Source organism: Drosophila yakuba, chromosome 4 (assembly GCF_016746365.2).
Source record: "Drosophila yakuba strain Tai18E2 chromosome 4, Prin_Dyak_Tai18E2_2.1, whole genome shotgun sequence".
Lineage (NCBI taxonomy): Eukaryota > Metazoa > Arthropoda > Insecta > Diptera > Drosophilidae > Drosophila > Drosophila yakuba.
The window spans coordinates 234600-378778 of NC_052531.2; the positions used below are offsets into that span (position 1 = coordinate 234600).

General features: G+C 37.2%; 8 protein-coding genes and 1 long non-coding RNA gene across 68 annotated transcripts in view; 4 read left to right on the top strand and 5 right to left on the bottom strand.

Annotated features, from left to right (window-relative positions):
• Positions 1-6175: 6175 nt before the first annotated feature.
• Positions 6176-20343, bottom strand: LOC6523709 (fibulin-1). Its single transcript, XM_002099549.4, has 13 exons — positions 20128-20343; positions 18640-19143; positions 18249-18578; positions 17430-17651; positions 17292-17374; positions 17179-17236; positions 16483-16770; positions 15997-16134; positions 14917-15361; positions 14728-14860; positions 14075-14163; positions 6500-6730; positions 6176-6437 (listed from the first exon to the last, which is right to left on the bottom strand). The coding sequence occupies exons 1-13, from the start codon at positions 20198-20200 to the stop codon at positions 6275-6277; spliced, it is 2757 nt and encodes a 918-aa protein (XP_002099585.1). The 5' UTR covers positions 20201-20343; the 3' UTR covers positions 6176-6274.
• LOC6523713 (zwei Ig domain protein zig-8) lies at positions 16687-59304 on the bottom strand. Of its 10 annotated transcripts, XR_006245264.1 has the most exons (13): positions 58827-59304; positions 56754-56869; positions 55069-55279; positions 54572-54625; positions 54419-54521; positions 54175-54362; positions 53939-54118; positions 23145-23342; positions 21441-21756; positions 17430-17651; positions 17292-17327; positions 17179-17236; positions 16687-16770 (listed from the first exon to the last, which is right to left on the bottom strand). XR_006245264.1 is itself a non-coding variant. In XM_039377108.1 (8 exons), the coding sequence occupies exons 1-7, from the start codon at positions 58954-58956 to the stop codon at positions 53982-53984; spliced, it is 939 nt and encodes a 312-aa protein (XP_039233042.1). In that variant the 5' UTR covers positions 58957-59304; the 3' UTR covers positions 23093-23342; positions 53939-53981. The 10 variants fall into 10 exon arrangements, 7 of the variants coding, with proteins under 7 accessions (XP_039233042.1, XP_015046789.1, XP_039233045.1 ...); XR_006245265.1 differs by lacking the exons at positions 21441-21756; positions 23145-23342; XR_005561938.2 differs by lacking the exons at positions 16687-16770; positions 17179-17236; positions 17292-17327; ... (1 more) ...; positions 21441-21756; positions 23145-23342 and adding exons at positions 19003-19143; positions 20128-20154.
• LOC6523711 (protein yellow) lies at positions 20517-25215 on the top strand. Of its 4 annotated transcripts, none has more exons than XM_039377106.1 (4): positions 20517-20611; positions 23119-23785; positions 24530-24884; positions 25048-25215. In XM_039377106.1, exons 1-4 carry the CDS (start codon positions 20523-20525, stop codon positions 25191-25193), a joined length of 1257 nt encoding a protein of 418 aa, XP_039233040.1. In that variant the 5' UTR covers positions 20517-20522; the 3' UTR covers positions 25194-25215. The 4 variants fall into 4 exon arrangements, with proteins under 4 accessions (XP_039233040.1, XP_015046761.1, XP_002099586.1 ...); XM_015191275.3 differs by lacking the exon at positions 20517-20611 and adding an exon at positions 21875-22110; XM_002099550.4 differs by lacking the exon at positions 20517-20611 and adding an exon at positions 21875-22110 and having other exon boundaries at positions 24530-25215.
• On the top strand, positions 25557-40526 carry LOC6523712 (dentin sialophosphoprotein). Of its 27 annotated transcripts, none has more exons than XM_039377081.1 (16): positions 25585-25642; positions 26925-26967; positions 27310-27864; positions 28986-29066; positions 29516-29596; positions 30046-30126; positions 30577-30657; positions 31513-31593; positions 32111-32401; positions 34388-34469; positions 34938-35126; positions 37385-37603; positions 38136-38557; positions 38606-38720; positions 39000-39428; positions 39841-40526. In XM_039377081.1, the coding sequence occupies exons 2-16, from the start codon at positions 26944-26946 to the stop codon at positions 40458-40460; spliced, it is 3351 nt and encodes a 1116-aa protein (XP_039233015.1). In that variant the 5' UTR covers positions 25585-25642; positions 26925-26943; the 3' UTR covers positions 40461-40526. The 27 variants fall into 27 exon arrangements, with proteins under 27 accessions (XP_039233034.1, XP_039233035.1, XP_039233030.1 ...); XM_039377084.1 differs by having other exon boundaries at positions 38142-38557; XM_039377085.1 differs by having other exon boundaries at positions 38232-38557.
• Positions 59305-60153: 849 nt separating the features above from the next.
• Positions 60154-81151, top strand: LOC6523714 (rho GTPase-activating protein 6). 11 transcript variants are annotated; one of them, XM_015191305.2, is made up of 13 exons: positions 62833-62957; positions 63844-63925; positions 63982-64136; positions 64195-64339; positions 64856-64948; positions 65025-65182; positions 76663-76944; positions 77007-77157; positions 77210-77495; positions 78162-78296; positions 80459-80536; positions 80596-80774; positions 80843-81151. In XM_015191305.2, the coding sequence occupies exons 3-13, from the start codon at positions 64005-64007 to the stop codon at positions 81061-81063; spliced, it is 1860 nt and encodes a 619-aa protein (XP_015046791.1). In that variant the 5' UTR covers positions 62833-62957; positions 63844-63925; positions 63982-64004; the 3' UTR covers positions 81064-81151. The 11 variants fall into 11 exon arrangements, 9 of the variants coding, with proteins under 9 accessions (XP_039233013.1, XP_039233012.1, XP_039233011.1 ...); XM_039377079.2 differs by lacking the exons at positions 62833-62957; positions 63844-63925 and adding an exon at positions 60154-60279; XM_015191306.3 differs by lacking the exon at positions 63844-63925 and having other exon boundaries at positions 60394-62957.
• A 19097-nt stretch (positions 81152-100248) lies between these two features.
• Positions 100249-113348, bottom strand: LOC6523716 (nuclear factor 1 C-type). 8 transcript variants are annotated; one of them, XM_015191307.3, is made up of 10 exons: positions 113192-113330; positions 111534-111542; positions 111164-111303; positions 106829-106984; positions 106178-106775; positions 104862-105044; positions 104542-104805; positions 103702-104477; positions 102032-102227; positions 100249-101971 (listed from the first exon to the last, which is right to left on the bottom strand). In XM_015191307.3, the coding sequence occupies exons 3-10, from the start codon at positions 111242-111244 to the stop codon at positions 101922-101924; spliced, it is 2304 nt and encodes a 767-aa protein (XP_015046793.1). In that variant the 5' UTR covers positions 111245-111303; positions 111534-111542; positions 113192-113330; the 3' UTR covers positions 100249-101921. The 8 variants fall into 8 exon arrangements, with proteins under 8 accessions (XP_015046793.1, XP_015046794.1, XP_015046796.1 ...); XM_015191308.3 differs by lacking the exon at positions 111534-111542 and having other exon boundaries at positions 104542-104793; positions 113192-113348; XM_015191310.3 differs by lacking the exon at positions 111534-111542 and having other exon boundaries at positions 106520-106775; positions 113192-113347.
• A 10641-nt stretch (positions 113349-123989) lies between these two features.
• Positions 123990-124616, bottom strand: LOC120322149. The gene is made up of 2 exons (XR_005561939.1): positions 124329-124616; positions 123990-124258 (listed from the first exon to the last, which is right to left on the bottom strand). It is a non-coding gene; the product is annotated as an uncharacterized LOC120322149 (long non-coding RNA).
• Positions 124617-126537: 1921 nt separating this feature from the next.
• Positions 126538-141060, bottom strand: LOC6523717 (synaptotagmin-7). Of its 4 annotated transcripts, none has more exons than XM_015191314.3 (9): positions 140917-141060; positions 140305-140467; positions 137761-137901; positions 137615-137696; positions 130001-130303; positions 129063-129143; positions 128839-129007; positions 128308-128520; positions 126538-128227 (listed from the first exon to the last, which is right to left on the bottom strand). In XM_015191314.3, exons 2-9 carry the CDS (start codon positions 140463-140465, stop codon positions 128127-128129), a joined length of 1251 nt encoding a protein of 416 aa, XP_015046800.1. In that variant the 5' UTR covers positions 140466-140467; positions 140917-141060; the 3' UTR covers positions 126538-128126. The 4 variants fall into 4 exon arrangements, with proteins under 4 accessions (XP_015046800.1, XP_015046798.1, XP_002099592.1 ...); XM_015191312.3 differs by having other exon boundaries at positions 140707-141037; XM_002099556.4 differs by having other exon boundaries at positions 140685-141037.
• A 1437-nt stretch (positions 141061-142497) lies between these two features.
• LOC6523718 (UV excision repair protein RAD23 homolog A) overlaps positions 142498-144179 on the top strand; it is a 5116-nt gene continuing 3434 nt past the window's right edge. For both annotated transcript variants that reach the window (XM_002099557.4, XM_015191316.3), the window contains exons 1-2: positions 142498-142660; positions 142806-143445. In XM_002099557.4, coding sequence (XP_002099593.1) covers positions 142595-142660; positions 142806-143445 — 706 coding nt within the window. In that variant the 5' untranslated portion in view covers positions 142498-142594. The remainder of the gene's footprint in view (positions 142661-142805; positions 143446-144179) is intronic.

Consider the following 144179-nt stretch of genomic DNA (forward strand, 5'->3'; position numbering starts at 1 on the left):
TTGCTTGTTTTCGCTGATACTTACATTAACGGCAATGCACCGGTTCACATGTTCTTTATTTAATTGTTTTGCCGTTAGTATTTTCAATTATGCACCTTTTGTGAAACCGGATGCAATTCTGTCCAGTGTATGGTGATAGTCCCTCCTCCGCTGTACGGATCTCTTGTACATTTTCACTAGGTTTAATAAAGCCAGGAAGATCAGTAAAGTCGCGATGAATTCCAGGGTATGCTGCACCCCTTCTATTTCCTGTGTTTGGTCGACAACCTCCACGGTGTTGATCACATTTGCTGTGTTGTCGGAGGCTTTTGACTCCTTGCCGCCCATCTTGAGAGTTTTGTGGAACTATGGTCGTCCTTCAAAGTGTGTTCCTTGTTTGTCCTGGATTCTTCCCAGGTAGGTCCTGTTATTTTAAAGGTTGATAGCGTCCTTGCTCCTTGACATTTTTTTTTCTTGACTGGAGTTATCCTTTTTATACCGGCATAGAGCTTTTTCTGATCTATTGGTCTTCTATGCCAAGTGTTCCCACCCAGGAATCATATTTTTTAACATTCACCTATTCTGGGAGTCAATACCCCTTCGGTAAAGTGTGCCCGGAACTGGTGTTGATTTTCTTTACTTTCTGCAATCTATTGCAGCCGCTGACCGGGTCATCGGAGACTCGCTTATTGTCGACTTGCATTTTCTTTGTCGCAATCCAACTGAGTCAACGCGATGATATGATGACCCCTTCCCCTGCTTTTAGATTCTGGTTTTGAATCTTCAAAGTCTTACGATCTCACGAAAAGGGTGTACGCAACAAGGTAATTGTGCACCGCAAAATTTTAATTCAAATTGTAGATTCGAACCAATATAGAATCAATTTACTAGGCGGTTTGAAGTTAAAAAAAAACAAATTATCAAAGCGTAAAAAACAAATTTGCAAAACCGAAGATTATTTAAAAGTTTATTAAAAACTTTTATATATTACCAAAATAAAAATGTTCCTCGTCGGGAAGATCAGATTCAACAATGTTGTTTATTAGCTACTATTAGGAAATGGATTATAAAATATAAAAAAATGTAACATCGAGGTAAATATTAATTCCTTTAGTATAATTATACCCGTTACTCGTAGAGTAAAGAGGTATACTAGATTCGTTGAAAAGTATGTAACAGGCAGAAGGAAGGGTTTCCGACCATATAAAGTATATATATTCTTGATCAGGACCAATAGCCGAGTTTATAGAACCATGTCCGTCTGTCTGTCCGTCCGTATGAACGCTGTGATCTCAGGAACTACAAAAGCTAGAAAGTTGAGATTAAGCATACAGACTCCAGAGACATAGACGCAGCGCAAGTTTGTTGATTCATGTTGCTACGCCCACACTTTTGAAAAATGTTTTGAAATTTTTTTATTTTTGTATTGGTCTTGTAAATTTCTATCGATTTGCCAAAAAACTTTTTGCCACGCCCACAAACCGCCCAAAGCTGCTACGCCCACACTTTTGAAAAATGTTTTGATTTTCTTTCATTTTTGTATTAGTCTTGCAAATTTCTATCGATTTGCCAAAAAACTTTCTGCCACGCCCACTATAAAAGAAGAAAAGAAATAACACGTTTTGAACATGATAGAATTTAATATTTTTTTTGCTTAGCTAGGGAAGGGCATATTGCGCATCCGGCTCTATTATTATTATATAGATATTATAGATATAGATATATAGATATTATTATTTTTAGTTTTGGGGGCCTCGTTGTGTAGTGGATAGCGCAACTACCTACTAACCACGGGGTCGTGGGTTCAAACCCCACCCATGACGAGAGCATGGCCATACAAAAACTTCCTCTCTGAAATGCTTTTCCAACTCTTAGAAAGTATTCTTCCACATAAAAAATGTCTATTACAACAATTTTCGGCAACTTCCACTTGCCCCAACGCCCCACCCCCCCACCTCACTACTTGGAAAAAAAAACGGGGCACCCACATAGTACCAAGCGCACCCTGTGTTTTTCTGCGAACAGCAACAACACCCAGCAGGGCGAGAGCGTTACCAGACTAGACTGTTCGCTTTTCTACGAATGACAACACAACACCGTAGACGCCAATCCCCGATGGCGACAGGTGGCAGCCAACACTGGGATAAGCCGCATATGGCCAATCAATCACCAGATCGGTCGAAAAGCTTACAACAATTACTGAAACTAATACGAGAAATTCAGCTCTCGTAGAAGCCCTAAGTTCCCGAGAGAAATAGAAGGTATTAAAAAAAAAAAAAAAAAATTACCTCTGTTACCTAGAGCCGGATTCTAAAGCATGCATCCGAATGTCTTTCCCAAACTTACTTCGTTATAAAAGCAAAAGATATAAATAAATATAAGTTAACATCAGCTAAACGCTTCCCTTGGCCACTCACACCATACAACTGGTGTTACGGCTAAACTTGTCATCGATCTGCAAGTGGGGCGGTTCCTGCCTTACCGCCGCTGCTGCCCCCGTATCAGCGTCAGCACACTTCTGGTATTCCGCGGTGTCAGCCATATATCGACAACATTGTATGGAGGTACTGGGCCGGCACTCTCACCATTGCAACAATCAAGCGCGACAACGAGAGTCACGTTGCGCTTGGTCAGCACTTATGCTGGCTGGTTGAGGGCTCAAGCGACATTCTTGGAAGAGAATTAGACTCGAGCAGACTTCAACTTTATTTTATTTAAACTTACCAAACTTATTGTCACAATAAATAATTAAACTGATATTCGATGGTAGGGAATCGATTTATATACTCCATCAAAGTTAAAAAAATATCTGAAAACAAGAGAGAACGCTATAGTCGAGTTCCCCGACTATCTGATACCCGTTACTCAGCTAGTGTAAGTGCGAAGGACAGTTTTTGGCGGTTTGTGGGCGTGAGCGTGGGCGTGGCCAAAAGTTTTTTGGCGAATAGATAGAAATTTACAAGACTAATACAAAAATGAAAAAATATCAAAACATGTTTCAAAAGTGTGGGCGTGGCAGCTTTGGGCGGTTTGTGGGCGTTAGAGTGGGCGTGGCAAAAAGTTTATTTGCAAATCGAAAGAAATTTTCAAGACCAATACAAAAATGAAAAAATATTAAAACATTTTTCAAAAGTGTGAGCGTGGCAGTTTTGGGCGGTTTGTGGGCGTTAGAGTGGGCGTTAGAGTGGGCGTGGCAAAAAGTTTTTTTGCAAATCGATAGAAATTTACAAGACCAAAACAAAAATGAAAAAATATTAAAACATTTTTCAAAAGTGTGGGCGTCGCAGTTTTTGGCGGTTTGTGGGCATTAGAGTGGGCGTGGCAACATGAATCGACAAACTTGTGCTGCGTCTATGTCCCTGGAGTCTGTATGCCTAATCTCAACTTTCCAGCTTTTGTAGTTCCTGAGATCTCGACGTTCATACGGACAGACGGACATGGCCAAATCGACTAGGCTATTGATCCTGATCAAGAATATATATACTTTATATGGTCGGAAACGCTTCCTTCTGCCTGTTACATACTTTTCAACGAATCTAGTATACCCTTTTACTCTACGAGTAACGGGTATAATTACTACTTCGGTAAGGTAGGTATTCCTGCACTTCCAAAGAATATTATATACATTTATTCTTACCGAGATCGAGACCATAACCAAGCCGGTCGGTTACATATTTTACCTAAAAATCGACCGCAAAGTCCAAATTTGCTACAAAAAATACCTGCTATTTTTGCAACCCAAAAAAGGTTCAACTTTGAACACGTGTAACTTCTAAAATACTGAACCGATTTGAATTATTTTTTGGATTCAGCCCTTTTGAACTATTACATGTCGAATGCGATATCCCACGCAACGTAAAAAATTTGATTTTTGTATAGCATTTGTATCTTTTGCACCATCGTGCGTCGGTGTATTCGTCCTTGGAAAGGACTCAGGCCGAGGGAGGGGCATCCGATGTTCAGGCACCATGATGCCAGCGTAAGCTCGTCGATTTTGGGTCGTGGGATCTTGGTTAGCCCCTCACTTCTCAAACATAAAGAGAATAAATATTAGTAGTGCCTGAACAAGTTTGTACCGTTCGTCAGTAGGCAGTCCTAATTGCCCCACAAGCTGTAGCATGATCGTAAAACGATCGGGCAATGTTTCGGCCACGTTCCCTCCTCTTCATACGTCCGCATGCCTGATGGATCGTCGCGGGCCGTGCAATACGATCCCCTTTTGTCAAGGTTGTCCGTCAAACGTCATCGTTTTTGACCTACTCCACTTCTCGCGTCAGCACACCTTCTGGAAATATTTACCTACTCATTTTGTTTTAGTTACAATAATAGCATAATTTTATTGAGTAATAGAGTGCTGGCTAGTGCCATGTAATACTCGTCAACAAAAATTGTTGGCTATTCACGACTACAAACGTCGCTCTGAGGGCTCTTTTGTGGCACGCTTTGGCTGCTATTCGGCTCTCGGATTACTTGAAGTAAGCACTTGTTAGGAACAAGCAACAGCGTATGTTTTCGCTGATACTTACATTAACGGCAATGCACCGGTTCACATGTTCTTTATTTAATTGTTTTGCCGTTAGTATTTTCAATTATGCACCTTTTGTGAAACCGGATGCAATTCTATCCAGTGTATGGTGATAGTCCCTCCTCCGCTGTACGGATCTCTTGTACATTTTCACTAGGTTTAATAAAGCCAGGAAGATCAGTAAAGTCGCGATGAATTCCAGGGTATGCTGCACCCCTTCTATTTCCTGTGTTTGGTCGACAACCTCCACGGTGTTTATCACATTTGCTGTGTTGTCGGAGGCCTTAGACTCCTTGCCGCCCATCCTGAGAATTTCGTGACACTATGGTCTTCCTTCAAAGTGTGTTCCTTGTTAGTCCTGTTATTTCCTTTAAAGGATGCTAGTGTCCTTGCTTCTTGGCGTTTTTCATTGAGACTGGAATTATCTCTGAGTCTTCTCATCGATGGACAAAAGGATAATTGCCCGGGTATCTGACGTACGGATGTTTTCCCGGGTACCGACGGACGACGGGTGTTTACCCGGGTACAGACTCCCTATCTGCCTGCCCTTTCATCGGTGAGCCATGGTTTTTTTATACCGGCACAGAGCTTTTTTCTGATCTATTGGTCTTCTTTGCCAAGTGTTCCCACCTAAGAATCATATTTCTCACTTTCCCCTATTTTGGGTAGTCAATACCCCCTTCGGTGAAGTGTGCCCGGAACTGGTGTTGATTTTTTTTACTTTCAGCAATCTATTGCAGCCGCTGACCGGGTCATCGGAGACTCGTTTATTGTCGACTTGCATTTTCTTTGTCGCGATCCAACTGAGTCAAGGCGATTATAGTACCCCTTCTCCTGCTTTTAGATTCTGGTTTTAAATCTTCAAAGTCTTACGATCTCACGAAAAGGGTGTACGCAACAAGGTAATTGTGCACCTCAAAATTTTAAAACAAATTGTAGATTCGAACCAATATAATATCAATTTACTAGGCGGTTTGAAGTTTAAAAAAAACAAATTATCAAAGCGTAAATAACAAATTTGCAAAAATCAAGATTATTTAAAAGTTTATTAAAAACTTATATATATTACCAAAATAAAAATGTTCCTCGTCGAAATATTAGCTACTATTAGGAAGAAATGTAACATCGAGGTAAATATTAATTCCTTTAGTATAATTATACCCGTTACTCGTAGAGTAAAAGGGTATACTAGATTAGTTGAAAAGTATGTAACAGGCAGAAGGAAGCGTTTCCGACCATATAAAGTATATATATTCCGAGCCGAGTTGGCCATGTCCGTCTGTCCGTCCGTCTGTCTGTCCGTATGAACGTCGAGGTCTCAGCAACTACAAAAACTAGAAAGTTAAGATTAGGCATACAGACTCCAGGGACATAGACGCAGCGCAAGTTTGTCAAATCATGCTACCACGCCCACTCTTACGCCCACAAACCGCCCAAAACTGCCACGCCCACACTTTTGAAAAATGTTTTAATAATTTTTCATTTTTGTATTGGTCTTGTAAATTTCTATCGATTTGTCAAAAAACTTTTGGCCACGCCCACTCTAACGCCCACAAACCGCCCAAAGCTGCCACGCCCACACATTTGAAAAATGTTTTGATATTTTTTCATTTTTGTATTAGTCTTGTAAATTTTTATCGATTTGCCAAAAAACTTTTTGCCGCGGGGAACTCGACTATAGCATTCTTTTTTTATTTGTGTCTACTATACAGATTTGTAGGAAATGTTAAGTTACACATGTTCGTACCAAATGAAATACACTATTTTTTTTTAAAATATATGTTGAGAAACAAAAAGAAATAGTTTTGCTACACTTTTCCCACGGGGCATTCCGTTTGTGTACACTGTCATACTTAACTCCAACTCGATATCCTGGGGACCCTCCAATGATTTCTTTAGTTGCACGTCAACTTGGTTGTTGTTTTTTAAAGTGCTGTTAATAATTTAATCACTTTATTGTAAAATTTAGGATAAATATATTTTTTGAATACGTACTCAAAACATCCATTGGTTGCCCTTTGAATATTGGTGGCTGCTTGTATGCGAACAATTTGAAGATCAAAATCGATATTATCATACCAAAGTGGTCCTCTCAATGTAAATATGGTACGACCCTCTGGAGGTATCATTAGCTTAGAAACGAATGTTATAAAATTATATGTGTAAGCTGACGGTTTGGTATAACAATTTTCTCCTTCACAAAAGTTAGTGTTCTGGCGGCATCGACTGCAAGAAAAAAAACGATATAAATGGGGGCTTAAATATGTTATATAGCACTCTATGTATCTCTTCAAGGCTAAATAACAAGGCAAATCACTTTAACGGGTGGGTGTTTTGTTTCGAGGAATAGAATCTTAAGCTTGAATTACTGCTTAAGATAGCGACCGATTTAACAGCTGTCAAGTGATATATTTTTGGTTTGGTTTGGCAATTCATTATGAATAGACTCAATTTTTGGGGTGAAGCTACTTCTCCTAACACCGTTACATTCAGAAAAACTGAATAAGTTGGTAAAATTGTTGGTTCGTACTTCTTCAAAAAAGACGATGGACAAAATGTTACCAATGGTGATCGATATAGAGACATGAATACTAACTTTTTTATTCCTCTCCAACAAGTCGCTCAAAAATCGATTAATATCGATCGATAATTTCACGTTTTGGACTTGTGAATTGGCCTCCCAAATCTTGTGATTTAACAACGCTAGACAATTTTCTGTGGGGCTATGTAAAGCCATTGGACCATGCGCAATTTATAGTTTTATACCTCTTAAAAAAACACCGTTTATAAATATCAAAAGCTTGCACACACCAAAAAACGTCAAACACAAAGCAACGCAATTTACACAAAAATAACACGTTTTGAACATGATAGAATTTAATAATTTATTTTGCTTAGCTAGGGAAGGGCATATTGCGCATCCGGCTCTATTATTATTATATAGATATTATAGATATCTATATATAGATATATATAGATATTATTATTTTTAGTTGTGGGGGCCTCGTGGTGTAGTGGATAGCGCAACTATCTGCTAACCACGGGGTCGTGGGATCAAACCCCACCCATGACGAGAGCATGGCCATACAAAAATTTCCTCTCTGAAATGCTTTTCTAACTCCTTAGAAAGTATTCTTCCACATAAAAAATGCCTATTACAACAATTTTCGGCAACTTCCACTTGCCCCAACGCACCACCCCCCCTCCTCACTACTTGGAAAAAAGAACGGGGCACCCACATAGTACCAAGCGCACCCTGTGTTTTTCTGCGAACAGCAAGAATACCCAGCAGGGCGAGCGCGTTACCAGACTGTTCGCTTTTCTACGAATAACAACACAACACCACTCACACCATACAACTGGTGTTACGGCTAAACTTGTCACCGATCTGCAAGTGGGGCGTTTCCTGCCTTACCGCTGCTGCTGCCCCCGTATCAGCGTCGGCACAGTTCTGGTATTCCGCGGTGTCAGCCAAATATCGACAACATTGTATGGAGGTGCTGGGCTGGCACTCTAACCATTGCAACAATCGAGCGCGACAACGAGAGTCACGTTGCGCTTGGTCAGCACTTATGCTGGCTGGTTGAGGGCTCAAACGACATCCTTGGAAGAGAATTAGACTCGAGCAGACTTCAACTTTATTTTATTTAAACTTACCAAACTTATTGTCACAATAAATAATTAAACTGATATTCGATCGTTATTTTTCCACATGGAAGCAATAATTAGATAATATCGAACCAAGTGCTGACCAGGAGGCATTTTTCCTGTTCATGGCACTTAACTTATACATATATATAGTCCAGATCCTTGACTCAGCTAGTGGAAGTGCGAAGAAGAAACACCCTATTTAGCATTTCGATAGAAATATACAAAACTAATTTAAGCATTATAAATAGGTTTAGATATTTTTGCGAAGTAAAAAATTGTGTATACGGTACGCAAATAAATAACATTGGCATGCTTTCCAAAGAACCCAAGTTTTTTGTTAAATATAAGTCGCGGACGTATGAAGACGTTTTTTTTTTATCGAGTTCCGTATAAAATCGGTTGATTTGAGTGATGTGAATAATATTATAAGGTCCTAGGATATAATATTTCGGTCGATTAACTTGCAGAACTATCATTTGATCACTGCTTAGTTCTACTTACTCTTAGGTATCGACCACGTATAATAGAGAAATAACTTAGTGACCCCAAAAATTATCATATAATTCCCACCGTGTGCGGTTCTGAACTAATTCCTTCAATCTCTTCATAGGCAGACGCAACATTTATCCTTCAGACCAATCAGTCTGGAAGAAATAATGTACAAGATAACAACTTCTACGTTTGCTGACGATATATACGCCCAGCACAACTTGTCTGTCATCTTAAAACAGTGAAAATATGGTTTGCGGACTGGTGCATTATAATAAACGAGGCCAAACGCAGGCACTGAACAGACAAACGTGCCCACCCTGTACCCTGAACAATACATTCATTCCACAAGCAGACCTAGTAACATTGCTCAGTCAACGATTATGCGAGCTATCATTGGAGCACCATAGGACCTACGCAGCGAAAGCATCCATAGAGACCCCCACATAACTCTTGTCAACGAGGAAATTCAGATAAAAAAAAGTACAAATCAAGCAAAGCTCGCCGCACACGAAAATCCTCTCGTGAAGTCGCGTACGCCAGTCTGCAGTCAGACCAGACTGAAGTGCAAAGAATCTCCAGCTCAGCAATGCAATTTTAGGCCTGTCTCTAACTAATACAATTATTTCTTATTGTTATTAATCGAATTTATATAATAAGATTTGAATAATTATTGTTGGTATCACAATAAGAAAATATCTAATAAATAACTAAACAAGTTTGAAAAACAAAATTAACAGCTGAACCATGCCCAAAAAATGTGTTCTATCGAAAGTGAAAAAATATTTTTGTGATCATAAATCATCCATCATTTCAAAGCTGAGCTCTGTATAAAATCAATTTACTTTAGTGACGTGAATAAATAAATCAAAATAAATTACAAATATCAGCGAAAAGACGCTATTAGCAATGTTAAATTGCAAATCTATAATATTTGTTGTGTGTGGAAACATTAAATTAAAACAAAAGCTAATTTAAATAGACAACAAACAAATCGACAGTTCCAAAATGAGCCAACGCGATTTGCGCGCTCAGCGGCAAAAAGAGCAAGACGAGCGCCGGCTCTCTCTCCAACGAAACAATGCAAACTTCACCGTCGTGTCTGACGCCCGCGAGTGCCAAACAATCCATCGGGCCAATGACCTAGCACCTGCAGAAAGCAAACGAACGCGGTCTTGCTCACCAATGCTTATGACTGCACGATGTGAACCCAAACGCATTGAGAGCGTCTCTCTCGCGCTCTCCTCATTGCAAACGGTGTCAAGCTCTGTAGCTACCATCACAGTAACTTCGATATCTACTGCAACTGCACCTATAGCAACAACAACAACACTATGCTCAGTACCGAGAGCTGTGTACATTTCTGCTGAATCAACAACAACTAAAGCAAGTGCACTCTCTCCGACTCTAGAAAACAAAAGCGGACAAGAACCAACACAAAACTGTTTCAAACAGGGCTGGATCGCTACATTCAAATAAAGCGAAAGCTAAGCCCACAACACAAACAGGCTGGCAATCAGCCGAAAATAAATCGCACCAACGTTGACAACTCAACTTCAAATAGGTTTGCACTACTGGATGACTGCGAAGTGCATCCAATCAAAGAACAGGAGCAGAAGAGGATTAAGCCGCCACCAATATTTATACGAGAGAAAACCTAAGAAAACCTTAACAAACTAGCTACGATCATCGGAGAAAACAAGTTCCACGTTATACCACTTACCAAGGGAAACATACATGAAACGAAAGTGCAGACTCCGGATGAGTCTAGCCATCGATCAGTGACTAAGTACCTGGATGAAGCTGGAAAGAGTTACTATACCTACCAGCTTATAAGTGCCAAAGGATTGCAGATTGTCATTAAAGGAATTGAATCATCAGTGACCCCATCCGAAATTATCGAGGCACTAATGGAACCAAGTACAACTAACATCCCTTTGTCTACCAGCTACCGAACAGCGCCAAATATTTCCTTTGCAAGTGCACTAAAATCAGGGATCCAAACACCATCAGCGGACACCCCCATTCATCAAACAAACACTCACGATAACATGCAACAGCAGCCCATTGGCGTTGAAGCGATTATGCTTTCGATGCAGCAAAGCATGAAAGACTTCATGGCCTTCATGCAAAAAACTATGCAAGAGCTTATGAGGAACCAAAACATCCTTATTCAAATGCTCGTTTCTTCTAAAACAGTATAATGACTCCCCTAATAATAGCAACCTGGAACGCTAATGGCCGACAGAAACATTGATGTTTTGCTACTCTCAGAGACTCACCTTACTGAAAAGTACAATTTTCAAATACCAGGATACAAATTTTACTTTACGAATCACCCGGATGGCAAGGCCCATGGAGGCACTGGCATACTAATACGATCGCGAATCAAACACCACTTTGTTAGTAATTGGCAAGAAGACTGCCTACAATCTACCTCTATAAACCTCCAATGCTATAACGGTGCTCTCACTCTGGCTGCTGTCTATTGCCCACCCCGCTTCACAATATCAGAGGACAAATTCACAACACTCTTCGACTCGCTCGGTGAAAGGTTTGTTGCAGCTGGTGATTGGAATGCCAAGCACATGTACTGGGGATCTCGGATAGCGACCCCTAAAGGAAAACAGCTATACAACGCAATTATTAAACCGCAAAACAAGCTTAATTATGTTTCTCGGGTACGCCTACATACTGGCCAGCAGATCCTAAAAAGCTTCCAGACTTGATTGACTTTGCCATCACCAAAAGGATATCCCAATCAATGATTACAGCTGAGGCACTTTCAGAACTTTCATCTGATCACTGCCCGGTGCTCTTTAATCTTTTGTACTAACTGCAACACATCGAGCGGCCGTATAGACTCACAAGCAACAGGACCAACTGGGAGAGGTACAAAAAATATGTTTGTTCACATACCGACTTCTCTAGCTCATTGAAAACCGAGCAAGACATCGATCAGTTTGCTGGTAGCCTAGACTCAACACTAGTTGCAGCAGCAAAAGCGTCAACTCCACAAGATACCCACGGATGCAGTAAAAAGTTCAACATGACAAGTCGAGATACCGAACTCCTTGTGCTTGAAAAACGACGACTTTGAAGGGAGTGGCAGGAGCACAGATCACCTGGCGCAAAGAGTAGATTAAAAGGAGCCTCTTGCAGACTTACTAAAGCGCTTAAGAAAAAAGAAGCGGACGCACAACTGCGTTACATCGATAATCTCACGCCCACCAGCACAAAAAACTCTTTGTGTAAAGCCCACAGGAATCTGCAGGCACCAGCAGAAACTGTTGTACCCCTCCGTAACTCTACCGGAAACTGGTCTCGTAGTGACATGGACAGAGCAAGAGTCTTCGCTGATCATCTCAAAAAGGTATTCCAACCAAATCCAGCCACTAACTCATTTACTTTTCCACCCTTAACTGCATCTGACTTAGCACCACAAGATCCCATAGAATTCCGGCCAAGCGAAATAACGAAAGTCATTAGAGAGCAACTGAAGACTGGAAAATCGCCTGGCTTCGATTTAATAACACCGAAAATGATCATCGAGCTTCCAGTGTGTGCAGTTCTACAAATCTGCCTACTCTTCAACGCTATTACCAAAATTGGATACTTTCCTCAAAAGTGGAAGAAATCAGTTATAGTTATGATCCCTAAGCCTGGGAAAGACAAAACACAGCCATCATCATACAGGCCAATAAGCCTACTTACTTGTCTCTCCAAGTTATTTGAAAAAGTACTGCTGCTACGAATCAGTCCCCACCTTAAAGCACAGGACACACTCCCATCGCACCAATTTGGTTTTCGGGCAAAACATGGAACTATTGAGCAGGTTAACCGCATCACAACGGAAATTCGCACTGCTTTTGAGCATCGGGAATATTGTACAGCTTTATTCTTAGACGATGCACAAGCATTCGATAGAGTATGGTTGGATGGACTTTTTTTTTAAAATAACCAAACTGCTGCCTCAAAACTTACATAAGCTTCTAAAGTCTTACCTATACAAAAGAGTGTTCGCGGTTAGATGTAGTTCAAGCACTTCAAACGATTGTTCTATAGAAGCTGGAGTGCCCCAAGGAAGTGTATTAGGTCCAATTCTATACACCCTATACACGGCGGACATCCCAACAGACTACCAGTTAACAATATCCACATTCGCTGATGACACTGCAATACTGAGTCGATCCAGATGCCCAGTAAAAGCCAGGTTACGTTTACCCTTAACAAACAAAGCTGCCCGCCCTTGGTTATGAACCACACGCGCATCCCACAAGCCGATGACGTAACATACTTAGGTATTCATCTGGACAAGCGGCTCACCTGGCGGAAACACATAGAGGCCAAGACGACGCACCTGAGACTAAAAGCAAAGGATCTACACTGGCTTATAAACGTTCGGTCTCCCCTAAGCCTTGAGTACAAAGTCCTTTTGTATAACTCCGTTCTTAAACCCATATGGACCTATGGCTCCGAGCTATGGGGCAATGCATCGAGAAGCAACATCGACATCATACAGCGAGCACAGTCTAGGATTCTGAGAATCATAACTGGAGCTCCATGGTATCTTCGGAACGAGAATATACACAGATACCTAGAAATAAAACTTGTCAATGAGACAATAACAGAGAGAAAAGTAAAATACAAGGAAAAACTAGGCTCACATCCAAATCCCCTTGCAAGAAAACTTCTTCGAGTATGCAGCCAAATTCGACTGCACCGCAACGATCAACCAGCCCAGCGTTAAATTTGTTAGGCCACATAGCACAAATCATCTCATAATATGATAATTAGCTAGCCCCTTAGTCTCTTAAGTAAAAGGGAAGATTCAATAAATAAGAAGATTAAAAAAAAAAAAAACCTTCCCCCTAACTTAACTTAGGGGAAAACTACCTTTAGACGCTTAAAAAAAGCTTTTTTTTTATTGTTTTAATCGATAGGTAGAGAATATCGTGGCAAAGTATTAACATCGATTTTTCGAAATTGTAGATGAGAGCCTTCCGGAAGTTACTGGCAGATCCAGTCGTTTTGTGACCGGAAACTTTAAACGTAATTTTCTCGAAGCCATGTTTTTCACATTTTTGTAAATGATAACCAAAAAAAGCATTCATTTTGTAAAGCATCACAAATTTTTGTATATCGACTAAAGATTTTAAAAACGAAAAACTTTTGAAAAAAAAAAATTTTTTTATTTCCTCAGTCATTACTCTAAATACATATTATATGGATATAAAAAAAATTGTCTTCATATTCCTACACAGCAGCTGAAAAATATTTTTTTTTCGGTCTCTAATGGTAGTTCCCCCTTTGAGCGCAGGCCTGTGAAAAACTCAGCAATCATACCCAAGAATTAATTTTGTAACTTTAAAAAATCTATTAATAACACAATATTTTATCTTGTGGCATTATTTATAGTTTTCCACTTACTTTTTTTGTTCTGGGTCAATGCTGTATCCAAGCGGGCAATTAATTGTAGTACATCTGTAGCTTCCTCTGATATTTGTACAAATATCGTTCTATATACAAATAAATATACAAATGGTGTTAGTATATACTGTTTCAATAAATATAGCAAGAAGGGAAGCTCACTACTATTAGATGCTATTACCTGCATACAGCTTTAAAACTGAGAGACTGGGTTGCAAATAAAAGAACAGACGGAAAGACGGCTTAATACTGATCGAGAATATATATGTATATGTACACCCAGAAAAATTGAGAACGTGAAAACGTGTCTCAGCTGGCTTAGTAGCCTCAATCGTGCTCACGAAAAGAACCCTCCTTGATTAAGAGATTATTGATTATTGATTTTAGCTTCATCTCCTTACAGTCTTACCTGTTAATTTGTTGGTACAAACAGTGGTATAATATAAGTGCGAAGACGAGAAATAAAGAAAGGTCTTTCCTAATAAATTTGAGTTCAAAAAATTATTTTGTTTAATTTTAACAGTATTGCAAATTTGTTTCTATGAAATTATAATAGTCTTTTATCGAAATGGTATACATTCTATTATTTTTAAATATAGAATTATTGCAAGATATTGTAATTTTCGTGTAAGAAAGCCATAACAAATACCTACCCGGCCAGTACAAACTTGATTAATGGAATCTGTTGCGCATTCATCGATATCGCGACACGTATTCATATCTGCAGACAACATATATCCACGGGGACAGGAACATTGATAGGATCCAGGAGTGTTAATGCATAATCTTAAATATTATAATAATAATAGAAAGACATATACCAAAAGTTGATAAATACACACCCCATACAAAGTTTGTAATCCTTATGTACTTCACATTCATTTATATCATTGCATGTGCGGTTGTCCTGTCCTAGTTGGTATCCAGAGTTACATGTGCATCGATATCCTCCCCAAAAGTTAAGACATTTTTGTTGACAAAGTCCCGGAATCACTTGACACTCATCGATATCAAAACATTGTGTGCTATTATTACTGTCAGATTTCTTTTGAAACCCAGATTTGCACTCACAATAGTAAGACCCAATGGTGTTAAAGCATTCCGCGTTTAATGGGCATACACGTTGCTCTAGTGCACATTCGTTCGTGTCAACACATGTACTACTACCAATACTGTGTCGCTTGAGTTCATGACCTATAGGGCAGGAGCACACAAAGCCACCGTTTCGATTACGGCAAATCTGCCTTTCACCACAGTTGTGCTCACCAGTATTGCACTCATCAATGTCTATTTAAATTAGATATTCAAATAAATATTACTATATGTATATGCCCAGGGAAAATTGTTACATTGATATTGAAAACATACAGAATTTTGAAAATACTTAATTACCCTTTTTAAGATAATAATAATAAATATAATTAATTCCAGTACTTAGCTAGCAGGAGAAAGGAAAAATTTTAAAAACTCCTTTGGTGTTAAATCAATAAATTGTTTGTAAGATTGGTGTGTCAGCATTTCACGGATTGTGGGCGATGCCAATTAATTAATTAAAAAATTATAAGTCTTTTTTGTTAGTCTTGAGTAATTTATTGGTGTTTGAGTGAGCGTCGCCAAAATGTTTTAGGCATATTGATAGAAATTGGCAATACAAACAATAAAATTAAGAAAAACACGTTTTTAATTGTTGGCGTAAGAGTTCTTGACGGCGTGGCAGTCTTTATTAAATAATAAATTTTTATGTATATAGCTATGATGACTATATCTTATTTCGCTTTTACTTCCTACCAAATTAATGCTACCAAATTTGACGCTTTCAAAAAAGATTTTCCTACATCCCAATTAAATTTTTCCTTAATATTATTATTTATATTTTATATTTTTTATGAATTACGCAATGATAATTAAAAACTGCCACCTACCTATGCAAGATTTACCGTCCGCTGTTGATTTGTAGCCGGGCGAGCACTGGATCAAGCTTTCACAGCGAAAATGCCCATTTGTGTTAATGCATCGTTCATGGTTACCGCAGGGATTTTTTTCCATACATTCATTTGTGTCTTGCAAAAATTAGGATATTAAAAAATGAAAATACATTTTATAATCGTTTTTGTAAGAGAAGCATAGGTTACTTAGGACTTCAATATATTATACGTATTCTTTATTCAATATATTATGGAAAACTATATTTGTCGTTTGCTCGGAAATGTTTAATTAATTGCAGCGCATCTTACATACACATCGTACACATTATTCAGCTTTATTTTTATATATGCAACTGAATATTTTCTGTTTCTATTAATAATATACTAATAAAAATAAAATCAAGGTAATTTGTAAGATCTACGGCTCTAAAGGTAATGATTACATATGATGACGGTACATGTGTACACATTTTTATCACTTACCAACGCAGGCACCAACATTATTCCTATAAAATCCAGGGGAGCAGTCCATACGCCTACTTGTGGAAAAGGAATTGTTGTGTAAAGAATATTCCGGGTGTACAGTTAGAGGGTATCGGTTATTAAAACCTATTCGCCCGTTTTCCGAGGATGAAGGCGAAACTGTAGTTGATGTCGTTATTGTTGTTAGCATTTTTGTGATTTTTCTATAACATCGGAATGATCCTCTTGTATTGTGACAATCATAGTTTGAAGGACAGTTATGTGTGCTCAGCATGCATTCATCATCATCTTAGAAGAAAATAAATGTCGGTTACACAATTATAAAAGTCGTAACCCAAGAATATTAACTTTATGACTCTGTCCGTCCGTATGAACGTCGAGATCTCAGGAACTACAAAAGCTAGAAAGTTGAGATTAAGCATACAAACCGCCCAAAACTGCCACGCCCACAATTTTGAAAAATGTTTTGATATTTTTTCATTTTTGTATTGGTATTGTAAATTTCTATCGATTTGCAAAAAAAAAACTTTTTGCCACGCCCACTCTAACGCCTACAAACCGCCCAAAACTGCCACGCCCACACATTTGAAAAATGTTTTGATATTTTTCAACATTTTTGTTAGTCTTGTAACGGGTTGAGCTGAGTAACTCTCCTGTTTTATATAAGAAAAACTCCTTTTTAAGGAAGTTTCTTACCGTCGCAATTCCCCGTTTCCGCATTCAAGGTATATCCTGTGCCGCAGCTTTGAAGTCGCTAAATAGAATACGGGATGTAACAAAAGCAACACGTTGTATAAGGCTTACTATACCGTGCATATATATGATCCGATCGTGTTATCACATCTCTGTGTTGGAAGGCAGTTGTGATTATTTATTGAACATTCATTTATATCTATGAAAAATTAAAAAAAAACTAACTATTTTTAATTTAATGAAAAAGTACTTACCAACACACTTATTTAGAGTGGCATCCAAATTAAATCCAGCCTGGCAATTGCAGGTATAGCTTCCAACGGTGTTAATACAATCCTGATTACTAATGCCATGGCAGTTGTTTAATGTGTTATGTGAGCACTCGTCAATATCTGTACAGGTACCGTTTTTAAAACTGAAACCTCTATCACAAGATTGACCATTAACACATTTGCGATCCTTGCATTTGTACTCATCTATGTGAATAAAATTGACCTCAAATTAAAAAGGCTAAAATATTAAAAGTAAGTATTGCTTAAGAAGTTTTTTCAACTTTCAGATTACCGATTTTTAGTTACTCGTAGAAAAACGGGCATACAAGAGTTGGTGAAAAGTATATAACAGGTAAAGGAAAGGGATTTCGAAGCTATAAAGTATATACATATATGTATGTATACTTGATCACGATCAATAGTTAAGTCGAACTGGCCACGTCTGCCTGTCTGTCCATATGAACGCTGTAATCTCAAGCACTATAAGGGGTTGAAAGTTAAGATTAAGCATGCAGATTCTATTTTATTTAATTTCTCTATTTTATTTCACACTCACTCTAATGCCTATATACCACCCAAACCTGCCAAGTCCGCACTTTTAAAAAATGTTTTAATATAAATCGATTTGCCGAATACACTCTAGCGCCTACAACTGCCACGCTCACACTTTTAAAGAATGTTGTCCCACCAATGTCTGTCAATATGTAAAAAACATGTTCAAATATCTCATTAACTCTCCCACTAGCTAGGTAACTGATAGTTGAGGAACTCTACTACATTTGAAACAGACGTTAAAGTTACCTTTACATTCATCGAAATCATGTTCATAATGAAATCCGGGTGGGCAGTCATTTGCTTTCACATTTAAGCAGTGGAATCCGCCATTAGTATTATGGCAGTATTGGGATGATTTGCAGTCATGAATTTCTTCCCGGCATTCATCAATATCAATGCATTTGTTATCCAGTTTATCTAAATTGTATCCACTGGGACATATTTGGGTTTTCATCGGAGAGCATGTTACGTTGTTATTATCTAATATAAACCCGGGGTGGCACTTACATTGGTATGCGTCAAAAGTGTTTTCGCATATGTGGGCACAAAGGTTTTCTATTTTCCCACATATGTCATCTAACAATAAGTAAAATTAAATATTCTGACTTTAAACGATATACATATACTATTTACTTACCATCGCCGGTAAGGACAATAGTTACGTTCATATCCTCTTCAGAAACAAATGGTAATTCACCACCCTCAGTAATAGAATTAGCCTTTTCATTAAATTCAATTTTGTCAATATCGGGCTTGTCGTTAAGGTCAGCAGCTTCTTGACAGCACGTTCGGTATGATTCAATTGAGAAAAGAAATGAAAATAATGGATCTTTGCAATTAGCTTTACTCGCTTTAACTGCCAATCCAATTTGACAAGAACGACAACATGTTGCGTACGAACTAGATGTAACATTTCCTTCTCTGTCGCAGCGAGTACCGTCTAAAGCAGCCAGTCGACCTAGCTCACAATTTTGATGGTCCAGTTCTCGAGAACAGCAGACTTCAAGTGTAGAATGACAAAGTCCAAGCCAAAGCTGTGGAATTATGGTTGGGGCTATGTTTATATTTTTGCAGGAGGCGGTGGTACGCGCATGACGAAGTCCATTTATACAACATTTTCTTATATAACCCGAAATGCTGTCTACAAAAAAATACAATTTTTATACATACTTAAGAAATTTCACCCTTGCAAAGCATATAATGGTTTTAGTCAGAAAAAAGAAAATCTATAAGTCTTCTAGTCAGTAATTAATCAGTAACTAACTTAATTACTTAATAACTTAATAATTTAATAACTTAATAACATAATAACTTAATTACTTAATAATTTAATAACTTAATAACTTAATAACTTAATAACTTAATAACTTAATAACTTAATAACTTAATAACTTAATAACTTAATAACTTAATAACTTAATAACTTAATAACTTAATAACTTAATAACTTAACCTAATAACTTAATAACTTAATAACTTAATAACCTTATAACTTAATAACTTAATAACTTAATAACCTTATAACTTAATAACTTAATAACTTAATAACTTAATAACTTAATAACTGAATAACTTAATAACTTAATAACTTAATAACTTAATAACTTAATAACTTAATAACTTAATAACTTAATAACTTAATAACTTAATAACTTAATAACTTAATAACTTAATAACTTAATAACTTAATAACTTAATAACTTAATAACTTAATAACTTAATAACTTAATAACTTAATAACTTAATAACTTAATAACTTAATAACTTAATAACTTAATAACTTAATAACTTAATAACTTAATAACTTAACCTAATAACTTAATAACTTAATAACTTAATAACTTAATAACTTAATAACTTAATAACTTAATAACTTAATAACTTAATAACTTAATAACTTAATAACTTAATAACTTAATAACTTAATAACTTAATAACTTAATAACTTAATAACTTAATAACTTAATAACCTAATAACTTAATAACTTTAGTTTTATACAACTCGGACATTTTTCCATGAGTCGGATCGTTCAATTTATACAATTTATACAAGGGTGCGGTCACGATCTATAGTATGTTTTGCACTTAAGTTTCGCAAGTAAACGCAAGTATACAAATTACTTACCACTGGACATGGTGGTTGTGATATGCTCTACAACAATCAAGAAACACATAAATGCACATAGTTTATAAAACATTACGGTTCCAGAAAACTTATAGCGATTGTAAAAAATAAAATTAATAAAAAGATGGGAGCTTTAATGAACAGGTCCGGCAAAGAATGAAATAAAGAACGTTCGTGTGCATACGCTATCTGGAATTATCTCAGTCACTTAGCACCGCACATATGCATGTTTATGTATGATTGTACATATGAACATTTAAGAGCAAATATACAATTTTAGAACAAAGACGATTTCCGACTGAACCGCGTGTGGGCGCCAAGGGCAGTTTCTTATACATATGTATGTGTATATATATGTAGTAAAACATATGTTTTTTTTACACGTACGTATATAAATGACTTTTTTTTACAATGGCTTGCTGCTATTTTTTGTTATATACACATTAATAACCACGTCTTCAAAGGTTGGAACCATTTTTTTAAGGTGATTTATTGCCACTCTATCCTTCGTCCGTTCGCTCTTTTAAATTGTTTTTTTTATTATTTAAAATTTTAAAGCATGCTCTATAAAAATCTCGTGAACTCTTTTATTGTACGGAATTGCGAGGCAGAAATTTCAACACTAACAGTTTTTGGCGGTTTGTGCTTAGAGTAGGCGTGGCTAAACGATTTTTAGCAAATCGATAGAAATGTACATGCCTAATATTAAAATGAAACAACATCAAAATATTTTTCAAAAGTGTTGGCATGGCAGTTTTGGGCGATTTGTGGGAGTGGAAGGCGTGGCAACATGAATCGATACATTTACCCTGCGTATGTCCCTGGAGTCTGCATCTCAACTTTCTAACCGTTATAGTTCCTGAGATCTCCACGTTCATACGGACGGACAGACAGTCAGACAGGCGGACATTGTCTAATCGACTCGGCTATTGATCCCGATTAAGAATACATATACTTTATATGATCGGAAACGCTTTACTTTGCCTGTCACTTTTAACGATTCTAGTACACCCTTTTACTTTACTAGTAACGGGTATAACAATTGGAATTAGGAACCACCTGCTATCCTTTTTTTAAAGTTTCGACAAAAAAACGGAGACAAGGAGATCGGACTGATTAGACCAAAACTTATTATTAATGGAATATGAGACTGGTCAGGCAATGGACAGAGTAACAAATCCCAGACCAAAAGCTGGATTTAATTGTGGAAATAGGTCGTAGATAAAGGTCGTTATAAAGCAAGACGGCCTACAAAATGTCATAAGCTAAATATTATTTCCATATATTAATATCATATAAATATTGAAACTTACATTAAAACCAAAGGAAACCAGAAACAACGATATATTCGAGTTCCCAGACTATGAGATATCCGTTACTCAGTTATCCGAAAATGAAAAATTTAATTTTAATGCACAGTAAACAAGTTCAATATTTTGTTATTTAAGATTTTACTACAAGCTTAAACCAATTGTGCAACAAAATGACAATCTAAAATAAATTCGGCTGGTAAAGATCAAGACAACATATTGATACATATATATATAATTGAATAAGCTTTTTCCATAAACAAAGCTTAAGCGTTGTCTCTAATATCTTACAAAAAAGCTCTGGCCTGCATCGAAAAACCTGTAAAACAGATGTTAAACATACAAAATATCAGTCTTTAAACGTTGGTAGATCTGAACGACAGATTCCATAGATTAAGTCGAATTTTTGGGAATTATTTAAGTTTAATGCAGTTACAATGCACTACAGGACTATTTTTAATATAATTACGCAGTTGGTTTTTTTATTAAAGACTTCAAATGGAAACTTAAATGTTCAACCAATTTTTCAACCACTTTATGGCTATGAAAATACTTCGCAGTCGTTTTGGCAGAACTTACAGAGTGAAAGTCAATTCGAGACCGTTTATGAATGGAAATATTTGGATTTCCTATACTCAACTTTTGTACAACGCCAACAATCTATTTTAAATGGGTAACGAATATTATATTAAAGTTAAACATTAAACATCGCATCTGGCCAATCACCAGATCGGTCGAAAAACTTACAACGATTACTGAAACTAATACGAGAAATTCAGCTCTCGTAGTAGCCCTAAGTTCCCGAATAGAAGGAATTAAAAAAAAAAAAATTAATTGGAAAATAATTCCATAATAATAGATAACAAACAAATTGTAGTTCAAAATAATGCAAAAAAAAACTTACCTAATTTAAGTTTAATACGTTTGAAAAGTGACAACATATAAATTTCTTGCTCTAAACCCAAATTCCCGTTTAAACTTTGCAGGAAAGAAAATAATTAACGCTTAATTATAACCATGTTTAAAAAAATATATAATTCTTTTCATGTGACAAGATAGGTAAAATTTATCTTTAGCTAATGATTATTTTCTCAAAAAAACTAAGAATAAAGAAGACAGAACGCTATAGTCGAGTTCCCCGACTATCTGATACCCGTTACTCAGCTGAAAATTTTTTCCAAATCGAGAAAAATTTACAAACTAACAAAAAAGTGAAAAAATGTCGAAATGTGTTTATATTTTAGGTTAAGCAACCAATTAAATGGCTTTTAAACTAACAGTAGCAACGAACATAACATGGAAACATAGCAATGATCAATGATAAAATTACAATTCTGGATATTAATTTAGATTGGATAATAATTTTGGCTCCTGGTGAAGTATTTGTGTTCTTTGTCTCCCTCTTGTTCAAAGGACTCTTGGATGACGCCTGCCCTTGTCCGTCTGTCTGTCCGTATAAACGTCGAGTAAAAGCTAGAAAGATTACACTGCATAGACGCACTCTATTTTTGTTGACCCATGTTGCCGCGCCTACCTCAAAAACAAAACATTTTGAAAAATGTTTTAATATTTTTATAATAGTCTTGTAAATTTTTCTTGATTTCCCATTTGGGCGTTAGAGTACGCGTGGCACCGATCTCAAACAAATTGACTAATTATTTTAATATATTTTTATTTACAGTGACTTTGTATCAAAAAATAATTTACCTTTAGGCATTGATGTCCATAATAACCGCCTGTTTGTTACAACTCCTCGTTGGAAAAATGGTGTACCTGCTAGTTTAGGTACACTGCCGCTTCCTCCAAAAGAGTCCAGCCCAGCAATTAAGCCCTATCCAAGCTGGGAGGCTCATGGAAATCCAAACAATCCTGACTGCTCGAAACTAATGTCAGTTTATAGAACAGCTGTAGATAAGTGTAATCGAATCTGGCTTATTGATTCTGGAGTTGTCAATGCTACAATTAACTTAAATCAGATCTGCCCACCAAAGATTGTTGTTTATGATCTTAAAAGTGACAAACTGATTGTTCGGTACAATTTGGAAGCTTCTCATGTGAAGCAAGATTCGTTGTACTCCAATATTGTTGTGGACGTTGTAGAAAATTGCGATGATGCGCATGCTATCGTATCGGATGTATGGAGATTTGGCCTTGTTGTTTATAGTCTAGCTAAAAACCGAAGCTGGCGTGTGACTAACTATAATTTTTATCCGGATCCAATTGCTTCAGATTTTAATGTTTACGGATTAAATTTTCAATGGCTGGATGGTGTTTTTGGAATGAGTATATATTACAATAAGAAAATAATGCAACGCGTTCTTTATTTTCATCCAATGGCAAGTTTTAAGGTGAGTATAAGCAAAGACATTAGAATTCTAATGTCTTTGGTATAAGGATACGACAAGAAACTAACGATTTCAGTCAGAAGTTTGCATCGCATTAATAATATTTTGCAACCCTATAAAGTATATATGATTTAGATCAGTATAATAAGCCGAGTTGTCCACCTGTCCGTTTCTACGCAAATTATCTTGACTACTTATAATAATAAACTATTATACAATTACAACAATACATTTCATCATATTGATTGTCTTTGGTGCACCCTGGTATTAGCTTCTTTGAGTAAGGCTGCATTTATCTTATTTCGTTTGCATTACAATCACGAAGCGGTGACTTAAATGCCATATCTGCAGCAACTACATCAAGCCAGATGAGAAATTAAAAAAAAAATGCATTTCCACTCAGTTTTTTATTGTCTAAATAACGGCTCACCAATTTACTCCCAAAATCCACCCCAAGACTCAACATTTGACGTCACTCTTACTTAAGGTACTAATCTTTAAATTTGACTCTATAAATTCTAAATCTTAAAATATAAAAAACATTTCAACATAAATTTAAGTAGACGAATTATCTGCAGCTTCAAATATATTGTACGGTCTGAAAACGCTTCCGTCTTAATGTCTCATTTTTATTAACCAAACTAGCAAGGCCTTACAACTTACGAATTCCCTAAGAATTCTCTCTTAAGATTTCCCAACGTTTTAATAAAAATATTAATAAGCCAAAGTTCTTAATATTTCATCTAGGAGTTTATGGTGCCTATGAAGCTCTTGTTAAACGAATCTGTTTGGCAAATGAATAATCAAGAATACGCAAAGTACTTTGTTTCGATTGGAGACCGAGGGTATAATTCTCAATCATCTACCTCAGGAATCACCAGGAATGGCATTATGTTTTTTACCCAAGTTCATCAGGATGCTATTGGATGCTGGGATACATCAAAACCATACACTCGAGCACATTTGGATAAATTGCTTAATTTGGAAAACTCAAATCTTATTAAATTTCCAAATGATTTAAAAATAGACAAAGAGTTAGAGCAAAATGTGTGGCTTATAAGTAACCGACTACCACTCTTTCTATACAGCAATCTAGACTATGGTGAAGTAAATTTTCGAATTTTAAAGGTGAATGTGAATAAGATTATACGCAATAGTATTTGTAATCCGGATAATAGTTACATAAATAAATCAAACTCCGCTTTTGTGTTAATAGAAGAAGGACAATGTTATTGAGAACTTTCTATACAGCTATCTAGACTATGGTGAAGTAAATTTTCGAATTTTAAAGGTGAATGTGAATAAGATTATACGCAATAGTATTTGTAATCCGGATATTAGTTACATAAATAAATCAAACTCCGCTTTTGTGTTAATAGAAGAAGGACGATGTTATTACAAACTATGTTAAATAAACTAATGCACAACAAAAATTTGCAATTGTTTGAACTGCTTTGTGGAAATACCCTTTTCGAAATTGCTCACTTCTGCACACTAAAGATGGTAACACTTATTATAATTGTAATTTGTGGGCAATGCATTTTTTTGGCAGTTCGATAGAAATTTTGGGCCTAATAACTTTTTACGGCTTGTATGCAAATGTTGTCGCGTTATTCATATACATATATATATATATTGATGGACAATAATTAAAATTAACAAAAATAATATTTTTCAAAAGTGTGCGCGGGACTATCGATATGCCAGAAAAATTTTGAAATTTCTCGATTCCATTTCCGATAGCTGAGTAACGGGTATCTAATAGTCGGGGATCTCGACTATTGCGTTCTCTATGTTTTTAATTTAATTTTGGAACAATAATGCCAAGTCGATCGTTTGGTTTTGTAAACTTATATATCGGTAATTATTATACTACCAATAATATTAGCACTAAGCTGCAATAAGGTCTTGGACTTGTAGTTACATATTACAATTAATTATAATACGTTTTGTTTTGTTAAAATAATCGTAATGTAATTTTGGATTTGGAGGTGCCACTATTACTACTATTTTTAAAGTGTGAGAAAGTTATTGTCTACCTATTAAATTATTTGTAGCTTGGACATGGTTATGTTAATGCCCCCTGTAGTAATGTGAAGCAAACTTAAATAATAGTTTCCAATGGCGAATAAAAATTTTCCACTACGACGTGTTCGTTTCATAATTCGGAACCCCTTTTATTCGGAATAAAGTGTTTTTGGTATAGTTAAAACCATTTTTATCTTTTTTATAAAATTTTTGAAAGAGAATATTACTTTCTATGGAGAAATCTCAATCAGCAATAAGTATATATTCCATGCATGTTACAGTATTTTTTCGCGGTATTACTAATTATTTTTTAATATAATCAAAATTGGACGACTTTTACTTAAAGATTTAAGCAAGGTACATATAAGACCCTGCGACTTATAATTATAAATATAGTAAATAAAGTACTCCGTTCCAATAAAAGGGGCTCTCATCGAAGTGCTCGTTTGTTGAGCAATAATACATACATATAACATACATATAAATTTACGAGTAAATATTTTTGTATTTGTAAAAATATCTGTATTTGTGTGTGAGTTTTAAATATACATTTCCCAAATTTCTGTATGCGAAAGAGCCAATAATCAAGTAAATAGCATGTGGACAGTGTGGAAGCTATCTTCGATGTGCAATCATATTCCTCAAGACGGGCGTATGAATTCATGTTCGTTCTATTGGCCTATACGGATTTAGTTTTATTATTGTCATTCAATAATTCGATACTACAGCATTGTTTGCAGTAAATATTTTACATATTTAAATATTTTAATTAGGCAAGTGAAAGATAATATTTAATACATGTGTAAATTATTATTATGTTTATTTATGATAAATGAAAAATTAATGTGGTAAAAGCAAAAATAACACTCATGTTTTATATGGCTCAAATTATATATTACATAAGAACAGCGCTAACGAACTTTAATTGCGTACATATGTACATTCAGGATATTACCCGATGTTTTATAATACATTATTATAAATTAAACATGTTTAATTTTTTTATATGTGCAGGAACTCGTCGGTTACCGTCGGTATTTTGATACGAGTACATTTTTATGTACATTTTGATCATTCATAAATTCCTTGTTGCTAATTTTATTATTATTTATAGATTGGTAAAAAATTGAGAAATGGATTCTACCTTAAATATTGAGGTAAGTGAAAATGCAAAGATTAATTAACTAATTCTAGTTCAATATAACATTTTAATGAAATTATGGACAGTGGCAAAATTATTTTACAAGACTGGAATTTATTCTGATCTTGACTCCAACTTCTTTAATATATAGCTGGGACTTGACAATATTTGTAAGGAGAAAGCTGTTAAACATTTTAGTTTATATAACTTAATGGAATTATTAGTGTCAGTCATTAAAATAAATATAAAATATATGCTTTTTTGCACAGTTATAATATACCGATATAATAAAGTTATAATGTAACCGTTTATACAATAGAACTAAACTTGACAAACATATATTTTCTACAATCTTAAGGAGAAAGAAATTGAAACAAAAAATGGAAGCCAAAAAGTTAACGCTGATGTGGTTAAAATTACTTCCCAAGATTACGATAACTTCAATGAAAAGCAATTAGAATCTGATATTCACAGTGATTTTGAAAATTCCGTCACTCCAAGAGATAATGAAGATGACAACGATCTAAAAATTGAAGAAAGCGAAACGGAAGACTTCAATTCAGAAGACGAAAATACAACAGATTTAGGACAAAACCCATCTAAACCAATAGAAAAGCCGTGTTTAAATAATGACTCATCAGATGCGGAGAGAACTCTTAAGATGGAAAACCCCATTATTATCGATTCATCTATTAAGACGAACCCATCCATATCTGTGGAAAATTTGTCCACCGTTTCTGAGAATAATTTAAAGTTGGATATAGTAGAGGGCAATACTATTGGTGAAAACTCGTCGAATGCAGAAAAGGCATCATCCGAAGAAGATGCGTTGAACATTCTATATGAAGGCGAAGAAGATAAAAGGACCGAAGTTTGTTTATCACAGGACAACACTAAATATTCGGAAGAAAAAGTATTTGTATAAAATGAATAAATGATTTATATTATCGCCTCAAGCTTATTTAACATTATATTTATAGAGATAACATATATAAAGTTTAAGTAAACAGTCTTTAAAAAATGCTTCGGTTAAGCAGCTATCGTTTGAACACTTTTATATTTTTGAAGGAAATTTAAGGAAGTATTAGCAATTAATTTCGAAATAATAATTATCCCCTTTACTCGTAAAGTAATTTTAAAATTAAACAAAAGATGGAAAGTCTGTCCGTATAAACTTCGAGATCTCGGTTGTAATAGGAACCGAAATATTCATTTTTTTAATGACTAGCATGTCTCCACTTTATTTGACTGAGCTAAGGGTATATTTTCTCATTAGTTTATGTTAACTTAATTAAGAGTCCCGCCTTATTTGATTTTTGTTTTATAGCTAAAAGACAACCGAACAAAATCGCTCCTTACATATTTGAAATCGTTGCACCAAAAATATTTTGATTTTTTGGCATTTTAGAAAGTTATAGAAAGTTAGAAAGTTTTGGCCTGTATAGTTCTTGCCATGCCAAAAGTGTTTTAATAATTGGGGCACGCTTAGTATCTATTAGAAGTGTACTTTATTATTGTAGCAGTTGCAATTTTGTTTTTTTGTCTTGACAATCAGTAAATGTTTTATCATATTAAGTTCACAATATTTTCTTTTCCTTTTTTGTCATTTTATAAGTCGTTAATTTGTACGACATTTTAAGTGCATGTTTCCCTTAATTGCAAACTTAGCCACAAGATCTAATAATGGTTCATTGTGGTATTAATCCATCGCATAGGCGGCCTTTTCTGCATTTATGCTTTCTGGGTTTCAGCGTAACGGCTTCTTCAACAATATAAAGATTAAGCAATTGAATGGCAATGAAAAAATTATTGACATGGTGGGAATCGGTTTTTTTTTACAACCCAATATGGAGAAAAATTAGTAACAGTAAAATTAGTAATAGTAATTATTACTAGATTTGACTGAAAATGTTGGCCAATTGTTTAAGCGGCCTTTGATTATAATAATATACAGCTTGCTAAAGATTACTTACTGTTTCGTGCATATTATCTAATATTAGTTTTATTTGGTGATTAATAAATTACTTTTTTTAGAATGTCAATGAAAAAACAACCAGTGCATCTGATTTGAAAACCGAAAACTCTACAGCAGACAGTGTTTCGCTAAATGAATCTGTAAGTATGGCCCCAAAATGGTTTTATAATGACGCTACCAGCAAAATTTGTTTAAATAAACACTTCATGAAGACACTATCTGTATTTATGCCTATATACCATTCCGAAATATAAAGTTCAATGAAGACGGAATAAAAGTGTAGACAATGCCATCCATACTAAATATGTATGGTTTGTGAGCATTAGAGTGAGTGTAGCAATAAAATATTTGGCGTACCGATAGAAATAGACAAAACAACTAATAAAATAAAAATAAATTAAAGCATGTTTTAATATTGTGGACGGGGCGGTTTATGGGCATTAGTGTGACAGCATCAGGAAACAAACTGCACTGCGTCTATGTATGTCTCTGGAATCTGCATTTTTAATCACAAGTTTTTAGCTTTTTGGGGTTCCTGATATTATCTAATATTAGTTTTATTTGGTGATTAATAAATAACTGCTTTTAGAATGTCAATGAAGAAACAACCAGTGCATCTGATTCGAAAACCGAAAAATCTACAGCAGAATGTGTTTCGCCAAATAAATCTGTAAGTATGGCCCTAAAATGGTTTTCTAATGACACTACCAGCAAAATTTGTTTAAATAAACACTTCATGTAGACACTATCTGTATTTTTGCCTATATACCATTCCGAAATATAAAGTTCAATGAAGACGGAATAAAAGTGTAGACAATGCCATCCATACTAAATATGTATGGTTTGTGAGCATTAGAGTGAGTGTAGCAATAAAATATTTGGCGTACCGATAGAAATAGACAAAACAACTAATAAAATAAAAATAAATTAAAGCATGTTTTAATATTGTGGACGGGGCGGTTTATGGGCATTAGTGTGACAGCATCAGGAAACAAACTGCACTGCGTCTATGTATGTCTCTGGAATCTGCATTTTTAATCACAAGTTTTTAGCTTTTTGGGGTTCCTGATATTATCTAATATTAGTTTTATTTGGTGATTAATAAATAACTGCTTTTAGAATGTCAATGAAGAAACAACCAGTGCATCTGATTCGAAAACCGAAAAATCTACAGCAGAATGTGTTTCGCCAAATAAATCTGTAAGTATGGCCCTAAAATGGTTTTCTAATGACACTACCAGCAAAATTTGTTTAAATAAACACTTCATGTAGACACTATCTGTATTTTTGCCTATATACCATTCCGAAATATAAAGTTCAATGAAGACGGAATAAAAGTGTAGACAATGCCATCCATACTAAATATGTATGGTTTGTGAGCATTAGAGTGAGTGTAGCAATAAAATATTTTGGCGTACCGATAGAAATAGACAAAACAACTAATAAAATAATAATAAATTAAAGCATGTTTTAATATTGTGGACGGGGCGGTTTATGGGCATTAGTGTGACAGCATCAGGAAACAAACTGCACTGCGTCTATGTATGTCTCTGGAAACTGCATTCTTAATCACAAGTATTTAGCTTTTTGAGGTTCCTGATATTATCCAATATTAGTTTTATTTGGTGATTAATAAATTTCTGTTTTTAGAATGTCAATGAAGAAACAACCAGTGCATCTGATTCGAAAACCGAAAATTCTACAGCAGAATGTGTTTCGCCAAATGAATCTGTAAGTATGGCCCTAAAATGGTTTTAGAATGACCTAGCAGCAAAATTTGTTTAAATAAATATCTGTATTTTTGCCTATATACCATTCCGAAATATAAAGTTCAATGAAGACGAAATAAAAGTGTAGACAATGCCATCCATACTAAATTTGTATGGTTTGTGAGCATTAGAGTGAGTGTAGCAATAAAATATTTGGCGTACCGATAGAAATAGACAAAACAACTAATAAAATAAAAATAAAATAAAGCATGTTTTAATATTGTGGACGGGGGCGGCTTATGGGCATTAGTGTGACAACATCAAGAAACAAACTGCACTGCGTCTATGTATGTCTCTGGAATCTGCATTCTTAATCACAAGTTTCTAGCTTTTTGAGGTTCCTGACTCGTTTAATAATCGTGATCAAGAATATATATACTTTATATGGTAGAAAACGCTTCCTTCTGCCTGTTACATACTTTCCAAGGAGTATACCCTTTTACTCTAGGCGAGTCGTTATGGCCATGTCCGTCTGTCTGTCCATCCGTATGAACGTCGAGATCTCAGGAACTAGATAAGCTAGAAAGTTGAGATTAAGCATACAGACTACAGAGACATAGACGCAGCGCAGGCTTGTTGGCACGCCCACTCTAACCGGGTATCAGATAGTCGATGAACTCGACTATGCGTTCTCTCTTGTTTTATATTAAATTTGTTTTATTAATTATCTAGATTATCTCGATTTCATTGAACATGTTGGCCCATTATTTTAGGTGCACTTGTATATTATAATATACAGCTTGCTAAAGAACTACTTACTGTTTCGTGAATATCATTATTAACTTTAATTGGTAATTAAAAAATTACTTTTTTTTAGAATGTGAATAAACGAACAACCACTGCATCTGAGTTTTCGGCCGAAAACACTAAAGCAGATGGTGCCTCGCTAAATGAATCTGTAAGTATGAACATAATTAGTTATATAACGACACTACCAGCATCACTCTTTAAAATACAAATTCAGGTGTAATTCAAAAAAATGTAAACACCTTATGTAAACACTATGTGTATTTCTGCGTATGTACTACCATTCCGAAATATCAAAGCTTTGAAATGCTTTTTCTATGGTCAAATTGGTCATAGCCATGGACATACAAAGGAATAACATTTTTTGACGCAGTGCAAATATTTTGTTATATTTTTGATTATTTCAAGTTATGTGATTTGATGGTCCGACCCGTCGTATAAGCTACCTGTAAAAGATATACGACTGTAGGGAAAGTTTCGTGCAGATAACCTTTGAACTGATAAACTGAAAAGGACGGACTTATGTATATAGACTCGGCTGTGGTATTGATCGAGAACATAAGTAAAAACAATATTTTTGGAAAAAAAAGATAAAAAGATAAAAAGTGGTAAAGAATCATTTACACAATTAAATAACTTTATTTTGCAATATTTTAATTTTTACATAGCAGAACGAATTTAATAACCAAATTCTGGACATTATATCGGATATAGATATAAATATTAAGGCACAGGAAAAAATAACGCAGCTAAAAGAGCAAGAACTGAAACTCATTCAGAAACAGAACGATCTGACAAATAAAATCCAAAAGCAGCAGATCCTAGCTAAGCAGCTCAGTGGACAAAATCAGCTTACACGAAATAATTGTCAAAGTAGAGAGCTCGAATTACAAAGCCAATATGAAAATGAGCACCGCGGACCCACCTCGACACTGTATCAGAAAAATACGTCTAGCAAAGTAAGTAAAGAACTAATAGGAATTATTAACTGCCTACAACATTAATTTGTTTTAGCATAATTTATTATTTAATCTAAATATTTGTTTATATTTTTGAAGAAACAGAAATTATTAAAGAAACTGAAATTTTTGTTATCGGAGTAACAGACATCGGATAACTTAACTATAGTTTTCCTCATTAATTCATGCTTTGAATTAAGGTTTTAAAGCCATATAAATTTTTTGCCAAATAATGATATATCGAAAACATTTCGGCCACTCCCATTCTGACGCCTACAAGCCATTTTTAGCGTTTGTCACGCCAATTAAAAGCAAGAGGGAACGCTATAGTCGAGATTGTCGACTATTTGATACCCGTTAGTGGAAGTGCGAAGGTGAAATTTCAACACTGAGAGTTTTTGCGGGTTTTTGAGCGTTAGAGTGGGCGTGGCAAAAAGTTTTTTTTGCTAATCGATATAAGTTTACAAGACTAACACAAAAATAAAAAAAATATCAAAAAAATTTTTTAAATTGTCGGCATGGCAGTTTTGGGAGGTTTGGGTCTACAAACTTGCGCAGCGGCTATGTGGTCGCCTAATTAATTGTTTCAGCTTGCTTGTTAAGTATATTACAAAGAGGTTGTGTCTTATACGTTTTTTTTTTACCAGAGCCACCATGGGTTTTGCCGCCTGAATGACTTTTCTAATAAAACCTTACCAACTATCACTCCAGGTGTTTTGGCAAAGTTTTATGTCGTTAACGCGTTTGCGTTAACCGGTGTTGTGCGTAAGTGTGTTCTTAAACTGATATTGGGCAATATAGAAGATATTGCCGATAATAGATGTATACCTCGTCTTTCTTTATTTGTTTTGCTTTGTTGGAAACTAAGCTTTCGTTTTACACAGGTGAATGTCCTGTCGTACAAATATGCTCGAGTGGGCACTTGTAGTTCAAGTGCGGTGTGTAGCTGATCTGGCAAGTGTGCCGACCATATTAATGAGTTTGAATAATGACTACCACTCGCCGATGTAACAGTGCTGGTAGATCCAGATCCAGATCCAGATAGATGCAGTTTTATGACAAAACTGTTTGAAACAAGAAACTTAAAAGTTATAGAAAATTTTAATTTTTTTAATAGTAAATTCTATATTCTTTGAAAAGTATTGAACACGTAAAAGGAATCGTATCCGATATTTAAAGTATATATATTCCTGATCAGGATCACTAGCCGACTATATGTGGCCATGTCCGTAAACATGAGGATCTTAGGACTATAAAAGCTATACAGATTAGGCATGCAGATTCCAGAGACATAGAAGTAGCGCAAGTTTGTTTCCTGATATTGCCACGCCCACAAACCGCCAAAAAGCACCAATACATCAGATAATGATAAGGGGAAAGCCGAGAAACTAAAATTTGTTTGTACCGAGCAGTGTACATACAAAGTATATATAAAAACGCTCTTTGAAGCACATACCCAATGAGATTCTATATTTAGAAGTTTCATGAACATTTCGGACGCTCACATTACGCTCTATACAGAAAAGTACATATATGCGTTGTGTATGTATGGACATAAAAATTTGTATTCGAAGATGTGTTTATTTTTTTAAATTCTCTTTGTGTTTATGAACTTTAATAGACATAGACGTCAATACATTTCGTTACTATTAAGTTGCACACAAAACTATGAATTGTATAGTAGAGAAAACAAGGGGCTATCGCCCAAGTGATCTTATTGATCCTAGTAAACGTCAAATTTTATTAAGCCTTAGTAAGCAGCTTTGGCAGAAAAAAAAAGTAATTCCTTCTAAAATTTGACTTTTGCTTCCATTTCTAAACATCTTGACCAATTTTTCCAAAAAAAACGATTAAAAATAAATTATTCGCTAAAGTACATACATTATACGTATTATATAGCTGCGTAATTAAGTAAAAGAAACATTTTTAAGACATGGTTGCAGAATAAGAGGATATATAAAAGTTTACATTTAATTAATAATTTAGGAATCCACTAACGTGTCAAAGACGGTCGATTTGCGAAAAATATTTACACCTGCGACCGATGCTGCTGAAATATTACCGAATCGTAAGTACTATGACATGGTTTAAATCTTAGTAATAAGAAAAGGTGATACGTAAGAGTCGTACTACACTGGTAGGCACAATTATTTTGACAAAATGTTCTTTCGTGTTTCTCAGTACTCTTTGATCTTGAGCTTGAACTAAAATTCTTGCTACTTTCTTTTATATGCTATTATTAATATGCTATTTATGAACTTTTGCGCACTCTTTGAACGCTGCTGATAAAAGAGTACTGAGGAACACGAAAGAACGTTTTGTCAAAATAATTGTGCCTACCAGTGTATTGTATTTACCATTACTTAGGCAGTAAATTAACAAGACTAATTTGCGTTTATTTAAATTTTTATTTTTTAAGCTTAAAATATCTATATAGCTTGCTACAGAAACGCTTATAAAATTATTTTACGTATTGCCTTTAAAAAAAATTGAAGTGAAAATATGATAAAATTAATATTAAACTTATTTAAAATAGGAAAGCTATATGCCTCGTCTGCATTTTATTCTCCAACACTACACCCTACAGTGGAAGACCAAGTCGAGCTAGCGCGAAGAATTTCACATTCATTAAGCGATATCAGTAACCAAACCTCTAAGGGTCAGTCAATGTATGTCAATCGCAAAAAACGGTCAGACAAATGGGTTCATGAAGGTAGATCTCAAGGTATGGTGTTTTTTTCAATTTTTTTTGTTGACAACCTAACTGTCAATTCTTAACTTATCAATTCTGATTCTTACAATTTATTATTATAACACTGATTGCAAGTCTAACGCTACACAGTCACAGGGATTCCCGATTTTATTTTGAGTTGCCATCGTATGTAGTTTTTTTTTTAATTTTAATTTTATAAAAAATGTAACTAGGCCTAACAGAAATTCAGTTGCGTAGTTTAAAGTTCATACTTTTAATAAATAGGTATTTTTATAGTATGTTCCGATTATTTTTATATAAGCATTATTAACCCAACAATACCGCACGTTTTAATTTGATAGGTTTCGGTACAACCCTCGAAAAAATATAAACACTCGCAATAAAATGTATGAAACATAAAAGGAACAATGTCAAAATTCATTTTGACCAATTTTATTGTCAACTTTTTTATATAGAGCTGGTTCTAAAGAAAATGGAATAATATCCACAACTGCTTACTTTGAAAAAATTGGCAAAATTCACTCTTTCCATATTCGGCGTACATAATTTGTCCTGCAGGAAATATATATTAAAAGAATGAAAATGATGTATACCGATTAAAACATAAATTAGACCATAAATTGACCATAAAGATCAGAAACAACGAAGGTACATTTTTTAATGCTAAAGGGAGTTATACAAAATTTGTAAAATTTTTAATTTTATTATTGTTGTTAACTTATGTGAAATAATTTATTGTATAAGCACTATCACGAAATCAGTTGTTTTTATTGCAGTTTTTTTGTAAATCAGCAATAAAAATAATATAAATATCTTTCTCCGTTCTGGAGTTACAATCAGGCATGCTCCGGTAATCGAATTCGTAAGATATTTACGATTTTGATTTGAAATCGTAAAATTGGTGCTCTGGTTTTCGAAATCGTAAGAGTTTTTCGATTTGTAAAACGGGCACCTTTGCCTGGTCGAAATGAAAAGCAAATGCCTTTTTTCATATCAAATCAGATCTTTTTGACTAAAGGGAAAAAATATTTAACTCAGTGGTCTATTGATGTTAATTCCACATCCCCACAAAATCATTCTGCAACTTAGTTATTTTATAAAAAATATATTTCTGCCTTTTTCGTTTCACCAACAGTATGGCAACCTTCGCGATAGCTTTTGGCGACGTACTTATCGACCCCTTACCAAATCGTAAATTGTTGTTGCCGACGCCAACATTTTGTTTGTCAAATATGAGATGTGGTCAGAAATTTTATTTTATAAAATAACTAAGTGGCAGAATGATTTTGTGCTGATAAGGAATAAACATCAATAGACCACTGAGTAAACTATTTTTTCCCTTCGTAAATAAGATCTGATTTGATATAAAACAAGAGAGAAATCGATAGAAATTTACAAGAGCAATACAAAAATGAAAAAATTATCAAATTATTTTTCAACCGTGGCAGTTTTGGGCAGTTTGTGGGCGTTCGAGTGGGCGTGGCAACATGAATCGACAAACTTGCGCTGCTTCTATGTCTCTGGAGTCTGTGTGCTTAATCTTAACTTTCTAGCTTTTGTAGTTCCTGAGATCTCGACGTTCATACGGACAGATGGACGGACAGATCGACTCGGCTATTGATCCTGATCAAGAATATATATACTTTATATGGTCGGAATCTAGTCTACCCTTTTACTCTACGAGTAACGGGTATAAAACGGCATTTACTTTTCATTTCAAATCGAAAAATTCTTACGATTCCGAAAACCGAAGCACCAAATTTTCGATTTCAATTCGAAATCGTAAAAATCTTACGAATTCGATTGCCGGAGGGAGCATGCCTGACTGATTTCAATCAGCAAAGAAAATGTAACTTTTGTATGATTTGTATGGCAATTTACTTCACAAGAACTGTTATTTGAAAAAGAGCATAAAGGCTTAACCATTTTAAAATTACACAGCATTACAAGCTCAGCTCATACTTATCACACATATGCATACACCTTCGTGTGTGGCGTATTTATTTTAATATACTAAATGACGCATTCGAAAGCCTAAACGGTTTTAAAAATGTATAGAATCAGTTATGTTCATTTTCTACCGTATACATTTGTATGAGAATCAGCTTAAAAGGTTAAAATATAAGTAGTGATTTAGTTAACCAAATAAATTACTTATTGCTTATGAAATCCTCCTTTTCGTATTCTTATATTGTTATTAAAGATATATAATACTTACAAGAATCTACTGAGTTATAATTTAGAAGTATACACAATTTTTACATATTCAGGGAATGATGCTATAAATCCATATAAAGAAAATTCTGAAACAAATTCCACAATTGAACTTAAAAAGTTGGAAAAAATACCTCTAAAGCTTATAATGAACCCAAATGGAAAAGTTCGTGATTATAATTCGCTAAAAGAATTGATTAATGTAGAAGCTGGCCTTTTATCGCCTGACAATTGCGCTGAACTAATAACTGCACTTCAACTTCATCAAGGACGAGGTAATTTTATAAATTTTAGATTTGATTGTGAAGTTATTTCAATAGAAGGAAAAAACTAATTGAATCCACAAAAGAAAATTATTTCACTTTTAATGTTAAATAACATAAATATAATTTATTTCTTTGTTTATACAAAGAAATCCCTGGTAGCTGTCAGGCGCTCGACCGCCATATGTATTTATAAATATAAAACATTTAATTTATTTATCCAGTTTATGGAATTTATATTAGACCAAATGACTTTAGTGAAAGTTACTCGTAGGATGTGGTTTATATCTCACGATATACCAAAATTCCGTACAATTCAAGTTTGAAAACTAAATTTACAACAAAATTAATTACTTGCTTAAAAAATATTATATTTCATATTATCTGTTTAAAAAACGGAATTAGTATCCAGCTAAATAAATAATCTTAAATTTTCTTGCCTTGCTTTATTACTGATGCTTCCTGCGCCGCTCCTGCTGCCCTTCCGACGACGCCGCTGCCAACGCCTTCAACTTGAGTACAACTAACTTCATAAAAAATGAAGGTGCAGAACTTTTTGCAAAGCGCCGCAGAAAGGCTGATAATTGGGTTGTTGATGAATCCCATTCAGGGACTCAATATCATCCATCTGGTATTCCAGATTTGCAGCAGTATCACCAAAGACCGAATCTAAGCCCAAACATTTTGCCGGCGTATTCTGATGCTGGGAAGCATCGCGTCCAATTGAACATTCATCAAAATCAGCTAATTGAGAGGTATTCAAAACCGGGACTGCAGGTCGTCCAGTCTCCTTGGAAAGCAGCTTTGCAAACTGGTTCAGCGAGCTCAGCGTTTCTAGAGGATACCAAGGACCAATGTTTTTTACCTCCTGCTTTATCACCAATTCCGTATTCCCAAACTTGTTGTAAGGACTCGACGGACGCTATTGAGCCCATGTCATATGGTTCTCCCAGATACCATACAAATGTATGAATTTTTCATTTCATAAACTTAAATAACAGAATCTCTTCACAGGCAATTGCTTCTTCGTCACGATCCGTCATTGTACCCTCGAATCCACAAAGGGATCTCGCATATACACCATGCGTTGCTCAGGGCTGGGGAAGCCGAAATGTGGAACTACCGAAAGGTTAGTAAACTCCTTTCATATTTGTAATAATATTTCATACTTTTATAAATCCATAAATAGCTTTTTTTGCGTGAATGAAAAATTACGGTGTAAGAAGTTTGAAACGTACATTATGTATATAATTAAAAAAAGAAAATTATGTACATATGTACCTTTATGTGTCAGGCCTTGCAAAGCTAAATATTTTCAGTGATTCGCTTTGGAGAAAAAACTCTAGTATATTTATATTTCAAACTCTTTTCAATGTAAGGAAAGTGAATCATCGTACTAATATTTCAGATTCTTTTCAATGTAACGAAAGTGAATCACCGTGGCAGACTCAAACCCATTTCGGGAGAGCAGATGACAGCGATCATAGCTTTAATAATAATATATTCGGAGAGAGCATGGCATCTAACTTTGCTTTTGATGTGCAGAATCGATTACATTCCCTAGAAAAATTTCAAAAATACTTTTTGGATTACCAGCGCCTTGAAGTAGAAATTTTACGAAACAGGGAAGGTGCTGCTCGTGAATTACAGCCCGAGGCTTATGAAAGCATTAACGATTTAACTCCACAAAATGAATTTAATGTGTTAAGTGGCGAAGAATTAAAAACCAATTATGACCTAGATGAAAAGGTAAATGTGCGTGAATTAATTGAATCTTTTGAGAAACAAAGTACAACGAAACTAAGACACGTCGTAGCACCAATAGAAGGCAATGAAGGCAAGGTTAAATTTTTTTCTGTGTCATGTTTTTGTGTACTTGTATGTGTACATATATGCAAAAGAAAAATTTACATACATGTATGCATATAAAAATGTTAAATAACAAATTGTTGAAATCCTAAAGAACTGCACGTTACTGATAGATAAAAGGCTCGATCGAAGTTATATCCTGTGTAAACTTACATATTTATTTTCTATAAAGAAACATGTCGTTATTGCTGTTATATTAACACTACACCTTTAATACAATAGTGGCCATGGGAACTTAAAAATTTTAATTTAAAATTTTTTCAAAACAAGTAAAAGCTATTTGTAGTAAATTAATAATACATATGTATTTATATGTATAAGTGTCAGTCATGTTTTACATTTTTAAACATACTCATGTATTGCTTTCCTTTTTTCACCAGGCTTATACGTTCCGAAAGAAATATCTCTCTCTAGCTATGCAGCACCCCCACAACAATGCGGAGGGCACGCGAAACATGGTGAACTGTCATACGACGACTCTTTTTCGCACACGTTACCAAGGACCAACTTTTATGCTAATGAAAATTCGGTTGGAAACATTGGCATAGGAGAATTCCCTTTATCAAAGCCATTGACAACTGGACTTAATATTGGAACCCCAAAGCAGGAGCCTTACTCACCGCCTAGCTATACAAAAATAGTACCTGGGCTCGAAAAAGTCAAATTTAATCAGGCACCACTACCCACAGAGAATTTGGCTAGGTATGAACAACCCGATAGGAGAAGCTTGACAAGTGGAAGTCCACAGTACCTAAATGCACTACAAAACTCTCAAATACGCAACGCATCGCCAATACCTTTTGGAACTTCTTTGAATGAACAGACTTCGTGGCGTCCAAAAGGCCTACTAAAGGGAACCTCGCTCTCTCCGCTGCCGAACCAAGTTCAAACCTTTAACAAATGTGCCAGGGGTTGGCGATCCACACCAGTCAAGGAACAGTCCTATTCAAGTCAATACACCTCACCATTAGCTGGAAACTTACCGTACTCTGATTTTTAGGTGTTGCTTTAGCAACTAAGCGATTTACGACATTAACCAATTACTTACACGATTATAAAAAAAATATTTAATGTGTTTGTTTATTTTTATATTATTTATTATAATGGTACTGCATCGAAAAATAAATTCAATTGTTTAACTTGCCAAGCTTTTTTCAAGATTGGAACATTTTCATCTGGCCGTGTCCGTCTGCCCGAATGAACGCCTCGATCTCACGAACTATAGAAGCTAGAAAGTTGACATTAAGCATGTAGATTCCAGAGACATCGACGCAGAGTGCCACGCCCCCGCTATTGAAAATGTTTAAACGCAATGTAAAATCGCCTATTAAAATAGTTGTGCAACTCCTTTATAATATACTACTATTCTACTTCAAAGCAAACTAATAACATGAGTCAAACGAAATACGCGCTCAACGTCAAAGAGAGCAAGACAAGCGTGGTCTAACGCGTATTACTCATTTGTATCATTGCAACCCACGTCGCGTTAAAACAGCCCCAACCTGACACACAAACTTATACCAACAACACAAGTACAAAGGCCCGTCCTTTTGCACTAAACATGTCATCAAACGGTTTACCATGCAAAACCATGCGAAACCAAAATTTCCACATGGAGTTGCTAATATCAACGCTCCAAAAAAATCAATTGCTGCCCTACGAATATCATTGTGGAACGCCAACGCGTTTTACTGCATAAACTAGAAATAACTCGATCCTTACAATAATTTTAAAGTCATGCTGCTAATTACAACTCCCAAAAAAAACGGCTTTTTGTTCTACGGATTAGCACATGGCGGTAGCGGTATAATGATTAGAAGTAGCTTTAAACACTACTGCCAACCACTTGAGTCACATTTATGGAGTACAACAAGAGAGAACGCTATAGTCGAGTTCCCCGACTATGTGATACCCGTTACTCAGCTAGTGATAGTGCGAAGGAGGTCTTCTACACTGACAGTTTTTGGCGGTTTGCAGGCGTTAGAGTGGGCGTTGCAAAAAGTTTTTTAGCAAATTGATAGAAATTTACAAGACTAATACAAAAATGATAAATTTCAAAACATTTTCCAAAAGTGTGGGCGTGGCAGCTTTGGGCGGATTGTGGCCGTTAGAGTGGGCGTGGCAAAAAGCTTTTTGGTAAATCGATAGAAATTTACAACACCAATACAAAAATTAAAAAATATTAAAACATTTTTCAAAAGTGTGGGCGTGGCAGTTTTGGGCGGTTTGTGGGCGTTAGAGTGGGCGTGGCATCATGATCAAACTTGCGCTGCATCTATGTGCCTGGAGTCTGTATGCTTAATTTCAACTTTCTAGCTTTTGTAGTTCCTGAGATCTCGACGTTCATACGGACAGACAGACGGACGGACAGACGGACATGGCCAAATCGACTCGGCTAATGATCCTGATCAAGAATATATATACTTTATATGGTCGGAAACGCTTCCTTCTGCCTGTTACATACTTTTCAACGAATCTAGTATACCCTTTTACTCTACGAGTAACGGGTATAACTAGCAACGGCAGTCTTACCCTTGTAGCGGTAAACTGCCCCCCTTGTTTGAATGTATCCGGACAACAATTTCTACTTCAATACTCTAGACCACTTCATTGATGCAGGTGAGTACAACGCCATACTCGCCCAGCGAATTAATAAACTTAATCCGAAAAAATATCCAGAATATGTTCTAATAAATCCTAAGATGACATACTGTATACACTCTTTCCCTACTCTTTAACTCTATTAGAATACAAGAGAGACAAGTTCTCTGATACCCTTTACGCAGCTAGTGGAAGAGTGAAGTAAAAGTTTTATCACTAAGAGTTTTTGGCCGCTAGAGGAGTGGGCGTTGCAAAAATATGTTTGGCAATCGAGAGAAATTTACAAGAGTAAAAAAATGTGAAAAAATATCAGAACATTTTTCAAAAGTTTGGGCGTGGCAGTTTTGGGCGATTTGTGGGCGTGGAAACATGTCTCTGGAGTCTGCATGCTGAGTCTCAACTTTCTAGCTTTAATAGTTCCAAAGATCTCGACGTTCAAAGAACAGAAAAACAGACGGACATGGCCAGATCGACTCGGCTATATATCCTGATCAAGAATATATATACTATACATATATATGGTCGGAAATGCTTCCTTCTGCCAGTTACATATTTTTTAACAAATATAGTATAACCTTGTCTTCTACGAGTAACGGGTAAATCTAAGAGATAAGAGATGAAAAAAGTCGATCTTAGTAAGGAAAGGAATCGATCAAGGGTAACGAAACTATTTTAATAATGTGATGATGACCCGGATAACCCCCTACTTCGGGTTACGATTCTTTATTCCAGCGCATAAGTTCGATTTTCGAGCGGAACATGGAACCATTGAACTGGTCTATCGAATAACATAAGTAAGAACTGCTTTCGAAAAACGGGAATATTGCACGGCAATATACTGGGATGTCTCTCAGTCTTTTGTTAAAAATTAAGACAAAACAGCCACAAACTTCTAAAGTCGTATAATACAACAGTGCCTTTGCTGTGAGATGTAACTCCGATATGTTCGACGAACACGTTTTAAACAATGGAGTTGCCCAAGACAGCGTCCTTGTACCACCGCTGGACGTACGTAATTATCTTGTTTAAAAGCGTTAAAAAAAAGACGGACAAACAAGTAACAGTGACTGTGCACGTATTCTAAAGTCTTGTTTCAACAGTGAAATATTAAAAAAAAATAAACATTAAGTACATGTAGTTCAAAGCAAAATATATTTAAAAGAAAACCTTGGTAGATTTCCCCTTTTTTATTAAACAAAATATTTATTGATTTGTAAAGTGTCAGAATAAAAAAACTGGATAAGCGGATTCGAATTGATAAATGTTAGTTCATCTTTAAAAAGTAGAAAGCAATGGTGCTCTCGCAATAACTAGTCTTCCTTTTGATGGTAAATATCCAGATGTGGTCCAATAACGAATAGAAGGGGTAAACGATACGGTTTAAAAAAGCAAACGAGCGCCTAAATATGTATGTATGTAGATTCATTATTACTTGCAGGTCTATAACATAAACGGAGGATTTATTATTTATTATAGTTATTTATTTTATAGGACTATAGGAATTACAAGTAGTGTTTGTATTTGTATTAAACAGACCGCGATTTTACAATGGGCCCTTCCCGAACACGCTGTCATCTGAAAAAAATTAATTTATATACTAATTAAAGCAAATCAGTAAGGTTTGAAGTTTTTATTGAGTACTCTTAACTTAGGTTGGAAAATATATAATACATAGTTTAGTGACCTAAGAAAATGTTCTTAAACTGGTAGTACGAATGCCTCAAATAGAAAACCGAAAACCTTTGACTTGTTTTTATTTTTTAAAAACCGCTTAAAAATTCGTGTTTGCCTATAAAGCAAATTTTCTCTGCAGTATCTGTATGTATGTAGATATTGTAGGTATGTGAGTATGTTGTAGTTGCTGCCGCAGAAATATTTTTTAATATGTAAATATTTTAATTTAATGGACTGACACCTTCAGACACTGCAAAAATATTTTTTGTTGTTTTATCGTGTCAAAGGATGCCTTCCGAAAGTTACTGGCGTCGAGCCTTCTTTTCGCATCACCAGCAGCACTTACGCAATTAATGTTAATTAAGTAACTATTATATGGATATTAAAAGGATTATTTTGGACTCTAAAGATAGTTCCCCCTTAATATACATATGTATATTAATGCACACAGAATGAAAATATGTTTTGGTTGCCACTAACTCATACAGAAAGTTTTGCTTCATTAACTGTAGAAGTGCGATTAGAATGTACGTTTGTAATTATCTTATAGCGTTAGAAAAATCCGACTGGAAGGACAAAAAATTAATCGTGAACTTTTTGGCTTGCCGAAGCTATACCGGGGAAAGCAAAAGAAATTAAATAATGATTTCCATAACATTAGTGGAAATACCCTATTATAGGAAACTGTATGAACTTACATGTCCACCAATGTACGTAATGTATATATATTTTTACCCAATTAGATGAAAATTGTAAAAGTATTTGGTAAAAATATGGAGTTCACTTCTAAAATTTGATCGATTTTTATTGCTAACGAATGTATGACTGTAACTATTGTAAGGAGGAATGGCTTTAAGAGTGGTGAGGCAATGAGATTGAGCAAATATAAGTTTATTAAATGATATATGAAATAAAGGAAATATTAAAGGAATTAAATATGATCACGCGTACGGACGCTGCGCGACGGCTTGCTCTTCGACGACGACTGCGCGAACACACATTAGCGTGGCCATCTGTTCTCCCGGGTTGCCACCGTACTTGACAGGCAAGGTTGCCATATGCTTACAGTCGGCTTCCGGCACCACGGCTTGAGTTTATCGGACGCATACACGGATTTATAGTGTCGCTGAGTTCGTTGGGCATTTGGCAAATCTTCGACCAAATATCGATCACGTGGTAGTTTCTTTGCGATGATAAGCGGGCCTTTATAACGAGGCTCGAGCTTACGTGAGGTGCCTGTACTAGCTGGTTCGTTTTCGGCCAAAACTAAATCTCCTTCGCTGTAAACCGTCGGCTTGGCGTGTTTGGCATCGTAACGTTTCTTAGCATCTGCTCGATGTTCGTCAATTCGTGTTGCAGTATCGGTACGAAGCTGTTGCAACTCTTCGGTAGTCAGCACTTGGTCATCAGTACATTGCAACGCTTGTACTACGGAGTTCTTCAACGTGTCTCGTGGCTCATAACAATATAATAGCTGAAATGGAGAACGATTAGTAGTCTTGTTGGTCATCGTGTTAATGCTCCACTGGATTTGGTTAAGTTTCTCATCCCAGCGCTTCTCATTCTCAACAGTAGGCAATAGCATTGATAGGATTATGCGGTTAGTGCGTTCGGCATGTCCATTTGCTCGCGGTGTGCGAACAGCGTTAAGAACATGCTTGACATTATGTTCTCGACAGAATTTTTCGAAATCTTTTGACGTAAAAGCAGTTCCTCGGTCGGTCACGATTCATTCAGGCATTCCAACGTAGCTGCAAACATCTCGGAGAATTTCAATAACGTGTCGGGTTGCGGTGCTTTTAACGGCTCGTATGATCGTAAACTTTGTAAATGCATCAACGATTACCAGGATAAGCTCATTACGCTTAGAACTTCTCGGAAAAGGTCCTAGATGATCGACGTGTACCGTAGCGAACGGTACTGGCTTGATATTATCGTAATGGTATTGACCCTCTTGGCGACCTCCTCGTTGCTTATACAGGGAACAACCTACGCATAAATTAATGTATCCTTTAACATAATTTCGCATACGAGGAAACCAGAATTGATTTATAATTCGGCTGATTGTTTTGTCGGTGCTCATATGTCCTGCGTTGTCGTGACATTCTACAAGAATGCGATAGCGTAACTGCTTGGGTACAACCCAAAGGTGCTTGTTGTTATGTTTGCGATATAAGCGACCAAGTTCAAGGACATACTCATCGTTCTCAGTGATCTTCTTAGCGATCATTTCGCTAGCAATTCGTTTTATTTTCTCGTCCTGCAATTGTACAGCAAACAACCAATCGGCTTTATCAATGACGGTCTTGAATATCTTTAGGTCAGCTTCTTCCATTTCACGCGAATCGACGTGTTCCATACGCGTACCTGAGCGATGCAGTATCTCAATATCGAATTCTTGGATACGTAGCCACCATCTGGCAATTCGGGGTATCAGCTCTCGTTTCTCCATCGTCGGTCTTAGCGCATTACAATCAGTGATGACTCGAATTTTTTCCCATAGACATAATACTTGAAACGTTCCAGTGACTCGACAACAGCCAAAGCTTCTAGCTCGTAGCTGTGGAACTTCATTTCGCTGAATGTCGTCGATCGGCTATAATAGGCTACTGGCTTTAACTGATCATGTTCCTTTTGCAATAGAACTCCGGATAAACCAACAGAACTAGCATCAGTATGTATTTCGTGTTCTGCGCTGACGTCGTAGCTAATAAGAACAGGCTTCGTTGTTTAAGTTCATTGAATGCGTCATCCTGCTGTGGTTCCCATTTGAACGGCTGGTCTTTGCGTAGTAGCTTGCGTAAGGGCTGGGAAATAATGGCGTATCCGGGGATAAACTTTCGAAAGTATCCGCTAAGCCCTAGGAATTTACGTACATCCGAAACGTTCCTTAGACGTGGAAACTTTGCAATGGCATTGGTTTTAACTTCACCTGGACTTATCCCGGTTGCGTGCAGCTGGTGCCCCAAGAATGAAAATGTTTGCTTGTACAATTCGCACTTGTCAACGTTCAGGGTGAGGCCAAATTCTCGTAGCACTTGTAGTATACGTTGAAGTTTCTCATACATCTCGGTAAAAGAATGGCTGCCAATTAATTGTCGTCCATATAATGCAACATATCTCCCCTTCGGACACGTTTCTGTATCTCAGCCATCAATCGATTAAAAGCCGCCGGTGCGTTATTTAATCCAAATGGCATACGTTTGAATTCATACAATCCGTCGGTTGTAATGAATGCCGTAAATTTGCGACTCTCAGGTGATACTACGATCTGATAATATCCGCTGTTCAAATCCAACGTAGAAAAGAATTTGAATCGTTTCGCTTCTTGTAAACGTTCTTCAATGTTTGGCACAGGAATATTTTCTTTCTTGATCAACTTGTTCAGACGTCGGTAGTCAACACACAGTCGATAGCCTCCGTTCTTCTTTTTAATCAAAACTACTGGGCTCGCATACTCAGATGTTGATTTGGCAATAATATCGTGTTGGAGGAGCTCGTCAATCAAAGCGTTCACAACGTCACGCTTAGGTTCAGGAATTCGGTATGGCGCTTGAGCCACTGCCTGTTTATCTTCTACTTCAATTTCAGCTTCGACCACATTAGTTTTTCCAATTCCTTTAAGGCCAGAGGAAAAGACATCGGCATACTCTTCTAGTAGGTTCTGCATGCGTGTCTTATCGTCATTACTGTCGATATTAGAAAGAAGATTAGTAATTTTCTTGAAGTGAGATACTTGCTGTGTTGCTCGTTTGCTCTCAAAAGTCATCATTCTGTTCTCAAACTTCAGCGTAAGATTGGGGTTAGCAAGGATATCCTGGCCGATAAGAAAATCTTGCTGTACGAGTTTGTCTTCGGCTATATACATCAGTGCTTCGATGACAGTATTATCGATGATCAGTTCGGTGATGATTGCTTCGTTTAGAATGCGTACTCCACCACAAACACCATGAATTTGCATTGCACACTTGCATCGTTTGGCGTCGAGTTGTTGTGCTACAGTTTCACGAACCATGCTAGCTTGGCTACCTGTGTCAATGAACGCAGTATACGGTTTCGATTGGACGATGATGGTTTTGTAGAAGCACTTATCTTGATTCGTTGCCCCAAGGCGTCGTGTACTCGCTTCAGGTTTAACGCAGTTACCGTTGTTGGGGTGTACTTTATTACACGTAGTACATCGCAATTAAAGCATTTTAATTTATCGTTTGTTGTTGCAGACTCGTGTTGCTTAGATTTCGGTTCATCGTTCTTCGATACTGGATCGTATTTTGGCAGTTGAGGACTACCTCGGTTGACAAAATACTCGTCAATGACGTCACGCATCTGTTTCATCGTTGCAAATTTTGTGGTCACAATGCTCTGTTGTAGCTCTCGGTGCGAGGCATATCGAATAGTAGCAGACTCGCTTAAATTGTAACGATTTCCAAGGGCTGACATGCGAAAGCAGTACTCCTTGATAGTTTCCTTCTGTCGGCGAACAGCATTTGACATTATGTAGTGAATCTCGGCTTCGTCGGGTGTCGAACCGAACTCATCTCTAATAGCATTCGAAAATTCGCTCCAGGTGGTGTGTAAAAGTGGAGACGCATATAGCCACATTCTGTCAGCGCCCTTTAGTCGAGTATAAATGGCAAGCAAGAGAAGTTTTTCGTCCCAATGATAGGCATCTATAACTCGATTAATGCGATCGATAAATTGATCCACAGAGATACCATTCTCATCACCGTTGGATCATACTCTGGCAGGGTATTAGCGATTTCCTTGACCGATGCATGTCGTGTAATCGTGCTAGTGTGTACGATTTCAGCTGTTGAACTCGGTGGTACAGGTATTACGTTGGCTGCAGCCGCCTGAGCACCTTGCGTTGCATTTGTCGCAGCATTTTGCGAATTAATAAAATTTGCCATCATCTCACGAAGTTGGCTCATCTCGGCCTGAAGTTGTGCTACCACCGGCATTTCGTCAGTATCTTCATTCGCGAAAGAAACACAAAACTCGATTTAGTCAGACTGTTCGTGGGTCATTAAACGTTGAACTTATTGATCTCGCGATCCAGTTGTGGGCAACTCTCGTTCCCGCAACAGGATTTTTAACTGATCGACTTTCAGTTCTGTAATTTTAATTTTATTTTATGTCTTATTTAACATCGCGTAATTGTACCGAATTGGCGTACGTGCTTACGTTTCGTTGCGGAAATTGCGCTTACGTTAGCGTTGCGTTTGCGTGATTGTTTTTGCACGGTGTCTAAAGATGTGTTTAGACATGATAAGTAGACAAACTATAAATATGTTCTATTTATGGGCTGCAATAAACATGGCACGGGACAACATAACAGCCTTCTTCATGAAGACACAAAACGCAGTATCAACAGCAATAGCCTTAAGCAAGGCCAAGACACACTATTGCCTACAGCTGTTGTTTTAGTGAAAAACAAAGCTGGAGGTTACAACGAGTTAAGGGCGCTTATTGACGGTGGATCCCAGAAGACGCTGATTTCAGAGGAAGCAGCACAAATATTAAGGATTTCCAGAGTAAGGAGTACTATAGAGGTCGAAGGTATCTCCTAGACTACTCAATTATCAAAAAATAGTGTCCACCTGACGATCAAACCAAAAATTCCAAGCAGCTTCAAAGCATCAACGGAAGCAAATTTGGATGGATTGTGTCCGGAAATATAACTCGAGCAGCAAAGCAAAAAATTATAAGTGCCACTACAACAATAAATCTAAAGGACCTGGATCACTTCCAGACAATGCAGAATGCGAAAGAAAATTCCAAGAAGCAACTGTCATCAACGAGGAAGGCAGATTTGTGGTTTCAATTCGATTCCACCAAGAGGCAAAGCTGGGGGACTCTCGCAAACAGGAAATTGCAAGGCTTATGCAAATGGAAAAGAAGTTTCAAAGAACCCCAAAGAACTGGGCTGCATACAACGAATTCATGAAAGAATACCTTAAGATGGGACATATGGAATCTGTAAAAGACAACGGGTCAAGGTAAATACTATTTACCCCATCAAGCAATCATCAGGCCTGGAAGCTTAACTACCAAGCTACGAGTAGTTTTTGACGCATCCGCAAAGACGACAAATGGACTAAGCCTAAATGACTTTATTATAGCTGGTCCTAAGATTTAAAAGGATATATTCGATATTCTAATTAAATGGCGAAAGGTGCAATATGTTATGGTAGCTGACATTGAAAAAATGTATCGCCAAATAAAGGTTGCTGAGAAAGATCAAGAATACCAATATATCCTATGGAGAGATGATCCAAAATTGCCGATCAGTGAGTTTAAGTTAACAACCGTAACTTATGGCATCTCGGCAGCACCTTTGTTAACAGTCCGATGTCTACGTTGAGTTGGCAGATCGATTTTGCCAAGAGGATAGCGTCTTACCAGAAACAATAAGAGACGACTTTTATATGGATAACCTCATAACTGGTGGAGACACAGTCAACGAGTGCTATGAACTTCAAAGGAAATTGAGACAAGTGATGGACAAGGCCGGCATGCATCTGCGAAAATGGGTTGCAAATGACGAACGTATTTTAGCCGACATTCAGGACGACGGTGCTGCGGAGAAAATCTGCATTGAGGAGAATGAATCGATCAAAACCTTAGGACTTCAATGGGATCCGAAGAAGGATACATTTACGTTTTCGGCAGAAAACCCAATGCTAACACGCATAACAAAGCGGTTAGTGTTATCACAGTTGTCCAGAATTTTCGACTTACTGGGATGGTTGGCACCTGTAACGATTCAAGGCAAATGTTTCATTCAGGAACTGTGGAAATTACCGATGACTTGGGACGTTGAATTGGAATCCAACTTAGCAAACTGGTGGATGGAATATGCTAAAGGTCTATCAGATTTAGAAGAAATTAGCATTTTACGCTGGACTGGATGCTCCAAAGGTATTATGGAGCTACATGGATTCTGCGATGCATCAGAGAAAGCATATGCAGCGGCTGTGTATACAAAAGTAGGCGGCAGAGTTCCTTTGCTAGCAGCAAAAAGCAAAGTAAATCCTATAAAAAACAGGATAACAATTCCAAAGTTGGAATTATGTGCTGCGCATTTACTAGCAAAGTTATTAGCGAAAGTGCAGGCTATATGGAGCAACAAGATTACAACGCATGCATGGAGTGATTCGCAAATTACTATTGATACAGAACAAGCGCAGCAAAGATAAGTTCGTCAGAACTAGAGTGGAAGATATCAATAAACTAATTCCCAATGTCAAATGGAATTACGTTAAATTGGAAGAAAATCCAGCAGATGTGGCTTCAAGAGGAATATCACCGCAAGCTCTTAAAATCTGTGAAATTTGGTGGAGAGGGCCGAATTGGCTATTTATAGATGCACAACACTGGCCCACTCAAAAGGATTCGACAACATGGCTTTGCAAAAATAATTGGGCATGGAAAAACGCGGATGATAACTCTTGCGAAATATCTCCAATAAAACCAAGCAAGGCACACTCATGCGAAATGATGGAATTCCAAGGCAATTCGCCGTTTGTATGCCTATACCGTTTGTATGAAATAGCGCTTGCACATTCACACCGTTTGTATGTCTATACCGTTTGTATGAAATACCGCTTGTATATTCACACCGTTTGTATATTCACACCGCTTGCAGACAAATACATATATATTCGCATCAACACACTGATAGATACAACGCTTTGAATCTACGTACTTATGTTTCAATCGCAACTAAGTTCCGTTATTCTTTGCCAACGCGTTCGCTACTGTCTGTCTTTGCTCATGATTATCCCACTTCTGAACTGTAAGGAGGAATGGCTTTAAGAGTGGTGAGGCAATGAGATTGAGCAAATATAAGTTTATTAAATAATATATGAAATATTAAAGGAATTAAATATGATCACGCGTACGGACGCTGCGCGACGGCTTGCTCTTCGACGACGACTGCGCGAACACACATTAGCATAAGCATCTGTTCTCCCGGGTTGCCACCGTACTTGACAGGCAAGGTTGCCATATGCTTACACGATTTTATTATAAACGTTTCAGTAAAAATACACGCGACGTCCACCAGCGAGGAAAAGATCAGCATCGTTCGGACAAATAAGCGAACATACATGCATGTGTGCATAGTCAAGTCCCACTTCAGGTGCTACTGTACGACACAGACGGAGGCACACTTGAGCACAGGGTGAACTGCGGGGTCTCCCAAGGTTCGGTACTCGGGCCGCTGCTGTAGAACTACCAGGGAGAACCAAAGTGATTGGCTTCGCTGACGATATTGCCGAGGTAATCGTAGCAAAAACCGTTAAAGAAGCCGAGAGCCTCCCGAATGCAGCAATCGGCATTATAGTGAAGTGGCTCTTAGCGGTCGGCCTGGACATTGCACACCAAAAAACGAAGGCAGTGCTTATATCTAGCCGCAAGCAGGTAGAGACAGCCACCATCCGAGTCGGAGACACCACGGTCACGTCAGCGCGAGCGATTCGATACCTAGGGATCTTGTTAGACACTAGGCTAACGTTCAAGGATCATCTGGCGGAAGGGAACAGGAAGGCGTCGAGCGTCGCTAGGGCTTTAGCGCGAATAATGCTCAACTGCAGGGGCCCAAGACAGGGACGCAGACTACAGTCCGTCTGCAGGGCAACAGAGCTGTATGCAGCCCTAATATGGGCGGAAGCTTCGGAGAAGAGGTCCTACCTAAGGGCCCCCCCAACAAAACACCCTCCAACCCCCCACACCATTAAAACTTGTACATATAAATATACCCACAATAATAAACCTGATTAAAAAAAAAACATGCATGTGTAAAAGGGGTAGAATGCGTATCCCGGCATATCAATCGAAATATAGACCGAAATAACAGAATTGCGAAAACTGTAAATTTTGTAAATTTAAATTCTGTAAATTTAAAACGGTTAATCTTCACATGTACAGAACGATGTATAAAATCAGAACGATTCTGTCCAAAAATACACACAACACAATTCTATTTGTTAAAACAAGATGATAAGGTGATCCAGATGCTTAAAGTAAGCAACAGTAAGTAACATTTATTATGGCTTCTTAATCCGTGGTATTAGAGAGTCAGTTATCAGGTGGTTCTTAACGATCGTAAGTTCATAACACAAACATATCGCTTGCTAAGCCTAAGCCTTCTAAGGGCATTACTGGGGCACCTTGATATTAATTCTAGCCAAGCCCGCCTACAACGCAATGATCATCCAGCTCAACAATCATAGCCACAACTTCCTATACACCGATAGCGATAGGACTGACAAAAAAAAAGAATTTTTTTGTTCCTGAAGTTTTAACTGTTCGAATTGAGCAATAAGCAATAGGGCATTCCAATTTAAGCTGGTAATTATTAAAACAAAATAAATAATATTAATAATAGAAATTATTCTTAGTTTTGTGCTGATAGATGTGGTAGACTCGTTTGTATATTTACAGAATATTGTTTCATAAATTAAATATTATTATTAAAAAACCACAATATATCAAATATTTAAGATGTGCTAGACGCTTAAAATGTTCTATCCTAGAACCTGAACTGTGAAACATTAGCTAAGACGATATTAGCTGAAAATATTTGACGACACATTCCTGGTAGGAGACGCGGATGACTTAGTCGTAGTGATCCCAGCACGCCACTTTCATCCAAGCGGAATGAATATCAGGCTGAGTGCTTATGAATATCAACAACGCCATTCTAATTGGCTCCGAAGTTTAGGCTGAAATGCCGACATTCAAAAGCAGACTAGAAGCCACTATTGACTGTTTAGAGAAGCTATAGACTTGTTAGCAAGGGAACGTAAGGCCCTGTAAAAGGTTCGAAAGCGGTGAAAATGAGAATTTAAGTACATATTCTTAGATCGAGACTCTTGACCTCTGCCAAAAATGTGGGACAGCGAAGGCACTGGAGACGGCGCGCTGACGTAGTCTACTATGTAAATAAAGCACGCATAGGTCATGGATATTTTAGATTGTACATAGCAAGACCATGGATGCCAGCTGTGTGTATGCAGATGCGGAACTGGACAACGTAAAGCACACAGTGTTCCACTGTGTTCGATATGTACAAAATCAAAGGACTAGTAAACGGACAAATTTCGTCAAAAAATATTGTGCCCAAGATGTGTAAAAGTATAGAGACTAAACCAAATAACGTATTCAAAATGTTGGGTATTAATGATCTTATCAACTTACCTTAATGTTATTTATATATCATAATAAAAATTCTATTAGTTAGTCATCTCCCTTTAAGATACATATGCTTCTTAAGACTTGAAATATATAACAACACTTTTGCTGATATGATAGTTATCATTGCAGTGTAAGCCCTTATCCGAATGGCAGCACTAGTTTGCATTGCTGCAGGTTGCTCACCTGTACCAAGTGAAAATTTAAAAAAAATTATGAAATTATAATAATTTTATGCTTACCGGTTAATACATGAACCCTAACAGAAGCTGGAATGGCTCCATTTGGAACACATGTATAGTTTCCAGAGTCTCTTAATGAAGCTCGCGTTAGCATCAGTCGACTTGTTGTTCCTATATCAGTTTTTTCCGTTTCTAAACTTATTCCTCCGCGAAGTGAATCAAAGTCAACAACTGATGAGCCATGATACCTTTTATATGTTAAGCTAATTTGTAAAAAGCTCTTTGAAAGATCGTGGTTTCTTACCAAATCACTGATGGTGCATGGATATTAACTGAGCAAGCCAGGGCAATAGTGCTATCCCGTTTTACATGAATTTCCGTGGATCCAAGAATTTTGGCTCGAGCTGCTTTAAAAATCAAAGATAATTTTTAGTTGAATATAGACCAATAGCCTTACATTTTGTGTCGTAAAAGCGCTTCTCAGTTTTTAAGTCTTGGAAGTCATTGCCAGCTGAAAATTTACACAAAATTAAGTTTAGTATAAGTATTTATACAAGATTTTATGCATGTAAGCAAATGCATGAATGTGAAATGAGGCCTAAAACAAGAAAGTGGTTCTCAACTATCATATAACAGTTTTCAACTAAACGCAAGTAATGTTTTTGGTTGGTTTTTAAACAGGAAAGCAGGTGTTTTCGAAGCAGCTATGTTGCAATCTGATCTCAATTTTCTAGCTTATATGATTCTTTTGGTTATCAGTTGATATCAAAACCCTTGTAAGTTGAAAGGGAATCGAAAGTGTATACATATTTAATATATTCACATTTTCATCACACACTCTTCTGGTGCGCTTCCTAACTATGTGGACCAACATTTACAAATATTATATATCTTTACTACAAAAACTTTAAAATATAAGCTAACTACATTTTTTATTTAAATGTTTATATATACCTATTATTTGCAGACAAATCGCTAAATTTATTTTAGGTTCAGTATTCACTTGACACTCATATACGCCGCTGTCTCGTGGCTGTGCATAATCGATTTTTAAGTCCCAATCTTCACTGCCTGGTGGATGTATTACAGAAAATCGTTGATCGCCGGTGTACGTATAAATGTTCGTTGTAAGAATGTGAAGGTCCCGCTTACGCATCCATGATACCTGAAATAATAAAAGTATTTATTAAGAATCTTTAATAATTTCGGGACAAGGAAAATCGATTTAATCGATTCCTCTGCTATATGATCACCGTTATAAAAATCATTCTTTAAAAAATGTCATTTTTTAATCCCTTACGGTCTTTAGCGCCAGACCCCGACAGAATCTCCAGCTGTGTGCTTAGATGCTGTGCAAAAGCCTTGTACAAGCCTCTACTAAAATTGTTTACCTTATCTCTGGAATCTTCGCAGTTCCCCCATATATGAAACAAGGTAGGATGTAACAAATTGTGGATGCAAGTCACATCCGGTATCCCACAAGGGTGCCACTTTGGTCCGCTCCGTTTTAATTTATATATTACTAAGGAATAAAACATTCGCGTGTACTTAGGTATGGTGCCGTGATAACGAACTAAACCTAAATGACTCGAAGTGTAAAGTTGTGACCTTCTGCCGTCAACCCAAGACAAGCGATTTATACTTTAGGTGGCTGCTCTAGAAAAAGAATAACACGGGTTATTGATCTTGGTGTTCTTCTGGAACCTTAAAAAAATGTTTATACCATATTTCGTCTAATGTCAATAAGTTTATAAAATGGGGGTCAAAGCTATTAGAAGATCCTTACATGACCAAAACATATTTCATTTCAATAGTTCTTCCGATTCTTGAGTATGGATCACCTGTCCGGAGTCCACAATAAGTAGTTCATTCGGACCGCATTGTATCGGTTTGCCTTACGGCGCCTAAACTGGGATGTAAACCTTATATTACCTCCTTATTCCAGTAGACAAATGTTAATTAATTTAACTTCCCTAGCTAAAAGTAGAACGATGCTTGAAACAGTCTTTATTTGTAAGCTTATTCGTGGTGAAGTTGATAGTCCCGACTTGGTTAGTCAGCTAAACATCTCAATTCCAAGCAGATTCACTAGAAACTAATTACCCTTAATCTTAAATCATTGTAGATCTAACTTTGAGTTGCATGTTCTACAGATCGATAGAAACTTACATTACTAACAAAAAAATTTTAAAAAATATCAAAACATTTTACAAAAGTGTTGGCGTGACAGCATTGGCCGATTTGTGGGCGTTAGAGTGGGCTTGGCAAAAAAATTTTTGCAAATCGAGTAAAATTTACAAGACTAATAAAAAAAATGAAAAAAATATCAAAACATTTTTCAAAAGTATAACCGTGGCAGTTTTCGCTGCGTCTAGTCTCTGAAGTCTTTAATCTCAACTTTCTAGCTTTTGTATTTCCTAAGATCTCGACTTTCATACGGAAAGACGGATGGACAGCCGGACATGGCCATATCGACTCGGCTATTGTTCCTAATCAAGAATATATATACTTTATATGGTCGGAAACGCTTCCTTCTGCCCATTACATACTTTTTAACGAATCTAGTATACCCTTATATAAAAAATAAAAAATTTGTTGTTAAAATCATACTAAAAAAACGTGGACATACTAAAACTTACCGTTCGATTTCCTTTATTTTTAACCCGACATCTTAAAATTGCGATTTCGTCAATGACGGCCGAAACATTTCTTGGGCTAATATCATCAAAGAAAGGTCGCTCAGAATTTGTTAGCTCTAAAAAGAATTTGTATTTTATGTAAAGCCAAAATGGAAGCTAAATTCCTTATGCTGAAGTTTATTTACCCTTTCGGTTTTAAACAAAATATAATTATACTAAAATAACATGCATTTTTTTGTAATATATTTGTAATATACGAAGTTCTTAAATTTAAATCGCCGTCACTGTGGACGCTAGTGCCGATCAAGACAAAGAGCATCAGGACTGTGACACTCATACACGAAAATTTAAAATGCACACTGGTTTTTTTTCTGTGTTTTTTGGCAGAAAGTCAAAAAAAATTTTAAGGGAATAAAACCATTTATGGTTTTTTTTTTATTTAGGATAGTCCAATTAAATAAAAAAGCCAATTTTTACTTTTATATGCAACACAGGGTTATCGCCCACTTCTCAAAGACAGCTATGCGTAAGACAAAATTGACGGCAAATCATTTTGCAACATTTGTGGTTTATAATTCCTCAGAGAATTACAAAAATTTAAAGTGTTGTCATGGAAAACAGTAGCACAGGTATGTAGATTTGTAGTTCGCTAACATTTTTGTTTATGTTATATGTTTTTGTGTAGTTTTGTCGTGTTTTGTTTATGTGCCGTTTTTATAGTCAACTTAACAAATGTAGCTGTGTTTCGTGGTATATAACTTGTGTATGGCAAACCACTTCAAAAGAATTTTAACGGCAAGTTATTAACTAACATGTGTATAATATTATAAACTAGTTTCATATGCTCCTTTTTGTTCCTTTTTGAAAAAAAACACGTTTTTGTAGTAGACTATTTGTTTGGGCATGCACAGCTGCTACACATTTGGAGCAACAATATTCGCTCCGAGGATGCAGTTAGGCATATATTTAAAACAATTCGTCAGAATAATTTACATAATATTAATAATTTAAATAAATGTTGTATTTCATTGGTAAATAATTAACTATAGATAAAAAAAATTTTCTTTGGTAAGATAAATATTTTTATGGCATATCGGCCAGATCGTTTATATGGCAGCTATATGAAAAAATTGACCAAATCACTTTAAACTTTGTGAGTCATATTGGGGGAAAGAAAGAGTAACACAACACAACACAAATTTGGTGAAGATAGGTCAACATTTCGAATTTCTGCCAAAAAAGAGGCAAAAACCAGTGAGAACGCTATAGTCGAGTTCCCCGACTATATGATACCCGTTACTCAGCTAGTGGAAGGGAGAAGGAGAGTCTTAAACACAGTTTTTGGCGGTTTGTAGGCGTTATAGTGGGCGTGGCAGAAAGTTTTTTGGCAAATCGATAGAAATTTACAAGACTAATACAAAAATGAAAAAATATTAAAATTTTCAAAAGTGTGGGCGTGGCAGTTTTGGGCGGTTTGTGGGCGTTAGAGTGGGCGTGGCAACACGAATCGACAAACTTGCGCTGCGTCTATGTCTCTGGAGTCTGTATGCTTAATCTCAACTTTCTAGCTTTTGTAGTTCCTGAGATCACAGCGTTCATACGGACGGACAGACGGACATGGTCATATCGACTCGGCTATTGGTCCTGATCAAGAATATATATACTTTATATGGTCGGAAACCCTTCCTTCTGCCTGTTACATACTTTTCAACGAATCTAGTATACCCTTTTACTCTATGAGTAACGGGTATAAAAAAAAACACATTTATCTGTTGGGATAGTTCGATCATACTGGCTTTATACTTGTTGAAAAAAGTAAAACAAAATTTGATCCAAAGTTCCTTCTAAAGAGCGTTTTCAGATTTCAGGTAATATAAATACTATGGCAAAATGAACATTTAAAGTCTTTTGTGTTCAAATTTTTAAATCGTTTTAAGTTTGTAATGCATAAAACTTTCCTATGATACACTCTGCAATAGGAAATGCGTCCAATAAAAATTTAAATAATTTCCGCAAGGGTAAAGACATAAATATTAATCCAGCGGTAAGTTTTAAATTTAAAATGTATCTTACCATTTAGGGTTAAATATGGAGCTGCACTAATATTCTGACACCATATACTTAAATTTAAGACTAAAATAATGAATGGTTTGATCTTAATTGGCGAATTATCCGAAAATGTGGCATTTTTGCCACGAGACATGTTGCTTTAATTCATTTGTCTTTCACAGATATGCTTTCCTTTGAATAGAATTTCACATACCAACATAATTATGTTAAATGTTAAGTATTAAATTAAGTTAAATAATATACACACACAAGAACACTGATTGACACAAGATTTTTTTATTTATAACAACTTTGAAACAGCCTCCCTAATTCCAACCTTTTAATGGATTTATATATTCTCTGTTTAAAGTTTTTGGTTTTAAGATCGGTGTATTTCATATAAATACAATAGTTTTAGCTGGCTTGCATTTTTATAAAATGCTTTCACTTCTAACACGTCTTTCGTTGGCATCGACAATCATTTTTTCAATGGTAAGCTCTTATCAACCCTTAAACAGCGCTTTTTAATGTTTCTGCAAGTACGACTTGTATACAGATTTTTGTTATTCTGCAGCCCTGAAAATATACGCGCATGCCCATTGTCACATACATATGTAATTTAAAATTGCGGAGGTTACAATTAATTGTCTTTTTTTAATCTTCCCTTTTAGAAATAATCAACTATGTACGCTGTTTTCTTTTATTGCTTACTCTTAGTATCAAAGTATACTAATATTTACATAGGGCAAAATACATATACATATGTCATTTTTAAAACGGACGAAGCTCAAATAAACGAGACGATAACACATTTGTCTCTAAAATTTTTACAATCATTTGGTACTACTTAAAGTTACATTTACAAAAAACGGTAATGGTAAGCGGGTCATCATGAACATATCCAAAAAATTCTACATGTTATTTATACTAGTTACACGTAGAGTAAAAGGTTACTGGATTGGATGAAAAGTATTTAACAAGTAGAAGGAAGCGTTTCCGATATATATGTATGTATATTCTTGATGTAGACTACCAATTTCTATTACTAGCCAACAATATTTTGAAATATCATCTTGGTTCTAGTATCATATATTTGGGAAAATCGACAATAGCATTCTCGTTTGTTTTTTATCAATACCAATAAAATATTAATTTTCATCATAAATTTAATTATTTGAGGATTAGTGTCAGTTACTTAGGCCCAAGACAGGGCACACAATAAAATTCTCTTTCGCTCTATCGCAGGCTTGTCCCGTCTTCGTCAACCTTTCGGTATTTCTTTTTTCCAAAAATAGCTCCATACAGGTAGAACTATAACTTATCAATTACCAGCTTCCATAGCACCTGATCCATGTGGAAAATGACATTATTTGTTAATTACAGTACTTAAATTGAAAATGAAAATACAAATTCAAAAATTGTTTACATATTCATCAATAGGTTTGTCTGGTATAAGCACGTCGATTGGGAAATTAAGGTATGTATATTGTATACATACATATATGATTGCTGTCTTGCTTGTAAATATGTATACATTTAAAAAGTGTCCATATTCATGAGTGTGTTTTGGGAACGTTTATATGTATGTACGTTTCTATACTAGCCGTACCCGAGCGGAAAGCTTGTGTACCATAAATACATTCAAAATAATATCTCGTAATTTTCGAAATATTTTTATGTATTTTTCTGAAAATACTGTTTCTTCTCTTAATATGTACACGTTATCTCGTCATGGATTTGGTGTTGTTTTGCGAGTTCTTATGTTTAACAGTGTCTTAAGTGCAAATCAATAATATAACGTATTAAAATAAAACCTAACAAATAAATAAACATCAACCGCAAGCTGGCTAAGTTACTGTCTGTTAATAAAGTTATGCAATAGTAATGTTTATTCCAGAAATCCAACTATAATATTGTGTACTTTGAAATATTTATAAAATCATTCACATATGTAGATACCAATTCTATTGTATATGTAAGCTATCTTCCATTAGAAAAGCAAATATATGCATTTATAAATAATTTTGTGCGTTTACCTAGCATATTACTTTTCAAATCTCTGTATAAATGTTAACCTACCTTCTAAAAATATGTAATGTGCTAATGCACTGACAATTGATATGTATCAAACGTAGTGTCAAACTTAAAAATGTGCACGTCGAACCCCTGTATATACAATAAAAAAGTATACAGACCTATCGGTATTTATTTATAAGATACCATCCTAAATCTGTCTGTCAACGTAAAATATGGAATCTGCAAAGAAACACGAAAAATCTGTGAACTATTTGACGACATTGAGAAGTCCCATGGCGGTCGTAAAAAAAAGGTCAGGGCCGTTGGAAAGAGCTCTTGAGGAAGTGAACGACGGTACAGCCGTATCGGAAATATGGTCGTTGCCGTCAGAAGACCCACATTGTCCAGATGCCTTTAGCATGCGTAAGCCAGTGAATTTTGGAAGTAAGCTCTTTGAAGGAGCTCCTTCTCCAAATAAACTGCGACGTCGCAGCACAAAAGACAAGGAAAAAAAACGCGAGCGCTGGCTTCTAACTCGAAAAACCTGGAGATATATGACAGATGCAGGCCGCAAGCTAATTCCCGATGGTTATCAAACTGGGTCATGTAATCATGACCTAATTAAAGATCAATTTCAACGGGTGTGTTTATCTGAACCAAGTTTTATTTTATGGAGTCGAAGAACATCATATCCAGGAGCATTCAGCAGTTCTAAGCGGAAATTAAAACCATTGTCGAGGCACGCAAGTGCCACCCGCAGAAAACATGCAGTTGGTGCAACAAAAGATTATCATATTGCCGATCGAGTCATCGAATTATTACAGACGTATCTTCAACTTCGTGATGCATACAAAACCACAACATTACTTGGAACTAAAACGGTTCGGCCAGACCAAACATCATCTCCTAGTGCACAAAGGCCTAACTTTAAAAACAAGAGTGACAACCATCAAGTAATGTCATCCGGCACATCGATTCAAAGCGAGCTTTTGTCCCATCTTAAATTGTTATCTAATAGCCCTATATTTGCACATGAGGGAGTTCAGTTTAAGTTTGACAATGCACACCTAGACATTCTCGAAGACAAAGTTCTTTTGAAGAAAATCTATAGCGCACTTAAAAAACAGCAGCTTCATCGAACGCTACATTCCAATGATCCGTATATCGATAATATTTCAACTTCATTGTCTTGCTTATTAAAAAATGGAATGCAATTATCTAGAGGTATCATTGATATAAACAATAAGTTACTACATGAAAATTTTGTATGTCTTAAGAATTGTGATACTACCCCCCTTTTATCAAGCGCAAAAACAGAACTTTATTTAGATCTGAATAAAGTCCCACAAAACGTTGAGTTTAAAAACGAATGCCACTCGAACGGGCAGATCGTTGAAAGAATCCTAAAAACCTGTGGAACTCAAACGAACTTTATTCAACTTAGCGAGCTAAAAACTTTGGCGCAGCAGTACAACCCTATGGTAAAAAATTGCAATACTACTGAAGAGCCAAATAAAAATAACTGTTTAAAATCTTCCAATTTAATAAGTAGGAAAAGTTCAATTGACGAAGATATTTCTCAATCAGTTAGCGATACGATTAAACGGTATTTAAACATGGCAAGAAAAAAAAGTATGCAAGATTCTGACTCAAACCGATTTAAATCGATTAACTATGACAAAAACTTGAGAAATATCAAAGCAAAGGGCGTAATAAATCCACCGGGAATAAGTGCAGGATTACACAAAGCTGTACAAACGTTAAATGCTTGGCCTCTCATAGCTTTGGATTTTATACGGGGAAACGAATGTTCTTCAAATCTTAAAAACGCTCACTTAGAATGGTTAAGATTAGAGGATGAGCGAAGTCAGATACATTTAGAGTGGGAAAAAAATCTAACAGAAATAAGGAGTAAAGTGCACACAAATCCACAAATTGCAAGTCCGGGAAACAGCCATACGTATTCCAAGTGCATTTCTGCACCTACTTCGCCGACTAGTCATTCAAAGTTAGAAAAGGCTATAAAGACTTCCAGCGGACTAATATCTTCGAGCTCTCAATTTATTTTAAATATTTTGCACGGACATAGCAATGCTGGACACAATTTTAACACATTTACAGACAAATTCCTGGATTCAAGTAAGTATACATGCGTATTGTTTATTTTAATTATATACCGTTGGAGTTAGGTCTAAACTAAGCAAAAGAGAACGCCCTGTCTGGTTCGATTTGAACTAGATTTTGGTGTTCATTGACGTTTTATTATTACTATTATTGAAGAATTTCGGCGCCAAAAATATGATAGTTGCAAAGAGTTAAAATAAAAATTTTCTGTACTTGTGTTACCAGATCTATGGATATTAAATAATCTGTCTACCTTTTAAAGTATGCAGGCTGACTTTCTTAAAAAAGTTCAAAGGAATGTGTTTGAGGTTTAACTGTGGATTTATATATAGAAGATGTGTTTAATATTTCACAATAATCTAACCGATAAAGTAGAATTTGTGGAAAATATATTCAAACTATCTCCCTCTCCCAAAATCTGTACTGTACTGTACGCGATGGTAGATTTGTTCACTACTATAATTACTCAAAACAAGAGAGAAAGACGTAGTCGAGTTTCTCGACTATCAGATACCCGTTACTCAGCTAGTGGAAGTGCAAACGAGAAAAAATAATTTTTTTATCATATCAATAGAAACTTGAATTTGAAAAGAGAAATAATAACATTCTTAAAAATTTCAACCCTTTTTTTAAAATATGTGGGATGTTTTGGACGGTTTAAGGGCGACACATTCATTAATTTTCACTGCATATATGTCTCTGGAATCTGAATGCCTAATCTAAACCATCTAGCATTTTTGTTTCCTGAGATGTCGATATCTACATGTTACATACTTTTCAATGAATTATTATACCCTTTTACTCTACAAGGAACGTTTATAAAAATATTTTATGATTAAAATAAACATGATGCAAAATGTTGTAGTTCTTGTAAAAAAATCTTGTTTTTTCCTTTTTCGAGATGGAAGGGTGAATGGAAGAGTAACTATTTAATGTCCAATTGGAGTTAAATATTATATTAAAGTTACCGAAAAACATATCAGGTAGGGTATAACATTATAACTTCTTCCTAATTACCTTGACTTACTTCCAATTTTAGATCAGGGTCATGCAACGGCAAGTATGCAGAAGTCAAAATCGTTATCTAATGTGGGCCAATTTGTAACAAAACGAATGTGGCGGAGTCGATCCAAAAGCCAAAATAAACGGAGTGTCTCTAAGAACTCTACACCAACTCTAAAATGGTATCCGTCGGTGAGAAAATAATCTTGTAATTTAAATTAAATACAAAACCTCTTAAAATCAATTTCAGGAGAACTATTTATGGATTTCAGAGTCTGGCGAATCTTTTCAAATAGTGGAGACAAATCTAACAAGGCTGTCAAAAACAGAATCAGATATAGTAAGAAATTTTGCATTCGAAAAAATTCAGGAACTAAATATTGGAGATATTGAAGGTTAGTTAAAATGAACATTTGGATGCATTTGTAAAATAGTAATTACCATAAAGTAATTGTATTTCTGAAAGGATGACCTACGGAATCGATTTATACCTGTCCGTTCAGTTATTGTAAAGAATGTTAAAGGAAGCGTTTCTGATCCTATAAAGTATATAAATTCTTGATCAGGATCCCTAGTCGAGTAGATCTGGCCATGACCGTCTTTTTGTCCGAATGCTCGTCGAGATCTAATCAACAAGAAAAGCTAGAAAGTTGAAATTAAGTATGCAGATTCCAAAAACATAGACACGAATTCTAACGCCCAAGAATGTCAAGCACACACATTTGAAATTGTATTTTTTATTAATCTTGTTCAAAACTGTCACTTCCACATTTTTTTGAGTCATGAGGTTTTTTTGTGGGAAAATTCCAATAGTTCATAATTAATACAAAATAATTTATATTTTTATTAAATCATGATGTATATTAATAATAAAGCTTATAATGACCATGTTTTACTAATTAAATTTATAGATTTAAAAACATCGTTCCAAAAACGACAAGCTACTCCTAAAAAAAAATCCTTGACTACAAGCTTTTTTGATAATGGAAAGAAGTATGATGACAGTAAGTGAATTTATGCATACAGCCTATTATTATTAATCACAATGTTAAAAATAATTAAAACTTATTATATTTTAAGATGGTCGCACAGTATTGTTCGGAACTTCTTTGGAATGTTGCTTAGCAAGAGACAGACAACGCAAAGTTTATATAGAAGACCGATCGAAGTATTCACTAATGTCAGTGTTTCGTGGAAGCGGTAGTACCCCAGGAAGTGTTTTGAAGCTTAATGATAATGTAAGTCTTATAATTTCGACCAATTTTTAAATTTATCTCTATCCGTCCTGCTTCTTCTAAACGAACACACGCACAAGCTGAGCTTACCGCACAGTTTTAGTTGATTATATAATATATCGGTTAGAAACGAAGAACTAAGAAGAATTAAATTAAAGCGTCTCCAAATAAGATAGTGGAAGTGTTTAGACTAATTAAGGGGCAGTCATATTCCTAAACAAGATGGTGCTTTAAGTCCCGCTAGCTATGATTTATTTTTTCTATCCTTTAAGTGTCCTAGCTCTTCAGACTCCCTAGAAGTTGTTATATGTATGTAAGATGGAAAGGCATTAGGAAAGCAGCATACTACCAGCAGAAAAGCAGCAGAATACTAGCAGAAAAATCAGCAGAATACTAGCAGAAAAATCAGCAGAATATCAGCAGAGGATTAAGCAGTTTAACATTAACATTGCAGCAGCAGCTGAAAAGTACATGACGCGCTATGATATTGGGGAAAAAAAGGGCAGGCAACGCGGAAGCAAGAGGAAGCGAGATATCAGAAGAAGGAGGAATCAGCAGAGACAGAAAAGTGACGCCAAAGGAGAAAAAGTGAAGAAAGCAAAAATAGCCGAACAATCTTGTTACACTTCCAACAATATTAATACTTATACTTTATAATAATATGTCGAGTTGAGCATAATAATCAGCTGAGTTATTTGGGGGCTAGTGATCACGCTGTCCCGAGGTCTTAAAAGAATCAAGAAGCGGGAATGAATAACTGATAAGTGAGAAGACAATAAAGCCAGAATTTTCTAGAATTCCACTTGCAAAACGAAGTCAGCCGTACTATACAAGGTCAGTGGCTGTTGCAGGGAAAAATCGTAAAATGACGGATTTGGATAACGACGATCAGAAGCTCGAAGAAGCAAGTAGAGCGGCCTCCAATGCAGGAGTTAGGGCTACTGAAAACTGCTCTATCGCCGAAAACACAAGGACGCTGAAGGATCTTGTCGAGCTCCTCGCCGGAAACTGGGGATTCGACGATAAAAACAATACTAGTTGCTCAGTAACGGCGGAAAGCTTTGCAAAAATCATTCCTAAGTTTGACGGTGAATCCATACCAGTCAAGCATTGGTTTAACAATTTTGATCCTAATGCTGAAGCTTACGGTTTAAACATTAAGCAGATGTATGTCCAAGCGTTTCCATGACGAACACTGCGAAATTGTTATTGGATTCGACTTACGTACATCAATACACCGAGACTGCTAGAGACTGAGTTTACTCGTCAGTACGTATGCAATGCAGATGACCATGAGCAGCTCTGTGATCGAAAAAAGCGAAAGCAGGAATCATTTCGCGAGTATCTTTTGCAGATGAGAAAAATTGCATCACTTGGCAGCTTAGATGCACGTTTGGTAATACGCTATATAGTGGATGGCCTAAAATGAGGAGCGTCTTTAAATACACTCTCTATAGTTGCAAATCTTTTAGAGAGCTGCAGAAGCAGTATGAGGTTTTTGAACGCGTAGCCGAAAAGGGAAATAAGCCGTTCCAGTCAAGCGATGGTAATTGGACATCAAACCAGAAGAAGCAGCACGAGTTCAACGATAAAAAGAATCATTGCTTTAACTGTGGATCCGCAGATCATTTGCATAAGGATTGTAAGGCTGCCACAAAATGCTTTAGTTGCAACAAAGAGGGACACATGTCTAAGAATTGTCCTGGATCAACTGCTGGTATTCCAGTTGTGCGAGGTTCGAATTGCATGAAGAAGGTCACTCTGAACGACGTAGAAGTTGAATGCCTGGTGGATACTGGAGCCGATGTATCTATATTGAGAAAGTTCATCTTCAACGAAATGCCGAATGTCGTCCTGGAGAAAAGCGCTTCGAAGTTGCGTGGGTTAGGAAAGAAAACGACGAGCACAGTGGGATGCTTTTTTGCTGATTTTGCGGTAGACGAAGTGACAGTTCCGCAAAATTTTGTTGTCGTAGAGGATGAGGACATCGAGTATGACGCGCTGCTTGGATTCGATTTTATTTCAAAGTTCAACCTTTCATTGTCGGCAGAAGGGAATAAGTCTTCTTCCCCGCTGGGAGAGAGAGCTTGTGAGGAACCAAATCAGATGAGTGTTTATAATATTAACACAAATGATGAAATCGATGTTCCTCCCCAGTACGCAAAAGAAGTGTCGATGCTAATCAACAACTATAAGGCAGGTTTCAAAGGTCCCAGTTAAGCTGCGAATTGTTCCAGATGGCGAAATCATCCCATTTCGTCAGCATCCGAGTCGAATCACACCCGTCGTCTGTCGGTACCCGGGAAAACATCCGTACGTCAGATACCCGGGCAATCATCCTTTTGTCCATCGAGGAGAAGACTCAGGGATAACTCCAGTCTCAAAGAAAAACGTCAAGGAGCAAGGACACTAGCATCCTTTAAAGGAAATAACAGGACTAACAAGGAACACACTTTGAAGGAAGGCCATAGTTCCACGAAATTCTTAGGATGGGCGGCAAGGAGTCTAAGGCCTCCGACAACACAGCAAATGTGATAAACACCGTGGAGGTTGTCGACCACAAACAGGAAATAGAAGGAGTACAACATACCCTGAAATTCATCGCTGCTATACTGATCTTCCTGACTCTGTTAAAGATCGTAAAAATGTACAAGAGATCCGTACAGCGGAGGAGGGACCATCACCATGTCCTGGACAGAATTGTCTCCGGAGTCCCGCAGAGTGCCTAATTAAAAATACAAACTGCAAAATAATTAAAAGGTCAAGTGAACCGGTGCAGGCCGTTAATGTGAACGTCAGCAAAAACCAAAACAACAGCAAGTGCTCGCTCCAAGTAACCTGAGGGCCGAATAGCAGCCAAAGCGTGCTACAAAAGAACAGAAACCCAACTCATTCATACGTTTATATATATGCATACTCCACTTAGTGTATTTTTTTTTTATTTTGTGTTTGTGTATATCTTACCGTTCGGTTACAATTAAGTGGTGCACGAAAGTATATGTATGTATAACTCCATCACTATATATGTATATAGCAACACCCAGGATCCAACGCGTCGAGATCTCATCGCTCCGGATTTAAGTGGGGTAAGTTTGACGGAACCCTGTTCCCAAGTTTTTTTATATTCATATATATACATATATTCCCGTGCTCATTTTATTTTTGCACCATTACTACATATAAATATATTTGTGTCAGGTTTAAAGAAAAATATCTTATTGTCAGCCTCTTCCAGGCAATTTATTTCAATAATAAGAGTTAAATATTTTGTGTTCCATATTGTTTTAAATTAATAAAAATTACTTTTCAGCGACGAGTATCCGCCTTGTTTTTGTTAAGCAAAAACAAGAGCCCTTAGAGCGACGTTTGTAGTCGTGAATAGCCAACAATTTTTGTTGACGTGCGCACCTTTGCTTTGTGATGAATTCGATACTCCTCGCTAACAACAGTTATAGCCAACTTATCATCCATTTTGTATGCTAGCTTTTTAATTCTTGTTTGTATTACATGGCACTAGCCAACAATCTATTATTCAATAAAATTATGCTATTATTATAACTACAACAAAATAAGTAGTTAAACATTTCCAGAAGGGGTACTGACGCGCGAAGGAGTAGGTCAAAAACGATGACATAACGTTTGACGGACAACCTTGACAAAAGGGGATCGTATTGCGCGGACCGCGACGATCCATCAGGCATGCGGAAGCATGAAGGGGAGGGAACGTGGCCGAAACATTGCCCGATCGTTTTACGATCAAGCTACCGCTTGTGGGGCAGTGAGGACTGTTGACTGACGAACGGTACGAACTTTTTCAGGCACTACTAATATTTATTCTCGTTATGTTGGGCAGGTGAGGGGCTTACCAAGATCCCACGACCCAAAATCGACGAGCTTACGCCGGCATCCTGGTGCCTGAACATCGGATGCCCCTCCTCGGCCTGAGTCCTTTCACAGGACGCAGGCACGAATACACCGACGTAACAGAATTGGCGCCCAACGAAAGTATTTGTCATATTTGTTAAGGAATAGTGTCATTGCTCTCAACGAAAAGTAGGCATAAATTCCATCATTTAATGACCTAATTAATTTGACCATGTATAGAATATTGGACTTAAGTAGAATCAGTGAGCGCTTACTAACTTTTTTACTATTTAGCATAATTTTAGCATTAAAGTCCCCAACTTCTGCAACCGAAATCACGTATAAATGGTTCAGAATAGAGGTATGACTTTAAGATGACTTTCGTTTATTATCCTTTTAAAATCATAAGTCCATTGTTTTGTCATTAGAAAAATCGGTTTGAAAAAGAAAAAAAAAATTCCTTAATTCAAAAATGTGGGAGATTTTCTTGTTATAATATCAAACAACTAAGTGCCGATCGACTATTTTTTCTGTTGTGGAATCCGAACGTAGCAGTCAAATAGCAGCAAGTTGTGAGGTCCGCAAATATCGGTCAAACAGCCTGATTTTCCGACGACTGGCGGGAGGGTGTTTTCGGACATACACTGTCTTAGAAGGTCCAGTTCACATATGGAGCCATTGTAAAAGCTCTCCAAGAGAAGGTGGGCCAGCTCACATATGGAACCAAGTAAAAGCTCCCCTGGAAAAAAGAGGGCCAGTACACGTACAGAACCATAGTAAAAGCTCCCCAGGAAAAAGCGGGCCAGTTCACGTACGAAACCTAGTAAAATTTCCCTAAGCAGTGGAAGACAGAGGCATGTTGGCCGGGTGTAACCATGTCAGAGCAACGACCAACATCTCCGGGCAGTTATTTTTTTTGGTTTTTGGGGCTTAAGTACCGGACGGTTTTTTGACTGAGGAGAGACTTATTAATGGCGTAGCAGCACCCCAGCTTACCTATCTTATTTTAACAGTTGAAGTCAGAAATATATTTAGCTGCAAGCTACCAAGCAGAACACAAAGAAAAAATAAAACAAAAAAACAAATAGAGCAATCCAAAAACGTAAATGGGGGGGCCAAAAAAGAAAGTGTTGCTTCAACCCGCCACCGGGAGAGTTACCCGATCGCGAACACAAGAAGAGGGTCTTGCACCAAGAAGTGCGAGTGCGGGAGACACCCCCCGACTGTATGAGGCACTAGATCAAGAGAGTCTACAAAACTTCGAGAACCAGCCGGAAGAGATAGGACACTTGTCCGAACAGATTGAAAGCACGATGGATGAAGCAGCCGGAGGAATAGATTTACCGCTAGGACAGCCTAGAGGACGCTCTAGCATGTTGCCACGGTACCATGCAAGTTCCGAAGACCGTTCGGAGATGGCCGATAAGCGGGAACGAGAACTAATGGAGTTGGTGAAGCAGAGTAGAGAAATGGAATTGAAAATGATTGGAAATAATTTGACGGAACAAGCCGCGGTATGACCGTTGAAAGTTTTTTATTCCGTGTGGAAAAACTACAGGAATTATATAACATAAGCCGACAGCAAGTTTTCAGAGAATTTCATAGTCTGCTGATCGGCGCAGCCAGCAAGTGGTATTGGCAACTCATGGAGGATCGAGCCGAGGATTATGATTTCGATTACTATTCGCTCACCAGGGAAATGAAAAGCGCTTTTTCCACCGGAAGTGACCTAATGAAGATCAAAGAATTAATGGAGAGGAAACAAGGGCATAACGAGTCTTTCAGCGATTATGTCGCCGACATGCACAACTTACACTTTAAGTTTAAACACAAGATCGCCGAGGCGGAATTTGTAGAACTTTTGAAGGATAACTTGAACTCCCAAATGGGTGGGTTACTGTTGACGTCCCCAATAAGATCACTGGCAGAGCTTAAAAAGGAGGGGCTCAGAGTGGATCGGTGGTTAAGAAACCATGGGAAACCGATGCGAGGTAGACCTGTAAATTAGATCCAACGCTCAGAGAGGCAAGGACGTATTCCCGATGGTGTCCTTGTGGAAGAATTCCAAAGCAGACCAGAAGACAGCCGCGAGTCCAACAGAACAGCGCCTGGGTGCGGAAACTCTTTGCACAATATGATTTGCTATACGTGTGGATACGGAGTGGATTTCTACCGTCAAAACCCCGGGAACAAGAATCCGTGCACGTCTCGATTCCATGAGTCCACTTGTCGTTTTTGCCAGAAGTCCAGTAAGGACGATAAACCGGGAAATTCGTCATACCCATAAATTACCGTAAGCTCAAAATTATCAAACACATAAGAACCTAGAACAACAAGTTGCTAACGTAGTCAGCAGAGTGTGGTGGGTCGAAGCCTCACGTTGGCTTATAATGGGCGCATAATGAGAACCACATACCAACAAAGAAAAAGAAAAACAAGAGAGAACGCTATAGTCGAGTTCCCCAACTATCTGATACCCGTTACTCAGCTAGTGAAAGTGCGAAGGAGGTCTTCAACACTGACAGTTTTTGCCGGTTTGTGGTCGTTAGAGTGGGCGTGGCAAAAAGTTTTTTGGCAAATCGATAGAAATTTATAAGACTAATACAAAAATGAAAAAATATCAAAACTTTTTTCAAAAGTGTGGGCGTGGCAGTTTTGGGCGGTTTGTGGGCGCTAGAGTGGGCGTGGCAGCATGATTTGACAAACTTGCGCTGCGTCTATGTCCCTGGAGTCTGTATGCTTAATCTCAACATTCTAGCTTTTGTAGTTCCTGAGATCTCGACGTTCATACGGACAGACAGACGGACGGACAGACGAACGGACGGAGAGACGGACAAGGCCAAATCGACTCGGCTATTGATCCTGATCAATAATATATATACTTTATATGGTCGGAAACGCTTCCTTCTGCCTGTTACATACTTTTCAACGAATCTAGTATACCCTTTTACTCTACGAGTAACGGGTATAAAAAAGGAAACAAACAAAAATGGCGTACGTCCTTTCTTTTTGCGAAGTCATTCCATGTGTAACCGCATCGATCACATCGAGCCTGTTGCGTACACCCTTTTTGGAAGATCGTAAGACTTTAAAGATTCAAAGCCGGAATCTAAAAGCAGGGGAAGGGGTACCATCACCCCGTTGACTCAGTTGGATTGCGACAAAGAAAATGCAAGTCGACAGTAAACGAGTCTCCGATGACCCGGTCAGCGGCCGCAATAGATTGCAGAAAGTAAAAAAAATCAACACCAGTTCCGGGCACACTTCACCGAAGGGGGTATTGACTACCCAAAATAGGGGAAAGTGAGAAATATGATTCTTACGTGGGAACACTTGGAACAGAAGACCATCGAGGAGAAGACTCAGGGATAACTCCAGTCTCAAAGAAAAACGTCAAGGAGCAAGGACACTAGCATCCTTTAAAGGAAATAACAGGACTAACAAGGAACACACTTTGAAGGAAGGCCATAGTTCCACGAAATTCTTAGGCTGGGCGGCAAGGAGTCTAAGGCCTCCGACAACACAGCAAATGTGATAAACACCGTGGAGGTTGTCGACCACAAACAGGAAATAGAAGGAGAACAACATACCCTTCATCGCTGCTATACTGATCTTCCTGCCTCTGTTAAAGATCGTAAAAATGTACAAGAGATCCGTACAGCGGAGGAGGGACCATCACCATGTCCTGGACAGAATTGTCTCCGGAGTCCCGCAGAGTGCTTAATTAAAAATACAAACTGCAAAATAATTAAAAGGTCAAGTGAACCGGTGCAGGCCGTTAATGTGAACATCAGCAAAAACCAAACAACAGCAAGTGCTCGCAACTCATTCATACGTTTATATATATGCATACTCCACTTAGTGTATTTTTTATACCCGTTACTCGTAGAGTAAAAGGGTATACTAGATTCGTTGAAAAGTATGTAACAGGCAGAAGGAAGCGTTTCCGACCATATAAAGTATATATATTCTTGATCAGGATCAATAGCCGAGTCGATCTGGCCATGTCCGTCTGTCCGTCCGTCTGTCCGTCTGTCTGTCCGTATGAACGTCGAGATCTCAGGAACTACAAAAGCTAGAAAGTTGAGATTAAGCATACAAACTCCAGGGACATAGAAGCAGCGCAAGTTTGTCGATTCATGTTGCCATGCCCACTCTAACGCCCACAAACCGCCCAAAACTGCCACGCCCACACTTTTGAAAAATGTTTTGATATTTTTTCATTTTTATATTGGTCTTGTGAATTTCTATCGATTTGCCAAGAAACGTTCTGCCACGCCCACTATAACGCCTACAAACCGCCAAAAACTGTGTTTAAGACTCTCCTTTTCCCTTCCACTAGCTGAGTAACGGGTATCAGATAGTCGGGGAACTCGACTATAGCGTTCTCTCTTGTTTTTATTTTGTGTTTGTGTATATCTTATTATCGTTCGGTTACAATTAAGTGGTGCACGAAAGTATATGTATGTATAACTCCATCACTATATATGTATATAGCAACACCCAGGATCCAACGCGTCGAGATCTCATCGCCCCGGATTAAAGTGGGGTAAGTTTGACGGAACCCTGTTCCCAAGTTTTTTTATATTCATATATATACTTATATTCCCGTGCTCATTTTATTTTTACACCATTACTACATATACATAAATATATTTGTGTCAGGTTTAAAGAAAAATATCTTACTGTCAGCCTCTTCCAGGCAATTTATTTCATTAATAGGTATTAAATATTTTTGGTTCCATATTGTTTTAAATTAATAAAAATTTCTTTTCAGCGACGAGTATCCGCCTTATTTTTGTTATGTCAATAATTTTTGTTGACGTGCGCACCTTTGCTTGGTGATGAATTCGATACTCCTCGCTAACAACAGTTATAGCCAACTTATCATCAATTTGTATGCTAGCTTTTTAATTCTTGTTTGTATTACATGGCACTAGCCAACAATCTATTACTCAAAAAAATTATGCTATTATTGTAACTAAAACAAAATAAGTAGTTAAACATTTCCAGAAGGGGTACTGACGCGCGAAGGAGTAGGTCAAAAACGATGACATAACGTTTGACGGACAACCTTGACAAAAGGGGATCGTATTGCGCGGCCCGCGACGATCCATCAGGCATGCGGAAGCATGAAGGGGAGGGAACGTGGCCGAAACATTGCCCGATCGTTTTACGATCAAGCTACCGCTTGTGGGGCAGTGAGGACTGTTGACTGACGAACGGTACGAACTTTTTCAGGCACTACTAATATTTATTCTCGTTATGTTGGGGAGGTGAGGGGCTTACCAAGATCCCACGACCCAAAATCGACGAACTTACGCCGGCATCCTGGTGCCTGAACATCGGATGCCCCTTCCTCGGCCCGAGTCCTTTTCACAGGACACTGGCACGAATACACCGACGTAACAGAGCAGTACAAGCTTTTTTGGGACTGACCGGATTTTTTAGGAAATTTGTTTTCAACTATTCACAGATTCCACGCCCATTAACTGATCTGCTGCGAAAAGATGTTCGTTTTGAAATGGCTGAGCCTCAGATGAAATCATTCCAGAGGCTAAAGGATGCGCCAAAACCGTGTTACACACGGACGCATCGAAAGACGCATTTGCAGCGGAATTAATGCAATAGTCGGATTGCAGACTTCCCCCAATCCAGTATTGGGGGTTGCATGTTGATCATTTAGGTCCCATGGATGCAACTGGAAAGAAATATAAATACAGATTTGCGATGGTGGATTCATTCACGAAGTTCATATGGCTTTTCCCTACAAAGACTACGAGCAGCGAGTAAACATTGAAGAAAATCGAGATTTGGTCGGATGTATTTGGCAACCCAGTGCGCATTGTTTCAGACAGAGGCTCCGCCTTTACGGCCAACTTGTTTGAAGAGCATATGAAGGAAAACGGTGTTGACCATGTCTAGAGTACAACCGGAGTTCCTCGAGAAAACGGACAGATCGAAAGGGTGAACCGCACGGTTTTATCAATAATATCAAAGCTTTCATCAGAAGATCCAGGCAAGTGGTTTAAGGCAGTGTCAGTAGTGCAGCGAGCTGTAAATTCCCACGTACATGCGTCAACGAAGAAGTCACCATTTGAGCTAATGTTTGGCGTGAAAATGAACAATAAGCCCACCGATCGAATAACACATCTTTTAGAAGAGGAGATGTATTCCTCGACGAGGAACGCCACCAGCATAGACAAGAGGCCAAGGCCAATATTCAGCGGAAACAGGATTCGTACAAGAAGAACTTTGATTCGAATCGAAAACCAGCAGTAAATTATCAAGTTGGAGACCTAGTTGCTATTCGCCGGACACAGTTTATCGCAGGAAAGAAACTGACTGCCGAATATTTGGGGGCCGTATGAAATTTCGAAAGTCAAAAGAAATGGTCGTTATGATGTTCGAACAGCAGCTAACGTAGAAGGTCCCACCAACACTACCACCAGCTGTGATCACATGAAGTTGTGGCGTTACGCGCAGGACAATGATGGTGCTTGGCCACAGATGAGTAATCAGGAATGGCCGAATGTAAATTGGAAAGGTATCAGGAAAGCAGCAGAGAGTCAGCAGAAAGGCAGCAGAATACCAGCAGAATACTAGCAGAAAAATCAGCAGAACATCAGCAGAGGATTAAGCAGTTCAACATTAACATTACAGCAGCGGCTGAAGAGTACATGACGCGCTATGACATTGGGGGAAAAAAGGGCTGGCGACGCGGAAGCAAGAGGAAGCGAGATATCAGAAGAAGTAGGAATCAGCAGAGACAGAAAAGTGACGCCAAGGGAGAAAAAGTGAAGAAAGCAGAAATAGCCAAACAATCTTGTTGCATTTCCAACAATATATTAATACTTATACTTTGTAATAATAAATAGAGTTGAGCATAATAACTCAGCTCACATGTATAACACGTAGATCAAATCACTTACCGAATCCTTTACCTCGTCATGTGTTGTTTTTGTTTGATATTATACATACATACATTATATATACATCCGGTTATAAAGACTTTCAAGGGATCGACGATTTTACGTCGTAATACCCGAAAAACGCACTAACAGAAGGGGGAAAAAAATTTTTTTTTCGCTTTTTTTATGGTTTCTATGTTTGTAATAAGTTTTAATATAAAACAAATAAATTTTTTTTAACATTAAGTGCATTGCCTCAAATTTGACGAATTTACGCATTAAGTTTTATTGGAAAAAAGCTGAAAAAACTAGAAATATAACGGGAATATAACGGGAATATAGGAATAATGTCTGCTAACGCACGCTGTAAACATTTTTGTGACGTCGGTCACAGATATTTACATTCATTTCTAACAGAGTGCTGTATTTTTTATGTGGAACGTCGCAATATCCGGTTGAATTAAGAAAAATCTCTTCGGTATAAGCGGTTTGTCGCTAAAAGCGGAGACGTGGTAACAACGTTCCAAACTAAGAGAACCCTAAAACTTGGTAAACAGTAGAACTACATTTATAAACTTATTATATTTATAAAAACTAAATTTTTTTATTATTTGATGGAGATTGGTACAGTTTGCCTTTAAGGCAAGCTCACTAATCATTCAGTTCATATCTAAAATATAAAATGTTAAATGAAAGTTCTTTTTTCAGGTCAGGTCATGGGAAAGCTTACCATCAAAGTCTCTTGAATACGGAATTACGGACCTCTCTGAATATTCTAGAGGCTCCTTTACAAATATATTAAAGCCTTTGGCATCGCTATCTCATTCTGAAATTGAACGCAATGAAATGAATTTCGTTAAGTCCTTTGAAGAGCCATCAAAATTAATGGTACCAATATTCGTAAACACCTGTATTGATTACTTAGAAGAGAAAGGATTACAACAGGTTGGGCTCTTTCGGGTGAGCACATCCAAAAAACGAGTAAATCAAGTAAGTGTTGAACATTCCATTCAAAAAAGTGTTTTCATATTTCTATCTGTTTTATTTACTAGTTGCGAAAGGAATTCGATAAAGATATTAATTTTGGAATTTCTGTTGACACATGCCCACATGATGTAGCCACACTGCTTAAAGAATTTCTACGTGATCTTCCGGAACCACTACTTTGCAACACACTCTATTTAACGTTTTTAAAAACACAACGCATGTATTGTAAACTTGCATAAGCATTCAGCATTAATCAAACGATTTTCAGGTATTCGGAATCGACGCTTGCAACTAGAGGCTATATCACATTTGATAAGACTACTTCCCGAACCACACAGAGACACGTTGTACGTCTTACTAGTATTTCTAGCTAAAGTGGCAGCACGCAGCGATGATATATGGTCTACTGATGGATGTTGCGTAACTCTTGGAAATAAAATGGATAGCAATAATCTAGCCACAGTATTTGCTCCAAATATTTTGCGTAGCACACTTTTGACATTTTCAAGGGATAAAGAGCAAGAAAATATGAGCGATGCAATTAATGTCGTGAGGTTAGTAGAATATTATACTTATCTGTTGCCTCAATTTATCATATCGTAATTTTTAAGACAATTTGAAGCCCGAACCCAATCTACTATCTCGTAAAATGTTGCCTAAAAGAGTGGGCGTTAAAACTTTTCCGAAATTTGTAGGCGTTAGAAGGGGCTTTGCCAAATTATTTTTGATATACCGATAGAACAAAAGTGTGGGCGTCTCTATGATCTGAGTTTAGGAAATTTTCCTTTAGATATAAATAACGACCTAGATAATGTACATACATATGTGTAATGTAATGTAATTTAAGACATTACGATGTCTTTGGTTTAAAGAAAACTTATCCACAGCTAAACTAAACTTATTATTATTATTCTTTTTAAAAGCTCAATAAAGTAAATAATATAATATTTTATATATATATATCTTTATAGATTATCTCACCGGCAAAGTGTTAAAAATAGTTTTCGGCAAATTTTATATATGTTAAACTTATCCACAGCTAAACTAAACTTATTATTATTATTCTTTTTAAAAGCTCAATAAAGTGAATAATATAATATTTTATATATATATATCTTTATAGATTATCTCACCGGCAAAGTGTTAAAAATAGTTTTCGGCAAATTTTATATATGTTATAAAATTATATATGTTTTCTTTCAAATTATTTTCTTTACCAGAACCATGATAAATCACTATGAAGCACTTTTCAAGATATCAGCAGAATTACTTAATGCCATTTATACGCATGGGCTGGAAGCTTGTCCCGAAAAGTTATATGAGCTAATTTCTACGAAAGTAAATCGATCCGAATGGTAAGTTTTGATTAAAAAAATGCATTTGCTTTTTTGGTATAAGGTTTTATTATTACAAATGTATGACCCTAAGTAACGCGAATTTGATATTACAAAGATTAGATCAATATATAATTATACCCGTTACTCGTAGAGTAAAAGGGTATACTAGATTCGTTGAAAAGTATGTAACAGGCAGAAGGAAGCGTTTCCGACCATATAAAGTATATATATTCTTGATCAGGATCAGTAGCCGAGTCGATCTGGCCATGTCCGTCTGTCCGTCCGTCTGTCCGTCTGTCCGTCCGTATGAACGTCGAGATCTCTGGAACTACAAAAGCTAGAAAGTTGAGATTAAGTATACAGACTCCAGGGACATAGACGCAGCGCAAGTTTGTCGATTCAGGTTGCCACGCCCACTCTAACGCCCACAAACCGCCCAAAACTGCCACGCCCACATTTTTGAAAAATGTTTTAATATTTTTCCATTTTTGCATTGGTCTTTTAAATTTCTATCGATTTGCAAAAAAACTTTTTGCCACGCCCACTCTAACGCCCAAAAACCGCCAAAAGCTGCCACGCCCACACTTTTGAAAAATGTTTTGATATTTTTTTATTTTTGTATTAGTCTTGTAAATTTCTATCTATTTGCCAAAAAACTTTTGGCCACGCCCACTCTAACGCCCACAAACCGCCAAAAACTGTCCTTCGCACTTACACTAGCTGAGTAACGGGTATCAGATAGTCGGGGAACTCGACTATAGCGTTCTCTCTTGTTTTTTTATAACATTGTATTGTTTATGTATAAGTTAAATGATTATTTAAATTAGAAATAATAAATATATATATGTTTTGTGGATGAGTTTTTTTGTAATTGAAATAAGGCGTCGATCGGTTAGTTTATATTCTAATACTAAGTTTATATTTTCTCAATCGATTTGAATTGAAGTTGTCAATCCTTTCCCCAAACTGATCTTTTTATTTGAATGTGTTGTTACCTACACTCATACAAAAAATATAAAAACTAAAAAATATAATATTTTCTGCCAAAATACAATATCTAAAATGTAAATATTCAAAAAGCGTTACCAACATTTGTATCATTCATTTTCTGTGAATGCCAAAAATGTAAATTTTTAATAATAAAGTATGGTCGATCAGGGATCAAGATCGACTACCTTCGAAAATGATTAAGAGACCTTCAGTCTGACCTTTGAACTCGTTAGATTTAGAAAAATACGCGAAAAATTAAAACAAACTTTTTTTTTTTTGTGATATTTGTTGCATTTGGACAATATTTACTTTGAAACACATAAATATAGCATTTGAAAATTCATTTTGAACGACCATCAGAGACTGGTACCAGGTGTTCTTTAGGCATTTAGCTAAAATATGGGCAACCAAATTGGAGGAGCAAGTCTGGCCTGTACAATCTTTTGAAGCAAGCTCGGACATTCCTAAAAAAGAAACTCTGATTTCGATGTACCAACTAATAGACACATTTCTTTTTAGGCTGTACGCCTAGAATCTCGTCTTTGTGGTCAATTGATCTCATTGGCTGTTTTGTCGGAGGCATGTACTCCATGCCGTACCTTTTGAGACTTGTATATTGCTTCCCCTTATTATAACAGTCCCGGACTCTGGAATGCTTGAACTTTTTACAGGATTGGAGCCTTCGTGTCCTCTCTGGGTTCTCTGGACTTCTTGACTTTGAAATGACCACTTTTCATTTTGGACCGAAATCCTTGGCTCTTAAGACGGTCACCTCCCGAGAATGAAATCTTCCGAGAATGACACCTTCTTTGGATGTTACCTCCCGAGAATTAAGCACCTTATCAGGGGGCTTAGGTCTATTTATACCGGCATAGAGCTTTCTATGGACTACTCCGGTCATCGGTCTCATAGGCCAAGGGTTGCCACCTAGCAGTTAAGTTCCCATAATTCCCCTATTTTGGAAGTCAATACCCGGTTGATGAACTGTGCTCGTTACGCGAGTAGAATTTCCATCTAAACAAAACTGCATTTTCTTTGTTGCTTTCTGACTGAATCAACGAGATAGTTGTACCCCTTTCCCTGATTTAGATTCTGGTTGGTTTTATGTGTAAGTCTTCAAAATATTACAAATAGGGTTTACGTTGCAATAATTAAGTAATTTTTATAATAAATTTAACGCTTTTATTTAGGACCCAACAGGAAATAGATGACCCTCAACCAAGCAGTTTATCGAATGTCGCATTCAAAACTCCCATCGAAGGAAAGCGGTTTGTATATTTTAATGTCTTTTTATAATAATATACGCTAATATACGTTACAATTTAAGGAATGACAATATCAATGATTTAAGCAACATTGACTTAAAAAATTCGCATGATAAGCCATCAGATCATAGTCATCCGGATGAAAGTCATAATGAAAATTTAGAGATTCTCACCGCTAGTCTCAAAATATCTGTTCCTGAACAAAGTTACAAAAGTCCCAAAGAGTCTATCAAAAACCAAGGTGAATATATAGTTATTAATCGTTATCCAATATTTACTGACTCTTTTTTTTCACTTTTTTTACCATAGAACTTAAAACGTCATACAAAAAGATTTCTAAATCTAGCCACCTAGCCAATATATCAGATGTCGGTGTCAAGACATTAGGGGCAGATGACGACGAGAACAAAATCAAAATACCTACATCTAACAACTTCTTTGGCATCCATAAACAGGATATTCGCAAAAAAACAACATATAAGCGACAGCACCTAATTTCGAACTCAAGACGAATAAACCAAGAACCATAGATTTTACTTATAATAATTTATATAATTGCTTAACAATAATAGTGTTTTTAAAAAATACATATACTCCTGCTGTGTTGGATGAATTATATATTGCCCACTTTTAAATGGAGCTTATGAGCAGGTCGCATCTGGCCAATGACCAGATCGGTCGAAAAACTTACAACGATTACTGAAACGATTACTAATACGAGAAGTTTAAACATAAAACGGCTTTAGATGGAAGCCCTAAGTTCCCGAGAGGAATAAAAAGGAATGTAAAAAAAAAAAAAATGAGCAGGTTAACCGCATCACAACAGAAATTCGCACTGCTTTTAAACATCGTGTATATTGCACAGCTTTATTTCTAGACCTTGCACAAGCATTTGATAGAGTAAGGTTGTTTGGACTTCTGCGGATATTCAAACAGACTAACGTTTGGGCGCTCTAGCTTCTATTGTGCAATCACTTGAAGTGCTTAAACTGCATCTTATAACGAAAACTCTTTCGTACAGGTATAACCTTAGAAGCCTTTATGTCCGGACAGCAAGATATTCAGCAACAAGGCGAAAGATCTGTATTTTGGTATAAGTTTCTGGCGTAATTTTGGTTTACTTTGTAAAATCATTAATGACAAAGTCTCAGTGGCGGAGTTAGATATAGGTCGAGAAGACGAAGCTGTTAATATTCCCAAAGTTCACTTGTAGTCAGCACAGCAGAAAGAGAGACTAGACTTAGTTATAGCTAAATTGCCATTCTACAAAAAAAAAACGGTCTTGAATTTTTCCACCCTAAGTATATTGAAATTATTTTATTATTATGTGTATTATTCCAGTTGTGGAAAAAGCACGTTTTATTTCCCTGGTGAGCGAATTAAAGTAAAAGACAAACTTGTGATCCCCAGTTTGAGGGCCTTCCGAAATTAAATATCAATCAAGCAAGTTAAGTAAAGGTGGCAAAAGTTTTTTGAACTTAACTTAACTACTTAAAATTCAAAACAATAACAGAAGACAATAAATGCCAGTCAAGTTTGTGTGTTTATTTCCATTATCCCCTCGAGTTTCGACTATTTTCAGTATTTCTCTTTGTTTTCCCAGTCTTTCTTTGGTGCAATTTATGTCTCATATTTTCGCGCCAATCCTCCGAGCACGTCAATCAATCACGATCGGATTATGCAAATATAAAGAAGGAAAGCAGGGAAGGCAAACAAAAACACGGCGAAACGCCTCAATGCACAGCGGTTTTGTGCTGTTGCGATTCGGACTCACTGTTACTATTTCAGCAGTTTTAGACCCAGCAGTCTTGCCAAAGGGTGAAGCACACCTTGCCCACTCACCTGGCCACGCCCCTCCGCCCCTTCGCCTCTTCAGGTGCCGCTGCCTGAAAACCGCTCATTAGGCGCCTGGTAAGCTCGGCTAATTGAAACTATTAAAAACAACTATTTTTTTTGGGCACTCTAGACTGGTTTTCTCTAGTTACGAGAGTATCTGGTTGCTTTTCTGATTTTTCTGCATAATTAAATTATGGAAAGAAGCGGTAAGGTGTTCATTAAAGTTCCAGAGTGCCGGAAAAAGGGCGGCTCTTGTAATGGATATTTGTGAACTGGCTTGGGATAGTATAAAGCCTCGGCTGGAGAGGGAATCGGGGTTCGTGCACTATGCTGCGCTCTGCGCTCAGCTCGCCGGTATTGGGGTCGGGGTTTTCCTATCTCTATAATCTCCTGTGCCCTCCATCCGTACAAAAAGATAAGTGCACTTGACAGAATCTACTCTAATTCAAATAGCAACGAAACAACAACAAAAAAAATGTGAATTTAGCGAATTCCCCATAAAACGGAGTAAGCAATAGCAGAGAGCTAGGTGACCGCGTTGGGTTGGGAGTGATCGAGATGTTAGTGATCACCCGTTCCTCTATACCCTCCCTACCTTTGGAAATGTGTGGAACCTGGTGTACATTTCCCCTAGATTAAATTAATTCATCGCATTAATCTCGATATTTCATTGACATTATGTAGTAGGACAAATTATTATTTATTTACAAAATCATTTTTATCAACTCCAATATAGCTCAAACATAACCAAAGATATTTATATTAATCTTAATTCGTTCACTAAGCATAGTTCTAAATCTATTAATGGTATTTGTCTCTTAGTATTTACATGATTTATTTATATTTCTTAGTTTATTGTTTTAGGTTTTATTTTTAGATGCCTTTTGTTTAAAAGAGTGTTTTAAATATGTATCATTTTATTCTTCCTAAAAATTCCGACCTTTACTCTAGAAATTTTACCAAGTTACCATACTATTTTAGTTTTTAATCACCTAAATTTATTTATTTATTTATTACCGCATTGTTGTCGCCAAGAAGATCGTTGGGCCCAATGAACTGCTACATGGCTGTAAATTAAGGGTTAATCAAGTATGGGTAGGTGTGAATGTATATATGGGTAGATGTATGTATGTAGAAAAGAGTAACTTATTATTTAATTGCTAGAGTAAGAATCATATTTTTAATCAATTGTAATTAATCATCATCAATCAAAATTAATCTTCATTTCAATAGTTTTCTTCAATCGGTTTCAATCTCCATCGTTGTTCAATTATTCTTCTTCAATTTCTTTCAGTCTTCAGCTTCAATTACTGTTCAATTTTATCATCCATTCTTTGTTTCAATTTCTATTTCAATTTCATTTTCTATTTCACTTCCTACTTCTAATAACTTCTGCTTAACCTAATTTTAAGATGTATATATGTTGATTAATATTTCTAACGCATGTCTAGTATTAAGTTTAAACTAATGTTTATCAAATAATAGATTAATTCAAATTCTTATTAATTTATACGGCTCCGGCCGTAGGCAGCAGCAACTTTACTTCGTTTTATTTCACTTTATTCTTTTCTCTCTCTCTGGTTCCTTGGTCAATGCATGGGGCACCCTAAATCAGCGACATATTCGTACTCACGGCGATTTTCTCTTCTCTACTTCTCTGTCTTCTTTATCTGCTTACTCCACGTGTTCTGGCTTCATCTTCCTTGTCTCTCTTTGTCTCTACTTCGCAGATCAGGCCTTCGCGCCGTTTACGTGCGATCCACAGATAAGAACTTTTGGCAGCTTGCGGTTCCTGTCGGCAGCGCCTATGCCTAAATGCACATAGGTATGCATATGTGTGTAGCCGCAGCGCCTGTACTTATGCCTGCACATGTGTATGTGCGTGTACACCGCGTGTCTTGGAGGTACGTGGGCGTGCTATAGTGCTAGCCGACAATACCTTTATTCTGTAAGAAACTTTTGGTCAGTTTCTACACCAAATAACGCTTTTCTCAGGGTTATTATTTACCTGCCTGGAAACTACACTATGCACTCCGTAAAAATCAGCAATCAAAGAGCTGCGATTTCCATGCTTTTTACGCACTTCTGTACGCACTCGAAACTTGGTTCCACTGTCTTATTCTTAGCCGTGTTCGTATAAGTTTTTTTATAACTTTTAATACACTTAGTTGGCCACTTGATAATTTTAAGACTGCACGTGGGTTTTTTTCTCACTTTTATTGTCTGTTCTTTTCACAAGTTACGTCTGTCGTCTCGGAGTAGAAAATCAGAATGATCGCGTGTTCGCTGTACCTTTTGTCAAAGGCGCGAGACTAGCGAGCTTTAACGGGACCTTTCCAGGCTATGAGAGCGACGACTAAGGTGCGAAAGGGACAACTAGAACTAACAGCTTCTGTCTTTGAGAGTTGTTGTGAGCTTTTAATTAACCCTAGTATGCCGAAAAGTGGTCTCGTCTAGATTTGTACCGATGATAATAATTTTGGTTTAATTTTTTTCTCTGCCTATTTTCTGGTACACTGGCCACTACAACCACAGATTATGTTCCTAAGTTTCGACGGGAATCGTAATCTGAAAAAGGAGAGTGTACTACCTTGTTTGTAAGTCTTTTACGTGGTATACGCCCATTTTCTTTCCATTTTCACCAGATAACTCATAATATGCTGGACTGAGTTTTCTAGCTATTGTTGCTGTTACGAACACTTTAGCTAGTTTATGGCTGAATTTCTTGCTAGCGTTGCTTTGCGAAAAGTTTCGAACATAAACTGGATCTCCAACTTTAAATTGTATATTTCTACTTCTCAAGTTATATATTTTAGCGTTGGCTTCGTGCGATTTGGCAGTGTTCAGCTGTGCTGTGTATCTGGCCATTTGTAATGCATTTGGATACATTATTCTAGCATCGTCTGAAATCAAATTAAGTTTTCTGAGCAGTTCGTAGTCCTTGCCATTCAAGATCATGTTTTGACCGAACGTCAGAAAGTATGGTGAATATCCTGTCGTGGTGTGTAAACAAGATCGAAGAGTTCCATTTATCTCATTCAAATTCTGATCCCAGGTTGTATGATCTGTTCCCACATAAGCACGAATGGCCGCTAAAATCGAACGATTTAATCTCTCGCTTGCGTTAATTTGCGGAGAGTAAACAGCCGTGCATATATGCTTAATTGAATATCGGGTTAGAAACGATTCAAAGAATCCTGACCGAAATTGAGATCCATTGTCAGTTAATATCGACTCTGGTACTCCGAATGTAAACAAAATTGAATTTTCCAAGTATTCACATATCTTGCCAGATGTAAATTTCTTTAAGGGACAGAGGAAATGGAACTTAGTAAATTGATCCACTATGACCAACAATCCTATATTACCTGATTTCGAACGAGGGTATGGACCTAACAAATCCATATACAGTCGTTGGAATGGTCTCTCTGTTTGCCTAGGTTTTCCCATCGGAGGACGAAGAACTATGTTCGGACTCTTAGTTTGCTTACAGGCCGAACAGGCTTTTACATACTCTCGAATTTGTATAAGCATTTTAGGCCAAAACAGATATCTTTTAAGCTTTTCAATCATTTTTCCTGTGCCACAATGTGATGCGCTTGGAGGATCATGAGCTTGTTGAAGAACACTTTGGGTTAACTTTGAAGGTACCCAAAGTTTCCACAAACTATCGTCTGACTCCGTTTCGTTCGTAACAGCTTCAGTTCTTTTGTAGACATATCCGTCAGTCACTTTAAGATCAGGGAGTTTTTCTTGGTTTGCACGAATGCGATCAATCAGGTCTAAATACTCAAACGAGCGAAACTCCTCCGATTCCAAATCGATAATCGGACCTGATTCTTCGAATTCCTCTACTGACTCGTTCTGTCTTGAAAGGGTGTCAGCAATGACATTTTGAGAACCCTTGCGGTGTTCTATGCGAAAATCAAAACCTTGCAATTGAATAGCCCATCGGGCCAGTCTTCCTGACAAATCTTTTTGACGCATGAGCCACTGAAGTGCTGCATGGTACGTAACTACCAAGAAGTCTTGACCCTCGATGTACGCACGGAACTTCTTTATTCCCTTAATAACAGCCAAACATTCCAGTTCGGTTACGGAATAGTTCCTTTGTGCTTTGGATAACTTGCATGACATGTATCCGATTGGCATTTCAAATCCTTCCTCATTTCTTTGGGCGAGGACGCAACCCAAACCAAATGAACTAGCATCACACAACAAAACGAATGGCTTCGAGAAATTTGGTGTTACCAGGATGGGAGCGGTTGTTAATCTATGTTTTAATTCCTCAAAGGCATTCTTAGCAGCGATATCCCAGACTAATGCGGTTTTATTCTTCTTAATCATTTCTGTCAGGGGATAACATACTGTTGCATAATTATCTACAAATCTACGATACCATCCGGATAAACCTAAGAACCGACGGAGTTGTTTCACTGTTGTTGGGAGCGGAAACTCATTGATAGCCTGAATTTTTGATGGATCGGTCTTGATCTGTCCGTCAGAAATTAAAAATCCAAGGTATTTTATTTCTCTCATGCATAACTTAGATTTTTCTACATTAATCGTTATGTTGGCCTTTCGTAAACAGAGTGCTATTTCTTGCAAAAGAACCAAGTGCGAATCAAAGTCATCTGATAGGACTAATAAGTCATCAAGATATACAAAAACTCGGTTTCGAAGATCCATTAACCGGCATAAGGTCTGCGGTGCATTAGTAAGACCAAAGGGCATGACCTTGTATTGGTAAAGAGGACGGTTAGGAACAGTAAATGCTGTATACTGACGCGACTTCTCATCTAACATTATTTGCCAAAAAGCATGTTTCATGTCGAGACCGGTTATAAAGCGTGCAGGAGGTAAGCGACTCAGTATCCCGTCAATTTGAGGTAATGGGTACGCGTCCTTCCTGGTATGTTTATTGACTTCGCGGGAGTCTAAACATAACCTAACCTTGCTTCCCTTTTGCACAATAACGCAATTACTGCTTCAAGGACTGCTAGAAGGTTCTATTATATCAAGAGCTAACATATTATCAATTTCGGTGAACATAACTTTCTCCCGTGCAGGTGAGATCGGCCAGTGCCTTTGCTTTACAGCCTTAGCGTCGCCGACGTCAATCGAATGAGAAATGAGGTTCGTTCGCCCCAAGCCTTCTCTTTCATAAGAGGGAAAAATGTCAATTACGGCTTTTAGCTTATGTTGTTCGCTACTGGAAAGGTTGTGTAACTTTGGTGATTCCATATCTTCATCTGTAGGACCACAATCTAGCTCACTGATGCTTCCCTCAAGCTTATCCGCAAGTTTAAATTTTCTAAAGAAATCTATTCCCAGATAAACTTCTTGTGTTAAGTCGGGTATAATGAAAAATTCTATGTTTTCGGTAATGTTTCGAAATGTCAAGGTGCATGTTAAAATTCCTTTTACAGGACAAAGGTTACCACTAGCTGTCTTAACTTTTCCTGAACACTTACGAACCTGTGGGTGGCTCAAGAGTGAACGAGCTGCATCATGACCTACGCAACTAACGGTGGCTCCTGAGTCTAACAAGGCGTTGTACTCCTTGTCGTTAATAACAACGGAAGTGTAGAGACGATTATCTCCCTTCCCTTGTACTGAAGAAATCAAAAGCCTACGAGTAGAAACTATATTCTTCCAAAATTTTCGTAAACGGAGAGTAGATCTTCTAGGCTTAACTGCTTTAATTATATTGCTTATATTTCCAAATATCTTATTTCTAATTTTCAAATAATTAGACAATCTTTCATGAAAAGGTAAAAACGAGGTGTTTACTTTTTCAGGTTTGTGTCCGACTTCCTTTAAAGTTTTCTCCAACAGGAATGTCGGCGTCTGCTGGTGCAAGGATGTGCCTACTGTAGACTGGTCGACACATCCTTCGATCGGTTTTCCGAAGGATTACATTTCTTACAATTCGGTTTATAGGTATTCTTGATGCCACACCCATAGCAAAATATGGTCTTGACATCCAAGCAATCGTCCCAACGGTAACCTACTTTATCACAATTCCAACAAGTCATTTTAAAACGATTGATGGCTGATACTGTTGGTTGCGAATCTTCGGCAGGATCTGGTTCTTGACTAACCTCAGAAATATTACGTCGATATGCGAATGATGTTTTAGTTGAATTATTACGAACTTCGTTATAGAATTTGTCGTGCTTTTTAACTTCTGCTAACAATTTCTTAACTGAGACTATGTTTAAATGAAGTAACTCAAGTCGAAGGGAACTTTTCGAATTATCTATCAAAAGCTTAACCAAGTCCGGTTCAGGTAGAGATCTCTCGAGTCGATTTACTAGTTCTTCCATACTGATTTGATATGAATCGAAAGACTCATTCTCTCCTTGTTTACGTTTCGAAATTTTTCTCCATAAGTCAACATCATCTTCTGCATCATCATACTTGTCCCTAAAAGCAAAACAAAAGGTTTCCCAAGTGAACTCCTCATGTTTTCTCAGAAATTGCCATAACCAATCATTTACCCTTCCAGATAATAATAAGTGTAAATGATCGCATACTAATTGAAAATCGTTACCTAAGGTTCGAGCTGTCAATGAGCGAACTCGGTAAATAAATTCTGCGGCCGATGGACCTTCCTTGCTTCCATCGAACTTAAGTTTCCAGTCGTGAATAACCCTTCCGACCTTATTTGAAGAAATACTAACTGACGACCTCTGTGTAGAGTTTCCTGTAAGGCTGTGATAGCCTGATCATTATGTGAGTGAGGAAGCCTGGCACCATTTTCAGCGCTACCAGCTTGCATCCCCATTTGACTTTGCTGGATATGCAAGGTCAAATTAATGTGTTCTGTAAGCTTATCCAACAGTGTTCTTTGTTGCGACCCTACGACTGATTTAATAACGTTAATAATTTCCTGCGTATCCATGCCATTGGATGGATCTTGTATAGGTCTAGATGTTTCTAAGGGTTCACCCCCATTTCTTTGCATGGATCTGGTAGTAACGCCCTGTCTTCGGCCTCGGCCTCTGCCTCGCCTTGGCTCGGTTCCTTCTAATGAGAGACGTTCTCTATTTGAATCTCCTGCCTCAGACGGTATATTTCCTACAACAGCGCGTTCAGACTGTTCTGCATTAGTCAATTCGGTCTGCAGATCTACATTACCGACCGTAAGTAGTTCTGTAGTACAGAGAGCGCGACAAGTAGGACAAGCTGGAGAGCTTCTAAGCCAATTTGTCAAGCACGCATGGTGGAGGGAATGTTTGCACGGGGTTGTTGCAACCAACTGGCTTTTCTCGAGCCTTCCATGACAAATTCGACAGTACTCTGGATTATTTAGAATATCTCCGATACTATTATCGTTGCTTGCCATCTTGTTTATCTAATTCTCTTTTCTGGTTTATAAAATCAGTGTTATTAAATCTGTCCGTTCCATAAATGCCAATTTCCATATCAAGATACACCAACTCATTCCTATCGCTACTCAAAATTATATAGATTACGGTGGTTTATTGCCGTATACTAGTCGTATCTCAAAGATTATCTCTTAGACCGTATGTTCTAGGTATAATACAATAAATCATATGAAAACTTGTTAGTTGTCCCGATCTGGAGAGGTCAATCAATCCAAATTGTCGAATTGCAATTGTTCATTCCATCCCTCAGATACTTAAACTAACCGAAAAAATCTAATAGCTTCGTATAGCCTTCTTGGGTAGTTCTCACCATGTTTATTTTAAGCAAAAACTCATATTCCACAAGCTGCCTACCGATTCTAATCTCGTAACCACAAAAAATGTACTCTTGAAGAGAGTTATTAACAGAGCTAATACGTGGAGCTTCGGTGTGTGTGTGTGGGGCCCCACGTTGGGCGCCAATTTTGTAATGGATATTTGTGAACTGGCTTGGGATAGTATAAAGCCTCGGCTGGAGTGGGAATCGGGGTTCGTGCACTATGCTGCGCTCTGCGCTCAGCTCGCCGGTATTGGGGTCGGGGTTTTCCTATCCCTATAATCTCCTGTGCCCTCCATCCGTACAAAAAGATAAGTGCACTTGACAGAAACTACTCTAATTCAAATAGCAACGAAACAAAAACAAAAAAAAAAAATGTGAATTTAGCGAATTCCCCATAAAACGGAGTAAGCAATAGCAGAGAGCTAGGTGACCGCGTTGGGTTGGGAGTGATCGAGATGTTAGTGATCACCCGTTCCTCTATACCCTCCCTACCTTTGGAAATGTGTGGAACCTGGTGTACATTTCCCCTAGATTAAATTAATTCATCGCATTAATCTCGATATTTCATTGGCATTATGTAGTAGGACAAATTATTATTTATTTACAAAATCATTTTTATCAACTCCAATATAGCTCAAACATAACCAAAGATATTTATATTAATCTTAATTCGTTCACTAAGCATAGTTCTAAATCTATTAATGGTATTTGTCTCTTAGTATTTACATGATTTATTTATATTTCTTAGTTTATTGTTTTAGGTTTTATTTTTAGATGCCTTTTGTTTAAAAGAGTGTTTTAAATATGTATCATTTTATTCTTCCTAAAAATTCCGACCTTTACTCTAGAAATTTTACCAAGTTACCATACTATTTTAGTTTTTAATCACCTAAATTTATTTATTTATTTATTACCGCATTGTTGTCGCCAAGAAGATCGTTGGGCCCAATGAACTGCTACATGGCTGTAAATTAAGGGTTAATCAAGTATGGGTAGGTGTGAATGTATATATGGGTAGATGTATGTATGTAGAAAAGAGTAACTTATTATTTAATTGCTAGAGTAAGAATCATATTTTTAATCAATTGTAATTAATCATCATCAATCAAAATTAATCTTCATTTCAATAGTTTTCTTCAATCGGTTTCAATCTCCATCGTTGTTCAATTATTCTTCTTCAATTTCTTTCAGTCTTCAGCTTCAATTACTGTTCAATTTTATCATCCATTCTTTGTTTCAATTTCATTTTCTATTTCACTTCCTACTTCTAATAACTTCTGCTTAACCTAATTTTAAGATGTATATATGTTGATTAATATTTCTAACGCATGTCTAGTATTAAGTTTAAACTAATGTTTATCAAATAATAGATTAATTCAAATTCTTATTAATTTATACGGCTCCGGCCGTAGGCAGCAGCAACTTTACTTCGTTTTATTTCACTTTATTCTTTTCTCTCTCTCTGGTTCCTTGGTCAGTGCATGGGGCACCCTAAATCAGCGACATATTCGTACTCACGGCGATTTTCTCTTCTCTACTTCTCTGTCTTCTTTATCTGCTTACTCCACGTGTTCTGGCTTCATCTTCCTTGTCTCTCTTTGTCTCTACTTCGCAGATCAGGCCTTCGCGCCGTTTACGTGCGATCCACAGATAAGAACTTTTGGCAGCTTGCGGTTCCTGTCGGCAGCGCCTATGCCTAAATGCACATAGGTATGCATATGTGTGTAGCCGCAGCGCCTGTACTTATGCCTGCACGTGTGTATGTGCGTGTACACCGCGTGTCTTGGAGGTACGTGGGCGTGCTATAGTGCTAGCCGACAATACCTTTATTCTGTAAGAAACTTTTGGTCAGTTTCTACACCAAATAACGCTTTTCTCAGGGTTATTATTTACCTGCCTGGAAACTACACTATGCACTCCGTAAAAATCAGCAATCAAAGAGCTGCGATTTCCATGCTTTTTACGCACTTCTGTACGCACTCGAAACTTGGTTCCACTGTCTTATTCTTAGCCGTGTTCGTATAAGTTTTTTTATAACTTTTAATACACTTAGTTGGCCACTTGATAATTTTAAGACTGCACGTGGGTTTTTTTCTCACTTTTATTGTCTGTTCTTTTCACAAGTTACGTCTGTCGTCTCGGAGTAGAAAATCAGAATGATCGCGTGTTCGCTGTACCTTTTGTCAAAGGCGCGAGACTAGCGAGCTTTAACGGGACCTTTCCAGGCTATGAGAGCGACGACTAAGGTGCGAAAGGGACAACTAGAACTAACAGCTTCTGTCTTTGAGAGTTGTTGTGAGCTTTTAATTAACCCTAGTATGCCGAAAAGTGGTCTCGTCTAGATTTGTACCGATGATAATAATTTTGGTTTAATTTTTTTCTCTGCCTATTTTCTGGTACACTGGCCACTACACTCTCCATGAGTTGCCAATACCACTTGCTGACAGCGCTGATCAGCAGTCTATGAAGTTCTCTGAACACTTGCAGTCGACTAATTCCATATAATTCTTGTAATCTTTCCACACGGAATAAAAAACTTTCAACGGTTATACCGCGGCTTGTTCCGTCAAATTCCAAGTTCCATTTATCCAGCCGAACACCCTTTTGTGCTGGTGCTTGAAACATTAGACTATGATCTAACTCGGGGTGGAGTTGGTGGCTGGTCTCCGGTATCTGCTGCGGAGTGGCCGTTCGTCTGGGCTCCCTTAACCGATGCCTTTGGCTGTTAAAACATTCTTGCGACACCTGTTCTGGTGTTGGGGTATCTTGATGTCTTAAAAAGCTATCTGTTGGGATTCTGGGTAGTCCAGGTGGTGGGTCCATTCTTGGTTGTTCGGAAAAGGTTTGGGTGGCTTGTAACTCAGCCACTTTCTTCTTCAAAGCGTTTACTTGAGCGATCATTTCCAATCATTTCCAATTCCATTTCTCTACTCTGCTTCACCAACTCCATTAGTTCTCGTTCCCGCTTATCGGCCATCTCCGAACGGTCTTCGGAACTTGCATGGTACCGTGGCAACATGCTAGAGCGTCCTCTAGGCTGTCCTAGCGGTAAATCTATTCCTCCGGCTGCTTCATCCATCGTGCTTTCAATCTGTTCGGACAAGTGTCCTATCTCTTCCGGCTGGTTCTCGAAGTTTTGTAGACTCTCTTGATCTAGTGCCTCATACAGTCGGGGGGTGTCCCCCGCACTCGCACTTCTTGGTGCAAGACCCTCTTCTTGTGTTCGCGATCGGGTAACTCTCTTTTTTCCAGGGCAGCTTTTACTTGGTTCCATATGTGAGATGGCCCACCTTCTCTTAGAGAGCTTTTTCAATGGCTCCATATGTGAACTGGTCCATCTAAGACAGTGTATGTCCGACCTGGGTCCTTAGCCTAGTACGTGGGCAGCGTCGATTTTACGATTTCCGGTCATTTTCCCCACCCCCTCTGTACTGGATCGTCAAATAAACGATATACCCGCACTAAATTCGTTACCATTATATCTGCGCTCCTATCTTCTTTGGACTCAACCTTCTCGAACGACCTGGCTACTTGGCCTAATACGTTGGAAGCGTGAGCCGCCCACAAATTATATTTACGTTAATTACAAAAAAAACTTAGGTCGGCACTTAGTTGCTTTATATTATAACAAGGAAATCTCCCACATTCTTGATTGAAGGAATTTTTTCAAACCGATTTTTCTTATGACAAAACAAAGGACTTACGATTTTAAAGGGATGATAAACAAAAGTGATACTAAAGTCATGCCTCTATTCTAAACCATATAAACGTGTTCTCGGTTGCAGAAGTTGGGGACTTTAAGTTAGACTAGGTTAGGTTAGGTTTTACCGGCCGCCGGTTATACGACGCACTTATACCATTAGAGGTCCATTGTGATACCGTGTATGTTTTGCCCGTCGAGGTTCGTGTGAAGTTAGCAGTTTCCCCAGCCAGGGCGCTGGTGAATTTTTGTATTAGATGTGGATCGGTGTCGGACAGGTAAGACGTATCTATCAGGAATCTGCTTCCTAATTAAGCAAGTCTTTTCGCTTGCAGTGCTGGACAGTGGCATAGTAGATGCTCTACCGTTTCTTCCATTTCTTCGTCCCTACAGCTACGGCAGAAATCGTTATACGGGGCATTTAGTCTTCTGGTCTGGATGCCTATCAACCAAGGCCTTTCGATGACTCTTATAGCAGTGCTGAGGTTTGCTCAGGTCGATCCTAAAAGTTTCGACGTTCTTTTTAAGTTTTTTTTTTACCATATTTGGCGGATTAGGCGACTGTGTGTGGTATTTTCCCATATTGTCTGTTTGTTTCGGTTTAAGTTTTCCTTAAGTAGTATTTTGCAAGTGGCTAAAGGCATACTCATACCCTCCATCTCTTGTATGAGTGGCGCGGTAGTGCCTTTTCGAGCTAGTTCATCTGCGATGGAGTTGCCTTCTATGTCCTTGTGTCCGGGTACCCATATAAGGCTGATTACGAATTGTTGTGTCATCTCATGTAAAGATGATCGGCAATTCGATACTGTTTTTGAGTGGCTTAAGATTGAGCCAATCGAGATGCGTAGGCCTAGCTTTTCGGAGTAAACTCCTCCTCCTACAATGTTTTTTTTTCAGAGCCGGCCACCACACCACGACCCCATACAGTAGTATTGGTCTGACGATGGGCGTATATATCCAGTTTACTATATAAGGTGTCATGCCCCATTTCAGCCCTATTGCTTTCTTGCACGTGAAGAGTGCTATTGAAGCTTTTTTGTATCTGTCTGTGAGGTTCAAGTTCCAGTTTAGTTTCCTGTCAAGTATTACGCTCAGGTAACTTGCGCTGCTACTGAAAGAAAGTCTTTGATTGTTGAGGATAGGTGGGACTAAGTCTGGTATATTATACTTCCTAGTGAAGAGAACCAGCTCGGTCTTTGAGGGGTTAATTCCTAGTCGGTTATTTTTGGTTCAGCTGGACAAAACACAGATTTTTTCGCTTATGAGATCGCATAGCGTTTGGGGGTATTTACTTGTGAAAATGATAGCAACGTCGTCCGCCTAGGCTATTATTATCGAGTTTATTGCTGTATTCAATAGAAGTGGGGAGAGGACGCCTCCTTGCGGAGTGGCTCTGCTGACTTGCCTAGTGAAGACATAACCTTCCTGCAGGTGAGCAGTTGGTTTATGAGTCCCACCAAGTGGCGGTCCACCCCAAGAACTGTCAGGACTCCGGTAATCGCCGTTGGGATGACGTTGTTAAAAGCTCCTTCTATGTCCAGAAAAGCTACCAGTGCATATTCCTTTTGGTATATTGATTTTTCTATCTTGGAGACGAGAGAGTGCAGTGCTGTCTCTGAGAGTTGATCTCAGATGCAGGCCGATGATTCTTTCAAGGGTCTTTAGTAGGAAGGATGACTGAATAATTGGTCTGAAATCATTGGGGGTCGTGTGTGATGCTTTGGGGATCGTCATCCCTGCTTTGGGGATGAAAACGATTCGGGACTCTAGCCACAATTGCGGAAGGTATCCAAGCAGTAGGGACCTTTTAAAAATGTCTAGAAGCCAGTTTATGGCTATATTTCCCGCATGTTGGATTTGCGCGGGTATGATTTTGTCTTTACCTGCAGATTTGTATGGTTTGAAACTATGTATGGCCCAATGGAGGACCTTTGGGTTTATGAACAGTTCGATACTTGCCAGTGTGGCGTTTGTTTGTTGGGAGGTGAGAGCGTTTTGGCTGTTTCCTGGGAAGTGAGTGTCTAGAAGTATCTCCAGATATTCTCACTCGTGCTGGTCCAGGAGCCATCTGCTCTTTTAAGGTAGTCTAGGGTTGTGGCCGATTGGGAGAGGATTTTTCTAAGTCTTGCTGCTTCAGTTGTATTTTCAATTTCTGAGCAGAAGGAATGCCACGAAGGTCGCTTTGCTTTCCTGATAGCTGTTTTGTAGTTTGCAAGGGCTTTCTTGTAGGCGGACCACAGGGCCTCCTCATTTCCCGCCTAAGCCCTGTTAAAAAGGGTTCTGCAGTCCATTCGGAGGGGGGATAGTTCTGCTGACCACCAGGGAGGTTTTCTTTTTCTTTTGGGCCTACTATTGGGGCAGGCCTTTTTTAGTGCATAGTTGTAGGTTTAGACTAGAAATTTTTTTGGGGGTATGAAGGGGGATCCATTGGGATTTTTTCCCTTAACATATTTTTGTATGTTTGCCGGTCTGTTTTCCTTGGGTTTGAGAAAACTGCTGGATTTAAGGGGTTGGTAGTAAAAGTCGTTTCTATATACCTGTGGTCCGAGAAAGAGTGCTTATCTAGCACCCCCAGTGAGTTACTGTCTGTGGTTTAGAGATGAGAGTAAGGTCTATTACCTCTGATAAAGGATGGGTCATTACCTTTATTGCATATGAAGAGATTTGAACTAAAGATAAAGTTGAAGAGAGACTCACCGCGGTCGTTTGTGTCTGTACTTTCCCATTGTGTGTGGTGGGCGTTTGCATCACAGCCTATGAGGAGGCCTATGTTTTGCTTTTCGCTGTCTTGTACCAGTCTCCTTACCAGCTCATCCGGCGGTTCTTGCCTTTCGTAGGCCATGTACGATGACAGCACTCGGAACAGAGATGGCTGACTCTCCACGGTGGCTGCCGCGCTATCTGCATCGCTGTAATTATGGAGCAGAAAAATGCTATGGTGCTTTTTGGCTAAGATGCAGGCCCTTACATTACCTTCGCTGGGAGCTGTTAGAAGCTTATATTTCTTAGTCCCTAATCCTGAAACCTTTCCTCCCACTATCCAAGGTTTCTGGATCAGGACTATGTCGACTCCATCCTCAGTCAGATGGAGTTGAAGAGCAGCGGAAGCTGGTGGAGGTTTATTTGCAGAAGCCTCACGGACATCTGCTGTGTCCATCTCCAATACGGCTGTATCGGCTCCCTCCTCGTCCGATGTGTCCGTCATTGGACCCATGTTTGCAAGGCTGCGGAGGATTAAGGCATCAGTCAAGTAGCCGTCCTTGGTTTTCGATGCCTCCATCTCGGAGGAAATCTCCGCGATCACTCCTCCACCGCCTTCCTGATCCTCCTTGGCGGAGTCCGATTTGTAGACCTTTATGGTAAGTGCGCTGAAGCCGAAGTTTAGCTCCCCATGAGCGGGAGCTAGGGACTCCTTGTTCAGGATGAGGATGGCCTGGTTTGTTGACCCCTCCACCTCGTCGACCTTTACCACTCGCCAGTCCGAGGTGGGAAGGTGCATCATGGTGAGGATCTGGTCCCGCGCCTTCATGGATGACGGGATCCAGACCCTTGCACGGGGTCGGCAAGGTACGTCAGACCAGCTCAGCGCAACAAGTCCGGCGCCCTCATACACCTCCCCCAGGTTCTTTACTGCGGCTTTGTATAGCTCTCCAGAGCGCTCGTCGTTACAGGCGATCACCTTGACGCTGCCTTGGCTAAGATTTCGAAACATTTTGTGGCTAGGGCTGCCTCCACCCACTTGCACTTGTTTCGTTGAATCCTGCCACTCGGTCGTTTCTGTCGACCACGCCCAGGAGATTGCGGTTTTTCGCGATCTCCGCAAAAGACTACCCTGGCTGTACGCGTTGCCGCTTTGCCGAGGGGTCGGAGGGAACGTCCTTGGAGCGCTCCCTCTTAGGTGGAGGTCGCTTTTTGACTTGGGCTTGACTGGCTTGGCAAAACGGATCTTTCCCATTCCACCTTCTTCATCCATTCAGCAGAAGAAGCAGTTTTCGATTTCTCCTGGCTGCGTAGGATTTGCCCTGCAGATTGTTTTTCTGCGTAGGTGAATTTGCCGTTACCAGTTGAAACTGAGTGCTTACCGTCCTTGGCTGCGCCTGAAAGGGGCATCATGGCACTAGGAACAAGGACGGTGTTGATCACATTTGCTGTGTTGTCGGAGGCTTTAGACTCCGTGCCGCCCATCCTGACGATTTTGTGGGACTATGGTCTTCCTTTAAAGTGTGTTCCTTGTTAGTCCTATTGTTCAAAGGTTTGATAGCGTCCTTGCTCCTCGAGATTTTTTATCGACTGGAGCTTCAGTCTTCCCGACAATAGACTGACGGATAATTGCCCGGGCTTTGACGTACGGATGATTACCCGGGTATTGAGTACGGATGTTTTCCCCGGTACTGACGGACTATTTTATCTGTGGGCCACGGTTTTTTTATACCGGCATAGAGCTTTTTCTTATCTATTGTTCTTCTATGCCAAGTGTTCCCATCCAGGAATCATATTTCTAATTTTCCCCTATTTTGGGAGTCAATACCTCATTGGTGAAGTATGCCCGGAACTGGTGTTGATTTCCTTTTCTTTCTTCAATCTAATTGCAGCCGCTGACCGGGTCATCGGAGACTCGTTTATTGTCGACTTGCATTTTCTTTGCCGCAATCCAACTGAGTCAACGCGATGATAGTACCCCTTCCCCTGCTTTTAGATTATGGTTTTGAATCTTCAAAGTCTTACGATCTTACAAAAAGTGTGGTATGTTTGTATTGACGTACGGATGATTACCCGGGTATTGAGTACGGATGTTTTCTCCGGTACTGACGGACTATTTTATCTGTGGGCCACGGTCTTTTTATACCGGCATAGAGCTTTTTCTTATCTATTGTTCTTCTATGCCAAGTGTTCCCATCCAGGAATCATATTTCTAATTTTCCCCTAATTCGGGAGTCAATACCTCATCGGTGAAGTATGCCCGGAACTGGTGTTGATTTCCTTTTCTTTCTTCAATCTTTTTGCGGCCGCTGACCGGGTCATCGGAGACTCGTTTATTGTCCACTTGCATTTTCTTTGTCGCAATCCAACTGAGTCAACGCGATGATAGTACCCCTTCCCCTGCTTTTAGATTATGGTTTTGAATCTTCAAAGTCTTACGATCTTACAAAAAGTGTGGTATGCTTGTATTGACGTACGGATGATTACCCGGGTATTGAGTACGGATGTTTTCCCCGGTACTGACTCTGTGGGCCACGGTCTTTTTATACCGGCATAGAGCTTTTTCTTATCTATTGTTCTTCTATGCCAAGTGTTCCCATCCAGGAATCATATTTCTAATTTTCCCCTAATTCGGGAGTCAATACCTCATCGGTGAAGTATGCCCGGAACTGGTGTTGATTTCCTTTTCTTTCTTCAATCTTTTTGCGGCCGCTGACCGGGTCATCGGAGACTCGTTTATTGTCCACTTGCATTTTCTTTGTCGCAATCCAACTGAGTCAACGCGATGATAGTACCCCTTCCCCTGCTTTTAGATTATGGTTTTGAATCTTCAAAGTCTTACGATCTTACAAAAATTGTGTACGCAATAGTTGTTTAAAAGTATTTAACTGGCAGTAGGAAGCGTTTCCGACCATATAAAGTATATAATTCTTGGTCAGGATCAAATGCCCAGTCGATCTGGCTATGTCCGTCCGTATGAACGTGGGAATCTTAGGAACTATAACAGCTAGAAAGTTGAGATTCAGCATGCAGACTCCCGTTGCAAGGCCCACTCTTACGTCCACTGCCACGCCCACAGTTTTGTGAAATGTTTTGTATTTTTTCAGTTTTTTATTTGTAATGTAAATTTCTATCGATCTACAGAAAAACTTTATGCCAAGTTTTATTAGTCTTGCAAATTTCTATCGATTTGGAAAAAATCTTTTTGCCACGCCCACTCTAACGCCCCAAACCGTCAATAACTGTTAGGGTTGAAGAGCATTCCACTAACTGAGTAACGGGTATCATATAGTCGGGGGTCGAGGGGTATAGCGTTCTCACTTGTTTTAAAAAATCATTAAAATCACGCTGTTTTATTAGTGGGCTTGGTGTATTCAAAATCGTACCAATATTTTATACGAAAATATTTTTATTTACGTTATTTGCTACCAGTTACGGGTATGCAATTAATTTTGAATACATTAAAATGAGCTATTTGTGCTTATAAATATTCGACTCTTTTAGATGTTCCTTGGAGAACATGTAACAATTGGCGAAACACAGTGAACTGCGTCAGTCGATATGAAAACATAAAATGTGCATTGCTGGATTAAGATTATTAAAGGCACCACGCAAAAGGCTCCATATTTGCTGTGAACATACCATCATTAGAACGTACAGATCCAGTCAAAGAATTTTGGGAGTCCGTAATAAATTCTTCTGGTTCGCGAAATACCAAGTTACTAATCAAAAATGTAATCCAAATACTTTTTATAAACTAATTCGATTTGTTCGATAAAATATTTCTTTATTATTACCAAGTCTCCGTTTGTGTACAGTCTATTTAAGTTGTGTATATATTGATATTTTAATACAATATTATATATTTTTATAATAAGCACTTTCATTTTACCCTAAATTACAAATAGCGCTAGCGTAATAATTATATTCACAGCCAAATCTTATAAATAGTTTTATATATATTATGTGTTTTCCATCAACCTAATATTATTATTGTACTAACATTTTTATTTGTTTTGGAACTCACGATTACAATGCAGCGACACATTATTGAATTTTTACATTTTTATTATGCTGTTAAAAAATCTTTTAGGGGCAAAAAATGTAACCCAAGCAGAGAAGCTTCTGTTAAGTGATTAAAGTTTTGTGAAATAGATGCCCACTCAACTGACCAATTGAGAGGAGCTTGCAAAGATCTATTTCAGAATAAGAATTACATATTTTGCTTTACTTCGATTATTGGGGTTTTTAGTTTTAAATCTTATGATAAAATTTCAGGCACTTATTATAACGGCTTTCATTCATTTTCTATAAGTTCAACTTGCATAAGAAAATCAAATTATTAAAAGTTTATTGATTCACGGCTGTACTCAAACTCGACTATTTTCTAAAATTTGTCCTCTTTACTTATAAAAAAGCAACGATTGGATGTCCTGTGCTACTATTGTCATAATAAAAGTTGCCTTATATAACATACATTTTCGATAGTTCATTTAATTTAAGCATTTACTAATGCCTTAGGTTAAAATTAAATTTCGTAAAAAGAAGTTTCCACCGCGCCATATTGCTAACATATTGCTTTAATATTCAATTTAATGTTGCATTTACTATTGAAAAGTTTATACCTATTACTTTAATAAGTATGTAATATACATGCCTCAAATATGGATTAAGACTTTGGTAGCTTTATGTTGGTATTTCAATAATTTTTTTATGGCAACGCTGTTACTATAGTCATAGAGTAGTTAAGAGGAGTTTATCTTTAAAGATCACAAAAGCATGGATTCATAAAAAAATACTAGGCAAATTGAAAAAGCTGCAAAGCAATAAGATATTTAATACTGTTTTATAGAGTGATTTTGTCTAGCCTGGGAATTTCAATGCGTGTCTATTACTTTTTGTACTTGAATTATAAATTATTATATTGTTCTAAACGTAAATGTTAGAGAAGTAGTGACTATTATCTTTACAGCAAAAATATGTTTTGGCAAACAAAAGAAATTTGCTATATTTTTTCGAAACTGTGGGCGTGACATTTTTGAGCGTATTGCATTAAAAGAGGTGTGGCTACAATTTTTTATCCGATTAAAATTAGCAAGACCAGTAATAACAAAATAATTAAAACAATAATACCTCTCCGACGTATTAATAGTTCACTTTCTTCTGCTTATTTATGGACTTTAAAATATTCTTTTTAACGGTTCAATTATACAGACATTACTGAAGATCTTTTAATAATAATTATAATTAGTTAGAATTAAATACAACGTTTTCTATATTCTTAATCTAGCATGATTCCCTTATTATAAAAATTAAACTTATTGCAATAGGATTTTATGTATTTCTTTAAGGTACTCTTATTAGTTACTGATTTTATAATCAACATTTTGGCATGCCCAAGCCAAAGAGTTTATTGACTTTTCTTTTATTGAACTTAGATCATGACACATAGTCACGATTCGAATACTCATCTATATAACGTCCAGTCGCTGAAATAAATTCCTAAGTCAATTAAACAGTAGTCACTTCAAACGTAATCAAAAACTTACAGTCTTCCATTAATATAACTTGATTATTATCCATGTTTGTACTAGATACAGCATGTGGAATTACATTATGCTCCTCTTCGTTCCATCTAGACCTGGTACTTGAACGTGATACAGCCATTGGAGCTGAATAAAGTGTTAGATCTGTTGGACTTATAACTCCAGACATTGTAGAAATAGAGCCGGCATATCCCAAAAGCTTAAAATTCATTAAACATATTTGTCAATAGCAATAAATTAATACATACTTTTAAACTTTATAAATTCGGAAACTCTTCCTTTTATACGCTAGACGTTATAACCCTGTATTCCCTCTTACTTTACAATTAATTCGTATAAAAAGAAAAACAGTTGGTCGGAGTGCCTGGGAAATGGGGATGTGCATTAACTGTACCTTAATTGTTAAAAAATTTTTGACAATATAGGCCATTCAAAACAAATTCTCAAAAACTTCGGACTCATAGGATAATTTCAATAGTAAAGTTTTACATTGCTTCATAATTACATTGCTTCATCGTCTCAACTAGTGATCCGGTGTAGAAAAAGATGTAGTTTAAAGCGTCGCAAGCTGTTAAATGCGTTACTCGTGTTTTAAATTAAATTTCTCTTTGCACCAATTACTGCTTTTTATACCCGTTACTCGTAGAGTCAATTTTTTTTTTAGATTCGTTGTAAAGTATGTAACAAGCAGAAGGAAGCGTTTCCGACCATATAACATATATATATTCTTGATCGGGATCAATAGCCAAGTCGATCTGGCCATGTCTGTCTCAGGAACTACATAAGCTAGAAAGTTGAGAGAAAACATACAGACTCCAGAGACATAGACGCATCGCAAGTTTGTTGACCCATGTTGCCACGCCCACTCTAACGCCCACAAACCGCCCAAAACTGACACGCCCATACTTTAAAAACATGTTTTGATATTTATACCCATTACTCGTAGAGTAAAAGGGTATACTAGTTTCGTTAAAATGTATGTAACAGGCAGAAGGAAGCGTATAAAGTATATATATTCTTGATCAGGATCAATAACCGAGTCGATCTGGCCATGTCCGTCCGTCTGTCTGTCCGTCTGTCCGTCCGTATGAACGCTGAGATCTCAGGAACCACTAAAGCACACAGACTCCAGAGACATAGACGCAGCGCAAGTTTGTCGATTCATGTTGTCACGCCCACTAACCGCCCAAAACTGCCACGCCCACACTTTTGAAAAATGTTTTGGTATTTTTTCATTTTTGTATTAGTCTTGAAAATTTGCCAAAAAACTTTTTCCCACGTCCACTCTAACGCCCACAACCCGCCAAAAACTGTCAGTGCTGAAGACTCTCCTTCGCAGTTCCACTAGCTGAGTAACGGGTATCAGATAGTCGGGGAACTCGATTATAGCGTTCTCTCTTGTTTTTTCTTATTAGTATTGCATACGTCTATCGATTTGTAGAACAACTTTTTGCCGCGTCCTCTCTAACGCCCACAAACCGGCCACGCTTAAACTTTTTAAATATGATTTGATATTTTTTCACTTTTTGTTAGTCTTTCTCTCGTTTTGGCAAAAAAATTTTTGCCACGCCCACAAGTAACGGGTATCAGATAGTCGGGGAACTCGCCTATAGCGTTGTCTCTTGTGTTCTATAGCATATGCAAAAGACATCTTATCTACATTTCCTACTTACCGATGTGGGCTGCGAATGAAAATGATTAAAATATTCTCTATTACTTGATGAAGGATACATTTGCGTTGTAATTCTGCCTATGTTTGAGCCAGCTGATAAAAGCTTACATCGTTCAGGATCCAAATAAGATTGGGGACTCGCTAAGGCCGGTGTGTGTGATTGCGGTTGAGGAGATGTAGTTCCGGTCATTTCATGGTGTGGAATAACATCTGTACTACTTGGGCTATTGCTGTTGTCTAGGTTACTTGCAAGTCTAATATTATCCGTTTGCAAGTTAGTTTTTGGTATACAACTATTGTTGTTCAAGCTTGTAGATTGTGCTGTCAGCGTTAAAGATGGAGGTGGGGACTGGACTAGGGTTAGATCACTGCTACTGCGAATTATAGCTACAGGTCGAGCCATTGGAGGCAGCATCGGCGGAAGCATTGTACTGTGATAATGAGTTGATGGTGAGTTTGTCAATTTTGCAGTTCGCAGCTGTTGATGAATTTGAAAATGCGGTGAATGTCCTTGTGGAAGTGTATGGGAGTGTTGAAATGAATGGGTATCAGCGGATCCTGTTATAGTTGTCGTATGACTAGTATCTTGACAAACATAGGTGACAAAGTCCGAAATATCTTGTGGCTCTGTTGAATATTTATCAGAGCCAGCACGATTTTCTTCCTCAACGGAAGATGTTTGAGATGGTCTTGTATTATTATGTTGGGGGTAATATAAAGTATTAGACGGACTAGTGGAATTCGAATGTAACAAGGAGCAACTATGTTGTGGGATAGCTGAAATTTAATTAAACATTTTAAAATTTTAATAATAAATCCTATTTTTATGCTTTTACAATACCTTGGGGCAGTGTCCGACTATTTAAGGACGTATAGCGATGCAAGGAAATGGATGAGTCCGAGGATGTTTTTGGATCTCCAATAGAACTATCAGTAGCTCTTACGATCAAGGAAAAGCTACTTATACTATTATCTGATGCAGTTCTGGTCGGCGGTGGGCTGCCTTGATCGTTTTTGTTAGAATCATGGGCATCGCCGTTTGTGCCTTCTGTACGTTGCAATGGACTTTGCGATAATTGTGTAATCCTCTGATCTATAAAATCGACTATACGGAGATCTCGTGAAAATTTTAAAAACAATCTCATATGCATATCTACGTACTGCTGTATCCAAGTGGAATTGGATTAGCCACAATTGACCCAGATTGAACCAGACTCTGGGCAGCAGAAATTGAAGACTCAGAATTAATTTGATATGTATTACACTCATAGGTAGCTCCAGTGTTCTCCCTCTTTATAAGGTTAGAGCTTAGGCTTACATCATTTGATTCACCTAAAATTAAATCTAATAAAATTTCATTAAAAACAATTATTTTTTCCTTATACTTTTTGTGCAGACTATGTAAAATTACCATTCACAATACTTAAATTTTATTTTCAAACCAAGTTTGCTTAGGAAATTTATTTGGGACTAAGGAATGCACTTTACCCCAAAATGCTGTATTTCCATTGATAGACCGGATAATATTAATTTCCCTTTAATGATAATTTCATCGTCATATTTGCACATTTTTCCATAAATTGATAATTTTTTTTTTCTTTGTTTGCTTCACGAGAAATTCATGTTACTGACAAAAACACTCTAAAAACTAAACAAAAATACTCACGACACAATAGTTTTAAATTTTTTACAGGCTAAGCATAGATAATTGATGGCCCAGTTTAAACATTGTATTAAAGTACAGAAATAAATTTTTGCAAAATATAAGGAGCATAAAATTTAAAATTAAGCTAACTAAAATGTAATTTAAAAAATTCAATTATTCTGCTTCTATATAATGTTGCAGAACTAAACCATCATTGAAATATCATGAGGGCTGCTCCGCATTCAATCTGGTACTATACAGTTAAACAACATTTAAAGGGTTGTAAAGAATTTTACCGGGAAACGTTTGAAAAGCTTCCCGTTATATTGACTTACGGTAGACATGAAGTAACATTAGCATTACCAGCTTATCGAACTAAAATGATAACAAGGTAACTTAAAATTTGTTACCGCTTTTCGAAAAATAAAGATAACAAGTAGAAGGAAGTTATTCCGAGCCAATGTTTAATGTACATTACATATACTTACTTAAACTAGCCTGTTTTGAATCAATAGCCACGCGCACAAAACCCTGAAACAGTCCCGCCTACTTTTTTTAAATTAAATGAATTTATACTATTTTAATTTAATGCGTATTTCCAAATAATTGCACGATTTTTTAACTTCTAGCATATGTTAGGTCTACTATCGGGTCCCTTTTTCAAGTCATAAGGTTAAAACCATCTATCTCGGTAAATATGCGTGGTCAACAGCATTATTTACTCTAAAATAAATTACTTATATAATTTATGTAAAACGTTATTTGTAAGTATAAGTAGGTGATTATTTACATAGTCTGTTGAGATAGTGCATAATTTGAAAATAACTAGTACCTTTGGATAAGGACCACAGTTCTTGAGAAGAAAATACTCCAGTTGCTAAAATAATATCATTACAAACTACACCATTATATGGATTTTGCCTAACGACGTCATTTTTCATGTCAGCGACCTCATTTTTTCTGTTTGGATCGTTACTTCGATTATATATAGTTAAATGTGGCGATCTTACGCCCGGAGTAGTTGTAAAAGACGTATTTGTATTATTAAATGAATTATGAGTATTTATAAAGTTGGCCAAATACAAGTCCAATTCTCGAACAGAAACGTTTATATGGTACGGATTTACACATAATCCTGGATGTAAGCATTCCGGATTTTTTTCTAACCGCTCACCATCTGTGCTTTCTAATGGAATCGCCTTGAAGAGTATAACCATGACCAAATCAAGCCGCCATACTTTGTCAGCCTGTCTTAAGCAGTCTATTCGTCTCATTTTTCCTTTTTGATCGGGGTTTGAAAGAACACAAATTGATTTTCTTTTTCCAATTATAGATTGAACAAAATCCTCTCGACTTTCTTGTGTAATGTCTTTTCTGAGTTTTCCAAGAAGACGAGAAGCCCACTTTTGCTTCACCTCAGTCTTTTCATTCTAAAAAATACATACTTTTATACTTTCGTAAAATATGTTTTTTAAATTAATACCTGGAGTTCGTCCTTACAATGTCTTTCTTCTTCCAGCGACATACGTTTTTCATGTTTTTTATAATATTTTCGTTTGGCGGCTTGCAAATTAAACCAAGAGTAGGAAAATGATTTGACGTACGGTAAGAGTGCCTCAATAAAAGGGTGAAATTCATCCTATATGTGAAAGAGGCATTAAATTAGTAACTGACGTGTTAATTAAAATTCATTTTAGATGTCTTAGTGCAAACAACTTAATGTAATATGTGCTTTAAATATAGGCTAAATCAAGATTTAGGAATAGAATAGAGACTTAAAAAACTGTACATTTTAAATATAACTATAAGTTATCAAATAAAAACCATTTACACATTAGATATTTTATGAATCTACAATAAAACAAGAGAGAATGCTATTGTCGAGTTCTCCGACTATTTGATACCCGTTATTAGCTAGTGAATGTGCAAAGCAGAAATTTTAGCACTGACCGTTTTTGGCGGTTTGTGGGCGTTAGAGTGGGCGTGACAACATGGGTCAATAAACTTGCGCTGCGTCTATATTTCTAGAGTCAGCATACTCATTTTCTAGCTTTTATAGTTCCTGAGATCTCGACGCTCATGCGGACATGCAGACAAACGGACGGAGAGAAAGAATATAGAATAAATATTTTTTTATAGAATAAAGAATATATATACTATTGTCGGAAACGCTTCCTTTTGTCTGTTACATACTTCTCAGCGAATATATAGTATTTACTTTACGAGTAACAGGTATAAAAATATATAATATATAAAAAAAATATAAAAAAATAAAAAAAATATATATAAATTTGCTTTCCACTTGCTCCGACACGATTCTGCATTTTGCTTTTTGTTCCGTTCACATATTGCTCTCTGCTGATTTCTGCAAGTTCTTGCACGCTTTAAATTTCTTTTAGATTATCATCCCCATTCGTTTAACAAACGCTTTTCACCATTATACCCGTTAGAGTAGAGTAAAAGGGTATACTAGATTTGTTGAAAAGTATGTAACAAGCAGAAGAAAGCGTTTCCGACCATATAGAGTATATATATTCTTGATTAGGATCAATAGCCGAGTCGATATGGCCTTATCCGTCCGTCTGTCCATATGAACGTCGAGATCTCAGGAACTACAAAAGCTAGATTAAGCATACAGACTCCAAAAACATAGACGCTGCGCAACTTTGTCAATTCATGTTGGCACGCCCACAAACAGCCTAAAACTGCCACGTCCACAATTTTGAAAAATGTTTTGATATTTTTTCATTTTTGTATTACCGATTTACTAACAAACTTTTTGCCACGCCCACAAATTGTGTTATAATTTTAACAACAATAAAAATATGATTATTTTATTAAAGCTGTAGACTTAAGCGATAAAAAACGCTGCGTATTATAACAAATTAATTAATATTAGAATTGTGTAACGTCGCCTCTGGCCTGTATTAGACATTAAACACGTTTTGAATTAAAAAAAATTTAGGCGATGTTCTCGAGAAATCGAGTCTCACATCTCTTTCAACTTAATTTTGAGGTCAGAAATGTTCCTTTGCGGCTCATTTCAAAGCATTCTTTTTTGTTTTGGCTGAGTGCGATGATGCTCAGTCTTGCTTAAAAGGAAAGTCACCACAACCTGTTAGTTTTTATATTAATGGCAGCAAACTTTCTTCCAAATATTAATATAGTAAGCCTTCAAACAATACAGTTTTCTTAATACCATACCATAGTGCTTGCAAGACACTATACTTTCCTTTTAAGGCAGTCTTTATGGTATGTTGGTGTCTCGTATCCCCAACACTAACATCAAATTAAGCTTAATCGCCAAAATATAATGGTGTCCCATTGCCTACGAGTCAGATAAGTTTTTGGGTATGATAGATAAATAATAAGAAAACATACTTTTTAGAAACCATATTCAATATTTATACCCGTTGCTCGTAGAGTAAAAAGGTAAGTAAAAAAGTAAGTATAAAAGTATACTAGATTCGTTGAAAAGTATTTGACAGGCAGAAGCTTTTCCGACCACATATGTACATATGTTTGATCAGGATCGATAGCAAGATCTATTTGGCCATGTCCGTTCGTCTGTCCATATGAACGTCGAGATCCCAGCAACCGTAAAAGCTAAAAAGTTGAGATTGCTGAATCTGACTGAATCGACATAGACGCAATGCAAATTTGTTGACCCATGTTGCCACGCCCACAAACCCCCCAAAACTGTCAAGCCCACACTTTTGAAAAATGTTTTTATATTTTTTGTTAGTATTATAAATTTCTATCGATGGCAAATTTTTGCCATGCCCACTCTAACGCCCACAGACCGCCAAAAACTGTTAGTGTTAAGGAGACCCCTTCCCACTTCCACTAGCTAAGTTCCGGGTATTACATAATCGTTCTCTCTTGTTTGTAACTGCAGTCGCGTCAATTTTCGCTTGACCTATTTTCTGCGACCAAATTTCTTAATGATTGGCGACAATCATCCTTTACAGTTCCCTTTTGTCACAGAGTCTTATTGCTGATGTCTAGCCTTTATTTGCAGTATTATTTTCAATGTTCCCAGTTTTCTTGCACAATTGTATCACTCGATGCACCGACGACTTATACACTTTTAATTCTTTGCCTATTTCAGTAATTGTTCCCAGATTGATAATAATCTCTAATCAACACGCTGATTTCTGACTTTGACTGATCTGCAGTACCTTCTACCATTTAATTGAAAATATCATGTGTTGAAATTGCACACTGCAAAAAAACAAATGCTGTTCGAATTAAGAGTAGTTGTGGCTCGTATGTAAAATAATGTGCAGTTATTTTAGTGTGACAGTGTTGCTTTATTTGTTTGAATTTAAACCATAAAACTCAAATCGCTCAAACAAGAAAAATTGTTAAGCTATAGACGGAAAAGTTCTGAATTTTTAGAGGTAAAATGACAAATATATGTATGTCTGCCTCAAAAAGTAATATTATTTTACAGCTCACGTTGAACGCGGTATTGTAAATACAAAGAAAATTAAAAAAATATATTTATTAGGTGCTGTGGATTATTTGCATTGCTTACAAGTGGAGGAAAGAGGGTCCGTTTAAACGAGTTGACCTTTGTTTTGGTAAGGCAAGATTATGAATTAAGACAAGCATCATAAAAAGATGAATAAATTTAATTTTAACAATTATGTGCTGTGAAAAAAGTTAAATATCGGTCGAAAATTTTTGAAATTCCAGACTGATTGGACGAGAAGACTTCATCTCAAAATTATTAATACAAATTATTGATAGGCTTTCATAAATACAGTTAAATATTAGTAAATATAAGGTATTTACACATTTGAGAGAAAAGACTCATCATTTACTACCGGGGCCCTGTCTCTACTGGTCTTTGCAGTTCGTAAATTACGCGTTTGCGTAACTCAAATCACAGTGGAGGCCCACAGAATGGCAAATCTTCTACGATAGTCCAATTAAACACATCTTGATCAAAAGGCAATTTGAATTATCAATTTTAATAGCTCAACTGTAAGTCTTTTAGTGATGAAAAATGTAGTTGGTTGGAATGCATTTAATGTGCATATCTTACATTTATTTTATATAAACTGAAGAAAAAACGGAAGTAATATTGTGTGTAATTGTGTAAGAAACGATAACTAAACAACACGGAGATTGAGATCAGCTTTCTTTTGAGAAGCGACATGAAACATCAATTTTGAAAGCGAGACTCGTCTGAATGCCGAAATCAAACATCACAACAAGAATCCGCATACGAATATATATGCGTAAATATATATATAATTGCAGATTATATACTGTGGATGTAATTTACTTATTTTTACACAATTATATAATTAGTTGCATATGTAGATAATAATATATATATATTCTAACAATAATATTGACGGGATTCATTGCGGTTCCGGTTTTCGCAATTGTGGCCCCTATTTTTGTATATTAGATGTGTGCTTTCCATTACTATATTAAAAGACACCCTCAAATTTATTACTAATCCACTTTAACTTCAGATAACATTAATAATAAAAAGCATGAGATTTTTACGATAACGGGAAATCTAAATAGATACATAAACGAATTTAAGCATATTTCTTATCCTGGTCAACAAACATAATATGCATACCTGACGATAAAATTAGTAAAATCCGATTATTTGGGTAATTCTTGAAAGTAAAATGTAAATATACATAAACGAAAGCATAAGTTAGTTCTATATAAATTATCGCACTTGTAATCTTATCTATCTTACTAAATAATTTACCGACGGTTTGGTTTAAGCAACACTACCAAGTTATTTTTCATAAAAACCTAAAAATTTTAAGGTACGGCGCTTTACCTGTCCCGATGATGATGTTTGCAGATAAGAAGAAACGTCCGTCTCGATCATACAGCCTCTTAAAGTTTCTGGTATAAACATACCTCAGGTATTGTTATTTTCATTGAATCGAGTATGGCATTGCTTACATCGAAAGCAGTCTACAGGAAATTAAAAAATTTATTGAAATGAATAAATACTTCCTATGTAGTTATACAAATTTAATAACTATTCTGAGCAACATTTTTTAAAAGTTTCCGCGTAGCAGTTCTGGGCAGCTTGCAATACTGCGTCTACTTCTCTAGAATCTGCATGCTTTATCCCAACTTTCTAGCTGCTACAGTTCTCGGGAAGTTTTCGACTTTTATAGGACATTTCCAGATATACTCGCCTAGTGATCCTGAATAAGAATAAACATATATACATTATCTAAAAAAAAAAACATTTCGTAACGAGGTAAAAACTAGTAACGACTTTTCGACTTTTTCGACTTTTGTGACGAACAATTATTTTATACTCAACTTAGAAAATCTTAAATGCTAAAACAAACACAATAGGCTATTTAATAGAAACAAGAGAGAACGCAATAGTCTTATTTATAGTACTCTAAAAAAATTGTTGGGAAATGGAAACAAAATTTACAAGAAATAGAAAAAGAAATTTACATAATTTATAAAACAATAAAAAGACATCAACGCATTTTTCAAGCGCATTTTTGAGCGGTTTATCGGAGTTTGGGTGGGTGAGGCAAAAAGCTTATTGGCAAATCGTTTATAAAACTAACAAAAAAATTGAAAAAATATAAAAACATTTTGCAAATGCTTGGTCGTGGCAGTTTTGGAAGGTTTGTGGGCGTTGTGGGCATGGCAAAAAAACTTGTCATTGCAGTCTACATGGTCAATCTCAACTTTCTAGTTTTTTTAGTTCCTGAGATCTCGACGTTCATACGGACGGACAGGCAGACGGACGGATCAAGAATAAATATACTTTATATGGTCGAAAACGCTTCCTTCTGTCTGCTACATACTTTTCAACGAATCCCGTATAGCCTTTTTCTCTACGAGTAACGGTTATAAGAATATTTTATAATTACGCTTTGTTACAAACAGACAAACGCAACAATAAGTTTAATTTAAAAAATTCCTCAAAATCTTATAAATACATTTTAACAGTTAGTCGGTTTTTTGTCGGTGATATTACGCCACAACAGCGTCATCAGCCACAATTGTAAAAATGGTTACTTTTGTACTTATAAAATATACGAATTATCCCTCGCGAATTTCTTTTATCTCTAAAGATTTTCAATACAATTTTCTATTAGCCTTGAGTAAAAGTGTTTACGTTCACATTCTATATCTATCTATTCTATAGGAAGTACAATTTTATTCAGTGAATTAGGTTAACCAATGTAATATATAAAATCGTAAAAGAAACATATACGTGTTTAAAAATATTTTTATACGTTACTCGTAGACTAAAGTGTATACTAGATTCGTTCAAAATTATGTAAGAAGCCCCTTTGACCTTGTAAAGTATACATATTCTTATTTAAGATCATTAAGTCGATTAAGCCATGTCCGTTATTTTCCGTGTCAATTAGAAAACTCTATAAAGACATCTTTCGAATAACGGTCAAGCAAATAATGGAACCGTCGTTACGGCTCGCCTTCCAACTTATATGACTAGATCTCTCTTAGATACCCGTTAGTCGAGAGACTCAACTATTACTGTAGGGAAAATCCACAAAAAAGTTACGGAGAAATACATCAAAAGTACACTTTCGCCACTCTACGTAGACTAATGTCTAGAAATTTAAAGTAAAGCATTGGCTCGTCTTTAATGTTATTAGGCTACAAAATGTAATACTATATAAAAGTCAACGCTGAAATAAAACTCTTATTTTTTCTTTAAGTAAACCAGGATTTAATATAAGCACTTAATGTTAATTAAGTCTTTGAGTTTACTGATATACATAGTTAAAGCAGCTCTAAGACCTAACCGTTTTTAATTATGTGAAAAACTCAATTTAATTTTTTTGTGACCACTTACATGAACATATATAATGAAAATTTGTAGCACACTGAACAATAACTGAGTAGCTGTGTTATGCAAAACTTGTGCTTATAGACTAAATTTAAAATGGGCAAATTGCAGATGACTGCGTGGATTTTTGTTCTCGTCAACTGTTATTCTCTTTGAGAGACATATGTGCATGAAACCAAATTAATGAACAAATACATAAGCGACCCAAAGGGCCTGAGCGAACCAAACGTTCTAAAAATGGATACTAGTGCTCTGAGAAACTGAAACTAAATGAGAGAGCTTATTGAAATTCGAATGCGCATGTGACATGCAACTACAGTAAAAATCAACGTGCCGGAATCATCTACCAAGCCCCTTAACTTATCGGGAATACTATGTGACCTAACATAAAAGAACTGTGAAGTTTCTTATACTAAAAACAAGAGAGAACGCTATAGTCGAGTTCCCCGACTATCTGATACCCGTTACTCAGCTAGTGGATGTGCGAAGAAGAAATTTCAACACTGACAGTTTTTGGCGGTTGTGGGCGTTAGAGTGGGCGTGGCAAAAAGTTTTTTGGAAATTTGATAGAAATTTACAAGACTAATACAAAAATGAAAAAATATCAAAACATTTTTCAAAAGTGTGGGCGTGGCAGCTTTGGGCCGTTTGTGGGCGTTAGAGTGGGCGTGGCCAAAAGTTTTTGGCAAATCGATAAAAATTTACAAGACTAATACAAAAATGAAAAAACATCAAAACCTTTTTCAAAAGTGTGGGCGTGGCAGTTTTGGGCGGTTTGTGGGCGTTAGAGTGGGCGTGGCAACATGAATCGACAAACTTGCGCTGCTTTTATGTCTCTGGAGTCTGTATGGTTAATCTCAACTTTCTAGCTTTTGTAGTTCCTGAGATCTCAGTGTTCATACGGACGGACAGTCGGACGGACAGACGGACGGACAGACGGACATGGCCAGATCGACTCGGCTATTGATCCTGATCAAGAATATATATACTTTATATGGTCGGAAACGTTTCCTTCTGCCTGTTACATACTTTTCAACGAATCTAGTATACCCTTTTATTCTACGAGTAACGGGTATAACAAGAGAGAACGAGTTCCCCGACTATCTGATACCCGTTACTCAGCTAGTGGAAGGGAGAAGGAGAGTCTTAAACACAGTTTTTGGCGGTTTGTAGGCGTTATAGTGGGCGTGGCAGAAAGTTTTTTGGTAAATCGATAGAAACTTACAAGACCAATATAAAAACAAGAGAGAACGCTATAGTCGAGTTCCCCGACTATCTGATACCCGTTACTCAGCTAGTGTAAGTGCGAAGGACAGTTTTTGGCGGTTTGTGGGCGTTAGAGTGGGCGTGGCCAAAAGTTTTTTGGCGAATAGATAGAAATTTACAAGACTAATACAAAAATGAAAAAATATCAAAACATTTTTCAAAAGTGTGGGCGTGGCAGCTTTTGGCGGTTTGTGGGCGTTAGAGTGGGCGTGGCAAAAAGTTTTTTCTGCAAATCGATAGAAATTTTCAAGACCAATACAAAAATGAAAAAATATTAAAACATTTTTCAAAAGTGTGGGCGTGGCAGTTTTGGGCGGTTTGTGGGCGTTAGAGTGGGCGTGGCAAAATTTTTTTTTGCAAATCGGTAGAAAATTACAAGACCAATACAAAAATGAAAAAATATTAAAACATTTTTCAAAAGTGTGGGCGTTGCAGTTTTGGGCGGTTTGTGGGCGTTAGAGTGGGCGTGGCACCATGATTCGACAAACTTGCGCTGCGTCTATGTCCCTGGAGTCTGTATGCCTTATCTCAACTTTCTAGCTTTTGTAGTTTCTGAGATCTCGACGTTCATACGGACAGACAGACGGACAGACGGACAGACGGACAGACGGACAGACGGACGGACAGACGGACATGGCCAAATCGACTCGGCTATTGATCCTGATCAAGAATATATATACTTTATATGGTCGGAAACGCTTCCTTCTCCCTGTTACATACTTTTCAACGAATCTAGTATACCCTTTTACTCTACGAGTAACGGGTATAATGAAAAACAAGAGAGAACGCTATAGTCGAGTTCCCCGACTATCTGATACCCGTTACTCAGCTAGTGGAAGGGAGAAGGAGAGTCTTAAACACAGTTTTTGGCGGTTTGTAGGCGTTATAGTGGGCGTGGCAGAAAGTTTTTTGGCAAATCGATAGAAATTTACAAGACTAATACAAAAATGAAAAAATATCAAAACATTTTTCAAAAGTGTGGGAGAAGCAGCTTTGGGCGGTTTGTGGGCGTTAAAGTTTTTTGGCAAATCGATAGAAATTTACAAGACCAATACAAAAATGAAAAAATTTCAAAACATTTTTCAAAAGTGTGGGCGTAGCAGCTTTGGGCGGTTTGTGGGCGTTAGAGTGGGCGTGGCAAAAAGTTTTTTTGCAAATCAATAGAAATTTACAAGGCCAATACAAAAATGAAAAAATATCAAAACATTTTTCAAAAATGTGGGCGTGGCAGTTTTGGGCGGTTTGTGGGCGTTAGAGTGGGCGTGGCAACCTGAATCGACAAACTTGCGCTGCGTCTATGTCCCTGGAGTCTGTATGCTTAATCTCAACTTTCTAGCTTTTGTAGTTCCTGAGATCTCGACGTTCATACGGACAGACGGACAGACGGACATGGCCAGATCAACTCGGCTACTGATCCTGATCAAGAATATATATACTTTATATGGTCGGAAACGCTTCCTTCTGCCTGTTACATACTTTTCAACGAATCTAGTATACCCTTTTACTCTACGAGTAACGGGTATAAATATCAAAACGTTTTTCAAAAGTGTGGGCGTGGCAGCTTTGGCCGGTTTGAGGGCGTTAGAGTGGGCGTGGCAACATGAATCGACAAACTTGCGCTGCGTCTATGTCTCTGGAGTCTGTATGCTTAATCATAACTTTCTAGCTTTTGTAGTTCCTGAGATCACAGCGTTCATACGGACGGACAGACAGACGGACATGGCCAGATCAACTCGGCTATTGATCCTGATCAAGAATATATATACTTTATATGGTCGGAAACGCTTCCTTCTGCCTGTTACATACTTTTCAACGAATCTAGTATACCCTTTTACTCTACGAGTAACGGGTATAACAAGAGACAACGCTATAGTCGAGTACTCTTCACTCAGCTAGTGGAAGCGCGAACAAACAATCTTCACTTTTTCGAGCATATTGATAGAAATAGGGGGAAAAAATTAAATCAAAAAACATTACAAAATGATTCAAAAGGGACGTGACAGTTTTAAAAGGCTTGTGGGCGTGGCAAAAAGTTTTTTTAAAAATCGGTATAAATTTACAAGATTAAAAAATATCAAAACATCATGGTGTAGGCGTGGCAGTTTTGGGTGGGTTGTGGACGTTAGAGTGGGGGTGCCAAAAAGGTCTTTTGACCAATCGATAGAATTTTACAAACGAAATACTAAACTGAAAACTGTTTCGTCCAAAAAAACAACTAAAATAATTAAAGACTAACTCAGCCCGAAAAAATTCCCTGGCTACAACCGTATAAAACCGGAAATGATCATCGAGCTGCCACATTTTGCAATTTGCTATAGTTACTTCTCACAACGATGGAATCATCATAATGATTCCAAAGCCTAATACAGATCACACATCATCTTACAGACCAATAAGTCTACTCTCATGTATTTTAAAATTTGTAGAATAATGCCTGCTAACCCGTCATAATCTACATTTGAGAGCCCTCAACAAAGTCCCAGCCCAACAATTTGGTTTTTGCGAAAGCCACGAGCCATTGAGAATGTACATGTACTCGTAATAACAACGGAAATAAGAACTGCATTCAAAAATCGTGAATACTCATCTTCCGTATTTTTAGACGTATCTTAAACATTCGACCGTTCAAGGTCCCCAATCCAAGCTACAGAACAGCTGGCTTTGCACTTCATGGACATTAAAAAGTGGCTCTCTGACTGGCGAGTAATAAAAACTTTTATACCCATACTTTTGAATAATGTTGTTTTTGTTGATCATAGTACTTTAATTGCCGATTCGCATATGCCAAGTAGATTAAATAAAAAAGTTTTAGGTTTAAGGTTCACCCTCCAGTGCTGGCGTCACGATTGGATTCGGTTGTTGTCAATACGTTCGTACTACCTTCGGAGCATTTGAAGAGTCTTTGTTGTTATCAGCCACTACCAAATGTGCCGGTTTTAGTAGATCAACAGACACCGCCATCTTGTTTTTCACTTTAACTATGAAAAAAAATATCTGTAAGTCGGCTTAAAACTTTATATGGACCTGTGTATGGTGAGGAGTGTGTCCGGACAAATACATGCGGGCATTGATCAATCCCCTTTAATCTGAATAACTTTTTTTTAATGTGGTGACTGGTCAGAGAAGGTCGCATCCGTTGTATGTGTTCTCTGAATATTGATAAGAATGTTGAAGGATCCGCGCTTGTGTCCAAGTCATCAAAGATGCCTTCGTTGGGAAGGCATAATGGAACTTAATATAACATTTCTGTGGCCTATGATTTTAAGTCTTATTTAAAACATGTACGTAGTCCTAGAAGTGCAGTTGTGGCCAAAGTGGAGAATACTTTTATTTCGTGGAGTTATCCAGTAAAATTTTGCAGGTTATGTATCTATCTGGTACCGTAGCTGCGTTCAGTTTTGGTAGTCTACACAAGAGTGTGCTGGACCAAAGGTTTTTAAAAGGACGACACTTTCCGCGATCTATAAGAAGATTTATTTCTGCCTTGGTGGAGGGGTGTTTTTTCCCAGCTAACAACGGGGTCGATCGGCAATCGAGCTACCCATTGGTTTCAAAAATATGACGAACACATTAAGTAAAGTTTCATCGGTACTTCACTTTGCCACGGTGCCAAACTTTCGTATTAATCGCTAGTGAAAAAGTGCGCCTTGCATGGTTGAGATTCTTCATTTGGTACATATTGAGTAACGCTAGTTTTTAGTTGTTAAGTCGAAAAATGTGCTGAATGAGCATGGCTGCCTGCACTTTCTAAAGTTGGAACCAAACCTTTCATGGTATTAAAAAAGCTCCGAATCGGGTTCTGTCCGACCGCTATTGTTTCCAGAATAATGCGATTTACCAGAATTTCGGATTGATATTAATGGGTTGATACTATTGATTTTGTCTTTCCAGAGTCTTGAGAGCAAGGTATTTGTTATCCACTGAAGGACGTGTTACTAGGTCCTTCACAGATAAAACAAGAGAGAATGCTATAGTCGAGTAACTTAACCATCTGAGACAGGTTTCTCAGCAAGTGGGCGTTAGAGTATGCGTGGCAAAACGATTTTTGGCAAATCAAGAGAAATTTACAAGACTAACAAAAAAGTTTTAAGCGATTTGTGAGCTTTAGGGTGGGCGCGGCAAAAGTTTTTTAGGCAAATCTATAGAAATTTACAAAATTTGTAAAAAAAAATGAAAACATATCAAAGTATTTATTAAAAGCGTGGGCGTAACAGCCTTGGGCGGTTTGTGGGTGTTATAATGGGCGTGGCAACATGACTCGGCAAGCTTGCGCTGCGTCTATGTTACTGGAGTCTGAGCTAGAATGAATTCTAAGATTTGCTATTAGTCCCCGGGTGGTCGATCTTCGTCGCTCCATATCCGTAGTGTCAGCATTTTTTCCGATGTTGAATGTAAATGAATGAGGCCGGTGGACTGAGTTGCTTTCAGTCTGACTCAACGAGCTAGTTGCACCCCTATTGCTTATAACTTTTGGATAAAGAGGGCGTGCATTACAGTTTGTTTTGTTGCGTGTTAACGCCACAGCTAATGTATGACATTTTATTTAAAGAAAAACGAACTTTAAAGTTAAAAAAACGTTCGTGAGAACTCCATGGTATTTTTCTATAACGATGAATGATGAGGATGTTATCGATTAGTGTTAATTATGTTAAGTTATGCTGCTATATACACCTATTATATGAGGGGCCTATTATACAAGGAATGTGTGTAAAGTTCAAAAATAATATTAACAGCTTTGGTCAGTGAAGTAAAATTTTCTACTGGTTCATGACCGAATTAATTTTAGATGTAATTTTACACTATTAAGAAGTTTAAGATAATGTCTTTCTTGTGTGTTTGTAATGCATTTTAGCATTAAATGTTTTCATTATTTTAATTATAGCATACTTTTATTTATTAATAAAACTAGATAAAATGGGTTGCTTCCTTCGCTAAAAAGGTCATTAACAATTATAAAGCCGAAATTTTTCAGTTGCACTTCACACTTCATTCAGGTAAAATCGATAGCTCCTTTTTAAAAGAAGATTTTCCACTCATTATGCATGATTAAGGCACTAGGAACGCTGAGGGCAACCGATATCGACTTCCTTCGTTTTCAAGTTTTCTGGGTGTAATGGTCGTATCCTTAGATTAAACAAGAGAGAATGTTAAAGTCGAGTTCCCCGACTGAGACCCGTTACTTTGGTATTGGTAGTGCGAAGAAGGGACTTCAACACTGACAGTTTTTGGCGGTTTGTGGGCGTTAGAGTGGGCGTGGCAAATAGTTTTTGGGCAAATCGAGAGAAATGTACCAGGCTAATATAAAAATGAAAAAATATCATAACATTTTTTAAAAGTGTGGGATTGGCAGTTTTGGGCAGTTGTCTTCTTCACACTTTCACTAGCTGAGTAACGGGTATAAGATAGTCGGGGGACTCCACTACAGCGTTCTCCCTTGTTTTTTTTTTAAATCTGTGTTAATTTGCTCCTTCATACGCAGTTTTATCTTCTAAGTACATGTTTAGCGTTGTGATTCAAGAGCCAAGATTGGAACAGGAATTAACTTAACTCCCGGGAATTTATTAGGCATCCGAGGAACCGAATATAACTTATAATTCTCTTGACTGCGGAATTTGGAAAAGAGACGTTCTACAAAAGATCCATAATTCATGCGTACTTCGTCAAAAAAAAAAAATTATAAAAATCTGTTGCACATTGATATACAACACTATAAAACATACTTTTCTCAATTCAAAAACTAACTAAACTAACGTTTTTAATAATGGATTATAATTGTATAATAAAAGCAAATTCACAAACGGTAAAAGTGGGGACAATGGATGTGAAGAGCAAAGACGCCGAGGATTGACGGAGGCCCATTTAACGGGCCGAGCGCAAGACTGTCATCGAAAATCAAAAATTAAAAACGTGAAGCAAGTGAAATGCAAAGGAGATGAGGCCGTGAAGGTTAGGTTAGGTTAGGTTAGGTTAAGTTTTACCGGCCGTCGGTTATCCGACGCACTTAGAACATTGAAGCCGTGAAAGTCAGCAAGATCGTTACCTGAATTGAGACACAGGAACCTGAGGTCCTCGAAGGCAGAACGCGGAAGGGTTGAGACGTCTTTCTACAACACTAATGACGATCAGACCCTAGCATTTACCCGGCGAAATCGATAGAACTTTAACCTATTCCATCATAAACCCGTGTCAGAATATAATGAAGACGTGGACGACTGCTTAAGGGATTACGTGGCGTGAACCCAGCGGGAACGTTCATGAAACCTGTTTACCCTAGTCTGAGCCCCGAGCGGCAGTACCTAGGGAAGCAATCATTCCCAAACAGAGGAGGACAAAATCTGTGAAACACAACGGGCGATCACTTTATATGTATATAAATTTAATGGGACGATCACACAAAAACTTCCGCTCTTGCCGCACGTTCTTAGTAGCGAGTAGACTAACAGAAAAAAGTTTGTTCTATTTGTAACCTGATTGTCCCGCAAGAACATACAAAAGCGGAATCGGTAGGTGTTGCAGAAGTTACCGCCTCAGGAAGGAAAATTACTTCAGAAAACAAGCATTGGCTAAATAATAATCTGAGACGGAAATCTATCAAAAAGCTTGCGGAAATCTGAACAAAGTTGGCGTTAGAAGAGTGGAATTCTGCCTAAGAGCGAAAACGACCAGTAAACTTAGTCGCAAAAATGCGAGCAAACTCCAGGAAATAGGTATCATAGCACTCGAGAAGCCCATAAACGCGCTATTCATTACGAACGCATCGTCACAGCCATGGATAAATTATATTCTCGCTAAGCTACGGAAGCGGGATGTAACACCAGCCTGGACCTTAAGCAATCACGGTGCCAGGAGGAGGTCTGGTCTGGCCCCTTAACTCTTAATTCGTGGACGGACACTTACAAGCTCAGCCCAAATAGGTGCGTCGTCATTTTCACGGATAACCGCACGGGTCCCACAGAGTGGAAACTAGAACGCATCACTGAACCAAAGACATTAAAGCATCCACTTTATTGGTAAAATTGAGAGCATAACAAGAGAGAACGCTATAGTCGAGTTCCCCGACTATCTGATACCCGTTACTCAGCTAGTGGAAGGGAGAAGGAGAGTCTTAAACACAGTTTTTGGCGGTTTGTAGGCGTTATAGTGGGCGTGGCAGAAAGTTTTTTGGCAAATCGATAGAAATTTACAAGACTAATACAAAAATGAAAAAATATCAAAACATTTTTCAAAAGTGTGGGAGTAGCAGCTTTGGGCGGTTTGTGGGCGTTAGAGTGGGCGTGGCAAAAAGTTTTTTGGCAAATCGATAGAAATTTACAAGACCAATACAAAAATGAAAACATTTCAAAACATTTTTCAAAAGTGTGGGCGTAGCAGCTTTGGGCGGTTTGGGGGCGTTAGAGTGGGCGTGGCAAAAAGTTTTTTGACAAATCGATAGAAATTAACAAGACCAATACAAAAATGAAAAAATATCAAAACATTTTTCAAAAGTGTGGGCGTGGCAGTTTTGGGCGGTTTGTGGGCGTTAGAGTGGGCGTGGCAACATGAATCGACAAACTTGCGCTGCGTCTATGACTCTGGAGTCTGTATGCTTAATCTCAACTTTCTAGCTTTTGTAGTTCCTGAGATCACAGCGTTCATACGGACGGACAGACAGACGGACTGACGGACAGACGGACATGGTCATATCGACTCGGCTATTGGTCCTGATCAAGAATATATATACTTTATATGGTCGGAAACCCTTCCTTCTGCCTGTTACATACTTTTCAACGAATCTAGTATACCCTTCTACTCTACGAGTAACGGGTATAAAAATCTAAAATAGAATTCACTTGAATTTACTTCACATAAGCAGGAAAGTGTGTATTGAAGAGTACTCCCTAGAAAATGATTTTCGAAATGAAATCAATGTTGATCTAAGAAACAAATTTATTTAAAGTTTTGGTCAACTTCGATATAATATTTATAATATTATTAGAAAATTTTCGTGACTTTTTTTTACAGTTGTTTTAAATCGCCGCTTGAATTAGCTACCGTTTACATATCCATATTTATATGATTATTATTAGTAATATGTAATACATGTAATAATTGGTACCCAGGGAATACCACGGGGTATAACCTTCAAGTCGACTTGAAAAAGTTAAATGTTGAATTCCTTTTGTATTCCAAAGTCCGATTCTATCAAGTATTTTTTCTAATGCATTAAGGGCTCTGATGGAGCTGTTAAAGTCAACGATCAGCATTTATCTCAACTGGATCCCTTGACAATATATCCAACATATGTCTACTCGAAAGTGGGTCTGTTACATAATAATGTACGTGTACATTTTTATACCCGTTACTCGTAGAGTAAAAGGGTATACTAGATTCGTTGAAAAGTATGTAACAGGCAGAAGGAAGGGTTTCCGACCATATAAAGTATATATATTCTTGATCAGGACCAATAGCCGAGTCGATATGACCATGTCCGTCTGTCCGTCTGTCTGTCCGTCCGTATGAACGCTGTGATCTCAGGAACTACAAAAGCTAGAAAGTTGAGATTAAGCATACAGACTCCAGAGACATAGACGCAGCGCAAGTTTGTCGATTCATGTTGCCACGCCCACTCTAACGCCCACAAACCGCCCAAAACTGCCACGCCCACACATTGAAAAATGTTTTGATATTTTTTCATTTTTGTATTGGTCTTGTAAATTTCTATTGATTTGCCAAAAAACTTTTTGCCACGCCCACTCTAACGCCCACAAACCGCCCAAAGCTGCTACGCCCACACTTTTGAAATATGTTTTGATATTTTCTCATTTTTGTATTAGTCTTGTAAATTTCTATCGATTTGCCAAAAAACTTTTTGCCCCGCCCACTATAACGCCTACAAACCGCCAAAAACTGTGTTTAAGACTCTCCTTCTCCCTTCCACTAGCTGAGTAACGGGTATCAGATAGTCGGGGAACTCGACTTAGCGTTCTCTCTTGTTTAACTTGTATACTAGTAATTTGTACTAATGAATATACTACATAATTAAAAAAATACATAGGCAAAATCAAATTATTATCCTATGTATGCTAATTTAAAACATGAATTTATCAAAAAATTTTATTATGTACACATATTAAGCTATTACTATTTCAATGCTGTATTCAAGTATTATTATAATGTGGCAATCGAACAAAACTAATATAGATTTAAAGTCCATAAAGTGAAGATCAATACCCTGCAGTTCCATCCACAAACTTTTCACTAATGAAACATCACTTCAAAAAAATTTCGAGCGCTTAATTACCACACAATTTATATGAAATCAAGCGATGATTTTAACATAGGGATGTCCTAGGAAATCATCGCTATACAAAATATAATAATATATTATATAATAATAATATAAGAACCGCTTAAGTGGCGCAAAATCATCGTTACAAATCAACGCTTTTTAGGCGCATTTTAACGGTTAAATCACTGAATTCTAGAACCAATTTTCATCACCGTTTCATTAATTATTTAGGGGATTTTCTTGTCCTATTTCCACCAATGAAACATCGAATTTATTTTAATGTAACTTATTATTTAAATATGCATAGGATTTAAGTGTAACCAAGAACACATATAGAATGTCTATAAAATTGCAGAGTCTTGTACGTCTTGTTGTTCACGGAGTTCGGGCCAGCTTCGTTTCAGTAGCTTTGGAAAATGGGACTACATGTTCGATTAACCTTAAAATAATGAATATTAGTAGATGTCTTAAAACAATTTACCTTAAATGAACACTTTTGTAAGTTGTATTTGTTATTACTCATGAAATGCATCCATTATCTAAAATAATTAATGAATTAAATTCGAATAGGATTAAACATTTAATTAACGAGCATAAATAATTACTTACCATTTTCTTAATACTTGGCACTCAATAAAAAACGCGTCTGCTTCTCCCAAAAAATTTAGCCGCAAGAAATAGGCCGCGTGCCTTTTAGAAAAGAAACCCGTTTATCTATTTCGTTGTCTTATTGTTATTTTCCTTTTGCTCGTCCCCGACCCTTTAACCCACATAATTATACCCGTTACTCGTAGAGTAAAAGGGTATACTAGATTCGTTGAAAAGTATGTAACAGGCAGAAGGAAGCGTTTCCGACCATATAAAGTATATATATTCTTGATCAGGATCAATAGCCGAGTCGATCTGGCCATGTCCGTCCGTCTGTCCGTCCGTCCGTCTGTCCGTCCGTCCGTCTGTCCGTCTGTCTGTCCGTATGAACGTCGAGATCTCAGGAACTACAAAAGCTAGAAAGTTGAGATTAAGCATACAGACTCCCAAGACATAAAAGCAGCGCAGGTTTGTCGATTCATGTTGCCACGCCCACTCTAACGCCCACAAACCGCCCAAAACTGCCACGCCCACACTTTTGAAAAATGTTTTAATATTTTTTAATTTTTGTATTGGTCTTTTAAATTTCTATCGATTTGCAAAAAAACTTTTAGCCACGCCCACTCTAACGCCCACAAACCGCCCAAAGCTGCCACGCCTACACTTTTGAGAAATGTTTTGATATATTTTCATTTTTATATTGGTCTTGAAAATTTCTATCGATTTGCCAAAAAACTTTTTGCCATGCCCACTCTAACGCCCACAAACCGCCCAAAGCTGCCACGCCTACACTTTTAAAAAATGTTTTAATATTTTTTCATTTTTGTATTAGTCTTGGAAATTTCTATCGATTTGCAAAAAAACTTTTTGCCACGCCCACCCTAACGCCCACAAATTGCCAAAAACTGTCAGTGTTTAAGACTCTCCTTCGCACTTCCACCAGCTGAGTAACGGGTATCAGATAGTCGGGGAACTCGACTATAGCGTTCTCTCTTGTTTCTCTTTGCATGTCACAAACTTTATATTTCCTACGGCATAACCCTATAGGCTAGAAATAAAAAGGTGAGGAATTTGTTTGAAATATCATCAATTTTTCATCTCTCTGATGAAGCGCATTACTTTGATTTTTCATCGCAGAGGGTCAGGAGAGCGTCGGCTGTGGAGCCGAAGTAGTTGGCTCTGCTGGCGTAGCAGATGATTTGATGTTTTATCGTAGCGATGAATAGTGGAATTAAGGGGATTGTCAAACTTACAATACATGAGCATTTGAGAGAATTTGAGAGAGCCGGGAGCCAGCACAAAAAAATCGTGTGCAAACAAATTTTAAAACGTTACGGATCTTGTCATTCTAATGCCTTTGGTTGCATTTATAAGAAATCCGTATCCAAAATATGTCATTGCAAGCACTTCCTATATCAACGATATAGTTGAGTTCACCGACTATCGGATACCCGGAAATGTTTAACATACATATAGAAATTTACAAGACTAATACAAAACTGAACGGACGGACATGTCCAGATCGATTCCGCTATCGATTCTGATCAAGAATATATACTTTATATGGTCAGAAACACATCCTTCTGCCTGTTACATAGTATATCTAGTGTACCCTTTGGTAAATTGTTAATAATTTGTAACTAAATATTGTAATATTGTATTGTAAATATTTAAAAGGTACGGCCGAAAGCTCCAGCAATAATACTTAGTTAACCAACTAACTTTAACAAACAAGGTGACAAAGATAAATAAATACAATAAGTTCCTCGACTATCAGATACCAGTTACTAGTCTAGTGGAAGTGCCAATAAGGAAGTTTAACATTCCTTTTGGCATATCGATAGAAATTGACAGATTTTAAAAATTATTTTGTGTGTCAACACTTTTTTTGTGTGTCAACACTTTAGATTTGTAGGCGTGCCCAAAGTGTTTTATGGTTATCGATTGAATTTGGCAAGATAAATAATAAAATTAACAAACTGAGAACATGTCAAAAATGTGGGAGTGTCAGTATTGGGCGGTCTGTCGGCACTCGAGTTGGTAAGAAAATAAGCAATTGAGTAAACAAAACTTCTAAGCTCGTTGCAAAAGGGTGCGCATGACATATTTTGACGTTTTTGGGGTGGAAATGGCGTATTGGATACTTTAAAGGTATTCCTCATCGATTTACCTTGTTTTAATTAAAATAAATAATTCATATTAAACCACCTATGTACATTATTCGATTTGATTTCGGAAGGCTTATAATGTTATCTAAAAATTTTAATATTTCGATTTAATACAACATCAATTTTTGTAGTTTTGGAAAAGTTGGAGAAACGTACATTCAAGTACATTTCTACCTTAAAGTCAATATACTATTAATTGTTTTTTAATGCTTTATTTGCTGCTAAGAATAAATTATTTTAATAATATTTTAACAGGTATATAACAAATATGTAATTTCAAGGTGGGTTGTATTTTCGATTTTTCGTTTTTTAAACTCAGTTTTAGTTATCAATTATGTATATACTTTTTTAATTCTTTCTTCTCTCTTACTGTCTCATATTTTTTTTCTCGCAGTTGACGCTTCTTCCGGCAATGGTTGGCTAATTTTTTATAGTTACTTTTAAAAATGGTTTATTTTCTGGTTTATTGTGCTAATGCAATCTTTCTCTATTCAAATAACCTACATGTCTATCATACGACACCGTATGCAATTAAAGAATATTTTATTATAATGTTGACATTATTTTTTTTTAATTTTAAACCAGCGTAACATGTGTTTTCTTGATTTTTGTTGAACTATTTAATGTTCAAATTTCACAATTCAATCGTATTATATACATTTTCAAAAATTAAATGATTTTCTCTTCATTTATTTTTAATTTTTTACAGTTGTCTATCTTGCAAATATATATCGATAGACATATCCAACTTTCTTATCGTTTAAATTTATTATTTAACACCTGTACCCGATTTGTTTAAAATTTTAGGATCGTATTCAAAAACAAACAACATTTTTAAAATTTTTAAAATGTTTTTTTTTAAGAAATACAATTTTTAGCGAACTAGAATATTAACAAACTGAATGTAAATTCCTTAATTTAATGAAAGAACCAAATACATTTGATTAAATATTTAATATAAGTATTCGCGCATAAGTATTTACTTAACGCTTTTTTAAACCATTATTACAAATTTTTACTTTTTTTAAACTTTATTAGGATTGAAATATGATTACGAAATTGATTAGTTTCTCAAGATTGAGAATGACACTCAGGAAAATACATTTTAAATAATTTGAAAGAAAGAACTCGAAAATTGTATTTGGTCATGTTTTTGAATGGTTTGTCCTTAATGCCTTAATAAAATAAAGTGATGGACAACAGTATTTTTTAGCTTTAAAGACTTTTCCATCGAAAAGTGGTACTTCTTTGTGGTACCTCCGTTTTTTAACAGGATTTTTTGAACTAATTTACAATTGTTTATAATATTTGTATAATATTAATGTCCCTAAAAAACATATATATACATATATGTTTTCTATGGACAAAATATATATATATATAAGTACGTATAAAACTATTGCTCTTATCAAAACAAATACTTCATTATATTTGTATAGCTATTTTGTAAAGGTAAAATTTTTGTAAACAATAAACATTAATTTGTGCAAATTTAAATTATTTTCGTCTTTATACATTCATTTGGTATGATTATGATATTGCTATAAAAGCAACTTTAAATAAACTAATGTATGTACATCCATTAATGTACGGTGTTCTCCGATGTAGTCACTGGTGTTAATTATATGTTATTAAGGAATTCGTATTAAAGTTACTCAGGTTTTAAGCGATGCCATTGTACTACAGTTTGTCTGGGCTTTGAGATCATGTCTTGCCAATGTTTAGTTTCCGATGCTCCAGAACCGTTTTTCCCTAGTAATTGCATACAAAAATATTGATTTAAGTAAAGAATCGTTACAATTGAGCTGTAGATATTTCATTTTCATTTTTACCAGCTAATAATATTCGTCCTATTAACTCGTTCCTTCCAATGTTATCAAAATCCATCACCATAACATCCAAGGAACATTCTCTTATTTTTTCCCATGGTACGTTAAAACTAAACGATTCATTAAATACTGGATTTAATGTACACGTAAATATAGGCGTTTTTCTTTTTTCTACCCTTTTATCTCCAAACTGAAGCCAAACCTTTACGTAAGGATCTATAAGTAAAAGAATATAACATTGGCATTTTTGGTGGAAAGTCTTTAAACAAATCCACAAACACATTGGTGTTAAGCTTAAATCACTAAGTCACATTTTGGCTGAACAACTACGACTACAATATACAAAACTAGAGGAATGCAAAATCTGCAGTAATTGTCCTATCAAAATGAATCAAAACGTAATTTAATAGCGCTGTTCTGTTCTTTTACTCTAAGAGTAACGGATATAGTTATTCCATTCCTTAATTAAGTAAAAACATACGTAACACAAATATTAAAAATGATCTTATGTCAAAAACTAGTGCTCTTGCTTACCAGATTTTCCGTTGATATCTTTTGCCTTTAAATTTCTCGCTTTAATTAATGTTAAAGTCAAAATTGAGTTCGACGGGTGATAGCAAAGAGAGGAGAGAAGTTCTCCGCATTTATCCTTTGCAGGGGGCTTTAATGCCTTCCAAAAACTCTGTTTTCCAGCAAAGTCAACCTTATTAAATACACAACATAAACTTTAAGAAATACGTCTTAGATTATTTATTTACCTGACATAAAGGAAGAAATACTTCCCCTATGGAGTCATCTCTTGAGAACCGATCGTAATCAAAAACATGTAAGTGTAAAACCTACACCATTTGGAATTGTCCATATAAGAATACAATAATATTTAAATTGTGATTGAAATTTCATTTAAAACATGAAAATAGTTAAAATTTATAAGTGTACCTTGGATTCTGATACCCTCGCAAAAGATTTAAAATTTCCATCAGAAGATTACAGCGCCTTGAATCACGTTACCGACCGAATTTACATATTTTTAGTCAAAATCGCTAGGCGAATCGAAATAGTTATATCAGTCCCTCGTGCTTAAGATCAACAAGTGTTCGATTGTTTAATTTAAAATCGATAATTAAAAATAGTAATTTTATTCTGTATATTACCCAATAATAACGAAGGGTATATACAAAACAAACAATGTAAATTTTTTGTTATAGTTTATGGGTCGCTTGAATGGAAGCTACATATCGTTTTTCGTCCCAAATCGTGCTTTCTTAAATACAACTTGCAGTAAAAAGTGATTTGAACTAAAAGACTAGTTTGTTTCGAATTAGTATATCTATATCGATTCGTCTAGGGAGATGGTCTAAAATACATTTACGCTTTAGGGATCTTACAACCCTCATAGAATAATGAACCAAATTTCACTTCAAATAAGAATTTGTATAGTAATATTATAAATTATTATTGCATAGTATACACTTTTATATTCGTAACTTTAAAATATAGTCGTAAAACAGTTCCAAGCATTTGTAAAGTATAAATATCAAAATTTCTCCTCAAGTTTTAAAAACTTGTACTTGTAAATATAAGAATAGATGAATGCAAACTTGTAATTTAATAAACTTTTAAGTCCAAATGGCTGAAAATTTCTTCTTTTGCTTATAAGAATTCTTAATAGAATCTGTTCTAACTCGTTACTTACACGTGATTGAAGTTTTTGAATGGGAAAACCCTCAAAATAAAATGTTTCGTTCCACCGTGGATTTAGGGTTCGCCGTTTTATTTTTGTTTCCAATCTATGCTTTTTGTCTGGTAATAGCGTTACACGAACATATGGGTCGGAAGTACCGCTCAAATCCTTTGCTGGAAGCTCTTTTCCTTGAAGAACTTTTAAAATTAATGTTGTATTTTGGAAATCGTACTCCAAGGAGAAATGAATTTGCCCAACATTTTCACTTGGATCGGTACTATCCAAATACATGTCTGTCATTGAGATACTTTTATTCTAGAAATTTTAAAGAAGGTAGGTAATTATTAGTACATCAAACAAATTATCAAAAACCTTCTCTAATCACCGAAAACAAAAAAAGGGAAACAAAAGGATTGAATACAAACGAACGACAAATAATAAAAGTTCTGGAGGCCGTAGATGTGGTGGACATGCGCACACATCCAACCTAGGATGACGGACGGACTTTAGGTTATATTACAAGTAAGTTAGAGTTGCTTCAGACAACTATGATAGCTCCATCTCCTCCGTGTCACTCAAGAATTTTAGTCAAGCAAACCGGTTTTTGATTATGAGGGCCACTAATAAATTGTAACTAATCTTATACCCGTTACTCGTAGAGTAAAAGGGTATACTAGATTCGTTGAAAAGTATGTAACAGGCAGAAAGAAGCGTTTCCGACCATATAAAGTATATATATTCTTGATCAGGATCAATAGCCGAGTCGATTTGGCCATGTCCGTCTGTCCGTCCGTCTGTCCGTCTGTCTGTCCGTATGAACGTCGAGATCTGAGATTAGGAATACAGACTCCAGGGACATAGACGCAGCGCAAGTTTGTCGAATCATTGTGCCACGCCCACTCTAACGCCCACAAACCGCCCAAAACTCCCACGCCCACACTTTTGAAAAATGTTTTAATATTTTTTAATTTTTGTATTGGTCTTGTAAATTTCTATCGATTTGCAAAAAAACTTTTTGCCACGCCCACTCTAACGCCCACAAACCGCCCAAAGCTGCCACGCCCACACTTTTGAAAAATGTTTTGATATTTTTTCATTTTTGTATTAGTCTTATAAATTTCTATCGATTTGCCAAAAAACTTTGGCCACGCCCACTCTAACGCCCACAAACCGCCAAAAACTGTTCTTCGCACTTACACTAGCTGAGTAACGGGTATCAGATAGACGGGGAACTCGACTATAGCGTTCTCTCTAGTTTACATTTCTAACTATCCCTTCATGAGTTTACCCCTGATCGTCTATTGTTTAAGGGAAAGGTCAAAGTAAAAAATGCCTGGAAAATTAACAAAACATCGCGGTAAACTAGCCCCGTAATCGGCGGCGCTTATAAGGTCGCACAGAAAGCTAACGTATGTAAATACGTATTGGGTTATCTAATACTGTGAAATAATTGGTAACTTTGAAGGACGGCAATGAAGTAGGCAAGCAGTTCAAACGGCATCTTTCGTGGGGCCCACGCGGTACGGGTATTATCTCTTTTTTGGTTCTTGATATTGTTTACATAGGTTTTTCGTCCTGCAGATCAAAAGCAAATGTCCTTGGCGTGATACACTCCCAGCAAGTAGGTCCTTGTAGGTCCTCCAGTATGTACGCATTATTGTCAAAAGTCTCGACCACCTTCGCTTTCAGGACTTTACCTATTTCTCGAATGTCTTCGCCATTTCACCATGGCCCGACGTTGGGTCTAATGTCTACACCCTATCGGCCTGTGCGTCAAACTCTGCGGAATCCACAGCTTCCGTTCAGCATCTTTCATTATATCATTCAGGTTCAAATTCCCTCTGCGCTTGATGATGGGTCCGTTGTCAACATTGAAATCCGGTAAGTGCTTCTTATTGGTCTCGTCTTCTTGCACTAACTCTAGAAAATCTTCTGCAGCATGTTCGGTCGTCTCAAACGCCAAAAAACTTTGTTAGATCCGAGAGGACTTCCTTGACGAATCGGGAAAGGTTATCAGCGACATCGTTCTAGCTTCCCTTGCGATGTTCGATGCTGAAGTGGTATCCTTGCAGCTGGATCGACCATCTGGCTAGTCGTCACGACAACTCCTTATGCCGTATACAGAATAAGCCGAGGTCGCAGGAAATCCTTGGCGTGAATGGAGAGCTCGTCACTGACTGGAGTGACTGGGGGCGTGTCCCCCTCCGTAACTTTTTCGTAACAGCGGAGCAAGTTGCACCGAATGCCCCCACGGAGAAGTCCCATCGGCCCTCGATATTTTTAAGATCAATGCTTGTGTCGCTGTGTTGAAGAGCAAGCATTTGCCTGGCATGGACGGCATCGATGGCACTATCAGCAAAGCAGTCTAACGCGTCAAACCTTAGCAAGTGCTGGAAGTGTCCACGAGTTGTGGCCCTGCTCAAGGGACCCAAAAAGGATAAATGCGACCCAGCGTCATACCGCGGCATTTGCTTGCTGCCGGTATTTGGCAAAGAGCTTGAAGCCATAATGGTGGATCGGTTGGGAGAAATTCTTTTGGAAGTCTGCAGATGGCAAATAGGATTTTACAAAGAACGTTGTGTGGAGGATATGGCAGAGCTTCTTCTTAGGTTGAAGCGCAGTTATCCGAAGTAGTTTTGGATTTGTTCCAGTAACCAGGGCCTGTCCGCAGTGATCCATCAGAGGACCACACATTTGGGATCTGATGATAAATGTACTGCTCAGACGCCTTGAGTCGTATTGTGCTCTGAGTGCTCTGCTGCTTCTCGTCGAGGGAAATTCCCGATTCGTGCTCGATGAAGAAGAAGCGCAACTGATGTCTATCATTAAAACGTCGGTGTGACCGTTTCCACCAGCAAGACGGTGATAATGCTGCGTAGATAATGCGTAGACCTAGAGGTGCGCTAACTCGCACGCCTTCGGTAAGATTCTCTGAAGCAAATATACCATATGTCCCCAGCTGTTAGTAACTTGGCATCACAGTGAGCGATAGTTTAGGTTTTCTCAGCCATATCGAATCTTTTCGACAGCGAATGACTGGGGTCGTTGAAGCATTGGCGCGTGTATTTCCAGCTGGGTATTTAGTCTTCGAGCCAGCCGGACCATATATGCTGCACTCATGGTGCCCGGTGCACTATTCAGTGCCTCGGTGTGGTAGGTAGTTCCTGGGCCTAGGAACTCCTTCTTGAAAGGCGATTCACTGGAGGATTTGCAGCGCGTTCTGTATTTTGACCCATGAAATTTTGGTAATTTCGGTACCACGGGTTAAGTAGGCTTTTCAAGAGTCAGCTACCGAGCATCCAAATAAAATCGATATTTTCCCGTTTTGGACACCACCATTGCCCAATGGCAGCATTTTGTATATTTCATCCTCAACCACCGTTTGCTATGCTGGAAACATGGCATAGGGTCGATCCTTGAAAAATATATATTTTTCGACTAGCTCGATTGAATGCTTTTCCACTCTAGGCACTCCTATGCCATCCCGTTCAAAAGTATAAAACCCCTTGGCCATCTCTTTTAGGTCAGCGTAGTACTTAATTTACGTGGCATACACTTTGGCTGTTTCCTCCATCAACATTGGCACGGATTTTTTACAACCGCTGGTGCTAGTTCAAACCCTCGCCAGAAATCGATCCCAAAGTACGCAGATTTTTCAAGGTGAGGGAAAAGGTAGAACGATAGTGCCTTACTTATTAACCCCCATAATGATAATGATCCAAACTACGTCAGACGCCGTTCATATTACCCAGAAGTAAGGCTGGACCGCGGCACCTAGTGCTTTCACGATAACACTGGCTCCCGTGTGCAAGCCGGTGCGTAGAATCGTCACTTCTGCGAAGGGTCGAGGATCCCCAGAACCGATGCGCTTTGTGGCAGCCGTCGTCGTTTAGATATCCTGGTCCTGAAGCTGTCCCTCGCTGTTCAAACCTTCCTAGAAACTAGACGCATGCCGCTCACGTGATGTCAAGATTCGATTTCGATCTTTTAAATAGCGTTGCATCCATTCTTCCGCTAGAAAAAATCTTATCTTAGACTTCCCACTATCATGGGAATCCCACAAACATGGGTTCTTGACTCGGCTAACCGTTTGCCGCGCACTCGGGGAACTTCATTGACACCGTTTCAGGTCATCTAAAGCGATAGCACAACAGCCGCCTTACCACGCAGGCCTCCAGGACCCCAGAGTTTTAACATACTTTCGATTCGTTTCCAGGTCTGGCGCGGATCTATGCGTTGACATACATCACCATCTCGGGTCGTCCTGAACCTCTGCGGACCTGCGGTCTTCGGTCCTCCCACTGCTCTCAACAACCGGGGAGTTCAGGACTGGTGACCGATGCATTACCTCTACCACTCTCTGTTTGGTAAGGCTTTGAGCCTGTGCCTGGCGATCCAGGTCCTTTGGCAGCGACCGTTGGTTTTTTTGAGTTGGCCTCAATACCTCGATCAGCATCCTCATTATGCCACGGAAACCGTTTCGGATCTTGTCCCTAAACACATAGCCTACTCCAGTAGCCTACACCATAGCCTTACTCGCAAAGTAAAAGTGTATACTAGATTCCTTGAAAAGTATGTAACAGGCAGAAGGATGAATCCTTTATCAGGATCAAAAGCCGAATCGATCTGGCCATGTCCGTCCGTCTGTCCGTATGAACGTCGAGATCTCAGGAACCGTAAAATCTTGAATGTTGACATTAAGTATGCAACTTCCAGAGACGTAGACGCACAGTTTCCAAATATTCCCAACGCCCACCCTAACGCTCACAAACCGCACAAAACTGTCACGCCTAAACATTTAAAAAATGTTTTGAAATTTTGTCATTTTTGTATTAGACTCGTCAATTTCTATCGATTTACCAAAAAATACTTTGCCACGCCACTCAAACACTGACAACCACCCAAATCAGATTGGAAACACAAAATTTTGATAAATATGAAATCAAAAGTGAACAAATACTGTTTGCCGTTCTAAAATAAATATCAATGACATAAAAATCAATACCTTTCTTGGTAAAATTAAATTTTTTGGTATTATTATTATTTGCTACAAATATATCTATTTAAAAAATTATAAGTGTATTTTAAAAGATTCTGTTAAATATAATATAAACTATTTTGAAATATGCATCTAAAAAATCCACGTTACGCATGCCAAAGATTTAAAGAAAAAGCGCTTTCGATTTCCTCGACTAACAGACAACCGTTAATTTTACTAGGGAGAAATTTCAACATTTTTCTTGGATAAAGCAGAAATGGCAAAAAAAAGGAAAGTGGTAAAGGAAAATAAAAACATTTTTAAAAAGTGTGGGAGTGACAACACTGAGCGGTTTCTGGGCGTTCAAGATGTGTATACAAATTTTTTTATGTATAAATTAAATATAAAATTAAAAATATATTTAAATAAAAATTGCCATTTCAAATGATAAAATGAAAATTTTCAAAAAGTGCGCGTTACAATTTTTGGGCTTGTGAGAGTGGGCGTAGAAATCTAATTTTTAACGAACTAGTATATCCATTTCTTTACGAGTATGAAGTTTTTTGTTTTGGACGCCGGTTTAGTGGTCTAAAAACTAGGCCTAATATAAAAACTAATTTTACACGAGTTGTTTAAAATAAACCACAACTCACTTATTTGTCTACCTGGTTTGTCCATTTTAGCCAAATCAGATCCTAATTGACAACAGTGGACAGGGACCAACATGTCAAGGTTCTAATAGGGCTTATTTGGAGGCGATACCACAAAATATTTATTAAAATGTTATTTTTATTTTAATATGAGTTTAACTTATAATTTTATCCCACAATATAATCAAAACTTAAATTTAATTAAAGTTAGGAACGGGAAAAATAATACAACTTTAAAACGAAAGCTTTAACAGCAAGATCCAAAACCTACAGCACCTGTTTCCGAAACACCGCTCGCTTGGATTCCCTTAAGGAGGACATCCCAGCAAAAGTGAAGACGATCGACCCCGCCTGGTTGCCCAGGCTTGATTGACGAAACATACATAGTAAGGTATAGGCGGAATGTGGTAGCTTAAAATGAAAATACCTCAGTTTTACAACTTAGGAGCCGCGTCGATATAGTCATGTCCGTCTGTCCACCTGTAGACATTGTTATACCCGTTACTCGTAGAGTAAAAGGGTATACTAGATTCGTTGAAAAGTATGTAACAGGCAGAAGGAAGCGTTTCCGACCATATAAAGTATATATATTCTTGATCAGGATCAATAGCCGAGTCGAATTGGCCATGTCCGTCTGTCCGTCTGTCCGTCTGTTTGTCCGTATGAACGTCGAGATCTCAGGAACTACAAAAGCTAGAAAGTTGAGACTAAGCACACAGACTCCAGAGACATAGACGCAGCGCAAGTTTGTCGATTCATGTTGCCACGCCCACTCTAACGCCCACAAACCGCCCAAAACTGCGACGCCCACACTTTTGAAAAATGTTTTGATATTTTTTCATTTTTGTATTGGTATGGTAAATTTCTATCGATTTGCAAAAAAACTTTTTGCCACGCCCACTCTAACGCCCACAAACCGCCCAAAACTGCCACGCCCACATTTTTGAAAAATGTTTTAATATTTTTTCATTTTTGTATTGGTCTTGAAAATTTCTATCGACTTGCAAAAAATCTTTTTGCCACGCCCACTCTTACGCCCACACCCACCCATTTTTGTATTAGTCTTGTAAATTTCTTTCTTTTCGCCAAAAAACTTTTTGCCACGCCCACTCTAACGCCTACAAACCGCCAAAAACTGTCCTTCGCACTTACACTAGCTGAGTAACCGGTATCAGATAGTCGGGGAACTCGACTATAGCGTTCTCTCTTGTTTTTTATTTAAAACTACTTGTCGATACAGATAAGTATATATGAAAACAAGAGAGAACGCTATAGTCGAGTTCCCCGACTATCTGATACCCGTTACTCAGCTAGTGTAAGTGCGAAGGACAGTTTTTGGCGGTTTGTGGGCGTTAGAGTGGGCGTGGCCAAAAGTTTTTTAGCAAATAGATAGAAATTTACAAGACTAATACAAATATGAAAAAATATCGAAACATTTTTCAAAAGTGTGGGCGTGGCAGCTTTGGGCGGTTTGTGGGCGTTAGAGTGGGCGTGGCAAAAAGTTTTTTTGCAAATCGATAGAAATTTACAAGACCAATACAAAAATGAAAAAATATTAAAACATTTTTCAAAAATGTGGGCGTGGCAGTTTTGGGCGGTTTGTGGGCGTTAGAGTGGGCGTGGCAACCTGAATCGACAAACTTGCGCTGCGTCTATGTCCCTGGAGTCTGTATACTTAATCTCAACTTTCTAGCTTTTTTAGTTCCTGAGATCTCGACGTTCATACGGACAGACGGACAGACGGACAGACAGACGGACGGACAGACGGACATGGCCAGATCGACTCGGCTACTGATCCTGATCAAGAATATATATACTTTATATGGTCGGAAACGCTTCCTTCTGCCTGTTACATACTTTTCAACGAATCTAGTATACCCTTTTACTCTACGAGTAACGGGTATAAATATTTACTGTCCTATTTCTATACAGCCTATGAAATGGGAATTTGATTGTTTTCGATTTGTAGGTTCAAAACAAAAAAGTTAATGTACTTACTGCAGAATCTTTTGTAGTCCCATCTCCAGAATTTGCAACCGAAGAAACGCTTTGTGGTTTTGTTTGAGATGCTCCCGAAACACTTTTAACGTTAAACCAGTTTTTAAATTTTGATTCTTTGCCTGAAGGCATACTTGCATACATACCCAATCAAAGGAGTCCTAAGACTTAAAAATCCATTTAGTTTTCGGTTAATATTGTTTTGCAGAGGAGTTGTGATAGCTTGTGTCACCGGCACTTGCGGTTTTGTAGGTGGATTACCGGAGTCCACAATATCATGAGCAGCCCTGAAAATTCACATTAAATAAATATATTAATGGTTTTATGTTCTGGGCGGAAAATTTGTCGTGGATAATATATATGGGCAATACACAGCCAAACGAATTGATATCAAAATATTTTTCAAAAGTGTGGGCGTGTCAGCTTTGGGCGGTTTGTGGGCGTTAGAGTGGGCGTGGCAACATGAATCGACAAACTTGCGCTGCGTCTATGTCCCTGGAGTCTTTATGCTTAATCTCAACTTTGTAGCTTTTGTAGTTCCTGAGATCTCAGCGTTCATACGGACGGACAGACAAACGGACAGACGGACGGACAGACGGACATGGCCAGATCGACTCGGCTATTGATCCTGATCAAGAATATATATACTTTATATCGTCGGAAACGCTTCCTTCTGCCTGTTACATACTTTTCAACGAATCTAGTAATGATTAATCTTGCTGATTAACAGTTATCAGATAGTAACGGAACTCGACCATATCGTTCTTTATTGCTTAAATTTATTTAATTGAATGTGTCTTGCTATGTAATCGCCTATAAATACCTTACAATTGACCATCGCCCGTAATGTTTGGACAACCTTTTTTAATTTGTTCGTATATATTTAAATACACCTTTTTTACACCTTCGCGCACTGCAAAATGCTTAGCTGCACGAGGGTGTGTACTTACTGTACATTTATTGTATATATGAATTATTTTATCTAAAAGTATGTACGTTTATGTTTTCTTACATTGCCTGATGCTATATTTCGGATCTCCATTGAAAGAAGGGAAGACACACTTAAAACAAGAGAGAACGCTATAGTCGAGTTCCCCGACTATCTGATACCCGTTACTCAGCTAGAGAAAGTGCGAAGGAGGTCTTCAACACTGACAGTTTTTGGCGGTTTGTGGGCGTTATAGTGGACGTGGCAAAAAATTTTTTGGCAAATCGATAGAAATTTACAAGACTAATACAAAAATGAAAAAATATCAAAACATTTTTTAAAAGTGTGGGCGTGGCAGCTTTGGGCGGTTTGTGGGCGTTAGAGTGGGCGTGGCAAAAATTTTTTTGGCAAATCGATAGAAATTTACAACACCAATACAAAAATTAAAAAAATATTAAAACATTTTTCAAAAGTGTGGGCGTGGCAGTTTTGGGCGGTTTGTGGGCGTTAGAGTGGGAGTGGCAGCATGATTCGACAAACTTGCGCTGCGTCTATGTCCCTGGAGTCTGTATGCTTAATCTCAACTTTCTAGCTTTTGTAGTTCCTGAGATCTCGACGTTCATACGGACAGACAGACGGACGGACAGAAGAACAGACGGACATGGCCAAATCGACTCGGCTATTGATCCTGATCAATAATATATATACTTTATATGGTCTGAAACGCTTCTTTCTGCCTGTTACATACTTTTCAACGAATCTAGTATACCCTTTTACTCTACGAGTAACGGGTATAAAAAAGGGGAACTTACGAAAAGGAAATGACGAAAACGATAGAGCATATAATAGAAGCGCTAAGCTTTTTGGTCGTTTCCGTTTAATTTTGAATAGTCAAGATCGCCATTATTTTAAGCCTAATGGAGGTTATCACATTTTTATTTGTAGTTGGCAAATAGGTAGCATTATTAATAATATTTATAAATATTTAATTTCAAGTTAATCAGGCGTTCTCTGTTTTCTGTTTTGTTGTTTTCGTTTTTTCTTTATTAATACAGTTAAATGTATATTTTCTATAAATTGCAGATGTTTGACTTTCCTCTACCAGGTTAAATACTAATACTGAAATTTATAGACTAACTGTATTTAAATTAAGTAATATATATCATATTTATTGTACCGGGACTGTGTTATATTCTTTGGGAACACTTCCTCTACTATAGATTGAATACACTCAATAGACATTTTCCTAATAATTAATATGGAAAATTTAACGTATTGTAATATATAAAAAATCTGGCTCAAAAAAATGCAGACTTGTAAGGAATGCAACCAAAAGCCTTTCAGGGAACATTTCAGGGAATGCTTACAGAAGCCTTTCTCTGAGTGTTTACAGATGCGTTGCAAGGAAAGTATAAAAGAGCGCCTCACACCCGGCAAAATGGCTTAGTAATTTTCCTACATGTTGAACCAATTTCACTCGACAAAGAAGTACGACGGAATGTGTTTCAGAATAATTCCACTTTCGACTGGGCTACCATCCGGACCTATGCAATATCGATATCGAAAAAAAGGAACTCATAATAAATATTTTCCCTGCTTTAATTTTAGAGCAATATATTATTATATTATATTGGCCTTTGGCTATTGGGTATGAACTGAACAGCCAATTTACCGATGACAAATATATATATAGATATATGTGGTACAATACCGAACAGCAAATAAAATTTATGCAAAGATACAAAACAAACTTTATACTTACCGAAGACTATAACTACTAGATTCCTCGTCTTCATTTGGTTCAATAAACTGTAACTGGGACCTTTTATGCCTCCACCACAAGTATCCTCCAGCCAGAAAAAGAGCTATTGCAATAATTAAGCCCAATATAGCCAGGCAAGCTATAAGAACTATGCTTGCCATTTCTGTAATGGTAAGAAATTATAGTTTTTTTTTAAATAAAGAAAATTCTCATGTTAATTCAGGAGAAAGAAACGAAGAAATCGATTACGTAAGATATAGTATCTTCATGCATACATATTAATTTCATGCAGATAAAAAAGTAACATCCTAAAACTAAGGCGTATAATAATATATAATAACAACACCCATCTTATTTAAGGCCAAAGACATATTTTATACCACAGTAATGATTAAGTCATACTTTAAATTGTTCAAAATAGAATTTTGCTATTTAATGGCTTTCTATTTAATGCAGTACACATAGTTTTATGTTTAACTAATGTAAAACTCGAAAACTTGGTCCAAAATTATTTGCGTAATTCGTTTGCACAAAGTTTGCAGCTGCCGGAGTGCTCAAATGAGTAATGAGCAGAGCAAACTAATACAACTTTCAGGAAAATAGTTTAAGTACTCTCTATTAAAACACCGTCTTGCTAGAGTGCGTGTTGTTATTACAAATTTATCTGTTTTCTTTAAATTTAATAGAAGCCAATCACTCTGATTTACTATAAAACTACTTTATTCTTAAAACAATATGTCGTATAAGTTAATATCGAGCTACTTATGCCAATGAAAACACGTCGAATACATATTTTTATAAGAGCTCGTTTGCATGAAAAGCTCGACTCTTTGCGCATGACATTTAAAAATACTAGTGTACATAGGTAAGAGATATAATGCGGAGTACTTTTAAACTTTCAACGTTTTTCTAAATTTAATTGTGGCTCAGTTAGCTTACCAGTTATGGAGTTGTCCCATTCATTAGGAAATCCAGAAACTGCACTAAGGTGGAAACAATATGAAGTATGGTTCTCAAAAGAGTTTGGAATACCTTTCAAAACTTGCTTGAAAAATGTTTCTAAATATGTCCTTCCCCCATAAAATATATTTCTTGGTGTTCACACATGAACACGAATATATTTAAGGACTTACAGTTTTGGGCTCCGTTCATATCTTATGTAAATGAATCGAGAGCGATAATTTATATTTAGGATTTTGGTATCTAAGGCGACTGGGTGCAGTGCTCAAAAATATGTAATCTAAGTGCACGATACATGAGTCAGTCACTTGAGATCGTTCCCCGCCTCCTAAAATAGTCCCTTAGTGGGAGACCACAGATAAGGTCCTCGCCGCTCAAGATAGGCAGATGTGCCCGAGCGTGGGACCTCGATAAGGCGGGGACTATTTACTTAGGCCTCTGCGTAGGCCATTTACTTTAAGATCCGATTCTCATGTCACCTATTTAAACCGAAGATATTTCCAAATAAAATTAGTTTCTTACAAAAACTCAACGAGTAAAGTCTTATCATTTGGGATTTTACACTTGGCAAAACCCGATATGCCACGCACACTCTAATGCCCAGAAATATCATCAAAAAAATTGTAATTCTGATCGTAATAGACAAACGCCGACAAATGGTGCCCGTGAGCTATTTGGGAAACAGTCGCTATCCCTTTTATAAATATTCCTCGCACTATATTTAGCTGAGATTGCAAAATATTTTAAAATATGTATATTTCATGTCAACCTGTTTTCTTTTTAAGTTAAGTTATGGAAACTGAAGTTGCTGTCTAAGGGAGTTATTATTGGTAAATAATAAATAAGTAAATAATATCAATTTGTTGTATTGTATCTTCCTGGTTAATGGTTGATATTTAAAACTTTTTAAAACAACGCTTGGAAACAGCAATAATTATCTAAATTTGTCCAACGAAATTAAGGATAATATCAATTATCATGGAAAGCTTTTCGGTATATCTAATAAGTTAACTCGTTAATATAATAATGTACTAACTACTGCTGGACCAGTTTTCAAAAAGTTAATTGACTAGTTCCACCAAATAAATACAGTAAATAATGCCTGATTATCTCGCTGCATTGTCATCAGCATGTGTGAATATGTTGTAAGAACTATTTGACAGTGTGGACCGTTCTGCGATTTAGTATCTTTAAGCAGGATGGTATAATATTTTTAACCAAGTGCGGTCATTCTGATGACAAATCGTTTTGTCAAGCGTTTTTTGGGAAGCGCGAGTCAGCTTGTGCATATGTATATTAAATACAGTTTTGGTTTTGTCTAATATACAAGATGATTATTACAATAAAAAATCTTCAACAGCAAACTTTTACTATAGAGTTTGCCCCGGAAAAAACGGTATGTGTTTTATATAGGCATATACAAATTTAATGAAATATATGAACATACATGTAATTATTGCAATATAAATATGTGTGTATATACAATTATTTGCTACAAATAATTTGTGATATCATAATAAGCTGAGATTCTTTTTAACAAGGTTTTGGAACTCAAGAAGAAAATATTCGACGAGCGCGGTCCAGAGTACGTCGCCGAAAAACAAAAACTGATTTATGCTGGCGTCATATTGACGGATGACCGTACTGTTGGTTCATACAATGTTGATGAAAAAAAGTTCATTGTGGTAATGTTAACACGCGATTCATCTAGTTCAAATCCTAATCAGCTTGGTGTAAAAGAAAGTGACAAATTGACTAGCACTGACAATTTAAAGGATTCAATGCCCCGCGAAGAATCCAACCATAGTAATTCCCCCCCTGTCACCAGAAATTCAGAAGAGTCAATTTTATTAAGTGAAACCACACCTATATCTACTGACAACTTAATTGGCGAGTTGGCCCAGGCTTCCTTACAATCGCGCGCTGAATCTAATTTGCTTATGGGTGACGAATACAACCAAACTGTCCTATCAATGGTGGAAATGGGTTACCCACGAGAGCAGGTGGAACGTGCGATGGCTGCTAGCTATAACAACCCGGAAAGAGCCGTTGAATATCTCATTAATGGCATACCTGCAGAGGAAGGTACTATTGACAATGACGTCAATGAGTCAACGAATCCTAACGGACCACAAACTGGGTCGGCATCCTCTGTCGAGCGTCCATCAGAATCAAATTCAGGTAAATCAGTAGCAAATTAAAAAAAATAAGGATGCACATATGTCACGGTCGCAGCTTCAACAAACATCATTTGTGATATCAACTTAATGAAGTGATATAAATAATACTATTTTGCCTGCTATATGGCACATTCAAGCTTAAACATTTTTTTTTTTTTTTTTTTTTTTTTTAAATGCTTTGCTTTTATTTATTGAATCTTCTCATTTACGAGACTAACAATAAGTGTATCAAATCTTATAATATAACCTAACTAGGGGTCATGTAGACTGAGACAGTGGCCCTGACAAGTTATGACTGGGTTGGAAGGTCTGTACGTTGCAAGCGGGTTCGGCTGGAGAGCCGAGTCAAGACCCTTGCTAGAGGATTTGGGTGGGCAGATAGTTTTTCATTGTACGACGCTTTTTGCTTGTCTATTTCATCTTTTACTGCGAGAATGCCGAGGTCCCTGTGGATGTTTTGGTTACGAATATACCATGGTGCCCCAGTGATAGTTCGCAGGATCTTTGATTGGGCTCGCTGAATGATGTCTATGTTGGTTCTGCTCGCGTTCCCCCACAGCTGGGAGCCATACGTCCAGATTGGCTTAAGAGTGGAGTTGTAGAGCAGGACCTTGTAGTCCAGGCACAAGGGCGATCGTGAGTTTATAATCCAGTGGAGGCTGCTGGCTTTCAGTTTTAGGTGCAGTTTCTTGCATTTGATATGTCTATGCCATGTTAGACGTCTGTCGAGGTGGA

Coding starts and splice junctions, on each gene's coding strand:
- LOC6523713 (XM_039377108.1), bottom strand. CDS start 58,956: ATGTCTCGTGGCAAAAATGCCACATTTTCGGATAATTCGCCAATTAAG. Junction 56,870..58,826: donor TCCATATTTAACCCTAAATG/GTAAGATACATT, acceptor AATTCTTTTTAG/AGCTAACAAATTCTGAGCGA. Junction 54,119..54,174: donor TAGGGTTCATGTATTAACCG/GTAAGCATAAAA, acceptor CACTTGGTACAG/GTGAGCAACCTGCAGCAATG.
- LOC6523714 (XM_015191306.3), top strand. CDS start 61,052: ATGGAATCTGCAAAGAAACACGAAAAATCTGTGAACTATTTGACGACA. Junction 65,183..76,662: donor TTTTGAAGCTTAATGATAAT/GTAAGTCTTATA, acceptor TTCTTTTTTCAG/GTCAGGTCATGGGAAAGCTT. Junction 78,297..80,458: donor AAAGTAAATCGATCCGAATG/GTAAGTTTTGAT, acceptor GCTTTTATTTAG/GACCCAACAGGAAATAGATG.
- LOC6523716 (XM_002099555.3), bottom strand. CDS start 111,244: ATGTTTATACCAGAAACTTTAAGAGGCTGTATGATCGAGACGGACGTT. Junction 105,045..106,177: donor ACTGTGGTCCTTATCCAAAG/GTACTAGTTATT, acceptor AAATTTTATTAG/ATTTAATTTTAGGTGAATCA. Junction 104,806..104,861: donor AATTCCACTTGGATACAGCA/GTACGTAGATAT, acceptor ATCTCCGTATAG/TCGATTTTATAGATCAGAGG.
- LOC6523709 (XM_002099549.4), bottom strand. CDS start 20,200: ATGTTTTATAAACTATGTGCATTTATGTGTTTCTTGATTGTTGTAGAG. Junction 16,771..17,178: donor GGAAACGGGGAATTGCGACG/GTAAGAAACTTC, acceptor TTTTCTTCTAAG/ATGATGATGAATGCATGCTG. Junction 14,164..14,727: donor ATCAAGTTTGTACTGGCCGG/GTAGGTATTTGT, acceptor ATTTGTATATAG/AACGATATTTGTACAAATAT.
- LOC6523712 (XM_039377081.1), top strand. CDS start 26,944: ATGGATTCTACCTTAAATATTGAG. Junction 26,968..27,309: donor ATTCTACCTTAAATATTGAG/GTAAGTGAAAAT, acceptor TACAATCTTAAG/GAGAAAGAAATTGAAACAAA. Junction 31,594..32,110: donor GTGCCTCGCTAAATGAATCT/GTAAGTATGAAC, acceptor ATTTTTACATAG/CAGAACGAATTTAATAACCA.
- LOC6523711 (XM_015191275.3), top strand. CDS start 21,875: ATGCACTACAGGACTATTTTTAATATAATTACGCAGTTGGTTTTTTTA. Junction 22,111..23,118: donor CAACAATCTATTTTAAATGG/GTAACGAATATT, acceptor TTTTATTTACAG/TGACTTTGTATCAAAAAATA. Junction 23,786..24,529: donor ATCCAATGGCAAGTTTTAAG/GTGAGTATAAGC, acceptor TATTTCATCTAG/GAGTTTATGGTGCCTATGAA.
- LOC6523717 (XM_015191314.3), bottom strand. CDS start 140,465: ATGGCAAGCATAGTTCTTATAGCTTGCCTGGCTATATTGGGCTTAATT. Junction 137,697..137,760: donor CTTAGGACTCCTTTGATTGG/GTATGTATGCAA, acceptor TAACGTTAAAAG/TGTTTCGGGAGCATCTCAAA. Junction 129,008..129,062: donor TATTTCTTCCTTTATGTCAG/GTAAATAAATAA, acceptor GTATTTAATAAG/GTTGACTTTGCTGGAAAACA.